General features: G+C 42.3%; 1 pseudogene; it reads right to left on the reverse strand.

Annotated features, from left to right (window-relative positions):
- Positions 1 to 3,719: 3,719 nt before the first annotated feature.
- On the reverse strand, positions 3,720 to 61,492 carry LOC102117565 (argininosuccinate synthase pseudogene; annotated as a pseudogene).
- Positions 61,493 to 144,179: the final 82,687 nt, after the last annotated feature.

Genomic DNA, 144,179 nt, shown 5'->3' on the forward strand with positions numbered 1-144,179 from the left:
TCTCGGCTCACTGCAACCTCCGCCTCCCCGGTTCAAGCAATTCTCTGCCTCAGCCTCCGGAGCTGCTGGGATTACAGGTGCCTGCCACCACGCCCAGCTAATTTTTTGTATTTTTAGTAGAGATGGGGTTTCACCATGTTGGCCAGGTTAGTCTTGAACTACTGACCTTGTGATCCACCCACCTCGGCCTCCCAAAGTGTTGGGATTACAGGTGTGAGCCACTGCGCCCGGCTAGAGATTTCAAAATGCTAAAAATAGCCCTAAAATGTCTTGCCCACTTTATAGATCCCTAAGAGTCCAGGCATTAGGGGTGCGAAAGTGCCACAGCTGGCCATTCTACAAATGGTATTATTGTGCCTATATAACATGCATTGGTTCTGTAGTCAAGGCTCTATTAATCTAAAGGAGACTGGGTAACTCTCAAGATTTCAAAAAAAGTGATATTACAAAAAGTATGAAAAAATAAGAAAATTATAAAGCTTGGCAAACCCTTTGGTCTTTAAGCAGAAATTTTTATTTTCGGTCAGTTGAATCTAAGGGCTTCAGAAGAGTCATTGGTGAATCATGTTGTACAGCTGACAAAGCATTCCTGTGTTCATTATCTCACTTCCTTCTCCCAGTGATCAGGTGATATCTCATTAGCACACAATCTGAGCACTGAAGAGCACCACATTCTATATAATTTTTAGGAACTTTTTGTTGTAGATGTTAGAAACCCAACATAAACTACCTCATGCAAGAAGGGCAATTGATTAGAAGGATTCTAGTATTTTCTTTTTTTTTTTTTTTTTGCTTTTTGAGACGGAGTTTCGCTCTTGTTGCCCAGGCTGGAGTGCAGTGGCGCAATCTGGGCTCACCGCAACCTCTGCCTCCTGGATTCAAGTGATTCTTCTGCCTCAGCCTCCCTAGTAGCTGGGATTATAGATGCCTGCTGCTACGCGAGACTAATTTTGTATTTTTAGTAGAGATGGAGTTTCTCCATGTTGGTCAGGCTGGCCTGGAACTACTGACCTCAGGTGATCTGCAAAGTGCTGGGATTATAGGCGTGAGCCACGGTGCTCAACTGATTCCAGTATTTTCTTTTGATCTGTTTTTTGTTTTTAAAATAGAATTCTAGGAATAATTGAATAATGAAGACACAGGAAGAGCAGAGATGCAGCTGGGTTCTGAATGCTGAAAGCCAGACACTAGAAGGTTGTCAGGATTCTTCTCATCTCATGTTCCCCTCTGAATGTTGGCTTCACTCTCTCATTTCAGAGTGGCTTTCTTCTCTCAGCTTGCCAGGAGCATGTGAGTTCATATCTATTAATAAATGTGGAGCCAGTGAAGAGAGATTAGTTCAACTTGCCCGTCATCCCTAGGCTATGAGCCACAAAGAAGGACTGTGGCCCAGCTTAAGTCCAGTGCTAACCTGTGGATGAATGAACAATGACCGGGGAACAGGGCCCTAAGGTATGTGTAGAATGACTCCTATGGTAAAAATGTACCTGAGTGGGAGTTGTGAGAGTGGGGGTGGGGAAGAAATATATTCTTAGAAAAGACGTGTTAGGCAGGTAATTCCCAGTATGCACTCCATATTTATGCATTATGGATGGACATATTGTGCACATATTATGGAGGCCTGTTAGCAGATCCCCAAGTCCATGCTAGCTGAATTTATGCTCAACTATATGAGGAGAATAATTCCTTCGTTTTTTTCTTTTTTTGAGATGGGCTCTCACTCTGTCACCCAGGCTGGAGTACAATGGCTCAATCTTGGCTCACTGCAACCTCCACCTCCGGGGTTCAAGTGATTTTCCTGCCTCAGCCTCCCAAGTAGCTGGGATTACAGGCATGAGCCACAACGCCCGGCTAATTTTTTGTGTTTAGTAGAGACGGGGTTTCACCATGTTGGCCAGGCTGGTCTCAAACTCCTGACCTCAGGTGATCCACTCACCTCAGCCTCCCAAAGTACTGGGATTACAGGCGTGAGCCACTGCTCATGGCTACATATTAATGGAAACTTCACAGGTCAGTGCCTCCAAATCTTCCTCATCTCACATCAAGAATGGCACAGGTTTGCTCTTCAGCTCTTGTTTTAAGGGTATGACTGGTTAGAAAAGATCTATAAGGAAATAACTCATGACCTGGAAGAAGAGAAGACGCTATTGTGCCTGGACTATTTCCTCATAAGACAATTGACAATGAGATAAGGATGAGGGCTTGGGCTGGACTTTAAACTCCCACGACCTAGCCGACCTAGCCGATTACCTTCCCAGGAAGGTGTATCGGCAGATGTCTCAGCTCCTCCTCCAGGAGGGAGGGAGAGTAAAAAAAGGTGTGGGAAAGAAAAGCAACAACTCTAGGAATTAAAAGGAGGATTAGTTATTGGAATTGTTTCCCAGGTAGGTGTTGGGTGTAGCCAGGCCTCCACACCACCACATTAACACGTTGATAGGCAACTATAGATATCACTCCTTTAGGAATTTGGTGACTTGTGCTGTTTGAATTTTCTCTAATCATGTCCTTTTACTTTTTTTTTTTTTTTTTTTCCTGAGACAGAGTTTTGCTCTTGTTGCCCAGGCTGGAGTGCAATGGCACGATCTCAGCTCACTGCAGCCTCTGCCTCCTGGGTTCAAGTGATTCCCCTGCCTCAGCCTCCTGAGTAGCTGGGATTACGGGGATGCACCACCACGCTTGGCTAATTTTGTATTTTTAGTGGAGACGGGGTTTCTCTATGTTGGTCAGGCTGGTCTCAAACTCCAGACCTCAGGTGATCCGCCCGCCTCCGCCTCCCAAAGTGCTGCGATTATAGGTGTGAGCCACCATACGAGGCCAGAACATTTTTAAGTTTACCGCAAAATTGAGAGAAAGGTACAGAGATTTTCCATATACTCCCTTCCCCTACACATGCATAGCCTCGTCCATTATCAACATCCCCTACCATAGTGGAACAGTAGTTCCCGTCAACGGACCTACACTGACACACCGTTATTACCCAAAGTTGATAGTTGCGTATGAGGGTGTTGTACATTCTATGGGATTGGACAAATGCATGACATGCCTTGAATTATTCAACACTATTGAATTTTACAGATTATTTTCACTGCTCTAAAAATTCTCTGTGCTCTGCCTGTTTATCCTCCCCCTAATCCCCAACTCCTGACAACCACTAATCTTTTTATTGTCTCTGTAGTTTTGCCTTTCCCAGAATGTCATATCGTTGGAATCATACAATATGTAGCCTTTGCAGATTGGTGTTTTTCATTTAGTAATATGCATTTAAGTTTCCTCCATGTCTTTTCATGCTTGATAGCTCATTTCTGGTTAGAGCTAAATAATGTTCCATTGTCTGGATGTACCAGAGTTTATTTATCTATTCACCTACTGAATGAAATACATCTTGGCAGGGCTTAGTGGCTCACACCTGTAATCCCAACAATTTGGGAGGCCAAGGCAGGCGGATCACCTTAGGTCAGGATTTTGAGACCAGTCTGGCCAAGACAGTGATGCTACTTGGGAGGTTGAGGCAGGAGAATCGCTTGAACCCGGGAGGCAGAGGTTGCAGTGAGCCAAGTTCTTGTGTGGACATGTTTTCAGTTCATTTGGGTCACTACCAAAGAGCATGACGGCTGAAGTGTATGGTAAGAATATGTCTAGTTTTGTTGGAAACTGCAAACTGCCTTCCGAAGTGGCTGTACCGATTTGCATTTCCACCAGCAGTGAAGGAGGGTCCTCTTGCTCCACATTCTTGCCAGTATTTGGTGTTTTTAGCCTTCCAGGTTTTGGTCATTGTAATAGGTGCGTATCTCATCGTTGTTTTAATTTGTATTTCCCTGATGACATATGATGTGGAGCATCTTTCATAGGCTTATCTTCTTGTAGATCTTCTTCTTTTATAAATGTATATATTAAAAATTGTCATTTTATGGCTCCCCACTGCAGCTGCCTCTCCCCCTTCCCTTCGCTGACCACTTTTGCAGGCTTCAGGGGGACCAGGGAACAAAACTGGAGGCTGGCAGCCCCAGTCCGCTACCAGCCAGGGAGAACAAGCCACAGTTACAAATTATCACAACTATTGGTGCCGGTACTTGGGGGATCTGCAAAGTGAGGAGGCCCCAGCTCCTCATTGTAGAGGGGTCTATTTGGCAGTGACCTTGTTCTGGACATGGTGATATTCCTTTAGCCTGAGGGAATTGATGTTGATGAACCCGGTGGCATTGATTGGCTCCTAATTGCCCTGCACATTCATGCTCACCGGCTCCTCATTGTAGAAAGACAGAGGGGACTCCCACAGAGGATATACACCTGGCCCTTGAGGACAGACACCTGCATTTTCCCTTCTCCTCACTCCTGGGACTTGGTGATGCAGTGGCGGACACATTCACACTCAGGGCTGTGCCAGAAACCGGTGTACACCAGCTCAGCCAATTTCAAGTCCAGGCCTTGTTTGATTTTTCACACTTCCTGGTGACCACCTCAATGTCTAAATGAGCATGGTAAAGGATGGTGCCTGCTGGGGTCTTGTAGATACCTCGGGACCTCATTCCAATGAAGCGGTTCTCCATGATGTTAATACGGCCAACACGGTGCTTGCCCACGACTTCGTTCGGGTACACGAAGAGCTCCAAGGAGGTCTGGTGGATGGTGCCATCCTTGACATTAGTCACCTTCACCAGGACCCCTTTTGTGAACTCAATCTCGAGAATGTCAGGGTTTTTGGGAGCGCTTTAGATGGGTCCTGGGTCTTCATGCAGCAACCTGGAGGCGCTTGGTTCTTGGGGCTCTCCAGGATTCCAGCCTCATAGCTGATGTGCACGAGGTTCTCATCCATGCTCCACGGGTTCCTGGGAGTGACTGGGATGGGAATCCCGTGTGGCTTTGCATATTCCATCAGATTGTTGCGGCCCTTGAACTGATTGTAGAACTCGGACATCCTCCAGGGAGCAATGACCTTCATCTGGGGGGGGGCCAGCGAGTAGCAGGTGAGCTGAATCGGACTTGATCATTGCCACGGGACACACACTTGGCCCCCTCCTGCTGGGTGATTTCTACTTGTTTGCGGGTGATGCAGGGCCTGGGGAGAGAGCTGCCCAGGAGGTAGTGGTCCTCATACAGCATACTGGACTGGATGGCCAGCCAGATGAACTCCTCCACAAACTCTCTGCTGACATCCTCAATGAACACCTTTTTGGCCCGAAGCTTCAGTGCCTGGCTTCCTCGAAGTCTTCCTTCTGGCTGGTGTTGCCCAGGTAGGTACTGATGTCATTGCCTTGTTCCTTCAGCCACAACAAGATGCAGGAGGTGTCCAGCCTGCCACTGTAGGCCAGAACCACGAAGCCTTTGCTGGACACAGCATCTGAGATTGGCGGCGTGAGTTCCCAGCATCTGGAATCTGTCTTCACAGCTCAGTGAACCACTTTGGCCCTGGCAGTGGTGGCAGGTGATAGAGCCTAAATCTTCCTTAGTGATGCATCTGCTAAAGTCCTTGGTTCATTTTATTTTGTGTTTTGAAATTTTTGTGGGTACATAGCAGGTGTATATATTTACAAGGTACATGAGGTATTTTGATACAGGTATACAATTCATAATAATCATATCAGTTAAATGGGGTATCATCACATCAAGCATTTGTCCTTTGCTTTACAAACAATCCAATTATTATTTTTTATTTTTAAATTATTTATTTATTTATTATTTATTTATTTTTTGAGATGGAGTTTCACTCTTGTTGCCCAGGCTGGAGTGCAATGGCATGATTTCAGCTCACTGTAACCTCCACCTCCCGGATTCAAGCGATTCTCCCACCTCAGCCTCCCGAGTAGCTGGGATTACTACCCAACTACCACGCCTGGCTAATTTTGTGTTTTTAGTAGAGATGGGGTTTCTCCAAGTTGGTCAGGCTGGTCTCAAACTCCTGACCTCAGGTGATCTGCCTCCCTCGGCCTCCCAAAGTTCTGGGATTACAGGCGTGTGCCACTGCACCCGGGCTATTTATTTATTTTTTGAGACCAATTCTCACTTTGTCGCTCAGGCTGGAGTGCAGTGGTGAGATCTTGGCTCACTGCAACCTCTGCCTCCTAGGTTAAATTTATTCTCCTGCCTCAGTCTCCCAAATAGCTGGAATTACAGGTGTGTCCCACCACACTCAGCTGATTTTTGTATTTTTAGTTGAGATGGGGTTTCACCATGTTGGCCTGGCTGGTCTTGAAATCCTAACTTCAGGTGATCCACCTGCCTCGGATTCCCAAAGTGCTGGGATTACAAGCGTGAACCACCACACCTGGCCTACAAACAATCAACTTATACTCTTAAGTTACTTTATAATTTCTATTTAGAAAACTTTTTTCTTTTTTATAGTGATGGGGTCTTGCTATGCTGCCCAGGCTGGTCTTGAAGTCCTGGGCTCAAGTGAACCGCCCCTCTAGGCCTCCCAAAGTGCTGGGATTACAGACATGAGCCACTGTGCCTGGCCTGACAGTTCACTTTTTTTTTTCAGAGTACCTGATAGAGTGCTATAAAGTGCATTTGTACCTTGCTTTTCTATTCTCTCAAAATTATAGAAGATAAAGATCCAGGCTGGGCACAGTGACTCATGCCTGTAATCCCATCACATTGGGAGGCTAGGGAGGGTGGATAACTTGAGGTCAGGAGTTCAAGACGAGCCTGGCCAAGATGGCATAAACCCCATCTCTACTAAAAACACAAAAAATTAGCCGGGCGTGGTGGTGTGTGCCTGTAATCCCAGCTTCTCAGGAGGCTGAGGCAGATAACTGCTTGAACCCAGGAGGCGAGGTTGCAGTAAGCCAAGATTGAGCCACTGCACTCCAGCCTGGGGGACAGAGTGACACTCCGTCTCAAAAAAAAAAAAAAGAAAGAAAAAATGCAAAATTGAATGTGAAAAAATCATCCCAGCAATTATGAACCCGATATACATTTGGCCCATCAGCTCCTGACGCCAAAGACGGGGTGGTGGCAAGTGTGCTGTCTAGCCTAACTCAGGATTAGAATCAGAGCCTGAGATTCTGAGAGAATGCTCTTGCTTGCAAGGACTAGTAAGCTCTGCGCTGATGACTCAAAAGATGGGCTCTGTGAGTGTAAGAGATTGGACTTGGACCTGTAGCCAGGACGCAGTATTTTCTTATCTTTAACTTCCACAAAGCTCGTATTTACTCTTCTCTCACAAAAGCCAAGCCTAAAGTGCACTGCTGAAGGAGTTGTTCCTCTTTGGACAGCTGTGTGTGCCCTATAAATGTCCTCTTCAGATGGAGAAGGAGTTGCTGTGTGCGTAGCGCTGTGAGCTGGACTGGAAAGCATTTCTGCAGCCCAGTGATACATGCAGAACTACACCCTCGAGAGCCACGGTTCAGTGAAGGGCTAGGAAGGGTTTTCATGCTGGTCATTCATTCACCTGGAAAGGCTCAGCACTATCTCATGAACCTAGTTTCTGGGAAGTCAGGCAACCTGATTGCACTTACAGCTTGGTAAATGATATACTCTAAGGGCTCATAAAAATTAATCCAGCTGCATGCTACAAAGCTGATACCATGAAATCATGAGCAGAGACCTCCTTTCTATTTGAGTCCAGAAAGAGCCAGGCTCTGTGTTGGTCTACATAGTGCCGAGGAGGAAAGTGACTCTACTACCACTTTTCATTGTTGAAACTGTTCATTCTCACCTCCCCTGGAAAGGGCCCTCACACTCCTGCCACAGACACGAAAAAGTTAATAGATGTCGTGGAAGTGGGAAAAGTTGCCTTTGGAGAGGTTTCCAGAATGTTTTCCAACTTGGTCGTCTTTTCAAGTCCCTTCTTTTGATTTAATGAAATGATTATTTTGAAAATAATAATAGCTACCATTTACCAAGGACCTAATATGTACCAATTTATTTACATATGTTGTCTGTTTAATTCTTACCATCACGTACCATGTTCCATGGTCATATGCCCTGGGAATCAGAAAGAAGAACTTGCCAAGGTCACACAGCCAGGAAATGAGAGTCAATATTCAAGCCTAGATTTCAAAGGGTCAGTATTTAAACCGAGGTTTCTATTCAGACCTAGATATAAGAGTCAGTATTCAAACCTGCTATCATGGCTCACACTTATATGAATTCTGCCTCATTAAGATAATGTTTGGGTCATTTTTTTTTTTTTTTTTTTTTTTTTTTTGAGACGGAGTCTCGCTCTGCCGCCCAGGCTGGAGTGCAGTGGCCGGATCTCGGCTCACTGCAAGCTCCGCCTCCCGGGTTCACGCCATTCTCCTGCCTCAGCCTCCCGAGTAGCTGGGACTACAGGCGCCTGCCACCTTGCCCGGCTAGTTTTTTGTATTTTTCAGTAGAGACGGGGTTTCCCCGTGTTAGCCAGGATGGTCTCGATTTCCTGACCTCGTGATCCACCCGTCTTGGCCTCCCAAAGTGCTGGGATTACAGGCTTGAGCCACCGCGCCCGGCCGGTCATTTTTTTTAATTTACTCTGGAGGTAAAATGGACTGCAGTCATGTATGTTTAAAGTGGGAGAAAGTAAAAGCCTTAATTTTTTTCCTTTTTTTTTTTTTTTTTTGTTGAGATGGAGTCTCGCTCTTGTCACCCAGGCTGGAGTGCAGTGGCATGATCTCAGATCACTGCAACCTCTGCCTCCTGGGTTCAAGTGATTCTCCTTGAGACATGAGCGATGGCTCATGTCTGTAATCTCAGCACTTTGGGAGGCTGAGGTGGGTGGATCACGAGGTCAGCAGATCGACACGGTGAAACCCCTCTACTAAAAATACAAAAAACAATTAGCTAGGCGTGGTGGCATGCGCCTGTAGTCCCAGCTACTTGGGAGGCTGAGGCAGGAGAATGGCGTGAACCCAGGAGGCAGAGCTCGCAGTGAGCCGAGATCGCGCCACTGCACTCCAGCCTGGGCAAAAGAGCGAGAGTCCGTCTCAAAAAAAAAAAAAAAAAAAAAAAAAAATTAATTCAAACTGGCCGGGCACAGTGGCTCACGCCTGTAATCCTAGAACTTTGGGAGGCTGAGGCAGGTGGATTGCCTGAGTTCAGGAGTTTGAGACCAGCCTGGGCAACAATAGTAAAACCCTGTCTCTACTAAAACACAAAAAATTAGCCGGGTGTGGTGGTGTGCACCTGTAGTCCCAGCTGCTCGGAAGGCTGAGGCAGTAGAATCGCTTGAACCCAGGAGACAGGTTGCAGCAGTGAGCCAAGATCCCGCCACTGCACTCCAGCCTGGGTGACAGAGCGAGATTCTGTCTCAAAAAAAAAAAAAAAAAGAAAAAAAAAGAAAAAAAATTCAAACTATTTAGGAAAGTAAACATGAAAAGTAAAAGTGAATCACCTAAAATACTACCACCTAGACACTGCCACAGTTAACACCGAAGGGACTTGCCTCTTTCTATGCATACAGTCAAATAGTGATATTGTATAAAAATGTCATCATGGTGTAAGTACTGTTTCTCAGTAAAAACTGTTGAATTCAATAGAAGAAAAATAAAATGAAATATAATTGGAGGAATTCTTGAACTTCAAAAAAAATGTTTCTCCTCCCCAAGAAATATTTGCTAAAATATCCCTCTAAAGTTATAAAAGAGGTTGTGAAGAACATTTAAAAGTATTTTCTGGCTGGGCACGGTGGCTCACGCCTGTAATCTCAACACTTTGGGAGGCCGAGGCAGGCGAATCACCTGAAGTCAAGAGTTCAAGGCCAGCCTGGCCAACATGGTGAAACCCCATCTCTACTAAAAATACAAAAATTAATCGGGTATGATGGCGCATGCCTGTAATCCCAGCCACTCAGGAGGCTGAGGCAGGAGAATTGCTTGAACCCAGGAGGCAGAGGTTGCAGTGAGCCAAGATAGTGCCACTGTACTCCAGCCTGGGTGACAGAGTGAGACTCTGTCTCAAAAAATAAAATAAATTAAATAATTTAAAAAATAAAAGTATTTTCTCCTCAATTTTAGGTAGTATAAAGTGTGAACATTATCACTCTTCCATCTTCTCTTTGCCCATCTTCATTGGCTGTTAGTTATGTTATTATTTTCAAGTTATCCAGATTTACAATGCTTACTTTCTGTAATCATAGTTTTCATTGTTTTAGTATAACTTCTTGGTTTAAACGGAAGTGTTATTCCCCACCAATCTTTATACCAAAGCTTCTCTGATTTTTACTCTGATTCACCTGTTATTTGTTTAGATTTCATTGTCAGATATTTTTTCAAGAAGGGCACTTTTGTGATATTCCCAGTTCTTTTATGTTTAAAACTATCTGTTATTGTCTTTATACTAGAAAGATGCCATGACTGAATCTGAGTCACAGTTTTTTTCTTTTCTTATTTTTTATTATTATTATTTTTTTGAGATGGGGTCTGGCTTTGTTGCCCAGGCTGGAGTGCAGTAGCGCGATCTCGGCTCACTGCAGCCTCTGCCTCCCAGGTTCAAGCAATTATCCCACCTCAGCCTCCCGAGTAGCTGGGATTACAGGCACACCACCACATCCGGCTAACTTTTGTACTTTTAGTAGAGAGGGGGTTTCACCATGTGGCCAGACTGCTCCCGAACTTCTGACCTTAGGTGATCCACCCTCCTTGGCCTTCCAAAGTGCTGCGATTACAGGCGTGAGCCACAGTACCTGGCCACAGTTTCTTTTCATTAGAATTTATGGATGTGTCTCTAGTCTCTGCCATTGTATGTTACTAGGGATACCTGTGAAGCCAGTCCAATTTTTTTTTTTTTTCACCTTTGTACATATGTGCTAGTCAGGGTTCTCCAGAGAAACAGAACGAATAGGATGTGCTCTGTGTGTGATTTATTATAAGGAATTGGCTTATGCAACTGTGAAAGCTGAGAAATCTCGAGACCTGGAGACAGCAAGCTGGAGTCTCAGGAGAGCCAGTCTGAGTCTGAATCTGAAGTCCTGAGAATCAAGAGAACTGAAAGTTCTAATAGTTCAGTCTAAATGTTAGCAGGCTTGACACGCAGGAAGAACCACTGTTTCAGACTAAGTCACAAGGCTAGAAAAGCTCTTATAACCAGGCAGAAAGAATTCTCTCTTCTTCAGCCTTTTTGTTCTAGTATGTCTTCATTTGATTATTGACATTGGAGAGTGCAATCTGCTTTACTCAGTCTATAAATTGCAATGTGAATCTCACCCAGAAACATTTTGACAGACACACCCAGAATAATGTTTGAGCGGATGTTTGGGCACCCCGTGGCCCAGTCAAGTTGACACATAAAATTAACCATTACAGTGGGCGATGTGCTTTCCTGGACATCTAAAGAATTCTTTCTTTGTACTTGATGTTCAGTAGTTACTAACTAAGGTAGTTTCTATATTGAGCCTTCTATATACAATTTTCTTGGAACTAATTTGCATATCCAGATATTTTTTCTTCACTTGGGGTGAGAGTGTGGAGATTTTTCTGCTATTATATCTTTCACCACAGCTTCTGGTTCATTTGTAGTTTCTCTAGCACAGAGATGCCAATGATTATGAGTTGGAATTTTGATCCTTTACTTTTCCTTCATTTATGAGCATTATTTTTATTCTACTTGAATTCATATTTTATGCTTTATAATTTTATCTTCAGTGGTATCTATTCTTCCTTGCCGTCTTCTAGCTTATTGATTAGTCCTATGATGATATAGTTTCAGTCACATCTTCCTTTTAATCTCATTCTGTGGTTTTATCATCTTCTCTTTGAGCTCACACTTTAGAATTAGTAATCTCATTAATGTATATTATAGCATGAAACAAATGTTAATAATTTCCTTCTGATCTTTAAGTTGATTTTTCTTCAAGTTCTTTTCTGTGCTTCCCTCCTTCCTTTCTCTCTCCCTCCCTCCCCCTCCTTCTTTCTCTCTCTCTTCTTTCCTCCTTTCTTTTCCCATAGTGTATTTTCAGAGCTTCCATCACATTTATTTTCATTTTTTTCCTGCTTGGTCAGTTCTGTTCAGACTTGACGCTGTTATGATGTGGAAGACTTTTTGACTTGATTCCCACTGTATTCAATGTGGTTTTCTCTTGGGCAAGAGTTTGAATCTCAGTACTTTTTCTTCTGTTTATTTTAAGAAGCTAATACAACTTTGGGGGAGCTGAACTTTGGGTTAACAGCTGAGTTAAACCAGCTCTCTCTTGTTTCTCTTAGATTGTTGTCTTCCTTTCCCTAATCATTACTTTTTGAAATATAGCATTAGGTTATACCCTTTTTCTTGTTGGGTTGTCTTTGATGAATCCATGCCTAAGAGTTCTTAAATCTATGTTTTGCTCACATTTTATTTCCTTTCATGTTTTCAGAAGTCTTAACCCAGAAATAGGAATTGTATAAGAGGAAACTGAATAATTTGACTTGCATTTAACTTAAAACAACTTTAAAAAAATTCAGGAAGCACCATCTCAAGGAAACTGTATTATACAGGGAAAGAGAACTGGACTGAGCATCAGATAACCTTAAATTCTAGCCCCAGCTCTAGTATATATAGCTGAAACTATTGAAGGGATATATATATACATATAAGTGAATTCTCAGTTGTAAAATGAGTTGATTGTATCTACCATGACTACTTCATAGAGCTATTGTAAGGGTCAAATGAAATAATTAAACGAAAGGACTTTGTAAATAGCAAAGTAATATTCAATATAAGGTGTTGTCATTATTTTATTATGGTTGTTATTATTGAATCTTTATTTGTAAAAGATCATCATAAAGATGGTTAGATGAGAAGTTCTTTTTTTTTTTTTTTTTTTTTTGACACAGAGTCCTGCTCTGTCACCAGGCTGGAGTGCAGTGGCATAATCTCGACTCACTGCAACCTCCGCCTCCCAGATTCAAATGATTCTTCTGCCTCAGCCTCCCGAGTAGCTGGGACTACAGGTGCCCGCCACTGCACCTGGCTAATTTTTGTATTTTTAGTAGACACAGAGTTTCACCATGTTGGCCAGACTGGTCTCGAACTCCTGACCTCGTGATCCACCCGCCTTGGCCTCCCAAAGTGCTGGGATTACAGGCGTGAGCCACTGCGCCCGGCAGAGAAATTCTTGGGAAGGGGGTTTAACAAGGTGAGGGGCATAACTTTCTGATTAAGCTACAAGTTTGCCCAAGCATTTACATTTTCCCTGTCCCTAGTCTAATAGAGAGAGGGATTGTGCCTAGTTTGAAAAATGTTTTTATCTTATTCTATATTTATCTCTCATCTCCATTGGGAATTAATAGGTTTCGACATTTATGCACCTAAAGACAGATGACTAAGTTTCTCATATAACTGTATGTTGTTGTAAATATTGGCTAAGTGCCCAAGTAATTCTTGCATTACAAAAGAGTTAATACTATTAATCATACTTTAATATTTTTATGATTCATTTTGGATTTCAAAATATTTGCACTTTTGTTTTTAATTTTGATTACGATTCTTTTCAAAACATAGGCATGAAAAATATTTTCTCTACTGACCTGAAAGAGAAGAAATATGAAAGCTTTGACTACAAGACTCGATAGTGAAATTTGTTTGCAATACTACTTAAAACTGACGCATTCAAACAAAATGATTTATTTGCTTATGAGTTTTATTTTGAAAACGAAAACTAAATATTTATTCAATCTATAGCATTACTGAATTTTGTAATCCTTCCATTTTAAATATGCATATTTTAAAAAAGCAATTGACACCTGGGTCTAGGTGACATACCCTCGTACATGCTAAGAATTAAAATAAGGCTGGGCGCGGTCGCTCACATCTGTAATCCCAGCATTTTGGGAGGCCAAGGCAGGTGGATCACAAGGTCAGGAGTTCGAGACCAGCCTTGCCAACATGGTGAAACCTCGTGTCTACTAAAAATTCAAAAATTAGCTGGGCGTGGTGGCACGCACCTGTAATCCCAGCTACTCAGGAGGCTGAGGCAGGAAAATTGCTTAAACCTGGGAGATGGAGGTTGCAGTGAGCTGAGATCATGCAACTGCACTCCAGCCTGAGGGACAGAGCAAGACTCCATCTCAAAAAAAAGAAAAGTAAAAAACGAAAGTGAAATAAGCTCATTGACATCATTGATTTAGCATTCCAGTTCATGCTTTCAAAATATTCTTGGTCTGGGTAGAAGCAGTGCTTAATTGAAGAGTTTTAAAAAGAAACCATTTATATCATGTCTATAATTTTAATTTTAGTTTATAAATTGATTATTCTGCTTTTACATTCATTTAGCCTACTGTAATAAAAATTTTATAAAATTATTCTTGCTGTATAACTTTGAAACTCGATTGCAGCTGCAGAAATGGAGTGGTGAGACACCAAGTTGGGGAGCAAACATTTGTAAATATCAGCTTGAGATGCAGTGCTGGCACAGAACCTAAGATTATATTTACATGTAGAAAATAGCAGTTTCAGTGTACACAGGTTTGGCTCTGCTGCCATCCTAAGTCATACCTGTGTTAACGAAATGGTCTTCTCAACTCAGCATTAGGCAAGACTAAAGTTTTTACCATAGAAACATTATTCCTACTGCTCTAGTTCAGCAAACCATCCACTGAGATTTATAGCCAAGTTCTAAAGTATATTTTGGCTGTGTTTGTTTTTAGGACTCATGTTATTGTGAAATAAATTTATCATATTAGTTGGAAGTGTGTCTCTTCTACATCTATTTTCTTTACTACTTATCAGCATAATCATTTCAAATCTGAGGTAGAGATTGAAAATTGAGCATTTGATTTCAGTATACTATATGAAAGGCCATTACACAGAATTTATTGCACCATTAGTACAAACAAAGAAAAAAAGGGTGAAAGAGGCCTCTTGAGAAGAATTAGATATTTCCATTTGGCAGTATGTGCAGGGTGTGGTGTTTTTATTCACTAAAACTAATACATTATTTTTATTTCAAATTCAGCCTATTTCCCGGGTTGTTTTCATGTATCACGAATACAAAAATGGCCAATATATATTAAGGAATACCAATGCTAACGTATCTTAGTGGAAATATCAGATCAAATACCCAATATTTCCTTTAATCTTGGGTAAAAACATTGATTTGTGGTTAGATTTGCCAAGATAGACACAGTGTGCTTTTCTGACTTTTTTACTTCACTCTTATTCTGATTTAACAACTGATATTTTACATATGCTTATGACATTTTTCTATTCTCAATAGCATGGTGAAGTTAATTCTGAATGAAGACACCTAGGGTTTCGTCACAGATCGATATCTTGTGTGTGACACTTAATCTTTATGTCCTCAGTTCCCATCTGAGAAAGGAGAAATTCTGGAGTGGGAGTGGGTCATACAAAGGTTCTCCAAGAAGAACTCTTAGCTCAGGAACCACTCAGGGAAGCCTGGCCAGGTGAAAATCTAGGTTCTTCCACTCCCATTTTAGCCACAGCAGTTTTACTTTTTTTATTTTTATTTTTTGGGACGGAGTTTTGCTCTGTCACCCAGGCTGGAGTGCAATGGATGTGAACTTGGCTCACTGCAGCCTCTGCCTCACAGGTTCAAGTGATTCTCCTGCCTCAGCCTCCTGAGCTGGAATTTATAGGCATCCACCACACGCCCAGCTAATTTTTTGTATTTTTAGTAGAGACAGGGTTTCACCATGTTGGCCAGGTTGGTCTTGAACTCCTGGCCTCAGGTGATCTTCCTGCCTTGGCCTCCCATAGTACTGGGATTACAGGTATGAGCCACCGCACCCGGCCAGAAGTTTTACTTTTATTTGTTTATTATATTCAACTTAATAATAAGATTCTGTATATAGAAAAAGTTTGATTGAGAAAAAAAATAAAACCTTAAAACCCACTGTTATGGTGATGTATTACTGTGTGACACATTTCTCCAAAACTTAATGGCTAAAAAGAAACCTTAGTGGGTCATAGTTCTTTGGGCTGATTTGTCTTAGCTGGGTGGGTGTCCCCTGAGGTCTCTCCTAGAGTCGTAATCAGACATTGACTGGGGCTGGAGTCATCTCAAGGCTCGACTGGCTTGAACATCCAAGATTACTTAATCACTTACAAGTTTGACACCTGGGCGGCCGGGCGCGGTGGCTCAAGCCTGTAATCCCAGCACTTTGGGAGGCCGAGACGGGCGGATCACGAGGTCAGGAGAACGATACCATCCTGGCTAACATGGTGAAACCCCGTCTCTACTAAAAAAAATACAAAAAAAACTAGCCGGGCGAGGTGGCGGGCGCCTGTAGTCCCAGCTACTCGGGAGGCTGAGGCAGGAGAATGGCGTAAACCCGGGAGGCGGAGCTTGCAGTGAGCTGAGATCCGGCCACTGCACTCCAGCCTGGGAGACAGAGCGAAACTCCGCCTCAAAAAAAAAAAAAACAAAAAACAAGTTTGACACCTGGGCAATTCAGGATACTGGAGTCATGGAGATCAGTTAGAAGCCTTTTTCCCCCACCCCAAAATCCACTTTACTGAGATATAATTGACATACAACAAATTGCACATATTTAGGATACACATCTTGATAAGGTTTGCATATGTATGTACCCAAGTAACAATCATCACCAATATCAAGAAAATGAATGTATCTATCACCCCCACAAAGGTTTCCTTATGTTATTTTGTGATGCCTCTTCCTTCTCCCACCCCAGGTAACAATTGATCTGCCCTTTGTCACTATAGATTAGATTGTATTTTCTAGAATATTATATAGTAACTACTCTTTCTTTTTGATTTGGCTCATTTCAGTCAGCATAATTATTTTAAGATTCACCTATGTTGTTTCATGTGTCATTCCTTCTTATTGCTGAGTAGTATTTTGTTATATAGATGCACTTCACTTTGTTTACCCATTCATGTATTGATGGACATTTGGATTGATTCCAGTTTTTGGCTATTACAAATAAAGTTGTTATAAGAATCCATATGCTGGGCCGGGTGTGGTGGCTCATGCCTGTAGTCCCAGCACTTTGCGAGGCCAAGGTGGATGGATCACAAGGTCAGGAGATTGAGACCATCCTGGCTAACACAGTGAAACCCCATCTCTACTAAAAATACAAAAATTGGCCGGGCATGGTGGCTCATGCCTGTAATCCCAGCCCTTTGGGAGGTCGAGGCGGGTGGATCACAAGGTCAGGAGTGCGAGACTAGCCTGGCCAATATGGTGAAACTCTACTGTCTCTACTAAAAAAAAATACAAAAAAATGAGCCAGATGTGGTGGTACTTGCCTGTAATCCCAGCTATGTGGAAAGCTGAGGCAGGAGAATTGCTTGAATCCAGGAGGTGGAGGTTGCAGTGAGCTGAAATCGCACCACTGAACTCCAGCCTGGGTGACAGAGCAGACTCCATCTCAAAAAAAACAAAAACAAAAACAAACAAACAAAATTATCCGGACATGATGGCGGGCACCTGTAGTCTCAGCTACTTGGGAGGCTGAGGCAGTGAAAATGGCGGGAACCCGGGAGGCTGAGCTTGCAGTGAGCTGTGATTGCGCCACTGCACTCCATCCTGGGTGACAGAGTGAGACCATCTCAAAAAATAAAAAATAAAAAAAAAGAATCCATATGTAAGACATGTGTTTTTATTTTTTATTTGTATGAACATGTGTTTTTATTTTTTTATTTTTCGATATACCTAGGAATGGAAAGGCTAAGTAATGGCACGTATATGTGGAACATTTTATGAATCTGTTGAATTATTTTTAAAGGTGTTTGTACAATTTTACATTCTAACCAGCACACACACTGGATTTTGTCAAATGATCTTTCTACATTTATTGAGGTGATCTTTTTGCTTATTTGTTGGTTAGTATGCTGAATTACGTTGATTGATTGTCAAGTGTTAAACCAGCCTTGCATTCCTGAGATAAACTCCACTTGGTCATGAGGTATTATCTTTCTCACATATTTTTGGTTTCAATTGGTTAAATTTATTTTAAAAATTGTGCTCATGAAGGAGTTTTGTCTGTAATTTTCTTTTCTTGTAATATCACTTTCTAATATTGATAATGGAGTAATTCTGGCCTCATAGAAGAAGTTGAGAAGCATTTCCTCCTTTTCAATTTTTGTGGAGACTTTGTGTTGAATTATTATTTGTTTCTTAAGTGTTTAGTAAACTTCATTAATGAAGCCATCTGGGACTGGAGGTTTCTTTTTTTGGAAGGTCTTTAACTACAAATTTAATTTGTTTATTAGATAATGGGATATTCACGTTATTTATTTCCTCTTAAGTAAGCTGTGATAGTTGGTGTCTTTCAAGGCATTTGTCCAGTTCATTTAAATTGTCAAATTTATTAGCATAAAATTGTTCAAATATTCATTTTTATCTCATTCCTGATATTGTAATTTCTTTCTTCTCTATTTTCTGATCAGTGTTTCTAGATGTTTATCAATTTTATTGATTTTTTTTAAGGAACCAACTTTGGTTTCACTATTTTATCTCCTCTTTCCTTTTTTAAAAACCTCATTTATATCTATATCTATATCTATATCTATATATCTATATCTATATATTTTTGAGACAGAATCTTGGTCTGTTGCCCAGGCTGGAGTGCAGTGGCACTATCTCGGTTAACTGCAACCTCTGCCTCCTGGGTTTAAGCGATTCTCTTGCCTCAGCCTCCTGAGTAGCTGGGACTACAGGTGCATGCCACCACACCCAGATAATTTTTCGTGTTTTTAGTAGAGATGAGGTTTCACCATGTTAGCCAGGATCGTCTGGATCTCCTGACCTCGTGATCCACTCGCCTCGGCCTCCCAAAGTGCTGGGATTATAGGCATGAGCCACCACGCCCGGCCTTATCTACTAAATCTATCATCTATGTGAATATTGGGTCAATTTTGATTCACTGATTTTTCTATTTATCATGGGTCATCCTTTCCTGCTTCTTTTCTTTCCTTAGAACTTTTGGTTGGATGCCAGACATGATTTTTACCTTGCCGATTTTTTTTTAAGCCTATAGAACCTGTATTCCCAGGTGGTCTTCAATCCAATTGTTGGATAATTTTATATTCCTGTAAATATTTAGCTTTGTTCCAAGTTATGCCTAAATTGCTCAGAAATTTAGACTATTTTGGATATGGCTTTAAAACCTGCTGAGCAGGACCAAAGCAATGTTTTTTTTTTTTTGAGACAGAGTCTGGCTCTGCCGCCCAGGCTGGAGTGCAGTGGCCGGATCTCAGCTCACTGCAAGCTCCGCCTCCCGGGTTCACGCCATTCTCCTGCCTCAGCCTCCCGAGTAGTTGGGACTACAGGCGCCCGCCACCGCGCCCGGCTAGTTTTTTGTATTTTTTAGCAGAGATGGGGTTTCACCGTGTTAGCCAGGATGGTCTTGATCTCCTGACCTCGTGATCCGCCCGTCTCGGCCTCCCAAAGTGCTGGGATTACAGGTTTGAGCCACCGCGCCCGGCCGTAAAGCAATGTTTAACCTAGGGCTAGGTTTTCCCCATTACTGTGGCAAACTCTTTCTTGCCATAGTATTTTGACTGTTGTTGTATGAATTACAAAGTTTACTAATCTGGTTACTGGGCACAGGTGAGGTTTTTGGCTCTATATAGGATTATGGAATTGTACTCATTAATATTTTGAGTTGTTTATTTATTTATTTTTAACCTGGCCTCAGGTAATTTTCTCACTTGCGTGTGGTGGTCAGTACTCAGCTGAGCATCAAGGGTTACCCTCTGAACATGTCCAGAGCTCCATCTCTTTTCTTTCTGGCAATTTGCCCTAGTGAATTCTGGTTGCTTTGACTTGCTCACACTCACCATTTTGTCTCCTCAACTCAGGGACACTGTCGGACTCCACTCAGCTTTTCCCTCCCTGTGCCAAGCTGGGAAGCTTTCCCTAGGTACAAAGCTAGGGCAACCACAGAGCCCACCTTATTCGTTTTCCATCTCTCAGGGATCATTGTCCTTTGTTGCCTGATAACCAAGGTTTTGTGAACATTCTTTCCTATGTTTGTTCAGTTTTTTAGTTGTTTCATGAGGAACAATAAATTCGGTTACTGTTATTTCATCTGGGCCAGAAACAGAGCTCTGTTCAGCATCTTTCAAAATATTTTTCTTTAGAGGAGAAAATGACCTGAATAGGTTAAAGCCATTGGTAACATAATAGAGTATATAAACTTGAGGGATGTTTCATAGGCTCTGTGGGACTTTGTGCCTAACTAAGCGTGGGCAGTGAGATGAAATTTCCTACCCTCACGACCACGGGGCTACGTCAATGGCAATGCTATTTTCTAGGTTAGGAGTCCATGGGGAAGAGGTGACTTGGGTGGATGAGTTCCAAGTTTGTACATGGCCTGTGGATAATTTAGATGGAAATGATCAGGAAGCAGGTAGAAATATGGATCTGGAGTTTAGGAGAGAGGGGATGGCTATCACTATAGATTCTGGAAAAAACTTCCAGGATAGTGCTTAATTGAGGAGAATCTTTTTTTTTTTTTTTTTTTTGATGGAGTTTCTCTCTTTTGCCCAGGCTGGAGTGAAATAGGGCAATCTTGGCTCATGGCAACTTCCACCCCCCGTGTTCAAGTGGTTCTCCTGCCTCAGCCTCCTGGATAGCTGGGATTATAGGAGTCTGCCACCATGCCTGGCTAATTTTTTTTTTTTTAATTTTCTTTTTTGACGGAGTCTCATTCTGTTTCCCAGGCTAGAGTGCTGCGGTACGATCTCAGCTCACTGCAACCCCCGACTCCTGGGTTCAAGTGATTCTCTTGCCTCAGCCTTCTGAGTTGCTGGGACTACGGGTGCCCGCCACCACACCTGGCTTATTTTTGTATTTTTCCTAGAGACGGGGTTTCTCCATGTTGGCTAGGCTGGTCTCTAACTCCTGACCTCTGGTGATCTGCCCACCTTGGCCTCCCAAAGTGCTGGGATTATAGGTGTGAGCCACTGCTCCCCGCTTGAAGATAACCATTTACCTCAAGTTTCACAAATACATTAAATGTGGATAACTTGGTAATGGAAACAATCCTTCTGCTGTAAAATAATTTATTAATGTTACCACTGGGCTCTACTTGCTGCAGTGTGTGTGTGTGTGTGTGTATGTGTGTGTATCCACTTTCATCTCCCCTAATAAATTTTAGACTGGCAAGAAACAAAAACACAAAAATGTCAACCCTAAAGACTAATGCTTTTACAATATCCTATCACAAAATACAAACTAGCACAAATCTAGAACTTTGCCTTAAAATTGTTACAATAGCCAGGCGCGGTGGCTCGTGCCTGTAATCTCAGCACTTTGGGAGGCTGAGGCGGGTGGATCACGAGGTCAGGAGATTGAGATCATCCTGGCCAACATGGTGAAACCCTGTCTCTATTAAAAATACAAAAATTAGCCGGGCGTGGTGGCACGTGCCTGTAACCTCAGCTACTCCGGGGGTTGAGGCAGGAGAATCGCTTGAACCTGGGAAGCGGAGGTTGCAGTGAGTCGTGATTGCGCCACTGCACTCCAGCCTGGGCGACAGAGAGAGACCCCGTCTTGGGGGGAAAAAAAAATTGTTACAATAAAAAGAAGAGTAGGCTAATGTTCTCCTTTTCTTTCAGTTTCTTTTCTTTCTTTTTCTTTTTTTTTTTTTCTTTTTTTTAGACAGAGTCTTGCTCTGTTACCCAGGCTGGAGTGCAGTAGCACGATCTCGGCTCACCGTAACCTCCATCTCCTGGGTTCAAGCGATTTTCCTGCCTCAACCTCCTGAGTAGCTGGGATTACCGGCATGAGCCACTGTGCGCAGGTAATTTTTGTATTTTTAGTAGAGACGGGGTTTCCCCCTGTTGGCCAGGCTGGTCTCTTAATTCCTAACCTCAGGTGATCCACTGCCTCGGTCTCCCAAAGTGCTGGGATTACAGGCATGAGCCACCGCACCTGGCCTCTTCTCCCAGTTTCTTTTCTTTTCTTTTCTTTTTCTTTTTCTTTTTTTGAGAGGGAGTCTTGCTCCAGGCTGGAGTGCAGTGGCGTAATCTCGGCTCACTGCAAGCTCCGCCTCCTGGGTTCACGCCGTTCTCCTGCCTCAGCCTCCCGAGTAGTTGGCACTACAGGCGCCGCCACCACGTCCGGCTAATTTTTTATATTTTTAGTAGAGACGGGGTTTCACCATGTTGGCCAGGATGGTCTCAATCTCCTGACCTCGTGATCAGCCCGTCTCGGCCTCCCAAAGTGCTGGGATTACAGGCATAAGCCACCGCGCTCAGCCTTTTCTCCCAGTTTCTAAAACTGCATGTTTGCACACCAATGTAACATACATCAAACATTTAATAAGACTACTAAAAAATGGCAGTTTGTTAAAGTCTTTGATATATCATGTAGCTCTTGAAGTCATTGGAATTAAATGATAAATGATACTATTGTTAATATAAGTCTTTTGGTGTTAGTCAAAACTTTGCTCAAGTTGAAACTTTCGGTATTATAAATTCTCACTTTCAGTATTGTATGTTTCTTCAGTCAGTGGTTTGAAACTTGTGTCAAAAAGATGAGAAAATGTAGGGTAAAATGTATTCATTAAAATAACAGTTCAACAATTTATGCAGAGATTAGATGTGTTTAATTTAGATTACATGAGCACTTGGATCAGTGTATTTCTATTATTAGAAGAAAAATTCAGAACTTAGTACCATATTGTTCCCAGGCCACACAAGCCAAGGATCATCTTACATCAAGTCTGCCCTGGTCATGTGGAAAATGAGCATGTTTAAGACCATTTTATATTTTTAGGGATACAAAAAACTAAACATAGCAGAAAGGTCAATAGTCAGTGCTACATAATATTCCTACATCTCATTTAGCACGCAGTCCAACTGACCTTCATCAGACCAAGCTCCCCCTGAAATCACGATAATCTTTGTGGTAACTGGGGGGTTTTAGTTATTGAATGAGGACAGAGCCTATATATTGCTCCTTCAGCTCAGTATCTCCTGAGATTATTTTTATTTTTATTTATTTTATTTTATCTTATTTTTGAGACAGTGTAGTGTTGCTCTGTTGCCAAGGCTGGAGTGCAGTGGCGCGATCTCAGCTCACAGCAACCTCTGCCTCCCTGGTTCAAGTGATTCTCCTGCCTCAGCCTCCTGAGTAGCTGGGATTACAGATGCGCACCACTACGCCCGGCTAAGTTTTTGTACTTTAGTAGAGACGGGGTTTCACCATGTTGGCCAGGCTGGTCTCAAACTCCTGACCTCAGGTGATCTGCCCACCTTGGCTCCCCAAAGTGCTGGGATTACAGGCATGAGCCACCACGCCCGGCCTCTGGAGCTTATTTTTAAAGATTAATTGTAAAACTTTAACTTAGGAAATGCCCTTTTGTAAGCAAGTTTATATCTACCATTCAAATTTAAAATTAGACTGAAAATAAACCAAATCCACTTATAGAGAGAAGCTCGATCTTATTTACAAATGGAACTACATTGTCAGGCTCAATGACTGCATTTCGGAAAACATACAACTTAGAAGGATGTTGATTTCTTCTTAATTGACTTTGTTGTTGTTTTTTTGAGGGGGGTGCTTCTCAGTACTTCTAAACTATCAGTGCATGGTCCATACAATTAGATTTTTAGCAACACAATTCACAATAAAACTTAATTCTATTTTCTAGTAATTCATTTATTATTTAGTTAAAAAATATGCGTTTATCTGTTATATACTCACAGCAAAGTCATATCTCATGAAGTACTACCTTTTTTTGAGAACTGAAACTACCCCTTTTACTGAAATTTTAACAATTTAATTCACTTTGGATAAAAGTTATTCTAAAATGCCTATATAGTTTCTTGTTCTTTACAATATCATTAAAAAATAAAAAATAAGTATGGGTGTGGTGGCTCATGCCTGTAATCCAAGCACTTTGGGAGGCTGATGTGAGAGGATCACTTGAGTCCAGGAGTTCAAGACCAGCCTGGGCAACACAGGGAGACTTTGTCTCTACAAATAATAAAAATAAATTGGCCATGCATGGTGGTGCACACCTGTAGTTCCAGTTACTCAGGAGGCTGAGGTGGGAGGATCATTTGAGTTCAGTAGGTCAAGGTTGCAGTGAGCCATGACTGCATCACTGCACTCCAGCCTAGGTGACTGAGTGAGACTCTGTCTCAATAATTATAAAAATAAGGCCAGGCATGGTGACTCACACCTGTAATCCCAGCACTTTGGAGGCCAAGGTGGGCGGATCATGAGGTCAGGAGTTTGAGACCAGCCTGGCCAATATGGTGAAACCCTGTCTTTACTAAAAACACAAAAATTAGCCAGGTGTGGTGGCATGCTCCTGTAGTCCCAGATACTTGGGAGGCTGAGGCAGGAAAATCACTTGAACCCGGGAGGCGGAGGTTGCAGTGAGCTGACATTGCACCACTGCACTCCAGCCTGGGCAACAGAGAGAGACGCTCTCTCATAAAAAAAAAAATAAATAATAATAATAATAAAAAAACAAGTTCCTGAACCCCTGCCATATGAAAACTGATTCTATTTTTGTGTTTTCTCAGACCTTATGCCATATGGATGCAGTTGTAAAATATAAATTTTTAAAAATACAATCAATATAATTTAATTACTACAGAGTGGTTCCAGACATTCAATATTGTCTTAGTCCCTTTTCTGCTGCTATAACGGAATACCACAGACTGGGTAATTTATACAGAAAAGTTTATTTGGCTCATGGTTCTAGAGACTGGGAAGTCTAAGAGCATGATGTGACAGCTAGTGAGGTCCTTTATGCTGTTTTATCCCATAGTGGAAAGCATCACATGGTGAGCAAGCTCTCAACACAGAGAGGGTCTATGGGAGCAAACTCATCCTTTTCTCAGGGGCCCACTCCCGTGAGAACTAACCCACTCCTGTGATAATGGCATTCATTAATTCACTTATAAAGCATAGCCTCATGACCTAATCATTTCTTAAAGGCCCCACTTCCCAGCACTGTTACACTGGCAATTAAATTTTCAAATGAGTTTTGAAGGGGATATTCAAACCACAGCAAATATGAACAGTATTTTTTTAATAGGGCCTCTAATTTTTATTACAATTATGATATTGGGAATACTGCAAACACTATGAATTTTAATTCCAACAAGGCATTTGACAAGTCTCTTGGGATAGACTTCTGGGCAAAAAAAAAAAAAAAAAAAAGTTGGTAAGATGAGAGTTCATTGCTGTATTCATAACTGCAGAAATGACCACAAGAGTCGGAAATTTCAAAATTAGAATAACATTGTGTGCTTTCCCTTGATTAAAAAGATAACATAGGTTCTCCATAGACATTTTGGAAAATACAGCTAAGTACAAAACAGAAAGTGAAAGTCACAAGCAAACCCAAACCCAAACCCACATCTAACCACTCTTTTTTTTTTGAGACCGATTCTTGCTCTGTCGCCCAGGCTAGAGTGCAGTGGCGCGATCTCGGCTCACTGTAAACTCCACCTCCCAGGTTCACGCCATACCCCTGCCTCAGCCTCCCGACTAGCTGGGACTACAGGCGCCCGCTACCATGCCCGGCTAATTTTTTGTATTTTTAGTAGAGACCGGGTTTCACTGTGTTAGAGAGGATGGTCTTGATCTCCTGACCTTGTGATCCGCCCACCTCGACCTCCCAAAGTGCTAGGATTACAGGCGTGAGCCACCGCACCCAGCCCATAGCCACTCTTAACATTTTTGTAGACATATTGGTATTCAATGAAACCATAGTTTCTCTTTTGGGAAAAAATTTTTTCTCTTAGTATATTGATGAACATATTTCCATGTTACTAGTCATTCTTCCACATCATTTTAAACAAATGCATGGTTTTATCAGGTGTAGGTACCCTAATATATTTAGCAAATCCTCTGTAGTTTCTCCTTTTTTTGGTTATTAAAATTAGGACTATATATTGACTTTTTCTAAGACCTTTTCAATATCTATTAAGTCGATCAAATGGCTTTTCTCCTTTAACTTTCTGTCATGGTAAAATATTTTTAATGTCAAATCATTTTTGAGTTTCTGGAAATCCCCTTATTTGGTTCTGGTGTTAATTATACTTTTTTTAAGTTATAGAAATTTCAAACATACTCCAGAGTCTAGAGAATGACGTAATGATTCCTATGTAATGTACACTCAAATTCAGTAATTATCACTATTCTTGTTTCATCTGTTCTCTTCCTCTTCCATTTTTGGTTGAGTATTTTAAAGCAAATCCTAGAAATCTACCATTTTATCCCTAAAATCAGAACTTTATTTAATTAATTAATTAATTTTATTTATTTTTTTAGACAGAGTCTCACTGTCACCTAGACTGGAGTGTAGCGGCGCACTCTTGACTCACTGCAACCTCTGCCTCCTGGGTTCAAGTGATTCTCCTGCCTCAGCCTCCCGAGTAACTGGGATTACAGGCGTGTACCATCATGCCCAGCTAATTTTTGTATTTTCAGTAGAGCTGGGGTTTCACTATGTTGACCAGGCTGGTCTCAAACTCGTGACCTCAGGTGATCCACACACCTGGGCCTCCCAAAGTGCTGGGATTACAAGCGTGAGCCACTGTACCCTGCCAAAATCAGAACTTTTGAAACACAAGCACACAATGCCATTATCACATGTAGCAAAAGTGCCAATTAATAATCTCATAGAGTCACTTACTGACCTAAGTTTAATTTTCTCCAATTGGCTCAAATTATTTTGTGTGTGTGTGTGTGTGTGTGTGTGTGTGTGTGAATTGTTGGTTTAAAGAAGTCTCTTAATCTACAACAGCTCTCTCTTTTCATTATTTTTCAAGCTTTGTTGAAGAAATGGGGTCACTCGGTGCATCTCCTGTGTTCAAGAGTTGGTTGATTGCATCTTTGTGGTTATAAATGCATCCTTTTCTGCTACATTTCCTATTAACTGGCAGTTAGGCCTAGAAGCCTGATTAAAGTTCGAGACTATTCCATGCATGGTTCTGTATCCTTGATTTTGTACCACTTGACAAGGCACACAAAATTTGGTTATCCTGCTTTTAGTGATCTCAGTATTGATAAATGATTTCAGATGTCAGAGTTGGATCCAGTCATTATAACGTTTCCTAATTGTGTATCATTTTAATCTGTAGCACTAGATTTGATTGGCTATATTTTATATAGGCTTTTAAAAAAATTTACAGTCCATAAGTAAGCTAATTCTCTTGCTTTCTTTCTGTGCATTATTTTAATAGCTAAAGGCAACAGGATTAAAGGGTAGGGAATCCAAAGAGGGTGGTACTTTGATGTTAGGCAACCTGGTTACCATCTCAGAAGGCCCTAAATGGCGTGAACCCGGGAGGCGGAGCTTGCAGTGAGCCGAGATCACGCTACTGCACTCCAACCTGGGCGACAGAGTGAGACTCCATCAAAAAAAAAAAAAAAAGGAAAGAAAAAAAAGAAGGCCCTCATCATCTTTTTGAGATAGGCGTAAAGCTCTAGTTCCTTAGGGGGAAACTGGCAAAAAATACAATCAGAGCAGATGCCCATCCTGAGAATAAGGAGTACAATTTGGAGTAATGTTAAATGTGCAGGCAGCCCTTCATTCTCCGGGTAGTCACCGGGGTCTGCCAGAGCTGGTTAGTATCATGAGACTCTGAGGGGAACACTGCAAGAACCTCCTCTGCAGTCTGACTGCGAGAGCCCATATCCTATCCAGAAACATAAAGGTGCATTTCTTTCTTTCTAGATCACAAAGAGTTAATCATTTTGAATTGGTTGTTGTTTCAGGACTTCAACAGTTCACCATTTTTTCTCACTGCTTCCTGTCTGGAGATTTATTTTTTTCTTTGCGAGTAGATAATTTAAGAAATTGTTCTCATTGCCAGAAAACTGACTCCTTGACAGGAAAGACATTGAATTTTATGCAAATCTGCGTGTGTGTGCTTTATCATGCACTTGGGTTTAACCTTGGCAGTTGACATCCTAATGCTCAAAGGGAGATGTGAGATGGCTTTCAGAAACATGGTCTCTAGAGTTATGGGACACATAAAATCAGTGGGCAGCCCTTCCCACTATCTTCCCTTTCCCTCATTCTGTTCTTGACCTGGGCCTCTAGATTCTAGATCATTCCTTATCTTATTGCTAAAATTCTGATGCTTTGGGTAATGTATTTTAAGAGTGTTTTTAAAACATTCTTAAAACAGAGGTTTAAACCTCTGCCAACAACTTTATCCTGACTATCCAGGCAGGTTCATTACTGAGGTTAGTTTAAGATCTGGTTTCAAAGCATGCCTTCCTTTGTTCAATCATTATTTGCTAAACATTTATTGAACCCACCTTGTGCTAGGTCCTGGCTAATGCTGGGAAAACACTAAGCTGAAGAAGACATGTTTCCTGCCTTCCAGCAAAGAGATAGAGTCCAAGCAAATAAATACAACAGATGTGAACGTGGAAGCACAAAGGAAGGAGAAGCCAGCATTCCTGGGAGAGGTGACATTTCTTCAGGGTTTCGATACTTCTAGTTCTCTGAAATCTTAAATCTTCATTCTTAGTATTCTCAGTGGAGCATTTTATTCTGTCTCTACGGTTTGGGGCAAAAAGAAGAGACTCTTGATAAAGTACTTCTAGAAAGACTGGCAGAAAAGACTGAAAGATTTTCTCAGGAGTAAGAAACAACACAACTTTCTTAATACTCCTGTACTGTTTTCACATGCAAAAAATATTTTCCCCCTTCTACCTCATCGGTAGGGCAATGGACAAAATGGCTTTTCTTATAGTAAATAGCATGTCCCATGTAAAACGAGGCCATGATCTCCCTTTATTGCACTTCAGAATATTTTAAAATTGCTGGATTAGTTTTTCCTCTCCATTCTTCCTTCTGTAGCTTGACAATTATTAAAGCTGGTATGATTGGTAACACGACTCAAGTTAGAGGAAGTCTTTTTTTTTTTTTGAGATGGATTCTTGCTCTGTCTCCCAGGCTGAAGTGCAGTGGTACAATCTCGGTTCACTGCAAACTACAGGAGGCCTTTTTTAAAGTCAAGAGCCTCTTTTAAAATTATAACCCATTGGGAATATGCTGTGGGGAGGTCTCTCACAGCCGTGTGCAAAAGCACCTTATCTTGTATGTGCCTGTAGCCCATCTGCAGACATGAAACCCAAATCCCTGTTCTCCCAAGTGCAATGGAAACATCTCCACTCCTGTGGATGAACTGAATACGTGATAGTGAAGCATATTTCTAAATGTTTGCTGTTGCTTGTTAGCCACAGTAGGAATTTCAATACCAGTGGCAGTGCAAACCCTCATTTTATTGTAGATGCCTTTTTGCATTTCAGCTTACAAAGCTTCCCTCAGTTGGAGGGTGGGGGCCCCAGAAATAAAATGGAAGGCAAAGGGGGGGATGATGCTCTGTGATTTTTCTGCTCATTGTCTCATTTTGAAACTGCCCCAACTTTATAGAACTCCTAGGAAGCCTGTACATGTCAGCACATTGCTGGGGAAGAATGCTTCTCTTAGGAGCCAGTGCTTTAAAAAGTTTCTTCATGTTGCACTGGCATGCATATCTGCTTAAATCGCCACTCTCCTCACAACATTTGGCAGGACTAGTAAGTTCACGTGTCAGTCTCAAGTTGGGCCCACGTGACCCCAACCCCAAAGACAGGCAGTGAACCCCTGTGTTTTTGTGCCATATGGACTGAGAAGTAGACAGCATTCTGTGTAATGGGTACATGCTGAGGCTGCAATTTTTGAAAAGTCATTGTTTTGACTTCCCTATATTCACATTGAACGATGCTTTTAGTCTTTGCTCTCAGTACTCTAGAAGGGGCTATATAGCCTGTTTTTGTGTTTGTGGGAAAAAGACTAGAAGCTGGGCAAAAGGCCACTGGGAAGACAAACATATGGTGATGTGACCCCAAGGGAAACTGAGGTCTCACATTGTCCAGCAACAGAAGGAAGTTGAATTCTGGAGGAGGTTTAATTTTTTTAAAACTCAAACTAATAAAAGATGTTCATAAATATTAAATATTTTTATTTGGAATCTGTGTGTGTTTTAAAACTTTTATTATCCACATAAAAAATATATGCTGGTATCTGTTGGAATCCAGTTAGGAAAAGAGAAACCATACTGGGTGTTTTAAACAGAGTCAGGTAAAGGCAAGGAATTACTAGCCTGAAAAAAAAAAGGATAGTGAAATAACCCAGAGATTATTAAAATCATAAGTAGCTACCATCCCTACAGCTATGAGGAGCCACTGCCTCAGAGTGGGGTTTGGGGAGACGCCGTGGCTTACTTGTTATTGAGGCTACTGAGAGGGTGTCACACAGCTGTGCCCAGTCACTGAGAGCACCTGCCCTGCTGGCTCAAGCCTCTGCAGAGGTGCCCCATGGCTATGCTAGAAACTGTGTGGGCTTCTAGGAGGCTACTGTGCAGCTGGTGTCCAGACCCAGAGGGGATTCAGCCTGGCCATCCTCGGGGTGCCAAAAGATGCTAGAGGCTTTGCTCTCTCTGTGCTGGGGAGATGCTGACAGTGGCCAAAGGCAGGAAAAGTATCTCTTCTCCCCTTCTCCCTTTCACGGTTCCCTCAATGCCTCTCACTGGCAAAATTTAACTGGAGAAAGTTGGTAAAAAGAGTCTTAGAAATGTGATTCGTGGGCCGGGCGCGGTGGCTCAAGCCTGTAATCCCAGCACTTTGGGAGGCCGAGATGGGTGGATCACGAGGTCAGGAGATCGAGACCATCCTGGCTAACACAGTGAAACCCCGTCTCTACTAAAAAATACAAAAAAAAAACTAGCCGGGCGAGGTGGCGGGCGCCTGTAGTCCCAGCTACTCAGGAGGCTGAGGCAGGAGAATGGCGGGAACCCGGAAGGCAGAGCTGCAGTGAGCTGAGATCTGGCCACTGCACTCCAGCTTGGGCGACAGAGCGAGACTCCGTCTCAAAAAAAAAAAAAAAAAAAAAAAAAAGAAATGTGATTCGTGGCTGGGCGCAGTGGCTCCCACTTGTAATCCCAGCACTTTAGGAGGCTGAGGCAGGTGGATCACCTGAGATCAGGAGTTCGAGGCTAGCCTGGCCAACATGGTGAAACCCCATTTCTACGAAAAAATACAAAAATTAGCCAGGCGTGGTGGCACGAACCTGTAGTCCCAGCTACTCGGGAGGCTGAGGCAGGAGAATTGCTTGAACTCAGGAGGTGGAGGTTGCAGTGAGCTGAGAGCACCAGCTTGGGCGACAGAACAAGACTCTGTCTAGAAAAAGAAAAGAAAAGAAATGTGGTTCTCATATTTGTAACCCCAGCATCACAGAGCACTATGTATCACAGCTCATCTGGGGCTGAGAGACGGTAGGTGAATAAGCATCACAGATCCCCGCTTTGGGTACCAAGCATCCACACATCATCCTCTACCCATTTGAAAACTTCTCTACTGCAGAAATAGTAACCTCATGCTTCTGGTAGCAAGTTGTAACTTCCCTTTGAAAACATGCTTTCAACTTCTCCCCCTAAAATGGACTTGCAAATCTCTTAACACTCTTCACATTCATCTCTGGGTGATGTTAATTATTGTTTTTATTCATAAAAGAATACATACATATATTGTGTGTGTATATATATACTCTTTATATATTGTAAAGTTAATTATCACCAACACTGTTTGTATAAAATAATTGAAAGTTAAGAGGAAAAAAAGAGAAACAAATGAAGACAAAAGTATTCATGTCTGCTACTTTATTTCTGGGACTAGTCACAAAGCCATAGTTAATATTTATAAATTCATTTTTCTACTACCTATTCTACATTTCCCTTGCCTTCAGCCAGCTGGTCAATATTCTTTATCTGGTGAAGTGACCCAGAAGGGTTTGGGTTTTTCCAGACCCCCACTTTTTTTTTTTTTTTTTTTTTGAGATGGAGTCTTGTTCTGTTGCCAGGCTGGAGCACAGTGGCGTGATCTCAGCTCACTGCAAACCCCGCCTCCTGGGTTCAAGCCATTCTCCTGCCTCAGCCTCCCGAGTAGCTGGGATTACAGGAACACACCACCATGCCCGGTTAATTTTTGTATTTTTAGTAGAGGCCAGGTTTCACCACGTTGGCCAGGCTGGTCTCAAACTTCTAACCTCATATGATTCACCCACCTCGGCCTCCCAAAGTGCTGGGATTGCAAGTGTGACCCACCGCACCTGGCCCAAAGCCCTGTCTTTATCGGGCGTAAAAAATTACTGAGACGCCCTAGAGACACGCTTCAGCTCCAGATCTAGTGTGCCCCAGCCGCACTGTGCAGCAGCCAGTATAGCTAAACAGAAGCAATCACCCCAACAAGTGCAGCAACCTCCTCCTTTGTCTGTTCCTTCAGTGACACAAGGAACCGAAATTGCCAGATGGTAATCTCAACTTCCAATTCAATAGAACAATTGTTGTTTCCCTGCTAGAATCATTCTTCCTTTAGGAACTAAGCTCTCTAACAAGTGGAACACAAAGCTATGGGAATAGGAAGCAAAAATTCTATAAGTGGGTTATTAGGAGGAACAGTGAGAGCAACTATTGTCATTTTTACCTCTTTATTTCCAGAACCATAGATTCTGGCTATGGGGAAAGAAGCACCATGTATTGGTCACTGTTTTAAGTGCATATACTGCATCTTATAGGATAGTGATTTCACCCCACAGATGTTCTCTCAACTTAGTCGTTAGGAGACCATTGTACCTTTTCTCTGAGGCCAGATCTTTCTTTCTTCCATTTCTTTTTTTTTTTTTGATACAGAGTCTCACCCTGTCACTTAGGTTGGAGTGCAGTGGCAGCTATCTCGGCTCGCTGCAACCTCCACCCCTTGGGTTCAAGCGATTCTCCTGCCTCAGCCTCCCATGTAGCTAGGATTACAGGCATGTGCCACCATGCCTGGCTAATTTTTTGTATTTCACCATGTTGGCCAGCCTGGTCTCAAACTCCTGACCTCAGGTGATCCACCTGCCTCAGCCTCCCAAAGTGCTTGGATTACAGGCATAAACCACTGCGCCCAACCGAGGCCAAATCTTTCTAAGAGTTAATGACAAGACCAGTGAGTTCCATGGGCATGAGCCCATTGCTATACTTTTTTCTTTTTTCTTTTATTTTTTAATGAGTTCCTTAGCCTGAGCAGTGTTGCGTGGGATACCATGAAGGTGGATAAGGCAATCTGTAAGTCCATGGATAGTGTGTTGGCAGAAAATATTGCAACCAACTATGGCAAATCAATATCCAGATTAAGTGTCTATTCTAGGGAAGGCAACTGCAGCTCCTCCATGATGGAATTGGTTTGGTGCCTCTGGTGCCTGGATTGTCCCCCTTTTCTACCAAATGGTGGTATAATAGAAGCGTGTGTTGGTCTCTGCTACTGTCAGCTTCAGCACTTAGTGGTGGTGGTGAGCAGATCACAAATGGGAAGTCTATGGTGCTGAGCCCATATGTAGCCTTCATCCTTGCTGGCATGGTCTTTTGTACATGAATCTATTGAGCAAGTACCTGTTTGGAGGAATAAGCTGACAGACATCCATTGAATAGGCCATCTTTCCTACCTGATTATTGAGAGCTCTGTCTGTAGCAGATGTCTTTGTGAGCATTCACAAAACACTTAAATACCCTCATGCTCCGACAATTTAAGAGGTCCGCCTACATTCTGCTTTGCAGACAATCTTTTAATCCTTTCTTTCTAAATTCCCGATTGTTCAGCCAAACTATTAGCCATTACACATGAAGCAGTAAAGGTCCATCGGTATCTCAGGCCATCTCTCAATCCAAAGTGGACAAGGAGATAATATTGCTTAAAGTGTTTCCACTGAATTCTCTTTTCTTTTTCTTTCTTTTTTTTAGTAGAGACAGGGTTTCACCATGTTAGCCAGGCTGTTCTTGAACTCCCGACCTCAGGTGATCTGCCTGCCTCGGCCTCCCAAAGTGCTGGGATTACAGGCATGAGCCACTGTGCCCCACCAGGTTTTCTCTTTCTTAGTGTGTGTTTGTTTTAGCACACTTCTGATCATGGCTATAATGCTCTATTCTTAGCTTGCCCGTGTACTGGAAAAAAAGAAGTCTATAAACCAGATTCTTCTTCAACAGTTCATTCACAGGGAGATCGCCATAAAAACCTAACACTGGATGAAGGAAAGATGGCAATGCAGCAGAAGAATGTGCCACAGGAACCCGAGCCTTCAGTACACATGACTGCATTGTTGCTTCAGAATCTGCTGGAGTCTGGTTTGGTGTGTACCATTTCCACTTCGCAATGAAGTATTGCCATGCATGCTTAATTGTGTGGGATAATGAATCAGATAACACCTAGTCAATTGTGGGCAGCTCAGGTGACATGGCCAAGTGTTCAATCTCTATAAAGTTCAATAGTGGCCAGATGTGGTAGCTCACGTCTGTAATCCCAGCACTTCGGGAGACCTAGGGAGGCGGATCACTTGAAGCCAGGAGTTCAAGACCAGCCTGGCCAACATGGTGAAACCCCATCTCTACCCAAAATACAAAAATTAGACAGATGTGATGGCACACGCCTGTAATCCCAGCTACTCAGGAGGCTGAGGCAAGGACGATTGCTTGGACCTGGGGGCAGAGGTTGCCGTGAGCCAAGGTCACACCACTGCACTACAGCCTGGGTAACAGAGCAAGGCTCTGTCTCAAAAAAAACCAAACAAACAAAGAAACAAACAAACAAAAGCTCAATAGCAAGACAGGAGAAGTTTCTTAAAAGGAAAAGAGTTATCTGGAAAAGAGGGCACGTCTTTACTTCAAACACTAGGAATATGTACATGGTTATCCTCTTAAGGTTTGCCATAGGCTCCACACAGCATCCCTGTTTACTATAGAAACATCAAGCTACTGGATCTGCTGGGCCACAGGGCCCATGTCTTGCATGTGCTGGTGCTGGATGCGTCTACAGTCTACATTCCGGACTAGCTCTCAGTTGGTCACCACTCAGAGCTGGTTGTATTAACATTACACTAAATTGGTCAGAGCAGCACACTCAAATGTGCTGCATCTTACCTGCAAAATAGAGGCTCATCGAACACTGAAAATCTTTCTTTGTTATAGCTGGTGTAAGATAGCAACTTGTCTTTCACCTTGTGGGGAATATCTTCATATGATCCAGAATGTTAGATCCCTAGAAACTTCACTCAGGTAGCTGGCTTCTGGATTTCATGGGGTTAATACTTCTACCTTCTGACAAGCTTGTATCTTTTTCTTTTTGAGATGTAGTTTCACTCTTACTGCCCAGGCTGGAGTGCAGTGGCGATCTCGGCTCACTGCAACCTCCACCTCTTAGGTTCAAGCGATTCTCCTGCTTCAGCCTCCCCAGTAGCTGGGATTACAGACATGTGCCACCATACTCGGCTAATTTTGTATTTTATGTTGGTCAGGCTGGTCTCAAACTCAGGACCTCAGGTGATTCGCCTGCCTCGGCCTCCCAAAGTGCTGGGATTACAGCCGTGAGGCAATGCGCCCAGTCTCTTGTATCTTAACCAGGCACTTGATATACATGCTACCTACTGTTCCTTAGATCCTGACATCATGATGTCCCCCATGCAGTGGACCAGTTTGATCTCTAGTGAAATCAAGGTTCCTGCACACTAGATTATGGCATGAGACTTGACATAGCCTTGAGACAAGACGATAAAGGTGTCTTCTGGTAGTCCTTTTAAATTGGTGTAGAGAAAAAAGCTTAAATTACTAGTTGCCGGAATATAGGACCATCATATAGAAGGCTGGGCTTGGGCCTGAGAGACAATGGGAAAATAATTAAAATAATGTTCTTCACAATTAATAGAAAGTGGGAATATGCAATATGTAATGTGGTAGATGTGGGCGGGGATGGAAGAGACTTTAAAGACATCCAGATATGATTGTTGATCTTTATTTAAAAAACACAACATTATCTAACTTTTGTGCCCTTTTTTTTTGCTAATTATAAAGTGCTGTAACATCTTTTAAGGATTATATGGAAGAGTATATGAATTAAATAAATGGAAAACAAACTCTATAAATGGTACAGAGTCATTGCTGTTTACTTTAGTCCTCAAACTAGACTTGTAAAATAGTTGGGCTAATGCTTAGCCTCATTGTGCAGATGAGGAAAGTGAGGCTTTCTGTATTTAGGTAACTTGTCTAAGTTCTCACAGCTGATCAGTAATAGAGTTTCAAACCAAAACCAGCTATCTTGATGATATTGGCCAGGCGTGGTGGCTCACACCTGTAATTCCAGCACTTTGGGAGGCCCAGATGGGCAGATCATGAGGTCAGGAGTTCGAGACCAGCCTGGCCAACATGGCAAACCCACATCTCTACTAAAAATACAAAAATTAGTCAGGTGTGGTGGCGGGCACCTGTAATACCAGCTACTCGGGAGGCTGAGGCAGGAAAATCGCTTGAACCCAGGAAGCAGAGGTTTCAGAGACCAGAGATCGCACCATTGCCCTCCAGCCTAGTGACAGAGCAAGACTCTGTCTCAAAATAAATAAATAAATAAAATGAAATAAAATAATAAGATATTGGTGATATTGACACAACGTGTGCATATGTTTGCATAATTGAGATATTAATTTATATTTTCTTGTTTTATTTTTCTCCCTTCCTTTTCCCCTCTCCAAATGTTAACCCAAGATTTGCTTCGGAAGAAAGAAAGCTCCAAATCCTAATCCAAGAATGCTTAGGAAGAGGGATAGAATCAGAAACGGGAGAGAATGGAGAGACTCTTTAAGACGAAGAAAGAATGTTGGTCTTCAGCTTGTTCTTCAAGTAAAGATCCACGCCCAGCACTCTTGAAGCATGTTGGGGAGGAGCTTGGAGAGGAATGACTATGTGGTAAGAGTCTGAATATTAGATTTGGAATCCTTCAGCCCTGGCAAAGATTTCCGTGCCAGGCTTGGCAGGAATCAACAGAGCTGTCTGACCTTAAGAGATGGCAGGAGTTTGACTTGAGTACACATGTGATGATCGCTATGAATTGAGGACAAGAGACTCGGTCCAAATGAGGTGCTCTGGGTAAGTTCCTAGGGGCTTTTGCACAACATTGGAAGGCCCAGTAAGATGAGGACTTACAATGAAATGTATTTTATTTTCTTTTCTCTTTTTTTTTTTGAGACAGGGCTTCACTCTGTCACCCAGGCTGGAGTTCAGTGGTATGATCTTGGCTCACTGAAACCTCCACCTCCCTGGTTCAAGTGACTCTCCCACCTCAGTCTCCTGGATAACCGGGATTACAGGCACCCGCCACCATGCCTGGCTAATTTTTGTATTTTTAGTAGAGATGAGGTTTCACCATGTTGGTCAGGCTGGTCTCGAACTCCCGACCTCAGGTGATCCACCCGTCTTGGCCTCCCAAAGTGCTAGGATTACAGTCACCGCACCCAGCTGTATTTTGATTTTCAACCAAAATGAAGTATTTTCATACACTCTTGTTTGTGGAGTAAAAGTCATACCTTCTATCTGTATATTTGTTTGTGGGTGCGAAGAAAAGAGCAGGACAGCAGTGGTGATGGGAGTGTGGTTCTGGGTATCAGAAAGCTTGAGAATTTGCATCATATCACCAAGGGCTTAAAGGGAAAAGAACGACGGATTGTGCCCCCTAATGTCACTCTCAACTTCATATGTTTTCAGTTTATTATTGGTACGTGCCAATGGCTGATTCACTGAGCTGTTTGGAAGAGAGTGCTAATGAGGCCAAGGTCAAGGTTCTCATTTCCATACAGTCAAATACACTTAGTGAGAGAACTTCAGCTCTAGTCGCCACAGATTAAATCCTGAACTCTCACCAACTGTCTCACAAATATGTGTGCTGGGTTACTGGAGGCCAGGTGAGAGTGTGTGAACGGGTCAGCATAAAGCCTTACCACCACCAAGGACAAAAACAAAACAGATGTCCTGTTGACATCCCTGTAGTTTGTGTGAATGCTTATGAAGGAGAGAGCACACTGCTGCCATGTGAACTAATTCACAAAACAGAAATACAGCAAGCCAAATTTCTCTAATTTTTGAAGAGAATCTGATATTATCTCACCCATAATGTAACACATGTTGTGGTGTAATTTACAAAAATAATGCAAATTTTCAGAAGCATATTAAAAAAATCTGCAAAATGAAGATTGGGATTCTAAGATTACCTTTTAAATATAAATTCTAGAAAAGCAATGTAATTAGAATATGCCGGGTGTGGTGGTGCATGCCTGGAGTTCCAGTTACTTGGGAAGCTGAAGTGGGAGAACTGCTTGAGCCCAGGAGTTTGAGGCCGCGGTGAGCTAGGACCGTGCCACTGCCTGGACAACATAGTGAGACCCCTTCTTTAAAAAACTAAAAAAAGAAGGCATAAAACTTAAAATCTTTAATTATGGTTTCATTTACATACAAAGCACTGACCTTAAGGGTTCATTTTGAAGAACTTTGGCAATTGCATACACCCACACAGCCACTACTCAGAATAACTCGCTTTGTTACCCAGGCTGGAGTGCAGTGGTACAATCTCAGCTCACTGTAACCTCCTCCTCCCAGGTTCAAGCAATTCTCCTGACTCAGCCTCTAAAGTAGCTGAGATTACAGGCGCCCGCCACCACACCCAGCTAATTTTTGTATTTTTAGTAGAGATGAGGTTTCACCATATTATCTAGTTGGTCTCGAACTCCTGAACTCAGGTGATCTGCCCACCTAGGTCTCCCAAAGTGCTGGGATTAAAAATGAATCTTTTTTTTTTTTTTTTTTTTTTTGAGATGGGGTCTCACTCTTTCGCCCAGGCTGGAGTGCATTGTCATGATCTCAGCTCACTGCAACCTCCGCCTCCTGGGTTCCAGCAATTCTCCTATCTCAGCTTCCTGAGTAGCTGGGACTACAGATATGCATCATCATGCCCAGCTAAATTTTTTTTTTTTTTTGTATTTTTTAGTAGAGATGGGGGTTCACCATGTTGACAAGGCTGGTCTCGAACTCCTGACCTCAGGTGATCTACCCACCTCAGCCTCTCAAAGTGCTGGGATTACAGGCTTGAGCCACTGCACCCGACCAGGAATAGCGTATTTTAGTTTTTTTGTTTTGTTTTGTTTTGTTTTTAAATGCTTACAGGCATAGAGTAAATTGCACAGAAAACTTCTCTGACTGAATATTGGAGGTCATCTTTCGGTAAGTGTGGCACACAATGAATCTAGGCATTAAAAATTCTAAGATGTAAATTACAAGAGCTTTGAAGTTTGAAATGATTCTCCTAGGCAATGCATTGCACAAAAGAGCAGAGTGGAATGTCATCATTTATGTTTTATTTTGGAGAATATCATTTCCTCAATTCTTTCCTTCTCTACTTTGCTTTAGCAGATTTTGACATAAAAGAAACCTCATATTCTTTGTAGATATAATGTGGAAGTCTAATATTTCAGAATTCAGAATAAAACTTTCTTTTGATGCCTTTAATAAGATCTTAAAGCATTTAAAAAGCATTAATTAAGCTTTACAAAGCAACTCTAAGATGATTTGATCAATTCAAAAACATAATTGTAAAGTCTGCACTCAACTTTCAATTACTATATGTCCCAGTGGAGAAAAAACATACATAATAAAAACCACAGATAATAACCAAACCATTTCTACTCAAGGAACAATGGCACAGATACTTTTAAAAATGCAGCTAATTCCAAATAATTTATATTTGATCTTAGAATGCATTATATGTTTTTGTTTCATGAAACCATGTGAAGATTTACTATTATAATTATGCTTTATTTAAATGAAAACTGCAATTCAGTCTCCATATATACTGTTATTGGAAGGAAGAAATATGTAAAAATTACAGGCTGTCTGTCAGAGAGAAGTGGTCCACAGATGTGTATTTTTGCCTGTTTACAATCTGGAAAGTGAAGTCGTCTACGTAAGGTTGCATTTCATAGAGGTTTAGAGATGAATGAGTTCTCTTAAACTACATCAGCCTAACTCATTTGATAGGTAACAATGAGGCCCACTAGAGTGACAAATGACTTGCTAGGGCTGTCTAATGACAGTATTATTTACAATAGAACAGTGAGAAAAAGAGAGCGAGAGAACCTGAGCACAAAAGTCTAAATTTTTCACAACTGAAGAATGTTTGAATAAATTATGAACCATTAACTTCATGCCATTCAACTGCCATTAAAAAGAAAAAGTAAGTAGATAGCAGCAGCTTTAACTGAGATCCCTTCTTCTAAGATAAGCTCTTCTCTATGTCCCATATCTGGGATGGAGGCCCCTTAGGGATTCTACCTTTGAGATTGAAGATACCCTATTGTAATTATATACTTAATTGTATTTTCTCTGGGTGGTTCTAAGCTCTTTGAGGCTTGGGAAATCTTATTTATCATTTTATTCCCAGATCCTAGCCAAGTGCCTGGCCCATTATTATTGTTCATTAAATATTAATTTCAATGGAATAGAATGTCATTAATACCAACAAGAAAAATCAAGAAAAAATGTATTCACAGCTAAATACAAAATCTCAGGACTCTCTCCCTTTCTACAACTATGTCCTTCTATATTTAGCCCTGATCCTTTGCTATTGGGTTACCCAGCTTGTTACCCAAGAACCAGAGTGATGGCTTAGAGTGATAGGGTGCTGGGCTGTCACACAAAGTGGACATGGCATTGAGATGTAGTCATTTTGACAGAGAAGTGACATTTTGATGCAGCCTAAAAAACAAATTGTTCAATTTTCAGCTTTTAAAAAGAACCAGTAAATGTGTGCAACAGACACACTCACCTCAAACCTAAGCAAATCAAACCTCCTCAGGGACCCCTAGAGATGGATACAGCTGCCAAGTTTAGTGGACAAGCCAGGGGGCATGTCTCCTGACCTGGAGAGTAGTGCTTTCCGCCTGTCCCACACTCCATCTCAAAGGGCAGAGAGGAGAGGGGAAGCCACCAAGCCGCCAGCCCTGTGCTGCCTCAGGGTGCTCCCCTTGTCCTCAGACAGATCTGTTCTGTTCCACCGACTTGGGATTAGTTTTGCTTTAAAATTTATCTTGAAAAAAGAATGAAAACTTTTTCTTGTGGTAGGGCCAGTTGCTAAAGTCTAAGTGTCAGAATTTCATAATTGAGTTCAGATGAGGTCACTGTGGTCTGAGGGAGCTGGGGCGGGCTGTAATGAAGACAGGGCCAGCATTTTCCAGGGACGTGGCCCAGCGGATGTTCTAGGAGGAACTTCTTAGGAGTGGGAGGGAATGGGGACACTGAGGGTGGGCCACGTCCAGAAGCCCAGGATGGCGGGTGGTTGGCATTCAGGGTATTTATCTTCAGATGTCACGTCCTCCACCACCTGCCTGGGGCTTTAATGCTCATATGGCAGCCTGCCCTTTCCTTCCCAGCACTTCCCTCAAGTTGTAATTATATACCCTATATGTGTAAATTTTTTTGGCCCTGTCTCCCATCAGGCAAAGATCATGCATTTTTGTCTTATTGGCTTTTGTTGCTGCCACTCTATCCACAGGCATAGCACAGTGTTTGGCACATAATAAGCATGCATACATATATCTTGAGTGGATAAATGATGGAATAAATGAATTAACTCAAGTTTATCGCATGTATTTCCAGAAGGACTAGGTTAGGTTACATAGGGTTTCATTGATGGAGAAGAAGGCAAAAGCACAATTATCTAATAAAGATGGCTTGGGGCTAGGAAAGTAAAGTCGTAGATGCTGAGACTCAGAATCCAGGGCCAAAGTTATTTGTCTCTCCAGGCTGAGGTACTGTTAGGTCCTAGATTGGATTAGACTTGAGCATAGGTGTCTTCAGGTATGCTGAACAGTACTGAGAGGTCTTGGGTCTATGTTATCTGGGAACAGTGCAAGGCTGACCCAATGTCTTTTGAACATATTGGATTCAGTTCATTCCTTTAAGCTCAGAAGGCTACTATAGGTCTCTTTTGGAGTTAGAGGGTACACAATAATTTTTTTCTCCCCTTTGCTTTCTAAACTCTTTGGCCCAGTCTGAATCATGTTATCTAAAGTCAAGGAAACAGCAGTAATCATCCAAAAACATATTACCCCACTCCATCCCTACTTCTTCAAATAATGTACTGTTCTTTTGACCTACTTCTCTCCCTGTTTCTCTCTCTCATTCTCATTAAGTGGAGACCTGTAGGTCTGTACACAGACCCTGAAACATATTCAGAATGAAATACTCAAGGGTGGCCGGGCGCGGTGGCTCACGCCTGTAATCTCAACGCTTTGGGAGGCTGTGGCGGGCAGATCACTTGAGGTCAGGAGTTTGAGGCCAGCCTGACCAACACGGTGAAACCTCATCTCTACTAAAAATACAAAAATTAGCCGGGCATGGTGGCGCACATCTATAATCCCAGCTACTTGGGTGGCTGAGGTATGAGAATCAATTGAACCTGGGAGGTGGAGGTTGCAGTGAGCCAAGATTGCTCCACTGCACTCCAGCCTGGACGACAGAGTGATACTCTACCTCAAAAACAAAACAAAACAAAGCAAAACAACCTCAACAACTCAAGGTCCTTATCCTTCCTTTTGCTGAATCCTTCTAAAAGAGTGGCTTCTGTTCCCATTGCAGGAAGTTGTGAAAAGAGGCCCGATGGGATCCCCCTGCAGATCCTCCTGCAGAGTAGTGAATCACATACATTAGTCATAGCGACACTTGCATTTGGTGATGGAGGGGCTCACACTAGTCTGAACCTTTCCTCTCGGCTGATGCTCATCTATGGTGCTCGTATCACTCATTCACAGGACAGCCAGTTCCAATCAAGTTCTCTCTCCAATAAACCACACTGCTTAGGACTCACCCTTGTGCAATAAAATTGTGGCAGGGCTAATAATAGAAACCACAAATCCTGCTTGCCAATCCTGCATTCTAACCTCTAATCTACTTGTAGCAAGGACAAATGTTTTCAGGAAAATAAAATGACACTGCATAGAATGCAGTGACACAACTGTTTCTATTGTCAGAACTTCCACTCAAAAAACCTGGAGAAAAGAAGACGAATTCCATCTTCCACACCTTGGTCACCATATACCTAGTTTCAACCTTCCTCTAATTTCGAATACAATCTGAATTACAAAAGCAATGAAAAAAATGAAAGGAGAATACAAAGCAGGAGTGGGAGAGAGACATAAATGTCCCCTTTGTTACAACTTCCTTAATGATGGGAATTTGTCTTTTGTGTTTCAGTACAATGGAAATGGACTAACAGAAGTCCAATATTAGATTAATAGGACTCTCACTTTGACAAATGGAAAGCCGGTTAAGGGGGTGAATTCCTTAATCAAGTGCCTGGATTTGAGGACAGAGGCAGCCTGCTTAGTAAAACATACCCTCAGAAAACCTGAATGTGAGCCCCAACTTGCCACTCACATCTAGTTCAAAAGGGAACCAACTATTTCATCTCCTGCAGCCTTGGAGTTCTTATCTCCAAAATGACATTATGAATGGGCATGGAGGCTCATGCCTGTAATCCTAGCACTTTGGGAGGCCGAAGCGGGTGGATCACCTGAGGTCAGAAGTTCAAGACCAGCCTGGCCAACGTGGTGAAAACCCATCTCTACTAAAAATACAAAAATTAGCTGGGCATGGTGGCGCATGCCTGTAATTCTAGCTACGCTGGAGGCTGAGGCAGGAGAATTGCTTGAACCCACGAGGCGGAGGTTGCAGTTAGCCAAGATTACGCCACTGCACTCCAGCCTGGGCGACAGAGCTAGAGTCCTTCTCAAAATAAATAAAATAAAATAAAATAAAATGGCTTGCAATTAACAGCCTTGTTTGCAAAGAACTGTTACGAGGCTCAGTGAGAGAGAATTCATAGGAAGTGCTGCATAAACGGTAAGTCTATCTATAACTGAGGGATTATTATTGCTGGACACAAATTCATTTATTGTTCTCGATTGGATGTACACATAATTCAAATTCCCCAGAAAACAGCTCTGCCCTTCATTTCCAGCTGTGTGGTATGCAGCTTCTAAACATTTTTACTGAAAACTTGCCTCTTAACTGTTAGTCTTGAGGGTCTACACACAGCTCCCACGCTCAATTAACTGTTACTTCCCCAGGCAGCTGCAAGGCAGAAATTTCTGATTTGTGTTACAACCAGCCTAGCCCTCTGTGTCTTGGCTACGGACAGAGATGCCTCCACAAAAACACAAACCAGAATGGAAATAAACAGAAACCTTGATGAGAGATGTGCTCTGGGAGGAATCTGACTTAACAAATGAGATACGTACGCAGGACTCAAGAAACAGTGGCTATAGACTTCTCATAGGAGGCTTTAACTTTCTCAGTTTTGAAATGCCATATTTGCTTTGCTGTGTGATGAATCTAAGTGAATTAACAATGTGCTTACAGATTTCTTAGCTGGTAATGTGATAAAATTTAAAATATTCTTGTTTGGTATCATTTTGAAATTTTCTTGGCACTTATGAAACTAATGAGAAACACCCTCGTGCTGTTGGAGAGAGCGAGTGCATTTTCAGGCCCAGCGTTTGGGTGCTTCAGTCTTCCCTAATTCAAGCATGACAATAGATTTATTATTGAAGAAATGAAGACAGAGGTCAGGCAAAAAAACCCAGCAATTAATCATTTGAAGACACTGAGTCATCTACTATTTTATGTCAGAAAACTTGTAGCCATGTTTACATAATAATAAAACATAGCTATAAGAGGGCAGATTTTTTAGGCCTAGACATTTGCTAGTCAGTAACATGTAAATGTGAGGGTCCTAGTGGTTATGGTTTCATGCCTTGCTATGGTGGTTGCCAGTCAGTTTTTCCTTGCTGTTCATAAGCTACCAAATAATACATATTTGTCTTCACTCTGGTCTGCAGTGAAAATAAAATGAGAAGAGAAAGAAGAAGATATGAATTATGAAGTGGAACAATGTGGTTGGGAAATTCCCATGCCTTCACCCTAAAAAAAAAAAAAAAAAATTTACTCTTTTAAGTAAGGCCCAAGAGAATATTAAATGCATATACTATGATTCAAAGACAATAGTATTACCATTTAGTCATCAAAGTGGACCCTTGGTCTTGGCCATATGTGTGAAACTTCAGGGTGGCAGCCTGTGCTCTCTTAGTGAGTACATTTGTATCACACCACAGGGGTCTGAGTTCTTATTGTCTAAGTGCCCATTTTCTTGGGTTTTTTGCTTTTGTCTCCAGACTATCCAGAGAATGAGGTTGTTAATAAAAAATAAGACTGGCCGGGTGCAATGGCTCACGCCTGTAATCCCAGCACTTTGGGAGGACAAGGTGGGCAGATCATCTGAGGTCAGGAGTTTGAGACTAAAAATACAAAATTAGCTAGGTGTAGTGGCGGGCACCTGTGGTCCCAGCTACCGGGAGGCTGAGGCAAGAGAATCACTTGAACTCGGGAGGCAGAGGTTGTGCTGAGCTGAGATCGCACCATTGCACTCCAACCTGGGCAACAAATGCGAAACTCCATTTCAAAAAAAATAAAAAACATATATATATTTTTATAAAAGACTAGCCAACAGATGAAGAAAAATAAGCAAATTCCTCCAGGATTCAAGACAAGATTTAAATACTTTCTAGTCATTTATTTTTCTAACCAGATTTAATTTGGAAGTATGAACCAAAAAAAGTTATAGCATCATGCTCTGGTCAGCTTGCCTCAGATAATGGCTTGTGTGACCAGTGGAGGTCCTGGGGGAAGGGAAATTCAGAGGGCAATGAGCAACTTCTCTGTTATCTCAGAGTTTTACAATACACACAGGAAACATTTGTAGCTGGCCCTCTGTTAGCCTGAAAGATTAGCTAATCCCTTGTTTCACCATAAAATGCATTTTTAGCAATAGTTCTGAACTGCAAGCAAAAATTCAGGTGGCCAGCTCATAGTCCTCCTAAATTACAGTTGAAAGATGCTTTGCATTGTAGATATCGGCTTGGGCAATAAGGAAACTGATATAGTTCCTGAGGATGTGCTGGGCTGACAGGAACCTCTCCATGCCCCACCACCAATGGAGCAAGCCAGTTTCCATGTCCAGAATGCTGTATACATTCTACAACAGTGTTCTTAGGGTAGTATCAGATTCCTGAAGCCCAGAGATGGATTAACTGTCCAGGTGCCCCAGATAAATTCTAACTCAAATGAACACATCCTGTCTATACAACCTTTCAACTCTGTATAGCAAAACTGTGACCTCCTGTTCAAACGGGAAAGATAAGCAGCCACATTTTATCACGGTGGTTCCTGAATACGTTTGCTACTAGCCTGATTTACCCATTTGTAGTTTGCCCACTAGATCTTTTTCTCTAGACATAGTCATTTATTTCTTTTTCTTTTTTCTTTCTTTCTTTTTTGTTGTTTGAGACGGAGTTTTGCTCTTGTTGCCCAGGCTGGAGTGCCATGGCGCGATCTTGACTCAATGCAACCTCCGCTTCTTGGGTTCAAGCGATTCTTCTGCCTCAGCCTCCCAAGTAGATAGGATTACAGGCACGTGCCACCACGCCCGACTAATTTTGTATTTTCAGTAGAGACAGGGTTTCTCCATGTTGGTCAGGCTGATCTCGAACTTCTGACCTCAGGTGATCCACCTGCCTCAGCCTTCCAAAGTGCTAGGATTACAGGCATGAGCCACTGCTCCTGGCCTATAGTTATTTATTTTATTTTATTTTATTTTATTTTATTTTATTTTATTTTTTTGAGATGGAGTCTCGCTCTGTCGCCCAGGCTGGAGTGCAGTGGTGCGATCTCAGTTCACAGCAACCTCCACCTCCTGGGTTCAAGTCATTCTCCTACCTCAGCCTCCTGAGCAGCTGGGACTACAGGCGCGTGCCACCATGCGCAGCTATTTTTTTTGTATTTTTTAGTAGAGACGGGGTTTCACTGTGTTAGCCAGGATGGTCTCGATCTCTTGACCTCGTGATCTGCCCTTCTCGGCCTCCCAAAGTGCTGGGATTATAGGTGTGAGCCACTGTGCCCGGCCTATTTATTTCTAAAACACTTGGGGGAACTTTTAAAATTATATTTTAATTTGTATAAAGAATGTATCACAGATTTATTGTGCTGGAAGACGTTTTAGAGATTATCTAGCCCAATGGCCCAATGTCTTTATTTTACATATAAGGACATGAGAGGCCCAGAGAGGTTAAGTACCTTGCTCAAGGTCACTCAGCTAGTTAGCTGCAGTAGATCTGCAATGTGAGCACATGGTTAATTCCTAAAGTATCCCCACAGGTCCTCTGTATTCACAGCTCCTCATTAAGCAAAGGCCCTAACTGAGAGAGCTGTTTTGTCACACATGCTACACCCAGCACTTTTCACCTCTAAGATACTGGGACAGGACCACCAAGAATACCACAGGCCTGAGATCAGCTTGGAAGGTCAGCTGCTCACAGGGTTTCCTGTGCACTAAAGCAGCATGACAGCTGGGGAGTATCTATCCCATTTGTCTTTCTGAATAACCCTCATAACTGAGATGGCATTTGGCATAGATTCCAAATTGTAAATATGATCAAATTCATGTGTGCTACCCCACAGTGCATGAGATTATTCCATTTTGTGTTAATTAATTTTTATTTTTTGCTTTCATTATTATTTTTAACTGACACAATAATTGTACATATTTATTTGGATACATGGATACAATGTGTAATGATCAGATCAGGGTAATTAGCATAACCATTACCTCAAACATTTATCATTTCTTTGTGTTGGGAACATTAAAAATCTGATTTTCTAGTTATTTGAAAATATGCCATAATTTTTTTTGTTTTGAGAAGGAGTCTCACTCTGTTGCCCAGGCTGAAGTGCAGTGGCATAATTTCGGCTCACTGCAACCTCTGCCTCCTGGGTTCAAGCGATTTTCCTGCCTCAGCCTCCCAAGTAGCTGAAACTACAGGCATGCGCCAACATGCCCAGCTAATTTTTATATTTTTAGTAGAGACGGGGTTTCACCATGTTGGACAGGCTGGTCTCGAACTCCTGACCTCGTGATCCGCCCGTCTCAGCCTCCCAAAGTGCTGGGATTACAGGCATGAACCACCACACCTGGCCTGAAAATATGCCATAAATTTTTTTTTTTTTTTTTTTTTGAGACGGAGTCTCGCTCTGTCGCCCAGGCTGGAGTGCAGTGGCCAGGTCTCAGCTCACTGCAAGCTCCGCCTCCTGGGTTTACGCCATTCTCCTGCCTCAGCCTCCCGAGTAGCTGGGACTACAGGCACCCGCCACCTCGCCCAGCTAGTTTTTTGTTATTTTTTTTAGTAGAGACGGGGTTTCACTGTGTTAGCCAGGATGGTCTCAATCTCCTGACCTCGTGATCCGCCCATCTCGGCCTCCCAAAGTGCTGGGATTACAGGATTGAGCCACCGCGCCCGGCCTGTTGTTGTTAACTATAGTCACTCTCTAGTGCTGTATGAGCACTAGAACTTACTCCTATCTAACCATACTCTTGCATTCCTTAACCAACCTTCGGCTACCCCTCCCCCACCCTGCCCCAACTCTAGTAACCACTATGAGTTTATTTATTTATTTATTTATTGAGACAGAGTCTTGCTCTGTCGCCCAGGCTGGAGTGCAGTGGCGCGATCTCGGCTCACTGCAAGCTCAAGATTATTTATTTTTATCCGTCTTGTGCCTCAATGGTTTTTGAGGTTCTCTCTCTATATACAAAATACAAAAATATAAAATAACATTAGAAACAATTCAAGTGAGGGCAAAATTGTTTTGTTTTTGAAAGAAAAATAATACAGATAGGTAAAACTGATATACAGAAATAAATATTATGAAGCCCTTGTTCTGTGTTTGGAGAAGAATGTAAAATTTGGCTCAGAGTTTCTTAGTGGCCTCAGCAAAGGGAAAAATGTGATCTATTATAAGATTCAGAATGTTTGTCAGATTTAAAAAAAAAAAAAAAACAATTCAAGAGAAACAGTTTGCACTCATACTAAAGCCTGAGAGAAGTTTCTTCCTTGATAAAATCCTTTTAGTAGAGATCACAGTGAATTTCATGTGACTGTGTCTCATATGCCTCAGTGCAAGTCAAAGGCACAAACAACGAATGCAAATCAGAAAAGGCATTTCCAGGATATTGAGCGTGGGAGCAAAACAATGGGCCCACGTACACACTGGACTATGTGGAAATAAGTGAATTGTGCATACTTCAAGAAATCTTCTGCAGATGGTATTCCTTAAAACCATTTGAAAAAATAATTGCTGGGCAGCAGAGAAATAAGGAATTAAATAAAGGGTTCAATGAAGATATTGCTTCCTGAGGCAAAGGCTGCAGATTCTCTCCAGTGTCCATGTTCTTTGCTTTTTTGAGGCCACGGCTAGATTGCATTTCCCAGTAGTTGGGTGTGTATGTGACTGAAATTGGGCCGGTGGAATACGAACAGGCCTTGCCTGTAAAACCCCCATGTGCTTTTCTCACTCTCTTTTCTTGTCCAACCTCTGAACTCAGAGGACTCCATGGATCTAGAGGAGGGCAGAGCTATGAGACAGAAGGACCCTGGGTTACTGAATGACTGTGAAGAGCAGAGTTGCTGATCTACACAGGAGTGTGATGTGAGTGAGAAATAAACTTGTTTGTGCGTTTGTTTGTTTGTTTTGAGAGGGAGTCTCACTCTGTTCCCCAGGCTGGAGTGCAGCGGCACGATCTCACCTCACCACAACCAAGTGATTCTCCTGTCTCAGCCTCCCAAGTAGCTGGGACTACAGGTGCGTGCCACCATGCCTCACTAATTTTTGTATTTTTAGTAGAGGTGGGGTTTTACTATGTTGGCCAAGCCGGTCTCGAACTCCTGACCTCGTGATCCACCCGCCTCGACCTCCCAAAAAGCTGGGATTACAGGTGTGAGCCCCTGTGCCCTGCCGAGAAATAAGCTTTTACTGTGTTCATTGGGGTTTGGAGATTTGTTTCAGTGGCTAGCATTATACTAAATAATAGAATTAAACTTTCCAACTGCAAGTCCCATCGATGAAGCAGATGGTTACATAATCTAATCACCCTTCCTTACATTGAGAAAACAACAACCCAAATCACTATTTTTTCAAGGCCGTATCCTTTGACTTCCACTAGTCTCTAGGAGACTGTTTAGTAAGCAGATTGGACCACCTGGGCATTACCTTTAAATCCGCTCTCCGTGTGCCCTGGGCAAGTTGCCTCACCTCTCTAAGCCTCAGATGCTCCATCTATAAGACGGGAATAATAATAGGACCGACTGTAAGAGTTGCTGGAAGGAAAAAGGTGGTACCCTATACAGAGTGCTCAGCCCAGGATTTGGCATGTGGCAAGCACATGATAAATGATGGCTAGTAAAGCTCATCATTCTTTACAGCTGTATCTTCATATTTCTGGCCAATAGTGGGGAAGGCCCACAACAGGACAAGCTGTGCCTAGGCAAAGGTGGCTGAGTTTCTAGCAGTAAAGCAGTTCACAGTAACCAGCCTCTCCTCCTGTCCACCTCACCCTTTTCCTTTTCTCTCTTTTTAAATTAAAGCGACAGCTCACACAACCTTCAGACTTTGAACTAGGCTACTATCATCTGAGACCTGTTCACTCCACCCAAAATTTTTGAATAACTTTCATAGGATCCTTCTGGCAGAAGAGGATAATAGCAGTGACAGCAACAATAATAATTGCTGATGGTAAGTACAGTGCTTTTGAATTTATGACTTTTTTTTCCCACTCAAAATGCCCATGATGATTCTACCAGAGCATTTTTTGATGTTGGAAAGTCTTACAACATTCCCTGATAAGGTATGTTTCTGAAATGATCATTTCATAAAAATGGACAGTTTTGTATTAAAACAAGAAATAATTTCTGAGTGAAAGACTATGCACTACATAAATATTTCGTGAAGAATTTAGTGGTTTTTTTTTTTCCCCCTTGCACCTGACTGGATATATAAACATAACTAGAGTCTTGGCTAATAATAACATCACAATGTGTGCAGACCCGGTACTCTTCAATACCTTTGCAGAGTTATTTGTGTCGGAAGGATTTTATCGTAAGTACATTCCTTCCCTCAGTATCACATGATGCACCATTGAATTTCCCATCAGACAAACTTTCTAATCTCATTTACAGTCACAGAGGTTGAAAATAGATAATCAGCATTTAAGTACCTTATAATCTGTAAGGTAAACCAGATATAGCTAGACTGGCAGTGGAACATTCCAGAGCTTCCAGACTAGGGGATCCTGACCCTAGTCCGTTATTAATGAGTTCTGCAACTTCTACAGCCCCTGGATCTCACTGTGATGCAGATTCCATCTGTGCAAATTGAGTTTGTTCCTCAAAGTTTCCCTCTAATCCTCATACAGTCAAATGAGTATCATATTATAAATGTTTCAGCCTAATTTACGGCAGTGTCTTTACTCATGATTCAAGACAGACTGGGGCCACATATAGGATCACTGTGGCCTTTTCTTTCCTTTTTTTTTTTTTTTTTTTGAGACGGAGTCTCACTCTGTCGCCCAGGCTGGAGTGCAGTGGCGCTATCTCAGCTCACTGCAAACTCCACCTCCTGGGTTCACACCATTCTCCTGCCTCAGCCTCCCGAGTAGCTGGGACTACAGGTGCCCGCCACCACGCCTGGTTTATTTTTTGTATTTTTAGTAGAGATGGGGTTTCACTGTGTTAGCCAGGATGGTCTCCATCTCCCGACCTCAGGAGATCAGCCCGCCTCGGCCTCCCGAAGTGCTGGGATTACAGGCGTGAGCCACCACGCCCAGTCACTGTGGCCTTTTCTTAGCCTAGGAAATCTGTACTGGGAGAGCTGCCAGTTTCCTTGGCCTTAATCTTCTTCAGTTCTAACAAATGTTCCCATAGTGACAAGTTGTATTAGAGTTGATGTGGGCAGCTTTCTTCCTATTCTACTCTGTTCCATTCCATGTATCTATTGATTTATTCTGTTTTACATTTAAATCTCATAGTGCTAAAGCAAACTTCTCTTCTGAGAATGCCTATTAGGCAATTAGAGAACTGATCAAGTGACTAAATATAACTTGAAGACCTGACTTTGCTCGAGCTCTTCACCAGTTATTCAAATCTATTTAGAATTTAGCTATTTGGTTCATCTAACGGGTTGGCAATTGACTTAATAATAGTTATCCTTTGTCATAGGATTCTTCATTCATCAAGTATTCTGAGAATGAAATTGGGGTAATAGGGCACTTGAGAATGGGGTTAGGGAACTGTAGATACCTGCAAATTTGCAAGATGCTGACAAACAAAAGAATGCAAACTAAAAAAGAATGGAGGCGATTTAGAAAGTTACATTTCTTTGACTTGAAGATAAGCCTTTACCAAGGAAAGCAGAAGGGCGGAATGGTTTCCTGTTTAAGTACTGGCTGAATAGGGTAGTCTGTGTGCCATTTGTGAGAATGTTTCGTAACAGGAGGAAGTCTGCAACGCACTGCAAAACCTAGCCTGATCATACAGTATTTGATACCCCCGGACTCAAATCCAGGACTAGCTAAACTTCAGCATAACTGTGGCTCCCAGTCAGTTTGATTCCTGTAATATTATTCAGTGTGAAATGCCATTGGCTGATTTTATTATTTTTAGAGAATAGGACGTGAACTGATAGCCAAATGGTAAATAAAACCCCACTCCCCCATCCAGTGTGTTGTGTACTGGGAAGCACTGGGTGTGCTGAGGAAACGACAAACAGCAGGGGTTTGATTCCTAAAATGTTCCTGTACTCTAGGTTTTTGTGTCATTGCTGTTGTTGTGGTCCTTATTTCCTTTTTGCCATCAATGGTGACAGTTATTGGATAGGCCTTGGCCAGCGCTTCGGGGCTGCTGCTTTGCCCAGTGACTGTATCTTTCCTGTTAGCATGCTGATCATACTTGGAAACTATGAGTCAGTGAAATGCAGCCGCTAGCAGTGGGGGTGGGTAGATTACTAGGGAAAGTGCAGCCAAGACTTCCTGTACCAACTCAGGGCCATTATCTTTGGGGGAAGGTAGGAACTCACTCTAGCAGTAGGAACACTTACATTCACCTGGCATTTGCTGTGTACTATATTGATTTAGGGAGGGTATAGGGGCACAAATGAAAGAAAGAAAGAAAGAAAGAAAGAGAGAGAGAGAGAGAGAGAGAAAAAGAAAGAAAGAAAGAAAGAAAGAAAGAAAGAAAGAAAGAAAGAAAGAAAGAAAGAAAGAAAGAAAGAAAGAAAGAACCCTTCTTTTGTAGACACCAGCATGGAGCTTTGAGAGTCATGTTATAATATCCCTGTTATTGACACCTTCAGCTTGCTATTAGTTGCTGAGACTCATTAACTATTCACATTTGTCTGCCCTCATTCAACTCCCAGCAACTGCAGTTACAGTCCTATTTAAAATAATAGAGTAAGATTGGTAACATTACTGATTTAACAGGAAATTAGAAGACTTACATTCACAGAGCTTAGGTAATTGACACCAACAGCACTTTTCTTATAATTTATGCACTATGATTGATTTCATTCCCCTGCTAGCCCTAAAAGAATCTCTGAAGCATATTCAGCCATTAGATTACTGTGCAAAGGAATTAAATGAGTATTACCCTGCTATCTATTTCAGAGCCGGTAAAAAGTTTCTAAGTGTTTTGGAGCTCAGGAGTCAGTCTAAAATTATAATGCTAATATAAAAGAGTTCAGCTTTAGAGCATTTCTTTGTAAGTGACAACTGTGGATTCACATGAAAAGGGCTTATTACTGAAAACGAGGACAAAAGTACAAGTAGGTCATTTGTTTATGATTTTAAGGGTTTTTTTTGTAAACTATATATGTATTCCCCAGTTTACCCTAAAATATACTCACTAACCTATAACAGTTGTGTTATAAATGATCCATTTCCAGATGTTTATTTAGTGTGGTATTTGGATCATAATATATCACCACGCTTCATGCTCCTCACCCTCCACAATATAATTAACAATGCTGAGTACAAGAAGTCTGATAAATGAGGAGGAAATATATTATTTAAGCCATGTATTCTACTCTGGAAATTTCATGAAACACTGGCAAAGAAGAGGTAGTAAATCTACAATGTTCAAATAAATCATTATTATTATTATTATTATTTTGCTATTTATTGAGCAGAGTAGGCATGGTCTGGGATCTACCTGCTTACTTCTCTAGCTTCATGTTCTCTTTTATGGGACTGGGCCTAAGGAGACCAGTCTACACCCGTAGGATTCTAGAACTCTGGGACTCCTTGCACACAGCTCACAAGGGGACATACCCAGAAATGGCCAGGCTCCAGGTACCCTAGGAGGAACTGACCTAAGGTGAGTTCAGGTGTTGACCTAAGGCAGTAACGGGGTTGGGTAAAATGCTCCTGCAAAATATTTTTTAATATTACAAAGAAGCAGAATAAAGACATGACAGCCATGCGTGAAAAAGTAAAATGCTGTGAAGATTAAGACAAGAGCAGGTTTAAGTACTTTCTTAGTTGCTACTCTGGGTAAACATTCAGCTGACAGACTAGGATGAGAGCCTAGGTACCTCAATGATTCTTCGCATTCTTCTCAGTTAACTCAATGCTTTCTTCATGCCAGTCTTCCACTCACAGGTCATTGTCTTTTTTTTTGTTTGTTTAACAAAGTTTATAATTTGTATTTAGGAAAAAATTCAATCCTAAAGGGCTACTTTCAACATGGCAATATACATTATTTCAGTCAAATTCTTCAAACAGCCGTAATATCCATTGTATACACACACATATCTTTGCTAATGACAGCAATGCAATGAATAACTACAATAGTGATTTAGCATCAGCTCATGTTTATATAGCACTGCACCAGCACATTTATCTATTTTTTTTTTCTTATGTACATCTCAAAAGATACCTGTGAGGCAGATAGGACCCAATAAAAACACATTTTTTGAACCTCTGTATGATCCAGGCATGGTTCCAGGGTTACCTCTTTAACTGTGCCAGAACTACAGAGTTGAGGGAGGTGGGAGGGTGGTACAGAATTTAAGGAGGCCCTCACTCTCAGAGTCATGCCAGCAGAGAGTTAGTACCTGAGACCTGCCTCCTTAAATTATGTATCCTAGGCACTTTGCTTGAAGAGACCTTCTTGATGGTGGAGTCTTGGTTGTTCTCAGGAAGGGGACAGGGTCTCAGCTGGTGGACAGGGGCAGAAGAGAGATGTGTCTCTTTGTCCTTCCTCACCATTTGGATTTTATACCATACACAAGTACTGTCCACTCAAAATCAAATTAGACAGCCACCACACTTACTCCCCAATCCATATTCCCAACCGATGACCTTGTCTTTATTTCAGTGAGAAAACTGAAAAATCAAAAGGCAACATGGATGAGCCTAGAGGACATTACACTAATGAAATAAGCCAGAAAGAGAAGGAAAAATACTACATCTCACTTGTATGTGGAATCTTAAAAAAAAAAGTCAATGACATAAAGGAGAAAACAGTGGTTGCCAGGGTGGGCTAGGGGGAAGGAGGGTAAGGGAGGAGGTAGGAAATGGGGAGATGTAGAGTCAAAGGGTACAAAGTTGCAGATACATAGGATGAGTGAGTCTAGACGTCTAAGATACAACAGGAGGACTACAGTAATGATATTGCATTGTGTACTGGAAATTTGCTAAGGAGTAGATTTTTGGTGCACTTATAACAACAACAAGAACAAGGCCAGGCATGGTGGCTCATGTCTGTATTCCAAGCATTTTGGGAGACTGAGGTGGTTGGATCATTTGAGGTCAGGAGTTTGAGACCGGCTTGGGCAACATGGTGAAACACCATCTCTACTAAGAATACAAAAATTAGCCGGGCGTGGTGGCAAGCACCTGTAGTCCCAGCTACTGGGAGGCTGAAGCAGGAGAATCACTTGAACCCAGGAGGCAGAGGTTGCAATGAGCTTAGATCAATACCACTGCACTCCAGCTTGGGCAGCTGAGTGAGACTCTGTCTCAAGAAACAAAACAAAACAAAGCAAAAAAACAAACAAACAAACAAAAAAACCCAACAACAAAAAAAGAGAAATTACACAAGAGAGTAGATTTGTTAATTTTCTTAACTATAGTACCCATTTCACTATTTAAGTATATCAAAACATCATGCTATATACCTTAAATACATATCATTAAAAAAACCAGAGTTCTTAAATTCCCATGGTCAGCCAAAACAGTGCTTAAAACTAAGCACTCAACTCCCTGAATGTATGCTGAATATCAAACAGAGTTCTGCAGCTTCCCAAAGTTCTGTCCTTACCCTGTCTTGTAAGACTTCCCCCTTCAGGCTCCATGTGCTATCTTCACTACACGTTTTCCATTTCCACCACCGGTGTCTTGTTATTCTTCTGGACTAAGATGCCCTCCCCCAACTTTAGCCCTCTGTATCTCAACCATGCTTCAGTACAGCTCATCTCTCACCTCTCTGTTAAGCCTTTTTTGTCCCTTCCAACTTGTCAGCCATTTCTTCCCCTTTTCACAAATTTACGACCTGGAGTGACTTTGGTGAAATGTGCAAGAGTTGGAATTTTGTCTGGCATCACTTTGTGGCTCCCTCAACACATACACAATGCCCTGCACATAGCAGATGCTCAATAAAGACCTTTGGACTGGCTGAAGACATTTTTATAAATTCTTGCAACTGGGAATATTGTGAGAGTGGTGGGGTCTAAATTCTCCCTCCCCTAACCACTCCCATGGAAATCTGAATTTCTTAAATGTAATTGAAGAGAGCCTCAGGCTCACACTGCTTATTTCTGCCAAGTGTTAATTATGTGTGGAATCCAAGGGGATTTCCATGTATGGATTACAGGGGTATTATGAGGGGACATTAAGAAAGACAGCTGTGGAGCAGAGAAGACTCTCTTTTATAAACTTTCAAAGACCAGCAGTTCTCTAGTTTCTTTTTGGGGAGAGATCTGTTCTCCCATGCCCTTTGTTTGTGCTTAGCGAAAAAGTAGAGAAAACTTCCAAGAAAAACCCTTTGTCTGATTAGCTCTTTGCATTATTAGGATTCAAAAAATAATGGAAAATTCTCAATCATTTTCTCTGAATTATAACCACAAAGACATTATAAACCCTCATATCGTTGTCTAGGTCTTCATCTGGCCAAAGCCAGCCAGCGAGAGTACGTACGAGTATCTCATTCCAAAACATTTCTAAAAATGTTATTTTTAAAACAACTTTAACATTTGGAGTGAACATAAAGTAATAGGATAAACCAGATAGATTATCATCTGTTCTGTGTAGTCACTTGAAAAGCAACCTCTCCAACTTAAACATTTATTCCAACTTTGTTATTATTGCTCAAAATGAGACTGGTTTATCTTTGAAGCCACTTTTCCAGCTACACAAAGAAAATAACTCATTCTTTCATAGTCACACCTCATTTTAAAACTCAATCTAATCTGTATTAGCTTGATCATGTGCCTCCTTTACCACATTTGGCACCGAATGATTTTGGGCTGTTTCCCAAAAATGAAATCAAAGAACGAACATTTGCTAACATTAAAACTACTTTTGAAAAGCAAAGGATACAGACCCTGAAGGCAATTTCAAAAGAGGAGCCATAGAAAAGTTTTGAGTAACGGAATGAGTATATTGTTGCCTGGGGTAGCTTTTTGATTTGACATAATACTCATATGGATGTGGAAGAGCGTGTATATTTCTATATATTTCTTTACAATCAGTTTCCTCATTTTATATGCACATCTGATATTTGAAACTCACTTTGAACTGAAGGAATGTTCTTAGTTGAGGAAGACTCTAGGTCATTGAAAAAAAAAATTGGAAAGAAATTACATCCTGCCAAACGTAGAGAAAGATGAGTAGTAGGCCAGGCATGGTGGTTCACGTCTGCAGTCCCAGCTACTTGGGAGGCTGAGATGGGAGGATCCTTTGAGCCCAGGAGATCGAAGCTTCAGTGAGCCATGATCATGCCACTGCACTCTAGTCTGGGCAACAGAGTGAGACCCTGTCAAAAAAAAAAAAAAAAAAAACCAAAGAAAAGAAAAAGAAAAAAGAAAAAGAAAATAGCAGGAAATATATCATTAAAAACTGCCAGATGGCAGGAAGTATTAGAACCACATAGACCTAGATTCAAATTACAGCCCTTGTTTGCTACTTTGGGCTTCTTTTCAACCTTTCTAAGATTCCATTTCTTTTTCTATATGATAGTGCTCTATTAAATGGGAACTTATATATAAGTTGCTTAACACAGAGCCTGGCAAACGTTAGGATGTTAAGTACTCAAAAATGTTATTTTCATTTGAGAACAAAACATAATTTAGTAGAAAGAGGATCTTCAAGGACTTAAAACTCCTGAGTTCTAGTCTTAGCTAATCATCTGGTGGCCTTGGCTAGGTCATTCAGACTTTCTGAGGCCCAGTTTTAAAATTACATTTGCAAAATTATATGATCTACTGTGATGATAAATTTTATGTCTCAACTTGGTCACTGGTACTCAGATTTGGTCGGACATTATTCTGGATGTTTCTGTGAGGGTGTTTTTGGATGAGATTAACATTTAAATTGGTGGATTTTGAGTAAAGCAGATTGCTGTCTATAATGTGGGTGAGCCTCGTTCAATCAGTTGATGGCCGGAATAGCTCTCCCCAAGCAGGAAGGAATTCTGATAGCAGATGGCCTTCGGACTTGATCTGCAATACTAGTGTTTTCCTGGGTCTCCAGCCTAATGGCCACCCTATAGATTGTGAACTTGCCAAGCCTCCATAATTGTATGAGACAATTTCTTAAAGTAAATCTTGTATATATATCCTACAGATTCTGTTTCTCTACAAAACCCTGACTAATACAACTATGCCAAAGATTTTTTGCCCCCAGGAGGAACAAAGGTGGTCATGTATGGAGCTCTGCCTGCCCCAGGCCTAGATCAGGGCAGTAGCTTAGTAAGCATCAGTTTTCTTTCCCTGTTCCCGCCCTTTGCTTGTTGAGCCTTAGTTTTTTCATAAGGAAAATGAACAGGTTTGACACATTAGATAATATCTAAAGCCTCTTACAGATATGAAAGTCTGTGTATCTATATAAAACGAATTGCTTGGGCTGTAACATTCAAATACAGGCATGACCAAATTGGGTTTCTGCCAAGAAAGAAGGGCATGGGCGTGCAGCAAAGACTATTTATGTAGAAACAAACCTTTTCAGGGGTATGTAAAAGGTTCGGGGGACTAACGGGGAACTCCTAGTAGCCCTATAAATATACTTATAAGTCTGAATGGTTTCTCAGTGGTTGGGGGAAGTAAAGTATAATCTCTTACTGTATGTAGAAGTAACTGGGGAAAGCACCTACTTTACCTGTTAGTGTGTCCCTGTTCACCCACTTAAGTGACTAAACTGGGGAGAGCAGAGTCATTTGATGGATTGTAAAGAACTCACGGTAGCAGGTTGAACATAACACTAACCTTTGATCTCTGAAAATTTAAGGTCTAATACAGTGTTTGTTAGAAACATAAAAGTAGGCCCCAGTGTATTTTAACTATCTTCGTAGCAATTCAACAGAAATTGTTCTAGTGTATTTCAGGACATAAGTGATCTTTCCTTTCTTAACCAGTGAAGTGGCTAGATACTTAAACATACTGGCTAGAGTACTTTGGATCTTTGAGTCTTAGATGAAATGGTTGGGAAAATCCTTTTTAAGCTCTTTTGGGCTATATAAGGGTAAGTGATTGTTATTCTTACAATACACACTCAGGTGATACCGGTAGTCTGAGGCTCAGTTGAAAGAAGTCTGGCTAAGAGGGCTTCCTTCCCAACGTTAGAGTTTCATATTTTCTTTCTGGCACACTCTGGGAGCCCTTGTCAGGTAGGCCAATGAGCAAAGTTAGCAACTGCTCACACAGCTTGAATTCAGAGACTCAAGTAAAGCTTCCTGCTCATCAGTCCAACTGCCCACAGCCAGCCACCTGGGCTCTGAGCCACCAGGCTGTACCCTATTCTATTCCACGATGTTTCCAGAGCCATTTTAGGCACATTCACCATCATGACAGTTCACCGCTTAAAAGATTCATTGCTTTTCCATTCCCTGTAGGGTAAAACCCAAACACCTTAGTATCCACAACATATCAGGTCTTTGGAAAACTATGCCCTCTTATTTCTTTAGTACCATCTCTGCTCTGATTATTGCCCATTCTTCCATAGCAAAATTCTAGACTCTGGGTTGTAAACTGTCATTCTTAGATTTGATATTCACTCAGCAAATAATTAATGCATGTCAACTAAGGAGTATCAGGCACTGTTTTTAAGAGCTGGGGATATGTCAGTAAATAACATGGAGGCTACAGTGTAGGGGGAAATGAGTGATGAACATTATATAGCATATTAGAAAGTGACGAGAACTAAAGGAAAACCCAAGTGAGATGGGGAGTCTTAGCTCTGCTGGGAGTGGGAATGGGGGGCTGCATTCTATATAGACAGCCCTCTCTGAGAAGGTGAGGGGATGTTTCAGTTGTGTAGCATTATTGTAACAACAGCTAGCTCATAAAGGGCGCAAGCCATATAAACATTTTGAGGAACAGCTTTCCAAGCAGAAGCAATGCATATATGGAAGGTCTCGAGACAGGAAATGGCTATTGTGTTTAAGAAACAGCAGAAAGGCTGTGTGCTGAAATGCAGTGAGAAAGCAAGTGGATGGAAGGGAGGGGGTGGACGCTGGGCAGTGGGACCAGATATAGTGGGACCTTGAATGCCACCATCAGAAATTTGGCTTTGACTCCATGAAACAGCAACTGGACGACTTTGTGCCGCAGAGTAACATGGCCCATCTTCTGTTCTCAAAGGACCTCTGTGGCTGCTGTGTTGTGGACACATTGAAGGGTAGGGGTGGGAAGATCAGTTGGGAAGCTGTTGCAATAACCAGGAGAGATTATGGTTTAGACCAGGGTAACAGCAGTGGAGGTGTAAGAGGCAGTCAGATTAGGGATCTATTTCAACATTACAGCTGTAGGGTTTGAATGTGGAGTGTTCCAGTATTCAGAGGACAGAAGATGGGTATAGCAAAGGAATTAGCAAGGAGATTGAGAAGGTGCAGTGAGGGAGGAGAAAAATCAGTAGATACCAAGCATCCCAGATACCAAGTGAAGAAGGTGTTTCCAGAAGGAACCTGTAATTAACTGTATCAGATGCTGCAGAGAACTAGGATGACCCCAAAAACTGACCACTGGACTTAGCAATATGGAGGTTATTTATTTATTTATCTATTTATTTATTTTTTGAGATGGGATCTTGCTCTGTTGCCCAGGGTGGAGTGCGGTGGCTTGATCTCAGCTCACTGCAACCTCTGCCTCCCAGGTTCAAGTGATTCTCCTGTCTCAGCCTCCCCAGTAGCTAGGATTACAGGTGCCCACCACCACGCCTGGCTAATTTTTATATTTTTAGTACAGATGGGGTTTCACCATATTGACCAGGCTGGTCTTGAACTCCTGACCTCAAGTGATCCACCTGCCTTGGCCTCCCAAAATGCTGGGATTACAGATGTGATCCATTGTGCCTGGCCAGAGGTTATTATTAACCTTAAGAAGAGCAGTTTTGGCTGAGTAGTTGGGGAAAAATGTCTGATTGGCAACAAGTAGAAGAAAAAGGGAGAAGAGGAATGAACACAGTGAGCCTAGATAACCCTTCAGAGCATTGCTTGGCTATAGAGGGAGCAGAGTAATGAGGCAGTAGCTGGAGGGACAGGGGGGTCAAAAGCGACTTCCCTGAACACGTACCTTTGTACCTTTCTGAGATGCCTTTCTCCTCATTCACTTGGTGAACTTCCACTTTTTCCTGAGGAGTTAATTTAGGCATGTCTGTACTGACCTTTCTCTACTATCTGCACTGATTAATCAAAAAGGACTTACTGTGTACCTGTTATGAAATAGACTCTAGTCAATGAACTCATTAATGAACAGTGAGCAAGCCTGATAAGATATCTCCATTCTTGGAGATTATGTTCCAATGGGAAGACAGAGAAGACAGAAATAAATAAATAAAATAACTGATTACTACAGATCATGGTAAGTGTGTGCTGGCCATAAACTGAGTGGTGTGATAGAATGTGACATGTAATGGTCATGGAAGACCTCTCTAGGGGGTTGACCACTGAACTGAAACCTGAAGGATACTGCCATAGAATGAATGTGTCCCCACCAGATTCCTGTGTTGAAGCCCTAATCTCCAACGTGATGGTATTTGGAAGTGGGGTCTTCGGGAAGTGATCAGGTCATGAGGGTGGCAGTCTCATGAACAGGATTAGTGCCTTTATAAGAAGAGACATGGCCGGGCATGGTGACTCATGCCTGTAATCCCAGCCCTTTGGGAGGCCGAGGTGGGCAGATCATGAGGTCAAGAGATTGAGACCAGTTTGACTAACATGGTGAAACCCCGTCTCCACTAAAAATACAAAAATTAGCTGGGCATGGTGGTGTGCCTGTAGACCCAGCTACTCAGGAGGCTGAGACAGAAGAATTGCTTGAACCTGGGAGGTGGAGGTTGCAGTGAGCCGAGATCACGTCACTGCACTCCAACGTGGCAACACAGCAAGACTCCATCTCAAAAAAAAAAAAAAAAAAAAAAAGAAGAGACACGAGACCTGGTGCGGTGGCTCACTCCTATAATCCCAGCACTTTGTAAGGCCGAGGTGGGTGGATCACGAGGTCAGAAGTTCAAGACCAGCCTGGCCAACATGGTGACCCTCATTTCTACCAAAAATACAAAAATTAGCTGGGCGTGGTGGCAGGTGACTGTAATCCCAGCTACTCAGGAGGCTGAGGCAGGAGAATTGCTTGAACCCAGGAGGTAGAGGTTGCAGTGAGCTGAGATCACTCCATTGCACTCTAGCCTGGGCAACAGAGTGAGACCCCGTCTCAAAAACAAATAATTAAATAAATAAGAGACACGAGAAAGATGATTTCTCTCTCTACTACGTGAAGATATAGCAAGAAGGTGTTCACCTGCAAACTAGGAAGAAGACTCTCACCAGGAACTGAATTTGCCAGCCCTGTGACCTTCGACTTCCCAGCCTCTAGAACTGTGAGAAGTAAATCTCTCACAGTTGTTTTTTTTTTTCTTTTGAGACGGAGTCTCGCTCTGTCTCCCAGGCTGGAGTGCAGTGGCGCGATCTTGGCTCACTGCAAGCTCTGCCTCCTGGGTTCACACCATTCTCCTGCCTCAGCCTCCCGAGTAGCTGGGACTACAGGCGCCGCCACCACGCCCGGCTAATTTTTTGTATTTTTAGTAGAGACGGGGTTTCATTGTGTTAGCCAGGATGGTCTCCATCTCTTGACCTCATGATCCGCCCGCCTCAGCCTCCCAAAGTGCTGGGATTACAGGCGTGAGCCACTGCGCCCGGCCGTAAATCTCTGTTGTTTAAGCCACCCTGTCTATGGTTGTGTCAGGCTGTTTTCGCATTGCTATAAAGAAACACCTGAGGCTGGGTAAATTATAAAGAAAACAAGTTTAATTGGGGCATGATTCTGAGATAGTACAGGACATGTGGTGCTGGCATCTGCTTCTGGGGAGGCCTCAGGAAGCTTATAATCATGGTGGAAGGTGAAGGGGAGCAGGCACGTCACATGGTGAGAGCAGGAGCAAGAGAGAGTGCAGGGAGGTGCCACACACTTTTAAACAACCAAGTCTCATGAGAACTTACTATTGTGAGAATAGCACGAAGAAATTCATGAGTGATCTGCCCCCCATGATCCAAACACCTCCCACCAGGACCCACCTCCAACACTGGTAGATTACAATTCAACATGAGATTTGGAGGAGACAAACATCCAAACTATATCAATGGTATTTTTTGTTATAGCAGCCTGAACTGTCTAAGGCAGATATAGAGGAGCCAGCTTAGGAAGGCCAGGGAGTCTTCCAGGCAGAGGGAACCAACTCTTAAGAGCAGAGGCCTTAAGGTCGGAAGAAGTGAAGTGGTAAAAGAAAAGGGTCTCATGTGGCAGGGGTGGCCTGAGCTGGGAGAAAGTGGAGGGAATGAATAAAAGGAGCAAATGACCTAAGGCATAGGAGGCCTAGACAAGGAGTTTGAGTAGTGCTGTCAGTCTCAGGGTTTTGGCAGAGGTTACTGCCCCTGAGCAGATGCATGTCTTTGTTGCATGATGGCAGTGTAGATGGAGAAGGGCATGTATATAGACAATTTTGGAGGGAAACCAGTTGATGGATTGGGTGTAGTGAATGACAGAAAAGAACAAATCAGGGCTGGGCACGGTGGCTCAAGCCCGTAACCCTAGCACTTTGGGAGGCTGAGGTGGGCAGATCACCTGAGTTCAAGAGTTTGAGACTAGCCTAGCCAACCTGGTGAAACCCCATCTTTACTAAAAATACAAAAATTAGCTGGGCTTGGTGGTAGACACCTGCTCAGGTCCAGCTGCTCAGGAGGCTGAGGCATGAGCATTCCTTGACCCCAGGAGGCGGCGGCTACATTGAGCCAAGCTCATGCCACTGTTCTCCAGCCCAGGGAAACTGAGCGAGATTCTGTCTTTAAAAAAAAAAAAAAAAAAATCAGGAATTGTCTCTGTGGCATGAGCAGCCAGGTGGATGTGGTACCATTATCTGGAAGTGAGATATCTAGAAAGAGGTAGCATTTAAGGCATGAGGATAAGAGAAAAAGTGGGAGTGGGGAATAGAGAACTGCTTGGAAAACAAAATAACATCAGGGAAGTCTCCAGATAAAATGTTTCAAGTAGTTGGAAAGTCAACCAGATAAAATGCTGCCGAGACACAGCAAGGGGAGCAGACTGAGAAATCACTAGTCTTAGCACTTACTCTTCCATAGCCCTCAAAGCTTGTCTAACAGTGATTCTTTTCTGCCTTTCTCCTTCATTATTTGATAAATTGCTAGAGGGTTTGGACCTCCTTTTAAATTCACCTTTATCTCTCTGGGCACAACAGGGTGCCTTAGGAACAGGGTAGACTGCACAGTTCCTGACTGAAAATAACACTGGAAAGGAAACACCCCAAGGTGCTATCAGCAGCCGGATGCCAGAAGGAGATGGAAGGGCCTGGACTGCTCCCTAAAGAGCCCGACCCAGAAGCGGTGTGGAACAGGTTCCACTCAATGCCTTATAGGCTGAAAATTGCTCTGTCTTCTCAGAGCTAGAAAGGGTGTTCAGATAAGGCAGGGTGGGACCCTGACTCATGGACACACAATTAGCCGGCTTTTGTCTTTGAATCTGACTGGAAGTGACTCATGAGCTGGAAAAAACCCTTTGGAAACAAATGAGGGGGAAAAAAAGGAGGGTAAGCCACGACTGCATTTTACTCTCAGTTAAAATGCCGATCTGCTGTCCCATAAATGTAGAATACTGTACATTTCCTCAGCCTCCCTCCAACAAAGACCCAGGGGAAATTATTAAGCCTGACAATTCACTCATTTTCTCCAAGATTTTTATTAAATGCAATTTAGAGGGGATAAAGTTTCTTCTCTTTTCTCTTTCTATTCACTTGAATAAGCCTTAATTACCACTAGGGTACAATAAATGGGCTTCTAGAAGTCTGTGGCAATTGGCGATGCTTCCCCTTTAAATTAACCAGTTGAAGTCTCCAGTTTCAACAGCCACCAGAGCACTTCCTGTCCACTCACAAGTTGCTGAGTGCAATCTGAAGAGCATTTATTGAGCACCTCGTTATGGGGCACTGACGTATACTGCGGGGGATAGAAGTATACGTGGGGTTTATAATGGGAGCTGGGGAGCTCTTTACTGTGTATGTTAAACTAGTAAATGCCATGGTGGAATTTTTGGATTACAAGCAACAAAAACAAACTAATTTGAACAATAAGAATTTGTGGCAAAAAATAATGGGTTGCCACAAGGAATCAGGGGCAGGCAGGGCCTTACCAGGGACACAGGAACCGATGCCGCCCATAACATCAGACTCCTGTTGGCCTCAGCTCTCTCTCCCAGCCTGTCTGGCTGTGGCTCAGGCTCTATCTTTGTCTTTTGCTCGATCTTTATCTCTGTTTCTGTCTGTGTCCCTATCATGAGTTCTGCCTTCAGATTGACCTTGCCTCTCCTCTCCTGACCATGGGAAACATGGTCATGTACATTATAATATCTTGCAGTTTTAGCCCTGGGGAGAAACTGACTTTTTCACTTCCAGTTTCAAAATTTTCCAAGAAGGCTTTTGATTGGATTCAAATATGTCAGCTCTTCCCGCTGGGACCAATCCCCTGTGGCAAGGTGGGGGAGGGAAATTTGAGAAAGGCCGTGAATGGTCCAGCTTAAGTCAGAGGTACAGTTTTCACGCCTCCACCCCCGTCCCCACCCCCATCCCCACCCCCGCCCCGTCAACAAAACAGCTCTGCCCTGTAAGCCTGTGGGTGTGGGTGAAGGTGGAAGTGGGTCGGAAGAGGCTGCGGGCTCCAGAGAGCCAGGAGGGTAGGGGGAAGGGCAGAGTTAAGGAAACAATGGGTCTAGCACTTCTACTGACCTTGTTTTCAGAAACAACCACAGGGCCTCTGGCCCGAGTGGAACTTGACTTATGAAGGCGAGAGACCTGACTATTGAAAAAGGACGTCTCTTATGAAATCTGAATTTCACTTAATCCTCAGAACAACTATTGAGGGGATTGTTACTACTCCCATTTTAAGACGCGGGCTGTAGACAGGGTAACCACCGGGTCCACACTCACACAGCGAATATGTGGTGGGGTAGGGCTCAAGTCCAGGCGGTTCCAAAGCCCCCCGTGCTGTTTGCGCCATGCGGTGCCGCCACCAAGCCCACTCTGCGGGGAGAAAAACCACAGGCCTCGGAGGAGGAGCAGCTCCTCGCAGTGGGGTGGGGCAGAGGCCAGCGCGAGGCCTTGTTCGGTGGAGGATTCCACAGGCCTGTAACGGAAAGGACTGGAGCTCTGCAGGCAGGCAGAGCCCGGGGCGCCCAGTCCCCCCAAGCTGCGACAGCCAAGCCGATGGGCACGCACGGCGGGGCCTGAAGGAAAAGTCCAGACCCGGTGGGAAAAGCCACGCCCGGGTTGGAGCGCTTCCTTTCAGATCTCGGCCTTTAACTGCAATTCCATTTTAAGGGCAACCCTGCCCGGTTCACACCTAGCCTTGAAGATGACAGATTGCACTGTGAGCAATTTGCGGGGTGAGAACGGGAGCCTACGACTCTGCACCTGCACCACCAGAGCCATAAATGCAGCAAATCATGGCCCATAAAATGTCACCACTGCTGAGGTGCAATTTTCCAGGGGGTCTTCTGCAGAGGGAGCTCCACCACGGAGAGCGACCCTTGGCTCTGCAGCCTAAGAGGAAGGCCCCTGCAGGGTGGGGGAGGGAACAGGGAGGTCTTTCTCCCCTTCCCCTTCGTGCCACTGCTCCCCGCTTTGTGACCCCACTCTGCCACGTGGTATAAGCTTCCGGGGGGCGGCATTAGTTATTTCTGCCTGAGGAGTTTTTGACCAAACGTAAACATCGGAGGAGCGGGAACCTAAGCCCCGCCTGGGCTGGGCGGCAACGACCCTGACGCCGCGGCGGCAGAGCCGGAGCTCGAAGCAGCAGCGGCAGCTGCGAGCCGCCCCTCCCCCGCCAGGCTGGCGAGCCCATTTTCGCTTGGCCGGTCTCCGCGCTGCCGGATGGATTGCGCCCCACCCCCGCTCCTCTGCTCAGTCATTCAGACTTGGAAAGTCAATAACACGCTGACATCATCAGGGGTTTGTGTATTATTACACGGCTACTTTCCAGAGTACCTGGCATTATCTAAGAGAGGAGCACTCCGGCTGCCCAAGAAAGGGCCTGAACTGGGAGCTTGGCGGCCTCGGGGAGGGGCGGCTGCTCAGAGCCAGGCCTTTTCCTAGTGGGGAGGGCATCCACAGGGCACAAATTAGAAACAGATTATGAGCTTTGCTGCACTAAATGCAGATGCACTTTAGATATCGATACATGCTTCATTTTGGCTTCGGCTGCACTTATAAATCATCCTTAAGTGACCTCTATTTCTACCAAAGACATCCACTTGGTATTTAAGAAGCATTCTTAGTGATCCTCACAAAGGAAAAAAAAGGAGACATCTTCTGTGACAGGAAGCCAAAGGCTGGTTTTCTTTCTTTCTTTTTTGAGACTCTCTGTGTGTGTGTGTGTGTGTGTGTGTGTGTGTGTGTGTGTGTCTGTGTGTGTGTATGTGTGCGTGCGCGCCCGCGCGCACGATTCTCTGTTATGTAATCGCCATCACGGGTGATTAGGTCTTCTAGGTCTTTCCCTCCAGGGCTGAACTGGATGGTTTGGTTGCTGTGTTTTTCTTAAGCCTCACACAGGGCAAACAAACACACATGAAAAACATGTCCCAGATTTATGGCGCAAAACTGCTCTCCAAGCAAATTGCCTTAGAAGACTGTCTCAGTTTTGGAGGAAGGAAATAGATGAATTTGTTGCTAATTAAGACTCCTTATCTTACTACTCTGGCATTTCCTTTTTTCTAGAACGAGTTTTTAAAAATAATTTAATGTATTTTAGATGTTCCCTCCCCTCCCCCTTGCTGTAATGGTACTTGAAATAGCTTAAATAACTAATTGTATAGACAACTGTACTTTTGTTCTACACACACACAAACACCCCCCACCCACACACACCCCCCAGCTTAAAAAACGTGAAAGGCTCATACAACATGGTACCTTTTCTGTTTAGCTATGCAGGCTATTTCCTTCTTTACACACACAGGGCTGATGTCATTTAAATTCTCTTAGCATCTTAAATTGCAAAAAATGGCAGCCAGCTGAAAACTGGCTACCTGGAGAATTACAAGGCGAGAGAGCTGTTCTTTGGCCTCATCTTAATCTCTGTGTACCTCAAGCAGGGAGTCATCTCTGACTGATACAAGTCTTTAGAGCTCCCCAGAAGGAAGCAAAGCAGACATGTTTTTCAACAATGTACCAATTTCCCTATGTGTACTTGATCATTTCGGGAGAACTTGTAGTAGATTATGACTGCTTCCCTCCAGATGGTCTGAAGGAAAAACTCTCCCACCAGACTTGCACTTCTAAAATCACTTCCCCAGGCCTGGCCCTCCCACCCCACCCCCATTTCCCCTTTCGGAGGTGCAGGCAGCTGGGGAGGCCTGGAGCACCAGACCTCCAAGATGGTCCAGCATGTGTTGAGTCTGGAGGCTGAAGCTGCTGAAGTGGGGAAGGGTGGGGGCACTCGCTTCCAACTGAGAACTATTTACCTAGGGGGTTTCCTTCAGCTCAGAGAGGAGCATGCAAACCTGCCAGTCTGTCTCTTTGGTTCTCAAGATGAAGCAGCTCGTCAGTCTCTAAGCACTTCCGGTTTTTAGCCCAGCAGATCCTCTGGTCTTTGCCTCAGCCTCTCCCAGACACAACTGGCTAATATAGGGATCCTTGCTAGGGAAGGACATGGGCCACTTTGCTTTGGGTTCTGAGCTTCCGCAGCGGGCAACGGACTTCCTACCCTAGAGTTTCTGCCTAAGCAGGGGAGGACAAAGGCTGGAGGATCAGCTTGGATAGAAGCTGATAGGTAGGAGGCTGGCTACCAGTTGCCAAAGTTCAGCACCCCTAACTAGAGGCTGACAAGGTTCTTTGCCTAGCAAGGAACCTTATATTTGGCAGAGGAGGAGAGAATTCAGTGAAGAGGTGCCATGTTGGGGGGACCGAGGAGCAGGAGCAGGAGTCTCTGCCCTGGAGAAGCTCAGTGTGTTGGAACAGGTAGACACAGAAACGACCGCCTGCGAGCATGCCCTCTGCCCTTCAGTGAGGGCCTCTAAGGGGCGGGTCTTCCTGTGCTGGGGGAGGGAGAAGGAACTCCAGGCTGTTCCTCCCACAGCTGGCCCTGGAGGAACCTTGGTAATCTGATGGGTTAGGAGTGGTCCTCCCGGAGTGACACTATTTCCCCCATTCCTCTGGGCCTTTACTGCCAAATATTTGTCAGCTGGAAAGAACTGGTTGCATTTTGATTCATAGGCTTGTCTCTTTCAGGCGGTCCATGTGACGATTCTAGACTCGGACATTCAGTTATCAAATACAGCATCCTCCAGTGTACCCCTTGCTTTGATAAAGACCATGGCAATGCTTCTTAAACTATCGCAGGCAAGATTTTTAATCTACTGCCCACTGATATTTTTGTTTCTAAAAAATTAGGGAAATAAATTAAAACAGATGTATAAGATACAAGCCAATTTTTTATTATTAGATTCAGAAAATTACATGACAAAATTACCCTGTCAAACTGTTATGGCTATTTCTAAATGTTATTCTCAGTTGCTATGCACATCTCATTGTGGAATGCAACAAACAGTTGTTGAACCTGGGACTACACTTTGAGTTGCAATGGTGCAGACATTGAACCTGGATTTAGCTCCCATTTGTATTTAGGTTAGCCTGAACAGTTTTTTTTTTTTCCTTCTAGAAAAATTGGATTAAAAATCCAGAGGATTCACAGGAAAATCCAGCTTTTCCTGAAAAGTAAAAAGCTGCAGGCATGAGCCTTGTCAACAATTGGGTGGGGCTGAATAGCAGCTGCCTCTTTGAAACCCAGCACACAGCCTTCTGTTGCCTACAATTCCAGCCTCTCCCTTTTTTCTTACCCATAGGCAGGTTCCCTCATTTAAGCTACCCGCTTGGCTGCAAAAAACATTTGAATCGGTGTATACCTTAGCAGGATATCCACGTGAAATGAGCTGCTTGGGTATTTTTCTAGCCTTCCCACAGGGAAAGACCACTCTGTAAAGGTCAACGGAACCCATCCAGCGTGGTTCCGGGACTGGAGGCTGCAGTGTAGCCCAGAGCTGCTATGAACCACTGGGTGTCCTAGATATTCTCTAGATAAGTGGATCATATACTTCACATCTATACGGGTTAAAATCTTTAGATGCTATTTTGATGAATACAACAATTCATTTAATAATTTATAAGTGTTACTGAATACCTGCTAGTTTTTTTGTTACTTGATTTTTCTTGGTTAATAGGTATAGAAAGTAAAACTATGACTGCTTTTATTTTTAAAATGTTCAAGAAGGGATACTTCCTTATGAAAAGGTTAGGGGACTGCTATTCCATAATAGTTGTCAGCATCACACTGTTTTGTGCATGTACCCCCTAAAAGAATCTTGAAAAACAATGTATTCCAGGCTCTTTTAAAAAATGATAGCTACACTTTGGCATCCTAAGTGAAAGTTGTTGCAAAGGAAATAATATCTAGTATATTGCAAAACGTTGACATTTTAGCAAAACATCACTTTAAAAAATGTATCCAATAGGATCCAAATGCCACAGCAGTCGGATACCCATCATTGTTCACTTAAAAAATTCATGAGCAAGCTCTTCTTTAACACTGGCAGGTTTTATATCATTTTTTTCTCCTCGAATTGATGTAGCCATACTTATATCTCATCAACAAAATAAATATCAATTTTAATTTAAAAAATATGTGTGATTATATGGCTCTAAGAGTAAATTTTTTTTTTCTTTTTTTTTTTTTGAGACAGTCTTGCTCTGTTGCCCAGGCTGAATGTAGTGGCATGATCTCAGCTCACTGCAACCTTCACCTCCTTGGTTCAAGTAATTCTCCTGCCGCCTCCTGGGTTCAAGTGATTCTCCTGCATCAGCCTCCTGAATAGCTGGGATTACAGGCACGTGCCACCATGCCCAGCTAATTTTTGTATTTTTAGTAGAGACAGGGTTTTACCATGTTGGCCAAGCTGGTCTTGAACTTCTGACCTCAAGTGATCCACCCGCCTCAGCCTCCCAAAGTGCTGGGATTACAGGTGTGAGGCACTGCTCATGGCTAAAGTGTTAACTTTTATTGATAATATATATCTTAATGAGGAGAATATGGCTTTTCTTCCAATTAGCTTATGTAGCCATGGTTGACTAATATTACCTGTTACTAGACTGACAAGTTCAGCATCAATTCTGTTTCTAATGTGTTGTTCACATACGTGCATGCATGTGCACAGACATACTCAAGAAACTTGATTACATACATAGGTGATATAAGTAGTTTTTAAAATAGCAATATTATCCCCAGATTCTCCAAACTCCTGAATCATTTGCCAAAGATCTCATGGCTTGCCAGAAATCAGTTGTGATTGAACTCTATTTCAGTCTTGTGGAGAGCAAAGAATAAGAAGCCATCTGATGAGCAAAAGTACTTATTTTAAGTCATTGGAATTATTCTTCCTCTATGTTGATTTTTTTTTTTTTTGGGGGGGGGCAGTGTTTTACTCTGTCACCCAGGCTGGAGTGCTGTGGCACCATCCTGGCTTACGGCAGCCTTGACCTCCCTGGCTCAAGCCATCCTCCCACCTCAGCCTCCCAAGTAACCGGGACTACAGCTGCATGCCACCATGCCAGGCTAAGTTTTGTATCTTTTTTAGAGATAGAGTTTTGCCATGTTGCCCAGGCTGGTCACAAACTCCTGGACTCAAGCAATCTGCCTGCCTCAGCTTCTGTGAGCCATCATGTCTGGCCATCTCCACACTGATTCTGAGACTTAGTTCTTCCTTTGCCGGCGCTCATGGTTGGGGCCATGCACCACGGTAGGATGTGGAATGGGTCCAAGGTATGCATTTCTTCAGTAAAGTAGAAGGCAGGAGATAAAGAGGTCATCTTGATGTTAAGCTCTTTCTCAGATAGTTACACATATAAGTTGAGGAAATTGATTCCCTCAAAAGTGGCCTTTTCTGTGTACCCCTTGGAAAGTCTTCATGTATCCACAGTTTGAAGATGGCTGCCCTAGAAAAAAGTCAGTTGCAGTAAACAGGAAGTCCATGGAGGTCAATGTAGCCAGTGATTGGACTAATAACACATTATGTTTGAATGGTTGGCCCAGTTGTATTTTGTGGCCCATTCTACAGGAGCTGTCTGTTGGGGTTCCGCTTAGGAACTGCGAAGGGGATCTTTGGTGGGAGCCTCTGGCTCCTCGTGCGGCTGCTGGTGGTTGGCGGCTACACTAGCATTTACCGCACTGGCTTTTCTCATAGCTACGGTTTGGCTCAGGATGTTATTAGCTTGGTTCTTCCTTTTCCACTGAGATATTGCAGTGAGAATAACCTGGATGTCGTTGTGGTCCTCTTCACCCCACCCTTTCCCTCTACCATAGACTGAGTTGAAGAACTATTCCTATTCCTTCCTAGTATGTCAGCTGTCTCTCTTCACCCTTCATCCCCCATTGCACAAACCACTTTCTCAGGTTATTGTTGTTTGGAAGAAACTAGTTCAAAGCGGGCCAGGCGTGGTGGCTCACACCTGTAATCCCAGCACTTTGGGAGGCCGAGGTGGGCAGATCGCATGAAGTCAGGAGTTCGAGATAAGCTTGGCCAACATGCTGAAACCCTGTCTCTACTAAAAATACAAAAAATTAGCCAGGCGTGGTGGTGCACACCTGTAGTCCCAGTTACATGGGAGGCTGAGGCAGGAGATTCACTTGAACCCGAGAGGTGGAGGTTGAAGTGAGCCGAGATTGTACCACTGGACTCCAGCCTGGGCAGCAGAGCGAGACTCCGTCTCACAATAAACAAAGAAACAAACAAACAAAATAAAATAGTTCAAAGGAAACCACGAACTCTTTTTTTTTTTGAGACAGAGTCTTGCTCTGTCGCCTAGGCTGGAGTACAGTGGTGTGATCTCAGCTCACTGCAACCTCCGCCTCCTGGGTTCAAACCTTTCTCCTGCCTCAGCCTCTGGTGTAGATGGGACTACAGGCATGTGCCATCATGCCTGGCTAATTTTTGTATTTTTAGTAGAGACGGGGTTTCCCCATGTTAGCCAGGATGGTCTTGATCTCATGACCTTGTGATCTGCCCATCTTGGTCTCTCAAAGTGCTGGGATTACAGGCGTGAGCCACGGCGCACAGGCTAAGCCACGAATTTCTAAAGGAGATAGCTGGTAATCCAGCGTGCCCTTTTGTTCTTCTTCTTCTTTTTTTTTTTTTTTGAGACGGAGTCTTGCTCTGTCACCCAGGCTGGAGCACAGTGGCGCGATCTCGGCTCTCTGCAAGCTTCGCCTCCCAGGTTCACGCCATTCTCCTGCCTCAGCCTTCTGAGTATCTGAGACTACAGGCGCCCGCCACCACGCCTGGCTAATTTTTTGTATTTTTAGTAGAGACGGGGTTTCACTGTGTTAGCCAGGACGGTCTCAATCTCCGGACCTCGTGATCTGCCTGCCTCGGCCTCCCAAAGTGCTGGCATTACAGGTGTGAGCCACCGTGCCTGGCCCGCCCTTTTGTTCTTTACTTGTATTTTCTTCTTTGTAGTTCTTGGGCTTTGCAAGAATTTCCAATATGAACTAAAGCAGCCTCTGGAGGGTAAGCCAGTCTTCCCTGCTCCTGGCTGTGTAATCTGTTCTCACCAATGAGAGTACTGAGGGCTTTAAGCAGTCATTTCCCACTGGGGGCAGTGGCACAGGCCTGTAATCCCAGCACTTTGGGAGGCTGAGGTGGGCAAATCACCCAAGGTCAGGAGTTAGAGACCAGCCTGACCAACACGGAGAAACCCCATCTGTACTAAAAATACAAAATTAGCCGGGCATGGTGGCGGGCACTTGTAATCCCAGCTACTTGGGAGGCTGAGGCAGGAGAATCACTTGAACCCAGGAGGCGGAGGTTGCAGTGAGCCGAGATCGCGCCATTGTATTCCAGCCTGAAAAAAAAAAGTCAGTTCCATTCTGGAGTCACCTTAGGGATTTGGGTCCATTTTAGGGTGTACCTGAGAAATTCAGTCTAGGACACTTGAAATAATTTTAAATCAAATGTATTCTCTTAGATGGTGATTGGAGAGGATGAGATCACTGGAGGCTGTGTACAAAGAGAAGAGAGACAGAAAACAAAACCCAGGGTCATATTAAACTAATACTTATAAGGATCACCTGCAAAAGAGATTGGGAAGAAATAGCCAGAGAAGAGTGAAAACCAGGACTTTTTTGTTTGCCTTTTTTTTTTTTTCAAGGATATTAAGGGTAGTAAGAGAATTCAACAGTGTGAAAACAGCTAACAGATCACAAAATAAACCATTGGATCTGGCCTCAGGGGATGAGTGGCTGTCTTGGCAAAAGCAGTTTCTGGAGAGAAGTAGCAGGTGGGAAAACTACAGTGGGTGAGAAGAAAGTGGCTGGTGTGGCCATGGAGGCAGTGATTGGACATAACCATTTATTTATGTTTGTTTGTTTGTTTGTTTTTTGAGATGGAGTTTTGCTCTTGTTGCCCAGGCTGGAGTGCAATGGTGTGATCTCAGCTCACTGCACCCTCCACCTCCTAGGTTCAAGCGATTCTCCTGCCTCAGCTTCCCAAGTAGCTGGGGTTACAGGCATTTACCACCATGCCCAGCTAATTTTTTTGTATTTTTAGTAGAAACGGGGTATCTTCATGTTGGTCAGACTGGTCTCGAACTCCTGACTTCAGGTGATCCGCCTGCCTCAGCCTCCCAAAGTGCTAGGATTACAGGAGTGAGCTACCGTGCCTGGCCGACACAACCTTTTAATAAAGGTTGCGTTGTGATGGAGGAATATATAGATATATATGAAGACGGACACTGTGTCGGCATACTAATAATGCTGATGATGGCAAGGAGCCAGTAGAGAGGGAGAGCTTACAGCTGTGAAGAGAACAAGGACAAATAATAGTGGAAAGTGGAAGAAAATGTCAGAAAGGTTGCAATCTAGAGGGGAGTAAAATTTATGATGCATTGAAAGTCTCCCCCACTTCCTTTTACATAAGGATGAGAGAATAGAATGTGGGAACGAATATGTCTCCATCATTGCACTGACAGGGTGGTTTTCTGTTTAATTTGCTCACTTGTTTTGGAGCTGTTGCAGGGGCACTTCACATATTTAGCTCTGTATTTCCACTTTTTTTTTTTTTTTTTTTTTAGGTGTAGTCTCACTCTGTTGCCCAGGCTGGAGTGCAGTGGCATGATCTCTGCTCACTGCAGCCTTCGCCTCCTGGGTTCATGCGATTCTCCTGTCTCAGCCTCCTGAGTAGCTAGGCTATAGGCATGCACCACCACACCTGATTAATTTTTTTGTAATTTTAATAGAGATGGGGTTTCACCATGTTGGCCAGGCTAGTCTTGAACTCCTGATCTCAGGCGATCTGCCCACCTCAGTCTCCCAAAGTGCTGGAATTACAGGCATGAGCTACCGCGCCTGGCCTGTATTTCCACTTTCCACTTCTTCTTCTTTTTTTTTTTTTTTGTTTGTTTGTTTTGAGACAACGTTTAGCTCTTGCCCGCCAGGCTGGAGTGCAATGGTGCGATCTCGGCTCACTGCAACCTCCACCTCCCGGGTTCAAGTGATTCTCCCGCCTTGACCTCCCTGAGTAGTTGGGATTACAGGCGCCTGCCACCACGCCTGGCTAATTTTTGTATTTTTAGTAGGGACAGGGTTTCACCATGTTGGCCAGGCTGATCTAGAACTTCTGACCTCAGATGATCTACCAGCCTCAGCCTCCCAAAGTGTTGAGATTACAGGCGTGAGCCACTGTGCACGGCATTTCCACTTCTTAACTTCTGCACTTAGTAGGCATTATGATTAGTGAGTATAATTTTAGTATTTATTTATGCAATCAAAGTTATTTTTTAAAAAACAAAAGGGTAGAGCATTAAGCTCCACTTTTTTTTTTTTTTTGAGACAGAGTCTTGCTCTTGTCGCCCAGGCTAGAGTGCAGTGGCACAATCTTGGCTCACTGCAACCTCTGCCTCCTGAGTTCAAGCAATTCTCCTGCCTCAGCCTCCCAAGTAGCTGGGATTACAGGCACCCACCACCACGCCCAGCTAAATTTTTTGTATTTTTAGTAGAGACGGGGTTACACCGTGTTGGTCAGGCTGGTCTTGAACTCCTGACCTTGTGATCTGTTCACCTCGGCCTCCCAAAGTGCTGGGATTACAGGCGTGAGCCACCACGCCCCGCCTAGGCTGCATTTGTAAGACAGACAACAAAAATAACAACAAAAACAACCCACCATGGGCTGGGCGCGGTGGCTCACGCCTGTAATCCCAGCACTTTGGGAGGCTGAGGCGGGTGGATCATGAGGTCAGGAGATGAGACCATCCTGGCTAACACGGTGAAACCCCGTCTCTACTAAAAATACAAAAAATTAGCCAGGTGTGGTGGTGGGCACCCGTAGTCCTAGCTACTTGGGAGGCTGAGGCAGGAGAATGGCATGAACCCGGGAGGTGGAGCTTGCAGTGAGCCGAGATTGCGCCACGGCACTCCAGCCTGGGCGACAGGGCGAGACTCCGACTCAAAAAAACAAAAACAAAAACAAACCCAAAACAAAAAATGGAAAAACCAACCCAAGACAGAGGATGAAAGATAAAGGAGAGCAGTTCCTACTCTCTTCTACTCTAGCAGTTTCTACTCTCTTCCTACTTAGCAGTTTCAAGCCTGGCTGCTCATTTCTCCATATGCATCACAGTCAATTAATCATCAATCAATCAGTAAACAACCCAAGTGCATTATTAACTGGCTTCACTTTTCAGGTCAGCTGTTCTGGGTTGGCTGCATACAAACACGATTTTAAATTTCTTATTTCCACAAAGAAATTCAAAGACTGACAGTTTATGTGTTCAGAATCCTCATGATGGAGACACACAACTCAAAACACATTGTAGAGGTATTGAGAAATACAAGTCACAAGACCAATGCAAAATATTAGATGTTCTCCCCCAGATGCTTTAGCTTGGGGTTTGTTTTTGTTTGCCACGTAGCTTTACTATTGCAGAACAGTTTTGTGATGTGCTTCCTCTTCTAGGATGCAGATTAGTTAAGGATCAGCCGCAGTAAGAATATGGGCAGTTATATAAACTGTGTCCAAGTGAGAACTCCCTTGATCCAAAAGACTGTTGGCTGTTTTAATTGAATCCATTTATTAGCCTGTCTCATCAGCACATACTCCTAAGACTGTGTACAAGAATATGAATACGGCCGGGCGCGGTGGCTCAAGCCTGTAATCCCAGCACTTTGGGAGGCCGAGACGGGCGGATCACGAGGTCAGGAGATCGAGACCATCCTGGCTAACCTGGTGAAACCCCGCCTCTACTAAAAAAAAAAAAAAAAAAAAAAAAAAACTAGCCGGGCGAGGTGGCGGGCGCCTGTAGTCCCAGCTACTCGGGAGGCTGAGGCAGGAGAATGGCGTAAACCCGGGAGGCGGAGCTTGCAGTGAGCTGAGATCCGGCCACTGCACTCCAGCCTGGGCGACAGAGCAAGACTCCGTCTCAAAAAAAAAAAAAAAAAAAAAAAAAGAAAGAATATGAATACATATCCAGGGCTAGACAACTCATGATTTTGTTATTAAAAGAAAGTCGCTGGTAGAATTCCATCCATAAATATTTGAGTAGAGTTACAGAGGGACTGGCAGGCTGCATTCATTCAAATTGGCTTTACTGGTCAACTTTTCAGTTGAAGCCTGTGAGAAATCGGCCAAAAGAAGAGTGAAAAATCAAGCTATGTCCAACGTGTAGCTTGGAAGTATCCTAACTGACTATTTGCAGGGCAGCTCTTCGGCTGGTAACCAGACCTGGTCAATTCCTTTCTAAAATGGCCCCTGCATCTGTCTCATTTTCTTCATTACTTCTATTACCAGATGATCCAAGCCTTTATATCTCACCAAGCCTTCCCAATTGGTCCCTGTGTTTCCAGGCTCTCCCAACTTCAATTCAAACTCTGTCAAGGGGATGTTTTTTAAGATCACCACTCCCCCTTGTTCATTTGTTTGTTTAAAAATCTAAGTGCAAATTCTGGTATATTGTGATTAACGCTTAAGAATGCCTGTCTTTGAGAGGAAGCTGTTATAATATTAGTGAACAGTGCTAAACACACTGTGCATATCTACAATTTAATCTTTGAATGTATGTTACTAGATTAGCTCCCTCCTCCTTCTGTGTGATGGTATCATGCATAGAGTCAGTGAAAACCTTATGATGTTGTGCACGGACTCTGGCAACATGTAAATAACGTGTAAAGCAAGTTTTTATGATTAAGGAATCAAATTTATTGAATTTTATTATTGAAAGTTGAAACTTAACATATGTGAACAAAAACCAATAAAAGAATATAGTCTTTTCATGGACAACAACAACAATAAAGCTACGTCCCTCGATATTGTTTACTGAATCAAGTAGGGATTTTATTTTGAAGCAAGATTATTTATTAGCATAACTAAGACCATACGCCTTAATTAAAAGTAACATAAAAAGTAGAGAGACTAGGTTCTTTCTAGGAAATGTCAAGGAAGAAGAAAGGCATTAAAGAACTATGAGAAATGAAAAAGAATGTAGTTCAAACCAGGCTCATCCAGGGCCTGGTGCTTATATGACTGTGGGAAGGCCTTTTTAAAAAAAATTAGAAAGTATATAAATACAAAATTAGGTGTAGGTCTTGGAAGGAATCAGGGCTTAAGCTTTATTAGCTTAGTAGTAAATCTGCCTCTGGGTCAAACAGACATGGCCTAATAACTGAGTTTGTTTTGAATATTCATATTTGGTTCAATGTGACACAATCATGTGCTATCAACTCAAATTGTGCAGAAAAGCTTATAACAAGATTCTCTGGTCCCCCACCCTCCTCTTCCTTAGTTCCAGTCCCAGAGACAAGCTATTTTTGCTTTATCTTTCCTTTGGTGTTTATCACAAAAAGTTTAGTAATATATGCTCATAATTTTTTTTTTATGATTACTCAATTTAAATAGTACCTATTGACTCATTGCTATGGCAGATGAAGATTTATCTTATTTTATGCCACCTCCTCTCAATGTTTGGTAGTAATTATCATTGCTTTTTAGTAATTATTATTGCTTTTATTAGTGTTTAGTAGCTTAGTCTAGCAACTAGCTTTAATTTTAGTTTTGTGTAATTTAGAAATTGCTCCATGATCTAATTCCACTGTCATTCAATGTGTAGCATCTCTGCTGGTTTCTTTTGTTGCTTTCCTTGAACACTAGATTCATAGTGCCCCTCTCTTCCAGCCCCGCCCCTTTGCCTATTGAAGTCCTTTGCATCCTTCAAAGCCTAGATCAATTCTTACCTCATCCATAAATCTCAGCTGTTCCAATAGACTTTGGTATCTCTCTTTGAATGCTTCTCACTTGACTTCTGCAACACGCAATTTAGCACTTAATTATAAAGCTTATTGTTTGTTTTTGAGCCCAGTCCCCTCCCCTTCCCTGGAGCCAGTCACTGTATCTGTTGCAAGGCTGGCTCTCAATAAGTGTTTATTGAACTGAGTCATTCTGTTCTCTGTTTCAGATTTGTGAGTCTTACCTGACTCACTAGATTATAAACGCCACATATTCTTGCATTTTCCCATAGTGTAAAACATAGAGTAGGTACTCAATAATAAATAATTGTTGAATAATTCTGATCTTTTTCTTCATCCACATTATCTTGTAGCATTTCTCCTGCATTTACTGGAAGGTAGGAGAGGGTAAGTGAAAGCATACTATTTGGTTTGAACTTTGGGCCATATTTTAAAAAATATATTTTATCTACCTTTTCTTCGTGAGCATAATTCTTGTTCCTCATTCACTCACTAAGCTCCCAAGAATGTTGTTAAATATGGCTTAAAAATTATCCTTCAAGGCAGTTTTTGTGTGCAGAAAAGATTAGTGAGTTTTTTTGCTTTAAAAATTAATAATCAATTAATTAATGTTACAAATCCACACATGTAGTCCTTTTTAATCTTTTAAGTTCAGTTTATAAATGTTATTTTTCTGTTTATAAATAGAGCAAATTTTAACAATCATTTTTAAGGGGGCCTTTGACTAATATTTGATCCTTTTTACAAACTTAAATAAACAGCCTGGAACACTTTAAATTTCATTTATAATTTAAATGTGCTTGATTTTCCTTTTATAGACTATAGTTGTTTGTTTTAACTAACAGACCCTTTCTAAGTATTTAAATAACTGTTGTAAATCTAACAAATCAAATTCAGCAATGGGAACACTAAAATCTCTTAAATATTCCAATATTATATAATTAAAATTGTGTAAATCTAAACTCTAAATCAATAACTCAATCATATATTTTAAGTTGGAATTATAAGGCTGAACTGTTACATGAAGAGGCCAAAGTCTCATGTGACTTTTTAAATTCTAAATATTCACATATCCCTTAATAACAAAATTATAAAGATTACAGGTTTGATTTTATTAAACATTTATCAACTCAATTTCCAAAATTTGTGGGAATTAAAAGATGCTTATCTGGCTGGTCATGATAGCTCATGCCTGTAATCCCAGCACTTTGGGAAGCCGAGATGGGAGGATTGCTTGAGGCCAGGAGTTTGAGACCAGCCTGGCTAACACAGTGAGACCATGTCTCTATAAAAACATCAATTTTTTTTTTTAAAGATGCTTATCTATTATGAAGCAAATGTATTACCCTGATGAATTTTGGGGATTGCCCTCTATCTTAGTCAGTTCCAGCTGCTATAACAAATGACCATAGACTGGGTGTGTTAAATAGCAGAAACTTTTCTCACAGTTCTGGAGCTGGAAATCTAAGATCATGGCACCAGCATAGTAGGGATCTTGGTAAGGGCTGTCTTCCTGGTTTATAGATGACAGTGTTTTCATTGTACCCTCACTTGGTGGACAAAGAGACCGTATCTCTAATGTCTCTTATAAAGGCACTAATCTCATTCATAATCTAATTACCTACCGAAGGCCCCACCTTTAAAATATCATCACATTTGAGATTTAGGCCTCAACATACAAATTTTGTAGGGACACAAAATATTCAGTTTGCACCACCTTTCTACTTGATTTTGGGAGTTGCCTTCTTGGCTTGTTGAAGGCACTTAATGCCTGGAGAAGATGGCCTGGGTATTAGTAGAGCCTCATGTAGAACTAAAATGATCTGGCAGGCCTCTTTTCATAGTTGCTGGGTAAATGACCTCCGTTTGGGGTGATCCAATGTCCACTAGATTTGACTGAAGCTTTTCCTAATTTTGTCTGTCAGGGAAGTCTGTTACTTAACTGGTTTTTAGATATGCAATCTGCAATATCTAGTTGTACCAACCTAAGGCAAGGACTCAGGAAGCAGCCATGCTGGACTGGATTTTTTCATTTTTTTGGCTCTTAAGTTATGTAAATTGTAAGATCGCAGATCTTAAGATCTTGAACCTTATATTGTAAATCTTTGCATCCAACTCTTAGAACCTTTGAACTGGATAGTATCAGGCATTCTTTTAATATGTTTCTTGTCTAAAAAGAGCCACAAGTTTTACACATTAAAATATTATCCAGTTGAGTTAGGAATGTCTCTTGGCTTTGGCACAGCGGTCACAGTGTCTGAGCATGTTCTATTACTAGATGTGAGCTGGGCATAGGTTTATGAAATAAAATCTAGAAATGGGCACGGTACAAACCAATGATTATTATTGGCTCTGATTCACCCGGGCTGCAGTGGGGAACAGAAACCTAACAGCGGAGCAGGATGCTGCCCCAGCTAAGCCTGTTACAACTATAGAAAGTCTGTAAAAGGACAGAGCCTGGCTTCCTCTGGGACTTCATCTAGAGGTCAGGAAAGGGGTCTCTATCTTACAAGATAATTTTCATAGTATGAGGTTCATGTCTGCCTTGTTTGGGGTAGTATCCTCAATGCCCAGAACAACGCATTGCAAGCCATTCATAAAAATATTTTGAATGGATGGGTTGATGAATGGATGGCAGGCTGTACCAGGCAGGCCCTCTCCTGTGCATGTAAAGGACATGTGTAGAGGAGATTGTTTATATAGCTACCATTTGACATGGAGCTAGAACCCAGTAATCTGCAAAATTCATGAGTGGAGTAGAAGCAGCTGGTTGACTTAGAAAGACCTGAGATGGTTTTTTATAAACACTCAAGGTAATACTACAACAACAACAACAACAAAGTAAAAGCCCCAAAGCTTTGCTGCCATGGGCAAAGAGCCTTTCTTTTTTCTTTTCTTTTCTTTTTTTTTGAGATGAAGTCTAGCTCTTGTCCCCCAGGCTGGAGTGCAATGGCGCGATCTCGGCTCATTGCAACCTCTGCCTCCCGGGTTCCAGCAATTCTCCTGCCTCAGCCTCCCATGTAGCTGAGATTACAGGCGCCTGCCACCATGCCCGGCTAATTTTTGTATTTTAAGTCGAGACAGGGTTTCACCATGTTGGCCAGGCTGCTCTTGAACTCCTGACCTCAGGTGATCCACCCGCCTCGACCTCCCAAAGTGCTGAGATTACAGGAGTGAGCCACCGCATCCGGCTGCAAAAGGCTTTTAATGAGGGCTTTGATGTGATGAGTATGATGTGTGAATCACAATTTTAAAAAGCGATCATGATTTTCTTCAGTCATTTTCTGATATTTTCTTATGGGCGTGGACGAGTGTAACCTATGCCTGTGACACCAATGAGGACAGACAGGCAGGCAGGATGCCCTGTTTTTGCTTGTGGTTACCGAAATAGCAAGTTTCCAGTCTGATTTTCTCCCTAGGCTCTCTTAAATGCCATCATAAGTATCACTGCAGACAGGGAGCAAACTGGGTATAGAGATTGTCTCCAACACAGCAGATGGATTCCTGTTTTCTTACTATATTCACTGCTGTATCATTATGGAGGAAAGCAGTTGAACAACAAGGAGCAGACATATGAAATAAAGTCTTTGTTACCGATAGGCAAATAAGTATATTAATTTTGTGAGATGTTGCAAGAAGAGGAATGATAGGAATCACATCCTAGTGTGTGTGGGTATGGGAGACAGATTAAAAGGCATTCTTAGGAGAAGCAAGGATTTCAGGAGCTACTAAATGATAAAGTGTGAGATCTTAATCAGAAAGATGGTACTTTAAGTATAGGATTGGGCCTGAGAAAAATTATGGAAGGGTTGTATGAGTGGTTTGGAGCGGGAGGGGGTTGGAAAGTACAGAGGGGACTCCTGGGGAACGAGAGAACTTGCTTTTGTTCAGAAGCATTAGTTTAATGTTGAGGGCATTTGAAAAGACCTAGGATGTAAATCATATTAAAAATCAAACCAGCAGGTATTTTTTTTTTTTGAGGCGGAGTCTTGCTCTGTCATCCAGGCTGGAGTGCACTGGTACGAGTGAGTTATCTCGGCTCACTGCAACCTCTGCCTCCCAGGTTCAAGCGATTCTCTTGCCTCAGCCTCCTGAGTAGCTGGAACTACAGGTGCCCGCCACCACGCCCGGCTAATTTTTGTATTTTTAGTAGAGATGGTGTTTCACCATGTTGGCCAGGCTGGTCTCGAACTCCTGACCTTAAGCAATCAACCCACCTTGGCCACCCAAAGTACTAGAATTACAGGCGTGAGCCACTGCGCCTCGCCAAGTATTTTTTTTTTTGTTTCTTTGAGCATGTGTTGCATGCAAGGCACTGAAACATTCTGTGTTTTTCCCCTTTTGTTTCATGTTCATGGTTGCTTCTCCTGAACATGCATGGATGAGAAAAGAGGAGTTAGACTATGTCTGCATATCTTTGGCCATTTTTTATCAAAGGGGCACAGATAGTCAAAGACTGAGCCAGCCTTGAAAAACAATGCATTTGTGGACTCTTCTCTATTACTATATTTATTCCTATAAATGAAAACTTAAGTACTCTGATACAGTAGCTATAACGTTCCCTACAGCTCTTCACAATATGGCAATTACTGAAATGGTTTCTTTCCCATTATGCAGCCCCAAAGCAGTGAGATCATGAGGTAGGTGGCAAGAGAAAACAATATTTAATTTGTCCTAGAAGGGTGCCATGGGAATAAAAATATTCTCCTTTTCCCTGAGGTTTAAGTACGTGGACACAACCAAAAAATGCAGGAGTGATACTGCACACCAAACAAGCCCACACGTAATCGCCTAATTAAATCATTTTCATCTAATGAATATAAGCAACAAAATAAACTGGCATAGCAGCGAGTCAGGGAGTGATTCCAATGGAAGCAACTGCAGAGTTGTGCGGCCGTGCCGGGACTTGCAGAGCCTTTCTGCTTATTTTCAAGTAACGCCCGTGTTGGCACCTTAGCTCCAGGTGAGTGGGTCTGAGAAGGCAATTCTGTCTGGCAGTCTCCCAAACAGGGTTGGACCTCCTATGTACCTTCACCTTTTGCCTGGGGAAAGCTGAGTTTTACCCGAGAATGCTGGGGAACATAGCCTGGGCTAAGTGTGTTCCTCAGGGCTGTGTTAGGGGTTTCCCCAGTTGGCCTGGAGTTTGTCAATAACAGATTATTTACAAAGACAAATCCCAGGTTCCTTGATCTTGGTAATGGTAGATGGAAAAAGTTTATGGTGTTATTCTGTGTTGCTTTAACATGAGATAAACAATGAGTTGCCTTCTGTCTCAAAATGGTAAGGGATATTTTGGAAACATTTTGAGAACAATTTTTCAGCCTTTACCATCTTGTTTGACTTCTCCCTTTAAAACGATCTTCTTGGCCAGGTGCAGTGGCTCATGCTTGTAATCCCTGCACTTTGGGAGGCCGAGGTGGGTGGATCATTTGAGGTCAGGAGTTCAAAACCAGCCTGGCCCACATGGTGAAACCCCATCTTTACTAAAAATACAAAAATTAGCCAGGCGTGGTGGTGAGTGCCTGTAATCCCAGCTACGAGGGAGGCGGAGGCAGGAGAATCCCTTGAGCCTGGGAGGCGGAGGTTGTAGTTAGCTGAGATTGCTCCACTGCACTCCAGCCTGGGAGACAGAGTGAGACTCCGTCTCAAAAACAAAAAACATAAAACATTTTCTTTGCCTCTTGCCCTACCTATAGGGAAAAGAAAAAAAAAAAAAAGGAAAAAACAAACAAGAAAACAAACTAAAATAAGTTGACCACAAGGACAGCTTACTGCATTTTACAATGGAAGAAACAATGATTTTGGAACTATTCTGACATGTATTGACTGACAACTGGGTTCTGCCACTCCCTGGTTCTATGACCATGAACAGGTTCAGATTCTTCGTCTATAAAATGGGAATGATAAAGCAGATTCAATGAGACAGTGTATGAAACATGTAGATAGAACTGTTCTTCAAGGAAGATTGGTTTCCTTGGCTGAGAGGTGCATACTCTATTTATGGGCGGACATCCCTTACTTTCTAGATGCTTCTGTGACAGGGGATTCCCATCTTGTCACGTAGGCAGGAAAGTCCCTTCTTACTATGTGGATTGTAGGGGTGTGAGAATATTTCTTTTCTCACCACTGTGGCAGTGAGGGTTAGAGGAGTCCCTTTTCACCCCTTTATTTATGTTTTATTTTTTGCTTTTCTTTTGAGACAGAGTTTCACTCTTGTTGCCCAGGCTGGAGTGCAATGGCAAGATCTCGGTTTACTGCAACCTCTGCCTCCCGAGTTCAAGTGATTCTCATGCCTCAGCCTCCTGAGTAGGTGGGATTATAGGTGCCCACCACCATGCCTGGCTAATTTTTGTATTTTTAGTAGAGATGGGGTTTCACCATGTTGGTTGCCCAAGCTGGTCTCGAACTCCTGACCTCAAGTGATCCACCCGCCTCTGCCCCTCAAAGTGCTGGAATTACAGACGTGAACCATCGCGCCCAGCCCACTCCTTTAATAATGGAAAAGAGGGGAAAGAAAGTGTGGAAAAAGTCACTTCTGGGCAATGTAGTGCAGAGCTTGATGGGAGTGGAGGCAAACTCCATTCTTGCCATGAGTTTTGTGCCTCTGGAGGGGAGAGGGCTGGTCTATTTCTAGTGCATATTTCCCTATAGGCTGACCCCTCCCCATCTTGTACTGTTTCCCACTTACCCCCACACATCTTTTAAAATCGGTAATATCAACACTTCCCTGGGTTCTTGCTCCTGTACCTCTCCTCTTATTAGCCATTAATCTTCATTTGTGTTTGCAGTATATGCCAGTAATGTGGAAACAATCTTATTTCTAGCTAAGGGAGATCTGAGAAACTTTATATAACACACAGAAAAGTCACAACCCTCATCCTTGTGGACCCTGCTGCCTAGTGGACAGAAGTGAGTATATGGGCATAGGTGTGAGGGAGGAGAAGCCCTGGGCCTTTGGGCAGCCATGCGACTTACAAAAGAAGATGCAGAGTTGACAGTTGGATTTAAAAGTGTTTGTGCCAGTCAGGCCCAGTGGCTTACTCCTGTAATCTAAGCACTTTGGGAGGCTGAGGTGGGTGGATCACTTGCGGCCAGGAATTTGAGACCAGCCTGGCCAATGTGGTGAAACACCATCTCTACGAAAAATACAAAAATTAGCTGGGCATGGTGGTGTGCACCTGTAGTTCCAGCTACTCAGGAGGTTGAAGCAGGAGAATCGCTTGAACCTGGGAGGTGGATGTTGCAGTGAGTCAAGATTGTGCCATTGCGCTCCAGCCTGGGCAACAGAGTGACTCTGTCTCAAAAAAAAAAAAGGCCGGGCGCGGTGGCTCAAGCCTGTAATCCCAGCACTTTGGGAGGCCGAGACGGGCGGATCACGAGGTCAGGAGATCGAGACCATCCTGGCTAACACGGTGAAACCCCGTCTCTACTAAAAAAAGACAAAAAAGGAGCCGGGCGCCTGTAGTCCCAGCTACTCAGGAGGCTGAGGCAGGAGAATGGCGTGAACCCGGGAGGCGGAGCTTGCAGTGAGCCGAGATCCAGTCACTGCACTCCAGCCTGGGAGACAGAGCGAGACTCCGTCTCAAAAAAAAAAAAAAAAAAAAAGAAAGCAATTGTTCTCAATCTTGACAGCATATAAGAAAGCTATGTGGAATCTTTTAAAATATACTATGTCAGGATCATACCTCCACAGATTCTGATTTCAAAATCAGTATAGAAGGGAATCTGGGCATCAGGGTTGTATAAAGATCATAGGTGATTTTAACGTGCAGCCATGTTTGAGAATCACTTACTGCTCTACTATTCCCTCCCTTTTCCTTTTCTCCTCTCTCCCTCCTTTGTTTTAACTCTAATCCAGTGGTTCTCAACCTGAGCTGTACATTAGAATTACCTGGGCAGATACAGAAAATTCAGATGCCCATGCTATGCCCAGACCAATCAAGTGGGAGTTTCTAAAGGTTGAACTCAATAATTCATAAATTTCTTTTCTTTTCCTTGAAACAGTGTCTCTTTCCCTCACCTAGGCTGAAGTGCAGTGGCACAATCTTGGCTCACGGCAGCCTTAACCTTAATCTTGGCTCACGGCAGCCTTAACCTCCAGGGCTCAAGGGATCCTCCTGCCTTAGCTTCCTGAGTAACTGGGACTACAGGCATGCCCCACTGTGTCCAGCTAATTTTATTTTTTGTAGATAAAGGTCTCTCTGTGTTTCCCAGGCTGGTCTTGAACTCCTGGGCTCAACTGGTTCCCCCACCTCTGCCTCCCAAAGTACTGGAATTACAAGTGTTAGTCACTGTGTCTGGCTAAACATCCGTAAATTTCAAGACTTGTGATTCAATTGTACAGCTCAGATTGAGAGGAAGATTGGAGGAACTAGGTGCACTGTGACCATCAGGTAGAGACCAAGTTAGCAAAGCAGACCGAGAGGTGGGATTAGCACAGAAACTGGAAGAAGATAGGATTCTTAGGCATTTGGTATAAATGGAGCCTTCAGTACAATGTTGATGAAAAGTAATGATAATGTTTCATTCCTGACTTTAAAGAGGATACTGCCAACATTTTCTGATAATAGGTACCATGCCTAAGAAGATCCTTTCTGTTCCCTTACTATGAGTTTGTATTATGTTGAATTTTATCAAATTCTGTTCCTGCATTTATTAAAATGGTCATATGGTTTTCTTTATTCTTTTCTTTTTTTTGAGATGGGGTTTCAGTCTTGTCTCCCAGGCTGGAATACAGTGGCATGATCTCGGCTCCCTGCAACCTTTGCCTCCCAGGTTCAAGTGATTCTCTTACCTCAGCCTTCTGAGTAGCTGGAATTACAGGTGCCTGCCACCTTACGTGGCTAATTTTTGTATTTTTAGTAGAGACAGGATTTCATCATGTTGGCCAGGCTGGTCTTGAACTCCTGACCTCAAGTGATCCATATACCTCAGCCTCCCAGAGTGCTAGGATTACAGGCATGAGCCACTGTGCCCAGCAATGATTTTCTTTTTCAATCTGTTAATACGTTGAACCACATTATAGATTTTCCTGATATTAAACCATCCCTGCATTCCTGAGATAATTGCAACTTGATTATGGGATATTATTTTTTATTTATACTGTTCCAATTGGCTTTGCTAGTAATTTGTTTAAAATTTTTGCATCTTTATTTATGAATTAAAAAGGCAAAAATTTACCCGTTTTCTAATGTGTGCATGACTTTGGTATCAGTTTTATGCTGATTGTGTAAAACTATTTGGTGGCATATTTCCTGGAAGAAATTATGTAAGACAGATGATTTTTTTCTTGAAAAATTGGGAGAATTTTTGCATGAAGCCATCTGAGACTGGCATTTCATTGTGGAAATACTTGAAGATTCTGCTTTAACTTCTTTAATAGTTACAATTATATTTTTGTATACTTTTATTTGATATATATTTTTTATTATTTTTAATAGCTAATATATTCTATATAATTATATATAATATAATATATAAGAACATTATATATAACATAATATAATATATTAATATAGAACATAATATATAGTATATAATCATATAATATATAATATATTATATATAGTAATAGTCTATATAATAATAGTCTATATAATATAACAAACATTAGAAATAGATGCAGATGTAAGAGGTTGGGAACTAGAAAAATACATCTTTCAGAACCTGCTTTCAGCAAAAATACAAAGTATACAAAATATATAATAAATATATAAAATAAATATAAATATATATAAAATATAAAATACATATGAATATATAAATATAAACTATAATATATATTTATATGTATTTTTAATATATATATTTTATATATTTTTCTATACTTTGTATTTTTGCTGAAAACAGCCTCTGAAAGATGTATTTTTCTAGTTTCCAACCTCTTACACCTGCATCTATTTCTAATGTTTGCCAGCCAAATTTCTTGCTATCTCAATTTTTTTTTTCAGTTAACATTTACTCTCAACATGCTGAAAACTAGCTTCTGTTGCTTTGACAAGGTTGCTAATGAATCTTCATGATGCTGACTCAACAGGATTCTTTTTTAGTTTTTTTTTTTTAAACTTCATGCTTTATTTTGAGACTATTTACCAACCACTTCTTTCTGAAACTTTCTACTACTTGGTATGTTTGACAAAATTCTTTCCTGATATCCGCCTAACTCTCTGATTATATTCTAAGTATCTCCTTCCTAATCCCTTTCCTCTTTCCCTCCTCGTGGTGTGAATATATTGACATTTGCAGGTTTCCATGCTTACACCACTGCTCTTTTCATTCTATACAGTCTCCTCAGGAAATCTCATCTACTCTTATGATTTAAATTTTACCCCAGGGTACATAAGATTTTATGGAGTCTGAAGCTTATAAAATTTTGGAGCTTCTCTTTAAGAAAAAAAATTATAAAATTAAATACAAGTCCTCATCTTGGAAGTAAGGGGCATGAAACTTAAACTTCATTAAAATTACAGAAAATGTCCCTCTGTCTGCATTTCTCAAGTTGGAATATGTTTTTTGACCTCTTTCCTAAAGGTTCCTTTAAGATTTGTAAATGAAATTATTTATTGAACTTATCTGTCCCACAGTGGGACTTAAGATGTCCTACAGTATGGAGGTTTTAAAACATGGCTGCAAACCTATTTGAAATGCCTCCAATTGAGAAGTGGGGTCTACGCCTCTCATTTTGAGCCTGGGCTTTATGACTGCTTGATCAGTAGAATATAGTGCAAGTAATATGGTGTCAGGTTCAAGCCTTGAGAAGCTGATGGCTTCCATTTCCTGTGTTTTGGGATGTTTGCTTTTGGACTCCGGACACCATGCTGTGAAAAAGTCAGAGAGCCACATGGAGAACCCACATAGAGGTGTTTGAGCAGACAGCCTGGCAGAGGTCCCAGCAGGTGGCCAGCACCAACTTGCCAGCTGTGTGTGAGTGAGCTATCTTGGAAGTGGAGCATCCAGCTTCAGGTCAAGCTGCCCTGGTTGATACCACGTGGAGCCGAGGTGAGATTTCCCCACTGAGCTCGGCCCAAATTGCTAATTGGTAAGATAAATATGATTGCTATTTTAAAACCTTGAGTTTTGGGGTGATTTGTCACACAACACTAGATAGTTAGAACACACAGACATCTCAACTTGTTCCTTCCCCTATGTGTCTAATCATAATTAATGATGGTGTCAGTGACACCGTTACCCATACATTATGTAAGCATTTACTCTAATTTTTCCTATTCCCTCATATCTAATTAATCACTAAGTTAGGTAGTTTCAGATTTTACTTCTTACATATTTCTCTCATCTACTTCCTCTTCTCTATCCTTTTGTTAGTAGTGCCCTCTGTATCTTTTAATGTTTTCCAGGAGACTCTTAATGTATTTTCCAGTATTTGTCTTTGCCCTGCTCAAAATTGATTTCCTGCACTGCCACAAAAATGTCCATGAAATGAATTCTAACTATGCTACAAATCTGTTTGATGAAAAAGACATAAAATACTTAGAGGTTAGGAGCTGTGGCTTATGCCTGTAATCCCAGCACTCTGGGAGGCTGAGGCGGGTGAATCACCCGAGGTCGGGAGTTTGAGACCAGCCTGGCCAACATGGTGAAACCCTGCCTGTCTCTACTAAAAATAAAAAAAAAATTAACTGGGTGTGATGATGGGTGCCTGTAATCCCAGCTACTCAGGATGCTGAAGCAGGAGAATTGCTTGACCCTGGGAGGCAGAGGCGGCAGTGAGCCAAGATCGCACCACTGCACTCCAGCCTGAGCGATAAAGAGAGACTCTGTCTCAAAAAAAAAGTTAAAGATATAATGCAATTAACACATTTCTCAGCTGAAGAAAGACCTGAGTTTGCCCTTTTGAATATTGCAACACTAACACATAGATACATTCTTAAACAGTTTCCTGTAGGCATCCTAACCTTCATCTAGCTCTCATCCCTGCCACACTAAAAACCCACAACAATAACAATATTTTGCCTACAAAGGATTAAAATGCAAACTGTCTTGGATTTCCAGTATGTCAGTGGTAAAAAATAATACAAAAACACAATAGAATAATATCTTTGGGATTTGAGGGGGTACAGTTAGTCAACTCTTTTTTTTTTTTTTTTTTTGAGATAAGGTCTCACTGTTACCTAGGCTGAAGTGCAGTGTCACAATCTTGGCTTTCTGAAGCCTCAACCTTCCATGGTCAGGTGATCCTCCCACCTTAGCTTCCTGAATAGCTAGGATGACAGATGTGCACCACCATGCCTGGAGGAGCCAACATTTTAATACTCAGTCAAGTTGTCATTATGAGAGAATAAAAATGCCAAAGTCCAAAAAAGAATGTCACCCACCATGCCTCCTAGAAATAAAGATGATTTTTGGTATTATTTGTAGTCTATTTTGTCCTACCTCCAGTGGAAATTTCTATGCCTAGTTATGTCATGAGATTAGATAATACTGTGTAGCTACTATACTATTTCAATGATAAATATAGTGCCATTAGCTAATATTTTTAAAATGTCGAATGGTTCAGCAACATTATAGAATAAATTAACTTCTAAAGGGATGCCCAAGGGGATGAAGTGCCATTTTAAAATCTTGTTTCAATGAAAAATTTTATTTTCAACTTTCACGCATCTAATTTAACAAACAATTTTTGCAGCATAATGTGGAAATGTCTGAAGTAATTTCTTTCTGTCATGCCAATGATTGCTTGAATTTGAATATCTTATAGCCAAAATTCATACTCTTGATATTTAGAAGATACAAATATTTATGAGAATGTTGTACAGTATTTTCCTTAAAAAATTCTCATTATTCCTTGCTATTTCTTTAGATCAGAAAAATGTTTGATTAGATTCTGAAACTGTTTTAAAGTACAACATCCAAGAATTGGCTTCAGTTTGACATCAATTGGCACTTCTTTTTGTTTTCAGGGTGCTTTGGGTCTGAATTACAGCAAGCGACTCCCTTAAATCAATAGGAGGCAGATGTGGATTTAGATTTAGAAAGTAATGACATTAAGTCAACATTGAATAAATAATTTAATACTTGGAATACAGAATAACAGATATGTATGGTACCAACGGCTTTTTCAGAATCACCTTTTAATTATAGGAGTATCTGGGTATTACATGTTCAGTGCTTGCAAATAATGGTAGTGCTGAAATGATTCCTATTTAGGTTGAGATTTTAGCCTTTTAACTTTTTTCACAGGTTGTTACCACAGAAGAGATTATGTTCGAGTGTGTATATGTATTAATGAATGACATAATTCTAACTCAAATTCCACATCAAAATGGTTATTTTATCCAGAAGTAATTTTTCAGGTAACCTGGCAACAAGTTTAAAGCCAAGAGCAAATGAAGGCAGGTACTTTTATTTCTCATAGTTAAAGGGTGTTATATGTAAAGGGGTCATAGAGTAGACCTTACCTTTCACCCTTATTTTCTGTTTCAAAATTCTTCCTCTTCATAAGTCTAGAAGAAAGAGAGAGAGAAAAAGAACTAGCTGTTTCTTACTGCACACCCTTTGGAAACACATGGGTGATCACGAAAGATATTGTATGGTTTCCTAAGGACTCAAGTTAACTAGACTTCAGTAAGTCGGTTTATGTAGAACTTAGTGTTTGTTCTCCCTTGAACACATGAGAACACATGAGAAGGGCTCAAGGAACTGTGCCCAGTGTAAAAGGATCCTATTGTTAGGGTGTTGGGTTGAAATGGCAGGAAGGACTAGGTCTTCAGTAGACACAGCTCCTGAGCCAGGCACTGGCCTTATTTTTTCCTCCCTTTTAGTTCTGAGTCATAGAAAAAGAAATCTGGGCAAGGAAGAGTGAGGCAGGACAGCTCATGCAAATAAAGGAAGATCTCATCCTTAAATTTGGTTTCAACATAATCTCAATGAATCTACAAAGACTTATGTAACCTGAGATTTCTCGTGCCCGGAGCTTGTGGATCCTTAGTTCTGTGGCACCTGGAGAAAATCCCAAAGTTCTAGTATTATTTTGGCCACTCCTCACAGTCATCTCTGTACCATCATGTGACTGAATAAAATGTGAATGCAGAACAGTTTCCTGGATTTGTCAGCTGTGGCTCATTTTATGTTTCTCAACAGTTTCATTTGTCATCATTATTATTTAATTGGCTCTATTTAGGTTTTATACCACCTAGTTACACACTAAGTATCTTATAGTGGGACTACTTGAAGACTGTGAAACTTGCAAAGTAGTTACATGAATCTCATTACCTTAACCTTTATGATGTAAACAAATAGTTTACTTAGCTGTTTGTTAATATAGCTTAGGGTTATCTATGAATGCTACAGTTTTGCCAGATTTTAAGGTTACTCTAATATCATCATCTTGGAGCTTTGGCCAAAATTACAGCCAATGACCTTGTATTAATTTATTTCTGTTAATATTGGACTTCTTGGGTCCAGAAAGTTTAAGTAACTCATTAGGAAATTTCAAAAGCTTTCACGACTACATAGTATTCTGTAAAAATATTGAATGGATCAAGTAAAATGATTAGATAAAATCTCTGTGGTTAAAATTCTATTGACTTAAAGTTCATAATTATTCAGAGAAGTGTGAAGCAAATTTGTTTCATTAGGTTATACTTTAAAAGACAGACTTTTACTTAAGTTGACTCTAGCTTAGTTCTTTTCCAAGCAGCATAGTAAATGAAACTCTGGCTCAGAAAATGTAGTGCAATTGTAAGTTCTGGACATCCAGTTATGGGGAGTAGGGGGAAAATTGTACTTTCTATATGCCATTCTATAACCCATTACAACTTGTTTTCCTTGCATAAAAAGGTGATTTTTTTTTTTTTTTTGAGACGGAGTCTCACTCTGTCACCCAGGTTGGAGTGCAGTGGTGCAATCTTGGCTTACTGCAACCTTTGCCTCCCGTGATTCTCCTGCCTTAGCCTCCTGAGTAGGTGAGACTACACGTGTGTGCCACTACGCCCAGCTAATTTTTTAAGTAGAGACAGGGTTTCACCATGTTGGTTGGCCAGGATGGTCTCGATCTCTTGGCCTCGTGATCCACCTCCTTCGGCCTCCCAAAATGCTGGGATTACAGGTGTAAACCACTGTGCCCGACCAAAAAGGTGACTTTTAAAAAATGGTACTAGAGGGTGCTAGGAGTGTCTTTGACTTACGTCAAGATGAAGAAGGGTAATAGTGTCTGTTCTCACCTTTGGAGGGCATACTCTGTTACTGGTAGTAGGAGATTTACAAACATCTTTAAAATACCAATGTGGGTATAATCGGCCTCATTTTACAGGTAAGAAAAGAGGATCCTTGCAAAGGGTTGGGGAAGAGGTAGAATACAGAATTCCTAATTGACTGAGGAAAAAAATGAATGCATTAATTGGACATGATGAGCTGGAAGTCAGTAGATCAAATTTCCTGCCTCAAAAAGTAGGGGCTCGACAAAGACACAAAGATGGGTTTTTTGGGGAAGAAAAGATTCTATGTTTTGCACACCAGTAGTTGAGATTTGTGAAACTAGTACCCAACTACTTATCTATCTCTTTCTTTTTTTAAAGACAGAGTCTTGCTCTGTTGTCCAGATTGGAGTGCAGTGGCACAAGCATAGCTCACTACAGACTTGAACCTCTGGCCTCACGCAATCCTCACACCTCAGCCTCACAAAGCACTGGGATTACAAGTGTGAGCCACTGTGCCTGGCCTCACCTATGCATCTTTATGTTGTTTATGTACCTTTATGTTGTCTATGTGGTGAGCATATTGGTATTCATACTCAATATTCATTGAGTATCTACCATGTGCACAGCATTTTGTTAAAGTAGGGGCTCTCATCAGTTGTTCATGATGAAATAATTTAGAGACACTCACTTTCTGCCTCGTCTGGGAACTCTTATTCGTGCTTTAAGAAGCAGTTCAGCCGGGCGCGGTGGCTCACGCCTGTAATCCCAGCACTTTGGGAGGCCGAGGCAGGTGGATCACGAGGTCAGGAGATCGAGACCATCCTGGCTAACACGGTGAAACCCCGTCTCTACTACAAAATACAAAACATTTGCCGGGCGCGGTGGCGGGCGCCTGTAGTCCCAGCTACTCTGGAGGCTGAGGCAGGAGAATGGCGTGAACCCGGGAGGCGGAGCTTGCAGTGAGCTGAGATCGCGCCACTGCACTCCAGAATGGGCGACAGAGCCAGACTCCGTCTCAAAAAAAAAAAAAAAAAAAAAAAAGAAGCAGTTCATACTTTAACTTCTCTTTGAAGTCCTACCTGAATACATCAATCAGACATTAATCAACCTCTGTTGTAAATTTCTGTCTGTAGTACATCTATCATAGACTAATCCCATGGACTGTGTTTATTTGTTAATATGCTTGTCCCTTTCTGCTAGACTGTGTGACTGTGAATTCCATGCCATCAAAGGCTGGTTCCTTGTCCCTCACCCATCATATACCCCAGTGATTATGTCAGCCTGGCTCTTAGAGCATTTCATAAAGCTTACTCGGTACATGAATTTCTGTATACCAGCAGTTCTAGGTAAGGCAGAAAGTTCTTCTCCTTTAAAGTTGCTCAAAATTTTAAGAAGCATTGAGAGGTGACAATGTGCTAGCAGCTCTCACTCTCAGCGCCTCCTCGGCCTCGGCGTCCACTATGGCGGCTCTTGAGGAGCCCTTTAGCCCACCACGGCACCATAGGAGCCCCTCTCTGAGGTGGCTGAGGCCGGAGCCGCCTCCCTCTGCTTGCGGGGAGGTGTGGAGGGAGAGGAGGGAGAGGTGCAAGTTCCGGCGGGCACCAGTGCGGGCGCGGTCCCGGGCTCGGCGGGTCCGCACACCGAGCGGCCCGCAGGTGCCACTGGCCCAGGGCAGTGAGGGGCTTAGCACCCGGGCCAGCAACTGCGGAGGTTGCGCCTGGTCCCCCAGCAGTGCTGGCCGCCGGCACTGCACTCAAATTCTCGCCGAGCCTTAGCTGCCTCCCCGGGGGCAGGGCTCAGGACCTGCAGCCCTGCCATGTATGAGCTCCCCGCCCTGCGGTGGGCTCCTGCCTGCTGCCTGAGCCTCCCGGACAGGTGCTGCCCCCCGCTCCGAGGCGCCCAGTTCCATCAACAGCCCAACGGCTGAAGAGTGCAGGCGAGGCTCAGGACTGGCAGGCAGCTCCGCCTGCAGCCCCGGTGCAGGATTTACTAGGTGAAGCCAGCAGGACTCCTGAGCCGGATGGGGACTTGGATAACTTTTATATCTAGCCAGAAGATTGTATGTGCACCAATCAGCACTCTCTATCTAGCTAACCTAGTGGGGACTTGGAGAACTTTTCTGTCTAGCACTCTGTGTCTAGTTCAAGGATTGTAAACGCACCAATCAGCACTCTGTCTAACTCAGGGTTTGCAAATACAGCAGTCAGTACTCTGTGTCTAACTCAAGGTTTGTACATACATCAATTGGTACTCTGTATCTAGCTAACCTAGTGGGGACTTGGAGAACTTTTATGTCTAGCTGGAGGATTGTAAATGCACCAATCAGCACCCTGTCAAAACGGTCCAATCAACTCTCTGTAAAGTGGACCAATCAGTTCTCTGTAAGATGGACCAATCAGCAGGATGTGGGTGGGGCCAGATAAGGGAATAAACACAGGCTGCCTGAGCCACCCAGCCGCAAGCGGGTGGCTCTTTGCGATGAAACTTGCTGCTGCTCATTGTTTGGGTCCACGCTGCTTTTATGAGCTGTAACACTCACCAGAAAGGTCTGCAGCTTCACTTCTGACTGCGAGACCATGAACCCACCAGAAGAAAGAAGCTCCAGACACATCTGAATGTCTGAGGGAATAAACTCCGGACACACCATCTTTGAAAACTGTAACACTCCGCGCGAGGGTCCGTGGCGTCGTTCTTGAAGTCAGCGAGACCAAGAACCCACCAATTCCGGACACAGTATGACTGACTGAGCTGCTACACACTTCAGGTATATTATCTAATTTAACCTTACTGTAATCTACTCAGCTTGGTGTTATTTCATTGGCCTCTTCATTTATAAAACTGTCCGGAGATACTAAGTAGCAAGCCCAATATCACTGAGCTAGTAAGTAGTGGAACAGGAAATAAAATTTAGTCTGCCTGACTCTGAAGCTGTTTATTCCACTGAGTTACACTGAGTTCCATATATAAGGATGTCAACATCTTACTCTGCCATTATCTATTTGATTCTTTGCATTTCTTTTTTTTCTTTTTCAATCCTGCTTCTTCCCTATACATTTCCTTCCCTCCATCCCGTCCCCTCCCTTCTCCCTCCCTCCCTCCCTTCCTTCCTCTATTCCTTCCTCATTTCCTTCCTTTTTTTTTTTTTTTTTTTTTTTTTTTGAGACCGAGTCTTGCTCTGTCATCCAGGCGGGAGAGAAGAGGTGCAATCTTGGCTCACTGCAACCTCCAGTTCCTAGGTTCAAGCAATTCTCTCGCCTCAGTCTCCTGAGTAGCAGTGATTACAAGTGTGTGCCACCTCGCCTAATTTTTGTATTTTAGTAGAAGTGGAGTTTTGCCATGTTGGCCAGGCTGGTCTTGAACTCCTGACCTCAGGTGATCGCATGCCTGGGGCTCCCAAAGTGTTGGGATTACAGGCATGAGTCATTGCGCCGCTACACATTTTTTTTTCAACAACATATCATATTGTAGCCATCTCCCAGCCACCAAATGAATTACAAAAATACTAACTTTTCGAGATCTGGGTATACATGCCGCCTGCTAGTATTCGGTTGGAGAGAAAATTTCTCAGCATCTTTCCATGTGGTGATAATGAATACACTTAGCATCTAGCATGTATTTAGGCATCCTGAGGAGGAGAGCACACCCAGGGTCTGAAATGTCCGTAGAGCATAAGAGTTTGGACTCAAGAGAGTCTAGAAAAATGCCGAAGTGCTACTTGTATGTGACAACCAGGCAGAGCTGAGTGTGTTTATTCTGATAAACCCTAACCCTCAAAACTCGGAGGTAAGTTCTCAGTGTTTCAACAGAAAGAAATATGCAACTTGGAATATAAACGTGGAAGATAGAGTGCTTGTGTGGAGAAGATACTAACCTAGGAAGATTGTGAGCTCCCCTTTGGATGAGATGTTCCTCCAGGGCTAAGACGACAAGGCAGTCCCCAATTCCTAGCTCACAGTATGTGGTGATCACAAGACCTGCTCAATAAATTTTTGTTCATGAAGCGTTATCCATTGTAATATAGATCATCTGAAGTCATATTCTGAAAGAATATATAGTTGTCCCTTAGTATGGGGGAGGATTGGTTTCAGACCCCCGCATCGAACCATACCAAACTCTGAGAATGCTCAAGTGCCTTACATAAAATGATGTAGTATTTGCATATAACCTATGCTCACAGTCTCACAGACATTAAATAATCTCTAGATTATGTATAATATCTAATACAATGTAAATGCTATGCAAGTAATTGTTTTATTGTTTCTAAAGTATGTATTTTTTGTTCTTATTTTTTATTTTTTTTCAAGTATTTTCCATCTGTAGTTGGTTGAATCTGTGGATGCAAAACCAGTCGATATGGCGAGCTAATTATATTGACATAAAAATAGATTACTCTAGATTTTAAAATCAAGGTATAGATTATGCCCAGCAAGGTTGATGCAGAGGAGAAGCTTTGGAAATCAGAATACTTGCATAAAAACCTAGACACCCTCTTTTATTTATTTATTTATTTATTATTTTTTGAGACAGAGTCTCGTTCTGTCACCCAGGTTAGAGTGCAATGGCATAATCTCGGCTCACTGCAACCTCTGCTTTCTGGGTTCAAGCGATTCTTCTGCCTCAGCCTCCTGAGTAGATGGAATTACAGGTGCACGCCACCATGCCCAGCTAATTCTTGTATTTTTAGTAGAAATGGGTTTTCACCATGTTGGTCAGGCTGGTCTCGAACTCCTGACTTCGTGATCTGCCTGCCTTGGCCTCCCAAAGTGCCGGGATTACAGGCGTGAGCCTCCGCGCCTGGCCTGACACCCTCTTTTAAAGAGGCTCTAACAGCGTGGAGGAAAAAGCAGCATGGCTTTATTAATAGTGAAATGGCAGGGCATACACTCTGCTCCATATGGTGAGAGCAGAAGACTACATCTTTTATTACCACACCTTCACCAACAGCTAAACCGATAACCTTGTAGTGAAGAGCTGCCAAATGCAAAATGACAAAAGCCCCATAGCATACTGAACTGCTAGATTATATTACGCTCTGCACATAGAGCAGGAAAATCCCACTTACCATGTAATCGTACACACGTGTTATCCCATGTGTGTGAAGCTCAGCCTACAGCCTGAGATTCCACAGCTAAAATAAAAGGAAACGGGGCGTATGTCGGAAGGCAGGAAAGGAAAATATGAAGAGAGCCACGATTTCTTGTAAACCAGCCATAAAAGGTCATTTTCCTTATCAATCCAATTAATCTATTTAGCTCAACTGATTCTCTGAGACAGTAAAAATTGCTTACGTATCTTGCAAGCATTCAGGAAAGGATCAGCTTTTCTTTTAAAATCAAGAGTGCTAAGATCATTGCAGATATATGACATTCATGTTGAAATGTTTTTTGTTTTGAAAGCTATACATGGTAATCGTACAAATAATTAGAAAATAATAAAGACAAGAGTCTTTAAGAAATGCCAGTATTTCTTCCCCTAGAAGATAGTAACTTTTAACATTTTGGTAAATATATTTGTGGACCCACAACAATGAGCTGATGCTGTGAGTATTATTTTATACTTTTTTCCACTTACAAAGATACTGTGAACAACTCTATGATAATATGTATTTTAAAATTAAATTACATACAGAAAAGTATGCATATTGTATCGTATCAAGGCTAATTTAACATCATTTTAAATGTATAGTATTTCATTTCTGGGAATATATCATAATTTAGTGTTTTTATTTATTTATTTTTTGAGACAGAGTCTTGCTCTGTCACCCAGGCTAGAGTGCAGTGGCATGATCTTGGCTCACTGCAACCTCCGCTTCCTGGGTTCAAGTGATTCTCCTGTCTTAGCCTCCCAAGTAGCTGGGACTACAGGCACGCACCACCATGTCTGGCTAATTTTTGTATTTTAAGTAGAGGCGAGGTTTTACCATGTTGGCCAGGCTGATCTTGAACTCCTCCTGACCTCAGGTGATCTGCCTGCCTTGGCCTCCCAAAGTATTTTGTTTTTAGAAATACAAGGTTTCCCTACATCTCCCCTCACTATTATAAAAAAATGCAAAAGAATATCAATGGTCATACTGTATATCTTTGCACATATCCCTAAATTATGTCCTTAAGATTACTATTAAAATTAGAATTACTGGTTAAATGAGATGATTTTTTTCTAAAGCTTTGCCACATAGCTTTCTGGAATAGTCATGCCTGGCTATACTTCCACCCTCAGTGCACGAGCTTACATGAAGAAAGGGATGTTGTGTCATTTAGAAGTTGCAGAGAGTTTTCTTTCTCTGGAAAGCATGTGTATTTCTTTAAGCATGAATTGCCTGAATAAGTCCTTTGGCTTTTTTTTTTTTTTTTTTTTTTTTCCTACTGGGATGTCTTTGTTTGTGTTGCTATAAAGGAATACCTGAGGCTGGGTAATTCATAAAGAAAAGAGGCTTATTTGGCTCAAGTTCTGCCGGCTGTACAAAAAGCATGGCACCAGCATTTGCTTCTGGCAAGGGCCTCAGGCTGCTTCCACTCATGGCCGAAGGGTAAGGGGAGCTGGAGTGTGCAGAGGTCACGGGAGAGCGGAAGCAAGAGAGAGGGGAGGGAGGTGTCAGTCTCTTTTTACAAACTCATTCCGGATGGAACTGATAGAGTGAGAACAGCACCAGGACATTCATGGGGCAGATCCTGCCCCTGTGACCCAAGCACTTCCCATGAGGCCCCACCTCCAACACTGGGGATCACATTTCAACATGAGATTCGGGGCCTAACAAACTGTATCTAACCCATAGCATGGGATATTCACCTTTTCTTTTCAAGTACAATATCTTCTTACGTAATAATGAATACATCTTTTACCTGACTTCTGTGAAGGAATTTTTCTTATTTTGTCATTTGCCTTTGAAATATTTATGTATATATATGTGTGTGCAGTTGAGCCTCATTATTCATGGATTCTGTATTTGCAAATTTACTCCCCAAAATTTATTTCTAACTCTACATCAGTATTTGTTGCACTTTTTGGTTACGTGTGGGCATGCACAGAGCTGTGAAAAACGTGTATTGCTTGACACGCGTGTTCCCTGCTGAAACAGAACAAGGACGCTTACCTTCTTGTTTAATCTGTCATATGGTGAACATGGGTTTTTTTTCCAGGTCTGTTTAGTGCTACATTTTACACGGTTGTGCTTTTTGTTGGTAGTTTCATTGTTTCAAATAGCCCCTAAGCATAGTGCTGAAGGGATGTCTTGTGTTCCCAAGCTGGAGAAGGCTGTGATGTGCCTTGTGTTAGATAAGCTTCACTGAGGTGTGCGTTACCGTGCTGTGTTGGTCATAGTTAAATGTTATGAATCAACAACATGTAATACATAAGGTGTCTTTCAACAGAAGCACATATAAAACAAAGTATCGATTGATAAAAATGTTGGGATCCGGCTGGGCACTGTGGCTTACGCCTGTGCTCCCAGCACTTTGGGAGGCCGAGGTGGGAAGATCACAAGGTCAGGAGATCGAGACCATCCTGGCTAACATGGTGAAACCCTGTCTCTATTAAAAATACAAAAAATTAGCGGGGCATACTGGCGGGTGCCTCTAGTCCCAGCTACTTGGGAGGCTGAGGCAGGAGAACAGAGTGAACCTGGGAGGCGAGCTTGTAGTGAGCGGAGATTGCGTCACAGAACTCCAGTCTGGGCAACAGAGCGAGACTCCGTCTCAAAAAAAGGAAAAAATAAATAAATAAATAAATACAACAACAACAACAAAATAAAAAACCTTGGGATCCGAGGCTTGCAGGAACCCAGCCCTCTATTTTCGTGGGAGCAACTGTTCAATATTCACCAATTCAGTGTTCACAGATGACTAACGTGAATAATGAGAATCAACTGTATATATATTTTTTCTTCACATGTAGACATTTACATTTTTTATCTAGTCGTGTATTTCTTTTTTTAAACAGAGTATGCCTTGGTGGTGTGCTTAGTACTGGAAAAACATTTATATTCTATTCTTCATATTTCCCATGTTGGGGGACCTCTGCTGTAGTTGACACCCCTGGACTCTCACTGGACCACTCAGTTAACCGAGTGGTGACTTTGCCAACAGAAACAGATCTTTTAACCCTTCTCCAATCTGCCCCCTTCCTGAAAATAGCACATATCCTCTGATCCTTACATTTCATAGGACACACCCCTTCCCCCAAAGTAAAGGCCTGGAAGTTGTGAGTACTGCCTGTAATCAAGAAAGTCAACTTCTGAAGTACAGTATTAGCAGGTCCACGGCCATTGCTGACTTAATAACTTAAAAATATTGCTGAAGCTATAATCTCTAATACCTGCTTTATCAGTGATAATGTTCATTTTCTCACTGACTCCTGGGTCGAGCTCTCAGTTGGTTACAAACTAAGGCAGGAAAAGAAAGCATGTTCTTGTAGTAGCTACCTTTACTTAAAAATTTCTTTCTCACATTAAAAATGTTATTAATATTCACATATGAATATTTATTATTATTACTATTATTAATTTTTGAGACAGAGTTTCACTCTCATCACCCACGCTGGAGTGCAATGGAGCGATCTTGGCTCACTGCAACCTCTGCCTCCCAGGTTCAAGTGATTCTCTTTCCTCAGCCTCCCGAGTAGCTGGGATTACAGGCGCCCGCCAACACACCCAGCTAGTTTTTGTATTTTTAGTAGAGACAGGGTTTCGCCATGTTGGCCCTGCTGGTCTCGAACTCGTAACCTCAGGTGATCCACCCACTTTGGCCTCCCAAAGTGCTGGGATAACAGGTGTGAGCCACCACGCCTGGCCGCACATACGACTTTTTTTTTTTTTTTTTTTTGAGTCAGAGTTTCATTCTTGTCGCCCAGGCTGGAGTGCAATGGTGCGATCTTGGCTCACCGCAACCTCCACCTCCTGGGTTCGAGCAATTCTCCTGCCTCAGCCTCCCGAGTTGCTGGAATTACAGGCATGTGCCTCCAAGTCCAGCAAATTTTGTATTTTTAGTAGAGACTGGGTTTCTCCTGTTGATCAGGCTGGCCTCGAACTCCCAACCACAGGCGATCTGCACTCCTTGGCCTCCCAAAGTGCTGGGATTACAGGCGTGAGCCACTGCCAGCCACACTGCCTGGCCACATATGAATACTTGGAGGTGCCAGATACTGCAATGGCCTTGTAGGTATCATGGGTCTCTCAGCTTGGTGACACCAGTCCAGGCTGTATGAAGAACTTTTATTGTTATTTAAGAACATAGTATATACTGTTATTCGTTTAAATTCATCATCCATAGAAAGACAGAATGCTACTATGGGAAGAGTCTTAGAATGAGATAGAACTGGATTCAGATCCTGCTTTTCCTGCTTTACCAGCTGTGTAACTGCTATGTTGACCTTTAAGACTGAGTTTCCTCATCTATAAAATAGTGAAAATAATAAGCATTCTCTTAGAAAATGAGAGAATTTTTGTAGAGTACCTACCACAATGCTTAGAGGTGACAGAAGATTGATACCTGTTGGTTAAATACGTTTTTTTATTCTGTTTCCTTCTCTTCTACATTGGGCGAGATTTGAGCTCTAATCTTTTAGCACATTCATAGAATAAATAATTTCAAAGTATTTTTCATCATAATTTGGTAAGTTATACTGTTTTATTCTGTTCTTCTACAAACCGCTGAAAGGAGTGAGCAAATCAGGGACTCTTCCAGGGGACGTGACTCTTCCAAGGGCCCCTTAGAAATAGTTGATCCCTAATCATCTGGTCACAGAAGGTGTGTGATCTCATGTCATCAACTCTCAGTTTTCATTGACTTTGCTCAAGGTTCTCATTTGGTCTGCGGATCATTCTTTACTCACATTCCTTATCTTTTTCCACTCGAGCATTATGCCTGGTAAACAGCTATTTTTTTTAAAAAAGTAAAGTTTTATTTTATTTTTATGTTTTGATTGACACATAATAGTTCTACATATTTCTGAGGTATGGTGTAGTATTTTGATACATGTATACAATATGTGTAATGATGAAATCAGGGTAATTAGCATTCACCCCCTCAAATATCGATCATTTCTTTGTGCTGGGAACATTCAAATGATCTCTTCCTGTTTGATGAGTTTGGATACCTTCAGGAGAGTATCGTTTCTTTCAACTATTCGAAAGAAATAGCTTTTGAGACACAGTTTAGGAAGCATCTTTATCCAGCCATTCGTCCTTTCCCCTCTCAGATAGAGGAAGCACTTGTTCCTTTGTGCCCCCTTTGCGCCCATCCAAGTGTCTTACATGGAACCTGTTATTCTCTAAGGTCCTTATCTGTTAACTATGATCTTTTCTTCCATTCTGTGGTCCAAAGACCAGCGCAGCATTTGGCATATAGTAGGTGTTTTATAAATACCTGTTGAAAATAAGCGTGGTGAATTAATGAATAGTGGAAGACAGAGAGTCATTGAAATGAAGGTCATTGCCACAGAAGATGGCCCACATGCTGTTTTCAGAGTATGGCAGCATGCCAAATGGGGCCTTCCAATGAGGGCTTGAATACCTACTTCCTTGGTTTTCTGTTGAGATAATTATTCGGCTGGGTAAGGTTGAAAGGTGATTGGAATATTTGTTAAGGAACCAAAATGCTTCAGCCAGAAGTTCAAATGGCTCCTTGTCTTCATAAACTGCTTGGGATAAATAAGCCTAGTTTGTATAATTCACACAAAGCTTTGGTGCGGGGCGGGGGCCGGGGCAGGTGGCAAATGGGTGTGTGACCTCATGTGTACATTTCCCCTTGGCGTATTTTAATGAATATAACTCAGTTTATTGAAAAGGCTTTAGAAACAAAAACATTTCTTTGAAAATTAAAACCCCTAATAAGTTTTCTTATTGCTTTGTGTAGGTAAGATGTTCATCATTTTAATGATCTGTCTTATTTTAAAATTAAGGGAAGCAACTGACTGAGTAAATAAACTGGGAAGAACAGACAAGTCTTTCTCATGGTATAATTCCTAGATATTCACCCTTCCAAAGAATATGTATACATACTTTCTTCTCCAGGATGGTCTTGACCCTCACCCCTCTTAAATGTGGGCTAGACTGACTGACTCTTTTCCAAAGAATAAATAAAAGAGAAAAATAGTAAACTTACAGTAAGAAACTTGGCACACATTACTTTAACCAAAGATGAAGATTAATGTCACCAGTGACACCATATGGGTATTACATACCTCTTGATAAGAAGTGATAAGGGCCGGGCACGGTGGCTCACGCCTGTAACCCCAGCACTTTGGGAGGCCGAGGTGGGAGGATCACGAGGTCAAGAGATGGAGACCATCCTGGCCAACATGGTGAAACCCCATCTCTACTAAAAATACAAAAAATTAGCTGGGTGTGGTGGTGCATGCCTGTAATTCTAGCTACTTGGGAGGTTGAGGCAGGAGAATTGCCTGAACCCAGGAGGCAGAGGTTGCAGTGAGCTGAGGTTGTGCCACTGCACTCCAGCCTGGCAACAGAGCAAGACTGTCTCTAAAACACACACACACACACACACACACACACACACACACACAAAGTGAAAAAGGCGCTTCCCTCTGTGACTCTAATACCCATAACCCCATTCTATTCATAAGAAAAACAACAGCCAGTCCCATCCCAGATTGGAGGACATTCTACAGAATATCTTACCAGTACTCAAGACAGTAAAAGTCGTGACAAACAAGGAAAGGCTGAGAAACTACCACAGACCAGGGGAGACATGGAACTCAATGACATGTCCATAGGTTGGATCCTGGAATAGAAAGAGGATCATTATGTAAAGACTAGTGGAATCCAAATAAAGTCTGAAGTGTAGTTAACGGTAATCTCTCAATGTCAGTTTCTTAGTTTTCTTTTTTTGACATGGAGTCTGGCTCTCTCACCCAGGCTGAAGTGCAATGGCGCAATCTCAGTTCACTGCAACCTCCGCCTCCTGAGTTCAAGTGATCCTCCTGCCTCAGCCTCCCAAGTAGCTGGAAGTACAGGCACCTGCCACCACACCTGGGTAATTTTTTTGTATTTTTTTTTTTTGAGGCGGAGTCTCGCTCTGTCGCCCAGGCTGGAGTGCAGTGGCACGATCTCGGCTCACTGCAAGCTCTGCCTCCCGGGTTCCCGCCATTCTCCTGCCTCAGCCTCCCGAGTAGCTGGGACTACAGGCGCCGCCACCACGCCCGGCTAATTTTTTTGTATTTTTAGTGGAGACGGGGTTTCATTGTGTTAGCCAGGATGGTCTCGATCTCCTGACCTCGTGATCCGCCCGCCTCGGCCTCCCAAAGTGCTGGGATTACAGGCTTGAGCCACCACGCCCGGCCAATTTTTTTGTATTTTTAATAGAGACAGGGTTTCTCCATGTTGGCCAGGCTGTTCTTGAACTCCTGACCTCAGGTGATACACCTGCCTTGGCCTCCCAAAGTGCTGGGATTTCAGGCATGGGCCACCGCTCCCAGCTAATTTCTTAGTTTTGACAACTGTACTATAGTAAGGTAAGATGTAAAAAAATGGGGAAACTGGATGAGGGGGTATGTGAGAACTTTCTGTGCTACCTTTGCAGCTTTTCTGTAAATCTATAATTATTGCAAAATAAATAATTTATTTTAAAAAACAAGGGAAGCAGATGTCTGACACTTTGTTTCTTTTTGAAACCCATGGTCAAATGATGGAAAAACGTTTAGAGGCAGGCAGGAAAAAATGAGTCTTTGTGGATTGCTTTGTACTGGGGGATGCATTCAGTCTTACAAATTGAATCCTATTCTGTTATACCAAAAACTATCCAAGAGAAAAGCACTCCATTACAAAAAGAAAAAAAACAGTAAAGAGAAAATGAATATTTTGCACGTCGTATAATCTATACTGGCATGTTTATAAGATAAAGGTAAATTTCTTTTGCATGGTAAAGCTCAACAATGCAAGAATTGATGGATCTTTCCCACTTTTAAAAGCATCTTCATCTTGCTTTTTTTTTTAAGCTACAATTATTTTCTGGATTTAACAATCAAAGCCTTGGTAATCTGTGGGGACAATGGGTTAATTAACCCCTTTATTTGTCAACAAGTACAATCCTTTTTTGGGCAAAAATTAATGTTTTATATTCAATGTGGAAGAAAAGGAATGATGGACAGTTCTCCAGCCATTTTCTAAGGCTTGAGGAGAGAGGCGAATTTTCTTGTGCACAGACTGAAAATACTCTTAGCTCAAGTCACCGTTCCAGACATGTGATTAGGTAGAGAATGAAATTTTACAATATTTACCTCTTTGATTTTTTTATTTGCAGTCCAGCATCAGCTCAGGGTACGTATCAGTTTTCATCCTTAAATGTGCATGAAACCAAACCAGGGGTTTTGCAGAGCTCTAATTGCTGTATGATTTGATGTTACTGTGCAGTGAAGCTGTGCTAGTTAATTGTTTTCCTGACTGAATTTCCATCTCCCCCCAACATCCTCCCCTATTGTGCCTGAAGGAGCCTATAAAGCTAAAAACAAACAAAAATCTCTCAGAAGAGCATCTTTCATTTTCAGAAGCGTCATTTGCAATGGGTAGCAGCCTAGTCATAATACGGGCAATAATGATGACAGATAATTGTAGTCCTTAAGTGGTTTCAGCCTATGGTTATTAGGGGCGGGAGCACAGTGAGGATGGGTGGGTGGGAGAAAAGTATAGTTTTCTCTGCCTTAATTTTCTTCTCTAGCATTTCCAGCAATAGAATGAAAAAGTCACCTCTTTGCATTTCCTGCTAGGTTGTGTTCTAGTTTTGATATATGGGTTTGAATTATAGTCCACTGGTACATTGTGTGATAGGCCACATGGTTATTGAAGGAAAATTCATGGAAACAAATTAGATATTTGATTAACCACTTTAGATAATGATCGATTTCTAGGGCTTCCTGTACACTGTCTTTTTCATGCTAACCAATAACTCAGGCGATAGATAAACAATAGCCTTCAGTAATAAATAATTGCATTACACATGCTAGTTAAATTTAGAAATCACTATTTTATTGCATTTTTCACTCATAAAACATAGTGCCAAATAGTAATTGAGATTGAGTTAAAGTCTCCTAATGCTTTGCTTCAAAATGTAATCCAGGAATCGTTTCTCTCTGAAGACCTATAGAATGACATCCCACGGGTAATAATGGATGACTGAAGAAGACAAGGATGTGAAGGTGGGGAAGGGAGAGAAAAGGAAAAAGGTCTAAATGAGATTGGAGGGGAGGGAGGGAGGGGATTCAGAGAAAATAAAAAGCTTGATGTGGCAGCTTGCCTCTTGTGAATCCCAGTAAACCGTTTTAATGGAAATGGGTGGTAGGCAAGGAAGAGCTCGATTGGAAAAGGCTAAGAAGCAGGCCCTGTGTCCTCAGGAGAGCAAAATGTCTTAGGCAATAAGATGGGAGATTATAATAAAGAAACAAAATGTGCTGTTTCCCTCTCCCTGGTGTTTCTAAAGCCCTTAGCTTGACAGGAGAAGGTAGGCTCCATCTAGTTCTAGTGGCTTCAGGAACATCACTGGCTGCTTTGAGACTGTCGACTTGCTGTGAATCAATTATCTTCCTGCCCCCATCCCCAAGGATAAGCTGTATCCCCTCATTCCTTAGATAATTCCATCACCATCTCTAAGACAAATGAAGGTCTCCCAGGTAGCCAGAAGTAGACTGGGGGAAATGGAGCTACATTACATTAATTTTATAATTAGAAGATGTACCCTCATCCCAGTACAGCGAGTCATAATCAGTACTTGCAGCACAGCTATCTGGAAGGATAATACGTTCCATTAAAGAAGATGTAGCAAACATAGTTTGAACTTTTTTTAACCAACCCCAATAAATGTGTTTTCAATATTATAGCTCAAAATATAACTGAGAAAGTAAGACCCACCTGGAAGGGAAAATAATCAAATACAGTCCAACTGGGTAAACAAGGAAAGTAAAACCTGAAATTGATTCTGCAAAACTGTTTGTGTGGTCTTGGAATTATTGTTCTTCCTTCCCTAGAGTATCTGACAGTGTCTCTTAAGTCAACCAAAGAGATGTGGGAACTCTGGTATTAGCTCGAAACTACTATGGCTAGTGGTGTGTACAATTTACCTCCTCTTCTCCCCAAACTGGAATAAGTGCTGCCATTTTCTGCTCATAGTTACATTTTACCTACTCTTCAAGTTCACCGCGAGTTCTGTCTCTACTCTAACAAGCTCACTCTCAGTGTCCTATTCTTTCTTTGAACTTTTTTTGTTAATATGAAATGCTTAGATTATAAGGATGCTGTAATTTGTAATAAGCTTATATTCTCAACTGAAGAGTGAGTTCTTGGAGAGCATCAATCATGTCTTGGTTTGTGTGTGGGGTGGGGAGGGTGTTTCACCCACAAACTTAACACAATAATTAACTCATGGATGATGATGCTTAAATGTTTGTTGATTGATTGATTGATTCAGAAACATGAAGGTCTTTTATGGATATTTCCAATGTAGCATAGAAAATTTTCCATGGCAGGTATGATCATTTAGAAAGAGTGTTGGAGTGGCCATGTATCGTCGAGCTCCAGATCACTGTCTAGGCGTGGGGTAAAGTGCATATCAGTCTGTCAATCAGCATCCAAATGGGGAACCCCTGAGCACAGAATTTAGAGTGGATTTGTTTCCACAACCTGAGTCAGGTTCTGACCAGACCTCATAAGATTCCCCTGATCCAAATTTACCTTTGTCATGTGCGTGCCTTTCCTCTGCTTGGAACAGACCAGACAACCTGGCTGTGCTAGGTCTGTGTTACTGAATCAACAATAAAAAAGTTGAATGATTTGAACAGGCATAGCTTTGGGAACATTAAGGGGGCCCTTGAAAGCGAAATCTCTTAATGATTTGTAGGCATAGGATAAACTTTGTACCTGAAAGCTTCATTATGATTTGGAGCAACACATTGCATATCAGTGAGGCAAACCAATGAAAAAACATAGCCTGCACTTATGTGTAGATGATCCTGTCTTATAGGACATTGGAATCTGGAAGGATGGATTCAAGAATATGTGGGTCATGCTAATAGAAGTCTCAGGTTCAAGCTTTTACTGGCATCGTCAATGAAAACTCAGTTCTCCAAAGTTCTTCTCTCATTGGCAGGGCCCCCAGCATGGTTCAAGTGCTCTCAGGGGGTGGTCATTAAAGTTCCTCTCTTTGCTAACAGGAGGTCATCATTCACCCTTTCTGACCATACTGCAGTTTTGCTAGTTGCTGTGTTGCTACTGTCTTTTAATCATAGGGTTCCCATAAACACTGCCTTGTTGATTGAGTCTGGGCTTTTCTCTGATTGAGATTCAGAGACTGGAATGGGTGTCACATGTCTCCTCCAGTTCCTAAAAAGGCAACTTACTGTTTACATATTGTTCATTCATTCACTTGGCACCTGATTCTATAACACAATAGAGACAGTATAATAAATGAAGGAAAGGATAAAATACATAGCTGTAGAAATCAGTACCAAAGAAGGATATGGGTAGGAAACTAATAAAGCAAGAATGAGCATAGTACACCAAAAGGCATATTGCAGACATATGGCCCTGCAGAATTTTTAGATGTGGGATATAAATTTGGCTTAAAAATTCCTAGCAGCCATAACAAAGATGGAAACCAAACAGGTATAGAATTCACTATGTTCACATTTACAAACAAAGCAACTATTTAGGGATACAGCTTTTCCTGACACTGAGCAACAATAAATGTTTCCCCATGGGTTTGGGTAAGGTGGACACTGTGTCAACGTAGAGGATGGTGCCTTCAACAGCATCTTTGTGTTAGATTCCTTTTGTCCTTCAGCGTTAGATTCTCCTGTCCTTCAGTGTCAAGCTGATGGCTGTACAGCTCGCTCGTGCTCTTCCTTGATCCAAAGCTTAAATTTGAAATGTCTGGGAGAATTGACAGACTGCAGATTCTCCAGGCACTGGTCATCAGTATTATTTTGCGCAAGTGCTTTCTACCCGTCTTAACTCCTAAGAGGCAATATAGTGACTAGTTAAACATGCAGCCTCTGGAATCAGACTACCTGGGTTCAAGTAGCTCTGCTACTATTACCTTCAGTTTCTTTATTATGAAAAAAAGGAGGATAATACATACCACATGGAGATGTTATCAACATGACATGAGGTAATGCTTTTTATTATTTTCTTTTTTTAATTCTTCCTATGTTGCCCAGGCTGGTCTTGAGCTCGTAGGCTCAAGCGATTCTCCTGCCTTGGGCTCCCAAAGTGCTGGGATTACAGGTGTGGGCCACCATGCTCAGCTGAGGTAATGTATATAAAGTGCTCAGCACTGAGAGTGCTCGATAAGTATGAGCCATTGCTGTTAGACTACAAACAGAATGGCTTTACCATCAAAGTGCCTTCTGAGCAACATATTGCTCCTTTTTTGTTTGCCCTCTCTCTTTCAGTGGGAGGAAGATGATCAGAATTTCCCCATGAGTCATTGATGCTTCTTGCTAACATCCAGACAGGATCCCTTGATTGAGCTTGACCTCTTATCCCCCCAAAACGGACAGGTTCTCCATTTGGCATTCACAGCAGGCACTGAAGGGATTGCCCCATTTTCCTCCAAACCTGAGTTTTTCAGTTCCCTTCATTCCACATGATGTGTTTTAACTCCTTTTTTTTTTTTTTTTTTTTTTTTGAGACTGAGTCTGGCTCTGTCGCCCAGGCTGGAGTGCAGTGGCCGGATCTCAGCTCACTGCAAGCTCCGCCTCCCGGGTTTACGCCATTCTCCTGCCTCAGCCTCCCGAGTAGCTGGGACCACAGGCGCCCGCCACTTCGCCCGGCTAGTTTTTTTGTATTTTTTAGTAGAGATGGGGTTTCACCGTGTTAGCCAGGATGGTCTCGATCTCCTGACCTCGTGATCCGCCCGTCTCGGCCTCCCAAAGTGCTGGGATTACAGGCTTGAGCCACCGCGCCCGGCCTTAACTCCTTCCGTAAAGGAAACTCTGGCTAGTCTACCTTGACCCACCTACATTCCTGAGAGGCGCACAGAGTGTGAGGCTTCTTTTGAGATACTTGATATTCACATACTGGCAGTCCACATTAGGGCTAGAGGTTGTATATGTGGCCTCAGTGTTCAGTCAGTACAGCATTTCCTAATAAATGTGAAACCTTTCAGGACACGTGCTCTCTAATTTCCACTGTTCTCACCAAGGCTTGCGTTCATGCAATCAGTATAGGCAGACCCATACTGAAATTGTGACATAAAGGAAAAATCAGTATGCTATTGATCCTGTCTCTGGCCGGGCGCGGTGGCTCACGCCTGTAATCCCAGCACTTTGGGAGGCCGAGACAGGCGGATCACGAGATCAGGAGATTGAGACCATGCTGGCTAACGTGGTGAAACCCCGTCTCTACTAAAAATACAAGCAATTAGCCGGGTGTGGTGGCAGACCCCTGTAGTCCCAGCTACTTGGGAGGCTGAGGCAGGAGAATGGCGTGAACCCTGGAGGCGGAGCTTGCATTGAGCCCAGATAGCACCACTGCACTCCAGCCTGGGTGACAGAGCAAGACTCCATCTAAAAAAAAAAAAAAATTTGTTAACAATACATAGATTTTTACATTAATTTTGTTTTATTGAAATGTTATTTATTTTGATCACCAAGTTTTTGGTAGCCCCTAAAATTTTGCACCTAAGACCAATGCCTCCCTTTCCTGCAGGAACCTTGTTCCCTGCCCTGCATGCAGGTCCAGCGATTTGCAATGTCCTGGTTCTCGAAGGTGTTTGAACTCCAGACTCTTAAGGCACTTGTTCCCCAATGCAGGTCTGTGACAGAATTTTCATCCAACTGAGGAGAAATAAGAAAAGGAAGGACAAATATTAAATTTAAAAAATCAAGCTAAGTTTAACACGATAATGCCTTCTTAACTTTTTGAATTAACATTTATTTAAGAAACAGAACCTGCAAAAATATTATTATTACTTAAGAGTCATGATGCTAGTGGCTGGTAGTAGCTTTATAAACATGCACTTACTGGGCAAAACAAAAGTGTGGTGACTCAATTAAAAAAATAACGATCTACTCCAAATATTCCTACACCTATGTGAAGCTCTTCTCTAGGAGCCTGGTCAGCCCTCTCACCCAGGACAGCTAAGGAGGAGTAACAACAGAGATGTGGTGCCTAGAAATCCGTAGCAGGGAGGGAGAGATCAGGAAGCTGGCTGAGAGGAAATAAGGCACCTGCTAGGGATAATGGAAGAATGATGGGTGACAGCCTCCTGCGTTCAACCAGGGGCAGGCTCTCCTGGATGCAGAGGCCGGGAAGCAGGTGGCAGGAAGTGAAAATGGGCCAACACCAAAAGCAAATATTGAGCTGCAGCAGGAGGGGTGGTGGAGAGGGAGGTGCACGTGTTGTTTTCCAATTGGCTTATATTCCAGCTCTCTCCTCATAGTGCTTTCAGTGCACCAAACTGCAACCTCAGAGAGATTTTCTGAGGAGAAGAAAGATATTTTTAAAATATATCTAGCGAATTTGTAAAACCAAGAAACGTATAGATGTGTTGAATGCGGAACAATTCCTGGAAAGCTAGGACTACAGGCCCACATTATATTTATTGAAAGAAGCATTACTTTACATAGCAGGTAGCAGACAAATGGTACTCATCAAGGACAATGAGAGCTTAGGAATGGAGATAAATTCAAGGCGATAAATCCAAGGCTGATTTTCCTCGAAAGTGTAGATGTTTGCAAGAATGTTCCCTATCTTTGAAAAAAGCAGAGGTTTTATTTTTTCTGGTTTGTACTCATCGTCATTGTTACTATTTTTTTTTGCGTTGGAAATAGTTTGCAGTTAGATTCAGAGGAATCGAGCCTAAGTTTTAGCTTTTTCATTTACTTCGTTAGTTGTATTACTTCAAGGAGGTCATTGTATTCCCTCGGGCCTTGTCTTCCTCATCTATAAAAAGACAATTGGTCGGGTGCAGTGGCTTATGCCTGTAATCCCAGCACTTTGGGAGGGCGAGGCGGGTGGATCATCTGAAGTCAGGAGTTCAAAACCAGCCTGGCCAACATGGTGAAACCCCGTCTCTACTGAAAATACAAAATTAACTAGGTGTGGTGGCGGGCACCTGTAGTCCCAGCTACTCAGGAGGCTGAGGCAGGAGAATTGCTTGAACCCGGGAGGTAGAGGTTGCAGTGAGCCGAGATTGCACCACTGCATTCCAGCGTGGGCAACAGAATGAAACTCTGTCTCAAAAAAAAAAAAAAAAAAAAAAGATAGATTTGAACATTATTGGATTATCTTGAGTTACAAAATGATAAAATTTGTCATGATTTTTATGATGACTCGAAGGGAACTCCTAGTAAGCACTTCTTGTTGCCCTCTTTCAAGTTCAGAAAAATGCCTTGGACCAGAGCTGCCTGCAGGGAAATTTCCACCGTCGTTCTGATATGTTACAATGCAGTTTCTTGTATGATTAATTTCTTTGGAACTAAAAGAAGGCCATTGAATTTCTTTGGGCCTCACTCTGCTATATCTGTAAGACTCTGTTTTTATGCCTGTATCACAATCTTGATGTTTTCTGGATGAAGGAATTAGCTACAGTAATGCATCACTTAAGGATGTGGATATGTTCTGAGAAATATGTTGTTAGGTGATTTCATCATCGTGTGACCACCACTGAGTGTGCTTACAAAAACCTAGATGGAAAGCCAACTACACACCTCGGCTGTATGGTATAGCTGATTGCTCCGAGACTATAAAACTGTACAGCATGGTACTGTACTGAGTATGGTAGGCAGTTATCATAGGAAGTATTTATGTATCTAAACATAGAAAAGGTAGAGTGAAAATATGGTATAAAAGATAAAAAATGGGCCAGGCATGATGGCTCACGCCTGTAATCCCAGCACTTTGGGAGGCTGAGGTGGTGGATCACCTGAGGTCAGGAGTTCAAGACCAGCCTGGCCAACATGGTGAAACCTCGTCTCTACTAAAAATACAAAAACTTAGCTGGGCGTGGTGGCGCATGCCTGTAATCCCAGCTACTCAGGAGGCTGAGGCAGAAGAATGGCTTGAACCCAGGAGGCAGAGGTTGCAGTGAGTTGAGATTGCGCCGTTACCCTCCAGCCTGGACAACAAGAACAAAACTCCATCTCAAAAAAAAAAAAAAAAAGATAAAAAATAGTACACACTTGTATAGGGTACTTGCCATGAATGCATCTTGCAGGACTGAAGGTTGCTCTGATGTCCGTGAGTGAATGTGAAGGCCTAGGACTTTACTGTACACTACTGCAGACTTTATAAACAGTGTATACTTAGGCTACTAAATTTATGAAAACTATTTTTCTTTCTTCAATAATAAGTAAACCTTAGCTTACTGTAAGTTTTTTTTTTTTTACTTTATAAACTTCTACTTTTTAAAACTTTTTGACTCTTCTAGTAACACAGCTTAAAATTTAACACAAACACGTATAGCTGAACAAAAATATCTTCTTTCCTTAAATCTTTTTTCTATAGTTTTTTTTTTTTTTTACCTTTTTTTTTTTTGTTAGAAGACACAAACACCTACATTAGCCTAGGCCTACACAGGATCAGGATCATCAATATCACTGTCTTCCACCTCCACATCTTGTCTCATTGGAAGGTCTTCAGGGGGCAGTAACACTCACGGAGCTGTCATCTCCTATGATAACATTGTTTTCTGGAATTCCTCCTGAAGAACCTGCTTGAGTCTGTTTTACACTCAACTTTTCTTTTTCTTTTTTTTTTTTTTTTGAGACGGAGTCTCACTCTCTCGTCTATGTTGGAGTACAATGGCGTGATCTCGGCTCACTGCAACCTCTGCCTCCTGGGTTCAAGCAATTCTCCTGCCTCAGCATCCCGAGTAACTGGGATTACAGGCACCCACCATCACGCCTGGCTAATATTTGTATTTTTGTAGAGGTAGGGTTTTACCATGTTGGCCAGGCTGACCTTCAACTCCTGACCTCAGGTGATCCACCCGCCTCGGCCTCCCCAAATGTTGGAATTACAGGTGTGAGCCACTGAGCCCGGCCAACTTTTCTTTTTCTAGTAAGTAAAAGGAATATACTCTAAAATAGTCATGAAACTATAGTAGAATAAATTCTTAAACCAGTAAGATAGTCATTTATTATTATTATCAAGTATTATGTACTATACATAATAGTATGTGCTGTACTTTTATGTAACTGGCAGTGTGGTAGGTTTACTTACACCAGCATCACTAAAACACGTGACTAATACATTGTGCTATGATGTTAGAACAATAGGAGATAGGGATTCTTCAGTTCTATTATAATCTTGTAGGTCCCTCGCCATATATGTGGTCCATTGTTGACTGACATGTTGGTATACAGTGCATGGCTGTATTGTTTTATTTGTTAACATGAATGTCAGTGATAGCGACTTTGAGAAGCAGCGTTGACTTAGCAAGCAACACTCAATAGCACTCCATCTCCAGTCCTATCCCCTGCCAGCAAATCTCTTTCACTCCATTGACCAAGGTGCCTGGAATTTCATGATTCATTTGTTTGCTTTTGGGATTTCCCTATTTCTTAGGGCTGCCCTTTAATTGCCCTTTAATAAGTGATGGCTTGATGTTTTTGTTTTTCTTCCTTTAGCGGTCGTGGTGGTCTTACTCATGCCTGTATCCAAGCATGTGTGCAGGACACTCTCCCAGCATGCTCCTACTCCCTGGCGCTTGTGGCCAACATCACACTGAGCAGGGAGACAGCATCCAAGTGCCCAGAAACCCAGCTCCCAGACTAGGGGAGTTCTTTATTGAAGAGTCTCAAATATTCCAAGGGCCACACAAGTTTCTAGTAAAAACACTCTCAAGACAGGCAATTCAGGGAGCAGCTAATTCTTTAATTTAAAAGCCATCACCGAAGTATGACTAGGACTGGCCCTGTTGCTTTGGGAAATGCAATAAAACTCACCAAATCATGATTGCATATTCTTAGCCTACCTTGAGCTGACACCTGAAAAGAGAGAACTCTTAGCACGAACTTCATGTCACATTGCTTTTTTATTTTGTAAAGACACTGTCTATGTTAAGAACATGCCTCCTGTTCTCAGTCTTTTTCTCAGTGATAAGATGAGGGTGGAAAACAAGAGTTACACGTGAACATAATATCTTGTTTCTTAGAGGCAGCTGGTTGCCAATTAAGCAGGAATACTGTAAAATAGCAAGTGGATATTTACCCACAAACAACAGGGAACTGGAGAGACGGAGAAGGGCCTCAGGAAAGAAGCTGTTATTGTCAATAAAATAATGATTGGGTTGCCTTTATGCAATTATTTTGTTGCCATATTTAGTTGAAAAATCCTAACCTATCCTTTTCCAACAATTCCTATATTTAAAACGGAACTACTTACATCTCTGATGGTATTTGCGTTTACTTTACATGTTTGGGAATAGCTTATGGGTTGGAGTTCTTTTTTTTTTTTTGATATTGACTCCTTCATGGATCCAGGGTTACCTCTTTCTAAGCCTTCTCTGAGTCTCCGGGCGGAGTTTGTCACTTCCTCTTTATGTGTCCTCACTGTGTGCTTATTTCTATCATAATGTTGATCTTAGTATGTGGCAGTTGTTTGTTTATGTGTCCATCTCCCTGACTGTTAGCTCTTCAGCGGCAGATAACCTGGCAACTGGAAGATCCTCAGATATGTTGGGTCGTGAATCAATACGTGAATGAATGATGATGGTGGAAGAGCTGGTATCTCCTCCTCAGCACTTGGCAGTTGCCTTTCTCAGCCACTTGTCCATCAGCATGCGAACACCCAAAATTTGGTGCTAGGGTGGCCACCCTGGCTTAGTAGAGTCAAGGAACAATTCTGATCCACTACTATAATGAGGCTTTAGTTGCAATTGTAAGAGATATGTGGAAGATGTGGGCCTTGGAGAATGGGTAGCAATGGTGGCAAGCGTTTCCCATGGAAAAGAGTGGGAACAGCAAAGTTTTGTGTTTTCATTTTGCTGGAGTATAGAATGCTTGACAAAGAGAGATAGATGGATACACACACACATGTACGCGCGCACACACACACACACACAGATTGAGGGGGGCAAGCTGAGATTCTGAGACTCTTAGGGACATGGAACCAGAACAAACTGCAACCTCAAATCTTACTCTATTTCTGTCCTCCTGGTTAAATGAGAAAATAATTTTCCTTTTGTTTAGGGCAGTTTAATTTGTGATTTTTGTTAGTTGCTACAAAAATATCCTAACTGATGATAACATTTTATTGGAAAGGAAAGTTGGAGCCAGACTGTTGAGAAGAATATTTCAAAGGCAGGTGGAGCCATTTAAGGTTTTTCAGCTGAGGAATAAATTGACTATAACTTTAAGGAGATTAATCTGGCTGATGTACATAGGGTGTTTTATGGAAGGGAAGAGAGTACCCACAAAAAAGTGGTACTCCCTCTATGGTAAAAGTCTCCACATGTGGAATTACCGTGATTAGCAAACAAGTCTTCATCTTAAGTCAACTGAAATTTTGCATAATAAAATGTAAAAGGAATTCCCGTATGGCTAAGGAGAAATCCTAGACTAGCAAGCTCCTGTTTGTCCTTGAATTGATTCGCATGGTACAGTTTTTGTTTCCCCTGTTGTCATCAGATCTACATATTTTTAGTTACCCTATACAAGGTAGAAAGGGTGACCCCTTCCCAGCAGGCTCTCTCATGCCATAGGTATCCTTTCCTCAACCCATAGTTTTAAATTTCCAGAAGTTTCTAGGCAGACCTCTAATTCCAGTGGTATTCGTCAATGAATATTCACAAGTGTGGAGATACTCAATAAATCAGAGTATCTGGCATCTGGGACTTACCTGCTTCTGCCACTTATTCTGTTACCTTAAAAATAATTCATTTCCTTAAGCCTCAGTTTTGTCAACTGTAAAATGAAGATGGCATAATATCCACTCAGAACATTGTTGTGGGAATGAATGAGATAATGTAAGTAAGTACATAGTAAACTCCAATAAGTTTCGTTGTGTTTGTAGTTGCTACTTGTTTTAATTACCAGGAGGCTTGGAATAAGAGATTAAACATCTGTTTTCTTAGGAGGCATGAGGTCTACTAGCCTTTCTGTATCTCATACTAATTGAGTAGGCACTAAGGAACAAACTTTTTTTTTTTTTTTTTTTTTAAAAAAGATGGAGTTTCACTCTTGTTGCCCAGGCTGGAGTGTAATGGAGCAGTCTCGGCTCACCACAATCTCTGCCTCCTGGGTTCAAGCGATTCTCCTGCCTCAGCCTCCCAAGTAGCTGGGATTACAGGCACCTGCCACCATGCCCAGCTAATTTTTGTATTTTGGTAGAGATGGGGTTTCACCATGTTGGGCAGGCTGGTCTCAAACTTCTAACCTCAGGTGATCTGCCTGCCTTGGCCTCCCAAAGTGCTGGGAATACAGGCATGAGCCACCGCACATGGCCAACACAAACATTTTATATCTGATTTTGAAAGGGCAAACAAAAGAAATGGGTAATAATAAAGACACCTTTTGGGATATGTAAAACTCAAAGATCACTGATCTTTTAATTTATTGTTGACTTACAGGTATGACATGAAAAAAGGAGATACTTTGAGATTAAAAAAGAATTGAACCAATGAACTGGAATGGGGAAATTATGAAGAGTGTCAATTCAAAAGAGAAACGTTGAGTCTTGATAATATTTGCGAATGTTCTCTGTGGTTTGTGCTGAAAACAGATGCTGCCTTCCCCTATGTTTGTGTGAATCTAATTTTAACCTAACAAGTTGTAAAAGTAACATTTTCTATGAAATATGAGGAGACAGAGGGCTTTGACTTTTCCTGCCTGGGCCCTTTTTGGGACTTCCCCAATAATGCTTAACCCAGAGTATCTAGGCTTGTCCAGTCTTGTTTACATTTTAAAATTTCTATTCTGAAATACATTTAAATTTATAGAAAAATTGCAAAAATAATACAGTTCCCATAATCCTTTAATCCAGCTTCCCCCTCACATTAATATCTTAGTGGCCCTATAACAAGTATGGAAACTAAGAAATTAATATTAGGACAATACTATTCTTACCAAGCCACTGACTCCATTTGGATTTTCCCAGTTTCTCTATGAGTGTTCTTTAGCCGTTCTAGGAACAAATCCAGGATCCCAACGTTACACTTGGTTGTCCTTTCTCCTTAGTTACTTCCTATCTGTGACAGTTCCTTGGTCTTTTGTTGTATTTCATGTCCTCAACACTCTTGAAGAATCCTGGTCAGGTATTTTGGAGACGGTCTGTCAATCTGAGTTTGTTTTCTTGTGGCGAGATTAAAGTTCTGTGTGTCTCTCATGCCAAGCATCATATCAGGGGCTCGTGATGTTGATGTGTTTCCTTGCTGATGTTACCCTTGATCACTAAATTAAGCTGCTGACTGCCAGACTCCTCCACTGCAAAGTTACTGCTTCCCCTTAATAATTAATAACTGCCTTGGGAGAGATACCTTGAGGCTGTGCACATATTATCTTACTCCTCAAACTTTTATCCGTGCATTTCAGCCACCATCGGTGGAGCTTGCTCATGGTGGTGATTAACCTGCGGGGGTTCTAACAGTGATTTTCTGTTCCCTTTTCCCCTTTTCTTACAGAATTGGAATTCTTCTGAAAGGGACAATCTTGATTTTTGATAATACCTGATAAATTTTACCTGTGACTTCCCAGGAAGCATTTAGACTTTAATTGTGACATTTCCATGAAAATACTTTTTTTCTTTGCTTATTACAAATGAAATACAAATTCAATAACAAAAAGCCAAAGAGAGTAGAATTTAAAAAAAGTATAATCTCACCCAGAGACAACCATCTTAATGTCTTAGCATCTATTTTTCCATATATTTTTCTGTGCATGTATATGCATGTATTAACAAAAAGCAGATCATGCCATGCATGCTAGTTTGAAAACCTGCATCTTTCACTTAACAATACACTAAAGTGAACATCTTTTTATAGCAATAGATACCTTTCCATAACATCATTTTAAAGGATGGCCTAATGGTTATTCTATGAATGTCACAATTTGTTAAATGAATCACTTACTAGGTATTTTGGTTGCATTTTCACTTGTCCTTTTTGCCAGCGCTGGTGTGAGGACCATCCTTGTACTATCATTTTTATGTATAGACAACAGTATGGATCAGGAACAGCAGTAATATTTATCAGACTCTCATACCTTGCTGGGCATAGTGCTGAGCATTAACATGTTTGAGTTCACTGTAACCTCATGACAGCCTTGTGAGATGGGTATGAGTGTTACCCCTATTTCACATACCAGGGCAGTAAAGTTCACATTCTGTAATTCATTCAAAGTTTCATTGAGCTAATCAGTGGCATCAGGACCCGAACCCAGATTCTGTTGACATTAAGGACTGGCTCTTAACCACTGCTCTACATTGATCTTTAAATTCCTTCCTGAAGCAGATTCCTAGAATTGGAATTTCTGGTTAAAAAGGTATGCGCATTTTAAAGACTTTTTGAAATATAATATTCAGTTGCCTGCCAGAAGAAAATCACATCAAGTTTATACTTCACTCCCCGTGCAGGGGTGTGTGTGTGTGCTCATTTTCTGGAACCAATACCAATCCTGGGTATTCTAATTAAAAAAACAAAAAACAGCAACAACAAAAAACTCTTGTTAAGGAAGGTTTTTAAAGGGGGCTGTTCACATAATTAAGAGTCTGGTGTTACTGTTCGTGGCTAACCAAACTTCCCCTTGGCTTCCTGATCCAGAATTCCAAGGCTTTAGGGAATGGAAAACAAAGAAAATAGTATTTGAAGAAGTGAATGAAGAAATGATTAGATACACCTGCCTCTGCTAATGGCCTCAGCTTGGCCACATCCCACGGCAGTGGCTTGGGAAGGGGGTCTGAGGGAGTGGCCACTGTTCCCACCCTGGCCTCCAGGAAAGAAAGGACCGTGCCCACTGGAGGAGGAGAGAATAAAGGAAAGCCTATGGCGTGGCTTTGTCCTTTTCAGTCTCACACTCAGATATGCAAAACTGTAATCCGTATTTTCTTATGGTAAATGTAATTTCTGACTTGGCAGAAAGTTTTGATTTTAGTCATTTCCAAGTAAACTCAATCCAGTTCAGAATTTTCTCTGCAAGTTCAGGTTTATAATTCAGTCACATTCACGTTAAAATTCCCCCTCAGATCTTTTTAGCCTTCCTCCCCCATCTTCCTGGGGTATACTCCAATCACTTAGATGTTTGTGCAACTGCCTCATTGTCCTCAGGGGAGGTCACTGTCTGCCTCTTCGTTGTGACTTGTCTTGGACATTTGCTGCCGTGCCACTCCAGACACATTCTCTGATGGCCACCTGGACAGACTGTAGGACAGCGATGGGCTCCCCAGGGCTCCCCGGGGTGGGCAGCCTGCTCAGATGCAACCTCATCTGCTGCTGTGTGAAGGGAACCTCCCGCCTTCTTCTGCTACATGGCACTTGTCCCAGCCTTAGCATGTCTCTCAGCATTGCTTTTTTTGTCCTTCTAGTAGCCCAAGGCAATACTTCTTTATAAATACATTTACAACTCAGAAACAAAATTTTCTCCAATCACATGTCCTGATTTTGACTCAGAAAAATCTGTTTATTATACTTACAGCTGACTTGGAAATATGGGAGGGACTACAGAAATACTGTTTCAAAAATTCAGTGGTAGATTCTTACCTATCCCTTTTATGCATAAAAGCAACTATACATTTCTCCCTCTTGGACTTGCGTTGTCCGTACAAATGTTTATTTTGATATATGAATGCACCCTTGGCATTCATGGATTTAGCATTCCTGGTTTCCACTATTTGCAGATGACCCAGAAGATTTATGACATGGAGCAATTTGTTCTTCTGCTCCAGCACAGATTTGAATCACATGCTGTCTGGCTGCAGTGGCCTGGGAGTCACTTAGCTCGGGTGTACACTTAGCTGACTGCCCAGAAGCCCTGCCATGCAAATTCACTATTTTGATTTCTTCTTACATATTCTGTTATTTTCATTACGCATCTAATTACAATGTTTTAGTTCATTTCACTGCGTTTAATGGGAGGAATTCTATTACGTACTATGATAAATTTCATGAATCTAGGCTTCTGACAAGTACTGACATGTATTCCCTGGGGATACATCTAGAGTGTGTGTATACCACATGACTTCCCTTTACTACCAATAATCCTGACCCCCCTGCTCTCCCCACGAGGGTGTGCTTGTGCTTGGAGGAATGCTCACAGCAAGGCAGGAATGCAGGGATGCTGGAGCAGAAGCTTGAGCACCTAGGAGTAGCCAGAGATCACTCAACCACCTTTGTACCAGGTGAATAGCCAGCCTGAAAACTCTGCAGCCTGAGTTTCTTCCCTCTGAAGGCAATAAGGTGGCCACGTGCCCAGGCAGGAAGGAAGAAGAGGAGTGGGGCAGGCAGCCTGCAGGCTCCAGCCCCAGCTTGCTCCAGCCCAACCAGGAGAATCCATGTAGCCAGTGGCCAAGGCCAGCTATCTGTTTACTAAGACTCCAAATGTGACTCTGAGACCCGCCCCCTCCGATCACATGGGAGCTTGTTAAAAATAGAGGTGGTGAAGTCTCATTAAATCAGAATCTCTGGGGGTGAGGCCTGGACTTTGTTAGTATTTGAAATATCTCACATGATTCTAATCCGTGCTGGGACTGAGAATTACTAGGCCAGAGTAATGGCTTTTCTTGGCCCTGAAGAGACTGGTAGCATGGCTATGTACTTTCTACAGGCCAGAGACCCTTCACAGCCACATTATACTCCAGATATTCCCAACTTGAATATGACTATGTCTTTGCAGTTGGTATCCACCTTGCTGGCTATCCCTCCTCTGTGAAGCTCACTTCTCTTCATTCTTCAGTACTCAGCATGAGCATCTCCTTCCCTAAGAGGTCTCTGCAATGACCTTCCCTCCCAGACTACCACTGTCACCTCCAGTTCCTGGCTGGTTAGACACTTCCATGTCCCCAAAGCCCCAGTACTCTGAACGTTAGCACTTTTCACATTGTTGCTTTCCTATGGACCTTGTTGGCCTGTATTTTTCATCTCATCTCCTCTAGCTCTTCACATAGTGCATGACACATGCATACATGTACATGCATCCACATATGCACATGGCTACACACCCACACACACATGTCTACATACAGTCACTTACAGTGACTGCTACATGAGTGGACCAAGTGTGAATTATAAAGCCCAAGACCGGCCGGGCACTCACGCCTGTAATCCCAGCACTTTGGGAGGCCGAGGTGGGCGGATCACGAGGTCAGGAGATCGAGACCATCCTGGCTAACATGGTGAAACCCCATCTCTACTAAAAATGAAAAAAATTAGCCGGGTGTGGTGGGCGCCTGTAGTCCCAGCTACTCGGAGGCTGCGTCAGGAGAATGGTGTGAACCCGGGAGGCGGAGCTTGCAGTGAGCTGAGATCTGGCCCCTGCACTCCAGCCCGGGTGACAGAGCGAGACTCCGTCTCAAAAAAAAAAAAAAAAAAAAAGCCCAAGACCTCAGAAGTTGTATTAAACAGAAGGAAAAAATGGGTTACTCAAATGATGGTATCTACTTAGACAAATGAAAAAGAAAAGTATGACTTTTTTTTTCTCTTGAAATGGAGTCTACTATTCCTTGTGTAAAGTTATGGGGCAGTGATACTAGCACTGTGGTTCTCAATTTGGTAGCACATTGGGATCACCTGGAGAGTGTCACAACTACTCATGCCTGAGTCTTACCCCAGATGCTCTGATTGAATTGGCTTCGGGTCCAGGTGATTACAAAGAACAGCCAAGTTTAAGAGCCCATCATCCAGCCCTCTGTCTCAAATTGGAAAGTGTCTCAGGAGCCACCGTGGAGCTTGTGAATAGGGCAGAATCGTGGGTCCTTTCTTGGAGATTCAGATTTGGAAGGACTTGATTTGTTGCCTTTTAGCAAACATCCCAGGTTATTCTGATGGGGGTGCTCCTCCACCAGGCTTTGAAAAGCCTTGACTTAGGCAGCTGGCTCTGAAACCTTCTATCAGAGCATGCTGATAGCTAGGGGAAGGTTCATTTTGTTTGAGTTATCCAGGCTCAGCTTTTCCCTTTTCACAACTCTAATATCTCTGCAGCGTTACACCTCAGATGCACACATATGCGTATCGTTTCTACACAGTATTAATTATTTGCGATTTGAAATCATACTTTATATCTCTCCTAGGGAACTGCGACTCTCTGGGGCTGGGATTATTCATTATGTTTTTTCCTTGCTTATACTTGGCACAGCGCCTTGCAAATAATAAGTGCTTAATAAATGTTGGTAGAATGAAAGGGGTAGAAAAAGCAATTAGGTGTTGTTCTGACTCAGCAGCTCGCCTAATTCAATTTAAAACAGAAGATGGCCAGGAGAGGTGCATGGAAGGTGACATTAGGGTGAATTCACATCAATTTCTAATATTTTCAGTTAAAAGGCCAGGCTTAAGACATGTTTTGAAACAGTTTCTTGAGGTATACATTTTAATTGCCAAATAATTTTCCTTATCCCTCTGCTTCAGATGTTTACACTAGCTGCTGTCTCAGTGGAATGGAGTTATGGAGGAACAGTGGCAGGCTCCAGTTTGCTCAGCTTGGAGGGCCTGTTCCATTAGAACTCTTCTCCCTGGTCTTATTTCGGTTCTGAAATGCACTCTCTGAAGCCTGGGGAGGAGGTTGCCCTCCCTGCTGCCATCCTCTTCTGTTTTTCAGTTAAGATGTCATTTTGTCCTTCTGAAACGGTCCTCCTTCTTCATCTCCACACCTCCGTGGTGAGGAGCGAGGTGGGCTTTAAGGGGCTGGCAGCTGTGGCCTCCTTTGCCAGTTTGTCTGGCTGGCCTCCTCCCCTCTGAGGCTGGGATCCTTGGTTTGTTGTTACTGTGAAGTGGGTAGGGCTGCAGGTTTGGGGATGGGCTAGTCCCTCTCTAGTTTCCTTGCATATCTTTCCCCTTCTGTTCTGTTGCCTACTCATTTCTAGGTCCTTACCTGGAAGACAGAAGCTCTTTAGCCAGGAAAATGTGGGGACTGTTGCTCCCTCCGCACTTGGCATAGGGCGAAAGAGAAGGCTCTAGACTAGGCCTACAATCTGCTTCCTGCCTCTCAGTTGGACACTGGGTTTACTACTACAGAACGTGACCCTCCTTCTTAAGTCTTGGAAATCATCTCTTTCTTTACATGGATAAAGCAAACTCTGCAAAGGGCTGGATGGTCTCTGTCACAACTACTTGACTCTGCCATTGTAGTGAAAGCAACAATAGATGATGCATGAACAAATGGTTGTGGGTGTGCCAATAAAACCTTATTTAGAGACACTGGACATTTGAATTTCATGTGATTTTCATGTGTCACAAAATATTCTTATGATCTTTCAACCATTTGAAATGTGAAAACCACTCTTAGCTCACAGGCTGTACAAAAACAGTCAGCAGGCCGGATTTAGTCTGTGGTCTAGAGTCTGCAAACCCCTGTAGAGTGCCTTTAAAAGAGAAACAAATAAGGAAGAAGGAATGGGGAATTTTTTCTTTTCCATAAACTATAATGGGACGCTCTCCGTAGACCCATGCACATGGACTTTAGCATGGGAAAGGGTCTCTAGGAGTCTGGAAACCCAGTGTGTTGAGCATTCTTAGCTGGAAACAGCTTCTGAACTATGTTTAGTAAAGGTTTTAGAATATGATCGAGGGTGCATTCCTTTGTATCTCTAAATCAAATATAACTTGCTCTGAGCCCACACGAATGTGACTGGTAGAAAGCTCAATCTCTGATTAGTCTTTTTTTGGGGAATTATATAAGAAATTGGGTTTGTTTGGTACTCACAGGGCACAATGGAGATGCCTGTTTCCAGGCCATGGTGCTGCCTCTTGTCATCACTCGTACTTTCTACTTGGTGCTGGTGTTGGGGCTGGTCGCCTGGTGACACTGGGAGTTCAGGCAGACATTTGCTCCCTGTTGACTGCTGTGGACCTCACCACCTGCTGTGCTGTCAGTGTCCCCTTCTACAGGGATCCTGTGGTATTGGGAGTGAAGCATGGAAGAGGAAGCTGTGTCTATATTGTGGGGGACCTTTCCATCCACTAAGAAAACTTAAATCCAAACAAAAGCCTTCCCATCCTAACGCTCCTCAACTTTTGTCTCCACTATGTTCTATCTCGCTGTCTCAGCTTAAGTATAAGGCAGTTTTCTCTATCTCCAAATCTTACCAACCCTTCTCTATTCATGGGTGATCCCAGAGAAATTTCTCTTTCTGGGTGAAGTATACAAAGACCTGAGACATCTAGAAGTACAACACTCTCTTCTTTGAGGGTCTGGGACTGTAATGGGAAGGGTTAGGAAAAGGAGATGCTAATATTAGTTAATTTCTTTCATAATAACGCACCCTTTTATTTCCTTCCTTTGTAGCAGTCCCTGCAAGAAAATGTCCTAGCAACTTCTTGGTTGCCCCATGACTCCATTCTTCTTTAGGAGTTTGTCCTGGTTGGAAGCAAAAATTAGAAAGAGATGAGTCCTGTAGGAACAGTGGATGTTCATATATTATTTGAAGAACTGTACTGGAATCCTTAATCTTTTCAAGTTGAGTCAAGTTTTTTCTTTCTTCCTTCCTTCCCTTTCCTTTCCTTTTCCTTTCCCTTTCCTTTCCTTTTCCTTTCCTGTTCCTTTCCTTTTCCTTTCCTCTCCTTTCTTTCCTTCTTTTTTTTGACCGAGTCTTGCTCTGTCGCCCGGGCTGGAGTGCAGTGGCCAGATCTCGGCTCACTGCAAGCTCCGCCTCCCGGGTTTTCGCCATTCTCCTGCCTCAGCCTCCCGAGTAGCTGGGATTACAGGCGCCCGCCACCTCGCCTGGCTAGTTTTTTTTCGTATTTTTTAGTAGAGATGGGGTTTCACCGTGCTAGCCAGGATGGTCCCGATCTCCTGACCCTGGAATCCACCCGCCTCGGCCTCCCAAAGTGCTGGGATTACAGGCTTGAGCCACTGTGCCCAGCCCTCTTCCTTCCTCCCTCCCTCCCTCCCTCCCTCCCTCCCTCTCCTTCTCTCCTTCCTTCCTTCCTTCCTTCCTTCCTTCCTTCCTTCCTTCCTTCCTTCCTTCCTTCCTTCCTTCCTTCCTTTTCTTTGTTTCTCTCTCTCTCTTTTTTTTGAGACACAGTTTCGCTCTTGTTGCCCAGGCTGGAGTGCAATGGCACAATCTCGGCTCACCACAACCTCTGCCTCCCAGGTTCAAGCAATTCTCCTGCCTCAGCCTCCCAAGTAGCTGGGATTACAGGCATGTGCCACCACACCTGGCTAATTTTGTATTTTTAGTAGAGATGGGGTTTCTCCATGTTGGTCAGGCTGGTCTCCAACTCCCAACCTCAGGTGATCCGTCCGCTTTGGCCTCCCAACAAGTTTTTTCTGTAAGCATTCCTCTTTAGAGTGTTATTTGAATAGGAAAAGGTAGTTTTAGACCAAATGTTGAAGAGCTGGTACTAGGGAATCTGGACTGTATTTTATAAGCAATGGAGAACTTTATGGAGAAAGACAACACACTTGGATTCTTTCTTTTGGGTAAAACTCAGGCAGCAATGTGGATGCTGGATTAGAGGAGAGCAATCAAGAGGTGGGAGCCTGTTATTTGGCTCCTCCAACAATGTACACAACCCAGGTTCAGATTCTTCACACACATGTCTGCCCACCGCTTTCCCTAGATTGTGATTCTCTCAAGAGTAGAGTTGTGAGCTTCAATTTTAACTCCCTCCACTCCCAGCCCTCACATCCTTGAATATATTAGCTTTCACATTTTTGGCAGTTAATAAATATTGACTGAATTAGATTAGTCCAAATGAGCTCTTAGAATAAAAACACTCAAAAATAAAGAATCTCCATTTTCCACAAAGTTTTCACTGTGGTGTGCTGTTGGAGTGAATCACCTTAGTCAAAACAAGCTCTTTATTTTGGCAGTAAAACCAATGACAGCCTTGGGTAAAAACTTTCCCCTTCCCCCATATGTTAATACCAGAAACTTAATTCTCTACTCTGTTTTATAATATATATCTATGGCAATAGACTATTAAAACCACATTCTCCAGTTGTAAATGCCATAAACCACATTTTTACATGGTATGGCCTAGCCACTGTCTTTTGCAACAGTTTGGCATGGAATTACAAGTAGCATCCATTAAATTTCATATGCCCTTTAATTTTTTTTATCTCTTCATTTGCATGCATGTATTTTATAATCATTCATTCTGGTGATAAAACCCACAGGATCTTAAATTGAACTGAAGTCCCAGATGCTTTAAAAGAATTTATGTTGTATAATTGTACTGGTTGACCTGAAAACAAACAATGACATATGATTTAAATATTCTGCCCAGTAGAGGAGTCAAACTCTTCCTTAAAATTCTTTGGTTTCTATTGACAGACTTATTGTGAGGGAAAGATTCAGAAAACTAAAGGTACTATAAAAATGACGAAGCAAACAAAGCAGACAATAGTGGCTTTCTGAAGATTTCACTATCTAGAACCATATGCATATTTCAAGTGAAATATTTGTGAAGTAGCTATAGAGCTTATTCCCCAGTCAGAGAGGGGAGTCAGTGTATTAACACCAATGATTTGTTTATGGAGACAAAGGAAAATAACTCTATTTACTTCAACAGGAATAACCTGAGTAAGCCTAGGCAGGAGAAATGTTTAGTATTTGGAGGATATTCCCAGGTCTTGAATTTGTTGTCCATTTTTACCTAACAAAATACATCCAAACTTAGCAGCTTAAGGCCACAACTATTTTTTTTTTTCTGTGGCTCAGGAGCCTGGGAGCAGTTTAGCTGGGTTGTTCTTGTTTAAGGTCTCCATGAGGTTGCACTGAAGCTGTTTGCCAGGGCTGTAGTCTCACATGAATACTCAACTGGGGAATGATCGTTTTCTAACTCACTCACAGGGTTGCTGACAGGCCTTAGTTCCTTGCTTGCTGTTAGCTGGAGACTTTAGTTCTTCACTTGCCATGTGTGCCTCTCTGAAGTGGCCTAAGAGTCTTCATGACTTAACAGCTGGTTTTCCCCAGAGTGAGTCATTCAAGACAGAAACAGAAAGAAAGAAAGATACCCAAGTCGGAAGTTGCATGCTTTTACTAACCCACCGTCAGAAGTGCTATCATACGGGGTTGGTTATCCAGACCAATCCAGCTACCGCAAGGGAGCGTATAACACGAGGGTATGAATCCTGCAGGTGGGAGTCATTGGTGGCTATCTTAGAGGCTGTCTCCCGCAGGGCTGGACTGTGTAGCAACAGTGACTCAGGCCACAACCTGGAGATGGCTTATACATCATGCCCTTGTTTGACGAAATGTTAAAGAAAAAGAGGAGAGAGGGCTGAATAAGAGGGCTCTCAGTTGCCTTCCTTTTCATCTTCTACCCAATGCTACATCTTCACACCTTTTTCTTTGAGCTGTTCCTGAAGAACACCAGAATAATGACTGGAGAGAACCCTTGTTTAGTCATCAGGAGTCATGTGATCTGGGTTTAAATGTGGTTTGACCATGAAAAACTTGGAGGCAGAAGGATGTATTACTAAATGAGTATAGACTTTAGAGTTTAATAAGTTTCACTCAAAGTCAGGCCTCAGCTCTTACTGGATGTGTGATGTTTGGTAAAGCATAGGCAAGCCTTGTGAGGTTGAGTGTGTTTGTATACACTTTTATCTTTTAGGATAATATTTTACCTTTTAGGCTGTTTGAAGGTTAAATAAAATGCTATTTCCCTTGCTTGTTCCCTGTGGGATATTAAATCATCCCTTCACTTCTCTGATTGTATCTCAGTGGGAAAATGACAATGACAGGGGCTTCTACCCAGCGGGGTCACTAATGTGCTCTCTTTGGGACTCAGACACTGAAGTTCTAAGCTGTGCCTTAGCAAGTGGATTATGCAGTCTGTGCAGGGGCCGGGCTGGGGATGGACACATGATCAAACCTACACTGTGGTGACAATGGGGATGGGCGGGGTGAAGAGAGGGGCTGAGAGCCTGGCTTTTCCTGATGTCTGAAAAACACTTTTGCACAGTGTTTAAAGGAAAGATAAGAAAGAAGTCCGACTGATGGTTTGCATATTTTTGGTATTGCAGAAATAAGGAAGAGAAATTGTCTAGTAAAAACAATCTTAGATAAAAACCAGTGGTAACTCTCTTTTTCTTCGAATACATGAATGTTAGTCCATGTTTTCAATTTGAGACAATTTTTTTTTTTTGTGTGTGTGTGATGGAATCTTGCTCTGTCTCCCAGGCTGGAGTGCAGTGGTACGATCTCAGCTCACTGCAACCTCCGCCTCCTGGGTTCAAGTGATTCTCCTGCCTCAGCCTCCCAAGTAGCTGGGACTACAGGCATCTGCTCACCACGCCCAGCTAATTTTTGTATTTTTAGGAGAGGCAGGATTTCACTATATTGGCCAGGCCGGTCTTGAACTCCTGACCTCAGGTGATCTGCCTGCCTCGGCCTCCCAAAGTGCTGGGATTATAGGCATGACCCACCATGCCCACTTGAGACCATTTTTTTTTTTTTTTTTGAGACGAATTCTTGCTCTGTCGCCCAGGCTGGAGTGCAGTGGAGCGATCTCAGCTCACTGCAAGCTCCGCCTCCCAGGTTCACACCATTCTCCTCCCTCAGCCTCCCAAATAGCTGGGACTACAGGTGCTCGCCACTACGCCTGGCTAATGTTTTGTATTTTTAGTAGAGATGGGGTTTCACTGTGTTAGCCAGGATGGTCTCAATCTCCTGACCTTGTGATCCGCCTGCCTGGGCCTCTCAAAGGACATTTTTTTTTTTTTTTTTTTTTTTTAATGACAAGGAATAGAAATCTGCTAGCTCAAGTACAGAAAGGCAGTTGGTGGAGGATGGGGTTAAGTAAACTCAAAGAATCCAACTGGAACTGGAAACTAGAATCAGAAATGAGGCTACTCTCACTGTCTCTGAGGAGTTTATTTCTTTCTTTAAGTTCTCTCTGGTGCTTTTCTTGATCTACTCTCCCTGCCTGCCCGTCTTGCAGGGCACTATTGGCCTGAGCTTTGCATCATAGCCTCTTGGGCTCAGTACCCACTACAGCCTATCTTTATATCCTGTTTGCTCACATTTGAAGAAAGAGGATCTTACTGGTCAGTGTTTAGAAAGCAAATTGGTTGGCTTTTGCTTATATGTCCATCCTAAAACTGGTTACATGGCAGTTTTCTAGAAGGAACTGTGAGAGAGACAGTCAATAAAATTGCATTTGGGAAATTATTTCATCCAATAATGCATGGTGAGTATGTAGAATGAAAGTGGTTATCTGGCTACCTCTTTGCATTTAGGAGGACAATGGTGGGGGATGGAAAAGTTTGAAGCTCAATGCAGAGGAGCTGATAGACAAAAGACAGTCTGTCTCAATTCTCCTAGGGGAGACAAATCTGGGGATGGGGGAAAGAGAAAGCTCCTTTTTTCTTGTATCTAAAGTAATACACATTCTCTAAGTCAGTAGTTCCCAGAACTTGAGAGCTCTTGGAGTAATAGAATTAGAAAAAATCAGGGACTGACATAGGTTGTGGATTTTATATTTTGGCAAATAAATATCTTAAGCCCTTCACAATTACTACCTTTTTTTTTTTTTAATCATTTCATAAAACAACAAAAAAAGTATTTCCAAAGAAATGCAAAAGACATACAGACTACGGAATAGTTCTCTAAATTAAATAGATTTAGCCTTATGACAAACCAACTATATTGTCCTTATTTACTTCCTCTCACTCCATGCAAACTGGTAAAAATTTCATCACAGGCTGATGCTCGCAGGCTGACTTGTGTGTGGGAACTGTTGCTGTAGTTTATAAGGAGGGACACAGAGGTCATAGAAGGTTAGAGTAAGTCATCTAGTGACAAGATGAAAAATCTGAGCCGTATTTGATCATTCATTCATTAGACAAATATGTGGTGAGTACCACTATGTGGTTCATAGATATTTAATAACTTACTTAAGATTGCTAATTAATTTTTATTAGTTAATTGCAGGATTGGGCAAAAAACCAGTAATCTTTCTACTTATGCCTTTCAAATCGGACGCATTTGGGGAGATTCAACCCAATTATTAAACATGCTGGAGCAAGATTTTTAAAAAGAGGCGTCAGATCCAAACTAAACCTCCAGAAAAAAAGTTGAACTATCCATAACCATTCAAATGTAAAGAAATTGCATTTGCCAATGTCCTGAAATGTAAAAACCTGAATCGTTTTGATGAAGTGAAATCTTTAACATAAAATTTCTTTTATTTTTTAATCTTCGGTTAACATTACTTATATAAATGCATACATGTGGAAACCCTTTTTATTTCAAGGAAGAGTGCTTATATAACTGTATTTTTGTACAGAATCATTTCCCCCCTCATTCTTCAGGGCATTGTATCATTTATGTGAGTGTCTGGAAATTTCCTAATTCTTAAGATTTGTGATCATGACCACATTTCATTTAGGTGCTGCTCCTCTTCAGATAAAAAAGTTCGAATAAAACCTTTATCTTCGTTTGACAGAGAGAAAAAGTAAAGGCAGAGTGTCCCAATTCTCTCAGTTTCCATTAACTTTAAACGGAAGCTTTGCCTGTGGAAAGGAAGATATTCTGATGGCAAGGAGACTGAGGAGATTAAGTGGCTTTCACACCACCATGTAGGATGTCATTCACTGAATACCTAGATAACCTGATTTCCAGATCCACACTGAGCTATCTGCTCCACTCCGTGCTGTCAGTAAGGGTCCTGATTTACTCTGAGACCTTTGCCTACCTTCCAGTTGAGTTAAGGGGCAAGTGATTTGCACTTTAATGTGGTTGCAAAGTCGGTGAACGTCCTTCCTCTGTGTTCCATTCCCATTGCTAAATGTTGTTAGTATGTTTCTGAGGCGTTTCCCCCCTCTTAAATGCATTTATAGGATTGAAGAATTTACACGAAACTATGTTGGCTTTAAATTATGATAACTTTAGCAAATGCAGAAAAAACCATAAACACAATGAAAAATCACCAGTAACCCCATTTCCCAAAGCAAACCGCTGTTAACACTTTGGCATATAGCCTTTTCCTACCCGGTAAAATAGAAAGAAAAAGATGTTATTTAGAACAGCAGTGACTGGCCGGGCGCGGTGGCTCAAGCCTGTAATCCCAGCACTTTGGGAGGCCGAGGCGGGTGGATCACGAGGTCAGGAGATCGAGACTATCCTGGCTAACATGGTGAAACCCCGTCTCTACTAAAAATACAAAAAACTAGCCGGGCGTGGTGGCGGGCGCCTGTAGTCTCAGCTACTTGGGGGGCTGAGGCGGGAGAATGGCGTGAACCCGGGAGGCGGAGCTTGCAGTGAGCCGAGATCACGCCACTGCACTCCAGCCTGGGAGACACAGTGAGACTCCGTCTCAAAAAAAAAAAAAAAAAAAAAAGAACAGCAGTGACTAAAGAAGCATCTGCCTTCTAGAGGAGTAGCATAATTAATCTCGGGTGAGTTTTTTGTATGTTTTTTTTTTTTTTTTTTCTGGCCAGCAATTACTCAGGAGTAATTCTGAATATGGACAACAGAATCCAGATAAACCTCATATTTGAAAAGCCAGATTTAAGACTTGACACATACATCAAAAGATAGGTATTAATCCACAGTTTGCAAGAAGAATTAGCACCCTATACAAGAAACAAAAAAGGAGAAACAATAATTCAGTCAAATTGTGGGATTGTATCTATTTAGGTACAATATTCTACAACAACTACCTCTGTTTATTGTCATGCTCATTCAGGTTATAAGAGTGTTACTGCTTTTTGGCTTTACATCTTGTAATGCAGTGTTTTTTTGTTTGTTTTTTCCATTGTGATCAAGAACTGAGGGGGGAAAACAGAGAGACTTAGTGAGCTATGACACAATTAAGATTTTGCATTGTAATGTCTCTCTGGTTTGTTGTGTTTTGTCAAAGACATGTCTGGTATCTATTGTTTTTATTATTTCCAGCTGTCCTAATTATTTCTCTCATTTGATTTTAATTCAGCTTTCAAAGAGGAGCTGGCTTGCCAGGTGGTTATTATTTTTTCTAAACTCTTTCGGCTCTAATTAAAAAAAATGTCCAAAGAAAATCATTATTTCAGCATTTACTTGTAACATATTTATGACCCCATTGAAGAGGGAGTCACGTGTTCTTATGCTGATTTCTATTGTTTGCACTGTACTCATGCTCAAGGAGATAAGAAATAGGCACAGCCTTTCAGAATGTGTGTGAATTTCTTCTTAAAGGAAATAAAAGCTGCTTTCTTCACTGGAAAGAAATAAAATGTTACAGTAAGACAAATGTTGCATATAAATACACTTAAAAAGTAGTCCGAATTAAGATTCATTGCTGCTTAAACTTTTAGTTTTCATGAGCTAGGTTTTATTTGGGTTAGATTTTAATAACTGAAATACTAAACTTGGTCAGAAAGGATATAAAAGGCTGGATCTAGGGACAAAGGGGAATATGAGGCAAAATTCAGCTCCAGAGGGTTTGTTGGGCCATTTATTGATTTATTTATCTTTGGGAAGTGAAACAAATAAGTAAATTTTCTCATTATTAATTAACAGGACAATTATCATCCGCTCTGCAGTTTCCTTTCGGAGAGGCAGAGCCCTGCATTCATAGATGTTTTCCCATCTTTACTCCATCAACCTTCTCCCCAACTTGCCTCATTGCCGAAGGGTAATCTCAGTCCCATCTGGATCCATCGTCTTCACCCCTTGCCATGTGCCCCTGATGCCTCTTTACTAACTTCCTCGGCTATCCTGTCACATCTGGGCACCTCTACCTTTCACTCCTCCTAATGCCTTTTTTCTTTTCTTTCTTTTTTTTTTTTTTTTTTTTTTTTTGAGACAGAGTCTTGCTCTGTGGCCCAGGCTGGAATGCAGTGGTACAATCTTTGCTCACTGCAACCTTCGCCTCCCAGGTTCAATCAATTCTTGTGCCTCAGCCTCCCGGGTAGCTGGGACTATGGGCACGCACTACCACGTCCGGCTAATTTTTTTGTATTTTAGTAGAGACTGTTGCCCAGGCTGGTCTTGAACTCCTGGGCTCAGGCAGTCCACCTGCCTCAGCCTCCCAAACTGCTGGGATTACAGGCCTGAACCACCGCACCTGGCCCCTCCTCCTAATTTCAAGTCTGACTGCTCAGTGGTGAAGGAGACACAAATGTTACTACAGACAGTCCCAGGCTCACAATGGTTCAACTTCATAATATTTTCGACTTAGGATGGGTTTATCAGGACAGAACCCCATTGAAAGTTAGACTTACGGGGTCTCCCAGAGGCCTTGGTATACTCAGACATGTCACAATATAGTCAGCAGCCTGTGCCGCCCCAGGGAGAGCGGGCTCCGTATATGCATCTGCATTGCTCCCGTTAACTTCGTTAGAAGCATCTACCAATTTGTGCTGAGCACGTGAAAGAGCTGGTGAAATTCCTTGATGCTCTCTGCCTGCTTTAATGCACACATATTAAAATTACTTAGCAACAGGGAATCATGTCAAAATGGAGGCCTGCTGAGCCATGGTGTTATTTTTTTGTAAAGTGGGGGCTCTGAGAGATGGGGTGGGTGTGAGCGTTCAATAGTATTTGTGAAAGCGCTTATTTCAAAGCAGGCTTCAATAGATAGAAGTTCCTGTCCTTTCCACCCCACAGGTAGGTATTCCAACCTCACATTATTTCTCTAGGGTAGGTCAGTGGAAAGTGTGTGTAGAGTCCTTGGATATTGTAGTGTCGTTACATGAGGCTATAAGGGGTCCCTGCTAGACTCATCATTGCAAATGGAAGTCATGACTTAAGAATAACTTCCAAAGTGTTCTAGGAATGCTTGAGCTAAGATAGTCATTTAAACTTTTAAAAAAGAAACCTAGACCGAGCACGGTGGCTCACGCCTGTACTCCCAGCACTTTGGGAGGCTGAGGTGGGTGGATCATGAGGTCAGGAGATCAAGACCATCCTGGCCAACATGGTGAAACCTCGTCTCTACTAAAACTACAAAAATCAGCTGGGCATGGTGGTGTGTACCTGTAATCCCCGCTACTCGGGAGGCTGAGGCAGGAGAATCACTTGAACCCGGGAGGTGGAGGTTACAGTGAGCAGAGATGGCACCACTGCACCCCAGCCTGGTGACAGAGTGAGACTCCGTCTCAAAAAAAGAAAAAAAAAAGAAACCGAAGGCTAGAATTATGGACATGACGTTTTCCCTCTCCTTGAGGAACAGGAGGATAGTTTCTGGAAGAAAGAGTGCAATGCATAAAAACAGTCCTGCACTCAGAATTGTGAAGTGTTTGAACCGGTTCTAGATCTAGCTTTAAGTATTAGCCCTGACACAAATAGAGTACCATTTTGTCCCTTCACACACAAAAACACCCAGACTTATTCGATTCAGGCTCAGCACAGCCATGTGTGCCCAGACACACCCATGCTTCCCAGCAGTCATAACCAGCTGCAGGCTGCTCCCCTCATGAGCAGTGGCCCAGGCCAACCACCTCATCTACTTCCTTCGCTCCACTGTGACCAAGAATGGCTCCATCCTGATTTACAGAGCTCCTCCTTAACCCAGAACTGAGAATCCTACCTGCCCTCCCTTAGCGAGCACCCGGCTAGTGGTTGAGGAGCAGGTTAGAGGCGGGTGGTGGTTTCCTGTTCAGTTATAGGAGGACTCAGAGTCTCTCCATACTGAATTGGGCACCTCAAAAACTCCATCTCCCTGGCTCCCCTGGCTCCCCAACTCCTGTCATGTGGAAGCGAAGGTTTAATTACCGGAATCTCCAGGTTTCTGGAACTGCCATCCAGAAATGATTCTGAGAGAATATCTCCGTAGCACAGCCTAGATAGGAATAATCGTCTAATCTCGAATTTATATAAAAAGATAATTTTGTGCTCCATTGCAATTTCTAAAATAATTTTTAAAAACTGTGCACTTAAAGCTATTTTTTGCATACGTATGTACTAATGGATATGATGGCCTTTACTTAATGCTATTTTAGGCGCGTGTGTGTGGTAACAGTACAATGGCTTTTGTGAATAAATTAAAGTGTAATTATTTGATAATAACCTAGAGCAGCTTTCTCACCTCAGGCTTTTCACCCTTTTGTGCCAGCTTAACTTCTGCTCCTTTTCCAGTCTGTTCCTCAGGGAGACCTTCCCTTACTCTCTGGGTCAGGTGACTTCCCTCTGCCATGCTTCTTCTTCTTCTTCTTACTATTATTTGAGACAGAGTCTCGTTCTGTCACCTAGGCTAGAGTGCAGTAGTACGATCTCAGCTCACTGCAACCTCTGCCTCCTGGGTTCATGCCATTCTTCTGGCTTAGCCTCCTGAGTAGCTGGGATTACAGACACCTGCCAACATGCCCGGCTAATTTTTTTTATTTTTAGTAAAGACTGGGTTTTGCCATGTTGGCCAGGCTGGTCTGGAACTCCTGACTCAGGTGATCCACCTGCCTCTGCCTCCCAAAGTGCTGGGATCATAGATGTGAGCCACTGCACCTGGCCATGTGCTTATTATTTTAATTTTTACTAATTATTATTAAAGACTTACTGGTGTCAAAGAAGCAGCCAAGAGGCTCCGGGATCATATGGCACATATTTGAGTCTTGGCTGTGTCTCTTACTTGCTTTGTGATGTTGGGAATTTGTTTCAGTTTTCAGTGTCTCACTTTGCCTACATGTAAAAGAAAGTAATGATGGTATATACCTGTAGAGTTGTAGCAAGAACTAAATAAAAAATACTCCAAAAAATTCACACAGAGCCTGGCACATAGATACTTCCATAAATGCAAACTATAAAATGTCCTTACTGCCCACTAGACTGAACTGTAAGCTTCATGAGAGGAGGCTTTATGGTTGTCTTGCTCATGACTCCGGAAGGCTGAGAGCCTACTGCTTACTGATTTCTTAAATGCCCACTAAAAGAAACACATTTTCTTGCACTTACCTGGGTCCCTGGACTTCTAGAAGTCATGAAATCAAATTTGTGGAGTGAATCCAACAAGAAGCCATCTAAGGTTGGAAGCTTAATTTAGTCTTACTTTTACTCTTTCATTATTTTTTATTAATATATTAATGCGTCTTTAATATCTTTAAGATAACATCTCTTATCATACCTTTATCATAACTTTCCTATCCCCTCCCCAGACTCTTATTGATACGTTGTATAAAAGGAATAGTGGCCAGGTACAGTGACTCATGCCTGTAGTCCCAACACTTTGGGAGGCCAACGTGGGTGGATCACTTGAGGTTAGGAGTTCCAGACCAGCTTGCCCAACACTTGGTCAACATGGCGAAACTCCGTCTCTACTAAAAATACAAAAATTAGCTGGGCATGGTAGCGCGTTCCTGTAATCCCAGCTACTTGGGAGGCTGAGGCAGGAGAATCGCTTGAACCTGGGGGGCAGAGGTTGCAAGGTTGCAGTGAGCCACGATGGCACCACTGCACCCCAGCCTGGGCGACAGAGCAAGGCTCTGTCTCAAAAAAAAAAAAAAAAAAAAAAAAGAGAAAAAGAAAAAGAGAAAAGAAAATAGCTTCACGAGTTGGAGATCAGCGTGTCCAACATAGCAAAATCCCGTCTCCACTAAAAATACTAAAAATTAGCCGGGCATGGTGGCACCCCAGCTACTCAAGAGGCTGAGGCAAGAGAATTGCTTGAGCCTGGGAGGTGGAGGTTGTAGTGAGCTGAGATCGCGCCACTGCACTCCAGCGTGGACAATAGAATGAGACTCCAACTCAAAAAGAAAAAAAAAAAAAAAAAAAGAAAAGAAAAGGAAAAGAAAATGGGTAAGACATTGTTTTTTTTTTTGAGATGGAGTCTTGCTCTGTCGCCCAGGCTGGAGTGCAGTGGCCGGATCTCAGCTCACTGCAAGCTCCGCCTCCCGGGTTTACCGCCTCAGCCTCCCGAGTAGCTGGGACTACAGGCGCCCGCCACCTCGCCCAGCTAGTTTTTTGTATTTTTTTTTTAGTAGAGACGGGGTTTCACCGGGTTAGCCAGGATGGTCTCGATCTCCTGACCTTGTGATCCGCCCGTCTCGGCCTCCCAAAGTGCTGGGATTACAGGCTTGAGCCACCGCGCCCGGCCGAAAATGGGTAACACATTGTTAATCAAAGTCTATAGTTTACATTAGGATTCACTCTTGGTATTTATTCTATGGATTTGACAAAAGTATAGTACCACGTATCTTCCATTATAAATACAAAGTTGCATTTATTTTTCTACTTCTTGGTCCATATCACTCTTAAGAAGTAGTCAGAGCTCTTCCTGGTCACAGCTCTTGAGCCCAATATACCATCTGCTCCTCCTCCTATTTTAGCCATCTCAAATCTTTTATAGACTCACAGCCTCAAATGTGTTGGCACTGAATAGGACCTTAGGGATCCAAGGCCAGCTCCATCATTTTACAGATGAGAAAATTGAGCCTCAGAAAGGGAAGTAATTTGCCCAACATCCGGAACGAGTTAATGCAAGGGCTGAGACCAGACCACTGGACTCTTAATCGAGCTCTCCTGCCAATATGCCACACCCCCATTGCTTTGCATTGACATCATTCAACTTTTTAAACATTTTCTTTAACACATTATAAGTCGTCTTTTACTAGAGAACATTAACGTTTCCTTTAGGAGATGGTAAACTGACCAGGTTTTCTTGCTTTCTTTTTCTTCTCTTTTTCTTACTTAGGGAATCTATTTAGGTTATTCTTTGGGTCTGAATCGGGTCTGTAGAACTGAATTGCTTGGTGAAGTTAGGCTAATATTCAGCTAGAAATTAACCCACGCAAGTTGTGCAGTGATCTGCTCAGATAGTTAGCAATGATGCCCCAAATTCCCAAATCATACAGGGAGCATTGAGATCCAACATTTAGCCTTTCTAAAATGAATTTTAGATAGTCTTTTCCTGGGACATTCTCTTAAGGATTGCTTTGATAGTTATATGGAAAAAAAGGTATAATGCTACTGACTTAAACAGAAGATAGGTTAAAAATCTGAAGCGTCATTATATCTTTTAGCAGGCAAGCTCACAAATGGAGTATTTGCAAATGGAATTTACTGATTGAAATGGGTAAGAAACATTGATAACTTTAGTATCAGAGAATGCTCTGGTATAAAAAGCTAGGCTACCTCTTAGGGAAGTTACATGTTTCAACCTTGAGCAGGGTTATCCAGCCTCTTCCAAGGCCACATGGTGGCTGATGCAGAAGGGACAGGTCATTTCCAGCTCACTCACACATTATACCAAGAAGATATTGCATTTATTCATCAACTAAACATAATCAGTAATAACATGTCATTAAAAAATAGCAATGAAACACCAAGCAATAAAGAAAAAGTGATCTTTATGTTCAAAGCATAAGACATGATAAAAGTCATAAATTGCTAAACTTATGTAGTAGCCATTAAAAAAATTATCTGTCACAGCAGAAACCAATTTTTCACCATGCAAAATGTGACATCATCTCTAAAGGCCCCTGCTACAAGAGGCATTTGCCAGTATTGTGGGTATATTCTTCAAGGCTAATTAAAAATTTTCGGCCCTTAGATTTCAACACTACAGTTTTGCTACAGCAAAGTGAGATGGAGAAACTTGAGTCTGATGGGCTATGCCAGATGCCAAGGGTCAAAATTCCGGGCTCTCTTATAATCCAATTGACACATACAATATTTATTACAGAGCAGCAGGAGTTCATTATTTCATCAATAGGCTGAGAGATTAGATGATTTTTTTAAATTGAATAACTGATCTACAATAATGGAATTCTATATCAGGTGTGGAATAAGCCAGTGGTCTGTTCTTTTATACCTCCAGTTAGTGCAGTAAACAAGGTGCCAGAATGATGGGCTGAACAGGATGGAAAGAGCATGCCTTTTAATGGTTTCCAATAGTGGTTTTGATAGTTACTTGAGATCATAAAGCAAACATTAAAAGGGCTACCTTTGCCAGATTTCATGTGCTTAGGTGACTAGAATGTATAGCTGTGGCAAAGAAAAAAAAAATTAAGGCACCTGTAAGGGGGTGGCTCTGTTTCTTTCTTCAGAGTAATGTTAACATTTTCTCCATATTTCCTGAATAATTTGCCCTTAAAAAGCTAGGAATGTTGACTCCTACAAATACAATTGGAGTGGATGCTGTGTATAAATTCAGGATGCCCTGGTACCTTCAGACTCTCCCAAAAAGCAGGGGAGATACTAGAAATATTTAACAGCTAGTAAGATACAAAATGACCAATCGAACTGAATCCTGGCCAGGATGCTTTACCTGCAGGCAGAATGTAAGCCCTGCCAGGCCTTCTGTTGAGACATCTTGGGATTTGGCGGTCTTCATCTCTGAACCCACCGATGTTGGGAGAATGCTCAGATGACTCTGAATCTGGGAATTGCCCCAGAGTTGCATGTTCATTTCCTGCATATTTTTGTATTGTGGGTTAAAAAAGCATGAATGGCATGGCATGTTAGTAAGAACTCTGGATGAAATGGCCAAAAAATTTGCATTCGTGTCCCAACTCTGCTACTTGCCAACTGCATGACTGTGGATGGTACACATGCTCTCCCACTTAACTATAGAATGAAGGAATTGGATGAAAATTCTCTTTTGCTCCACGGTTCACTTCAGCTTCACACTCATGCCTGCTTGGAGATAATTAATAAAACCTTCCAGCTTTCTGAATTGTGAAAGTGCATACTCTCCTGCCAGTGGAAATTTCCGATTGTTACACAGTCTCACCCCAGAGATGGACTTGCTTTACCTTCATGAGATCCATATTTCTGTGGGGTGAGTACTATTAGCTAAAAAATTTGTCAAGTGTTCAGTGTTCTCTTCTATCTTACAGTCTTCCATATCATGTCCCATGAAATTGGCACAGTTTCTTAAGTGGGAAACATTAAATGTCTAGGCTTCAGACCATGCCTCTGAAGGAGAAATGCCACATGGGCAGAAAGTTTTGAAGCAAGTGTATTGGAGTGAATTGTTGATCTCCTTCCTATACTGCCAACCTTATTATGCACATTTTGGAAGAGGAATCAGTTGACTAATTATGTCACTTTTCTTGTGTTTCTTAAAAGTCATTGAGTACAAAAGAACTGGCCTGGATCTATCCATTACTCTAAGCAGTGGTAAGCAAAGACTTCTATCTACATCTACTTATAGTCTCTGCCCAATTGCCCTGATGGCCAGCCCTGCTCCAACCCTGCTCCACCAACCCTGCTCCTTCTTGCTACTGCTTTTTACTGAGGGTTAAAAATGTCCATTGCCTGACAATTATAGTGAGGAAGAAAAACTGTTCCTGCCTTCATCACATGTGGGTAGGTGGACAGGGGTTTGCTTGCCAAGTCCAAATCTTTGTGTGGGGTAAATTACTTCTTACACTGATCGTAAAATAAGCATCTGACATT

This window comes from Macaca fascicularis, chromosome 2 (assembly GCF_037993035.2).
Source record: "Macaca fascicularis isolate 582-1 chromosome 2, T2T-MFA8v1.1".
NCBI lineage: Eukaryota > Metazoa > Chordata > Mammalia > Primates > Cercopithecidae > Macaca > Macaca fascicularis.